This window comes from Nipponia nippon, unplaced genomic scaffold (genome assembly GCF_047370975.1).
Source record: "Nipponia nippon isolate SJK-2023a ecotype South Korea unplaced genomic scaffold, ASM4737097v1 scaffold_5, whole genome shotgun sequence".
In the NCBI taxonomy this organism is placed as follows: Eukaryota; Metazoa; Chordata; class Aves; order Pelecaniformes; family Threskiornithidae; genus Nipponia; species Nipponia nippon.
The window spans coordinates 77,868,521-77,990,696 of record NW_028262369.1 but is presented as its reverse complement, the minus strand read 5'-3'; the positions used below and the strand labels follow the sequence as shown (position 1 = coordinate 77,990,696).

The following is a 122,176-nucleotide window of genomic DNA, read 5'->3' as shown; positions in this document are numbered from 1 at the left end:
TTTAGTTTGTAGCTGTCCAGAAGATGGAGGAATGTGCCCTTCTGTGACTAACGAATGCATGTAGGAGAGCCGTCAGAGAGCTGGAGCTCCGTCAGCGGGGAAGAGGAGCATTGTGAACAACGTGTGTAGCCTATGGGGTCAGATCATCCCTGTGTCAGAGCATGAGTGCAGTATTTGTCCTGTTTATCTCAAATTTCCCATGAAAACATTTGTTTTATTCCTTCTTTCTGTAAAGAGAGACCTTCTAGGACCTTTGTGTTTCTTCTTCCCTCACCCTGTTCAGCTGTCACAGGCAAGACAAAGTGGTAGAAGCACAGTAACAGCACATCTGTAGCATACTACAGCGCTTATAGACTGGCTGGTTTCAGAAGGTCTCTGTTCTGTATTTAGGGAAACAGAAGAAAATGCCAGGGTTTCTGGTAGCGGCAGCTCTCTGGTATTTGTGCCTTGGTACACACACAGTTCCTGTTTCTTATGGCTTTTAGAACTGCTCCTGTCCTCTGACAGTCAAATCCATGAAGGCCAAATCTATAAAATGAAATATTGGGGATGAAACCATCACAGGGATTTCTTTTAACCCTGATAATCAAGAATTATATTTGACATTTCTGCCTGGTCAAGTCTGTCAAGCCAAGTGCAATTTCTTTTCTTAATGTTCAGTGTGTTCGCAATAACTCTGTAAGGCCTATAGAAAAGGTCTGGACTTTCTGCCAAGAAGAGACATGTTTTCAACCTTTGTGGCAGGTACAATAAATGGAGCACTATTCAGGATGGGACACTAAAGGATTTAATATATGATCCATTTTTAAATGCAGGTCTTTTTAGCATAAGCCTTTCTCCAGTGTTGCTTTTTCCAGGAGAGTCTTCATCAACAGCTGTTCTAAACATCCCTCAGCAGATCCTGGCAGTTTGATAATACAGTCAAGGTGTACATTTGCTTTTGTCTCTTACTGCTGTTTTATCTGAAAGCATAAAATCTGAGTTGGGAAACTCAGAAACAGGCCTTTTTGTTTGTTTGTTTGTTTATGTGTACCAGTGTCTGTCATTTATGTTTCAATCTGAACTCCAGATAAAGGAGACTAGAAAAACTCTAGGTAAAGCAAAGTGTAGCTGACTTCTTAATTTAAGAAAGAAGAATTTAAAGCCCTTTATAGAACTATAGCTGAAATAGTACATATCACTGTGCAAAGTACTGAACAGCCAAGACACACTGCAGAAAGGATTCTGTGAGCAAAAACATTTCTCTTGTTTGATTTATTATGTTTAAGAAAACAGGATTTAACATGTCCTTGGTAAATAAAAAGGTTTGCAGCGGCAAATCCTTGACTATCATCCAAGTCTCTTACTGTAAGCAATTTCTAAAACTCCAGACTTTAGGCTGACCACTTGGGTTAAAAATGACTGACAATGCATGTAAGTATCATGTAATTAAGTGGTTGGAAATTACTTAATTTATCCTCCATTATGAACCCTTCTTCTGCAGCATCCCTAGCTACAGTACTCCCAAAGCCAGCTGCTATCTGAATAGTAGCAGGCCTATTAAGCCTCTTAAATACTTGCATTCTAATTCCTAAATTGGGCAGCCAGAACCTTAGTCTGTGCAATTGCTTCTATAATTAAGATTCTATCAGTGTTTCTATTACGAACACTGTTTTCAACCCAATAAATTTAAAGGGGCTTCTTTTCTTTTTTAACAGTGAAGCAAACCTATTGTCTGTGATTTCATGTATATTGTGTTATTTCCTAGTTAATAATCAAGCAAATCCTTGAAACATTCTGACATTTTTCATTAACTCTGTGCCTTCTCTTCACCATTCACCAATGCATCTTTTATTGTGAATACGTGTATTTAAAGGTCATTCTCCTCTATTATGCCTGCTCTTAGTCATACACTCCATAAAAATGCTTAGCACTATCCTTTAGGCCAGAAATCAGGGTCTGATGGCTATACGAAATGGGACAAGCCAGAGTAAGGACTGCAAGTTTAGAGTAACAACTTTTGGAGGCAGAGGAGTGAGGAGATTGATTTCCCTAAGCCCATTCCAATATTCAGGCACACATTTTCAGAGCTATGTAGGAGCAGATGTCTATTTTGGAGTTTCACCTACAGTCTTACAGACTCAGGTGAAACGACTGTGGCCACAGCAAACATAAAGATTGTATAAAAAGCCATCTTGTCAGAAACCTATGACTACGATGCCTTTAATTGTCAAACCTGTGCCCCTTACAGATTTGTATGAAAACTACTTACCAGCATCTAACTCAAACAGAACTACCGGGCCTTCAGCAGCTTTGGGAAGACAGGCAGAGTTAACCCATATTACAGCCAAGTCAGTCACTTCTAAGAGTCAAAGTAAGGCAAGCTTTCATTAATTTCCTGTGGCCTATTAATAGCACCTCCACAAATTAGTTTTGCTGAGTTTCTGGTTTCTGAAATAAATGCCTTGGTTCTGGTCTCAACTCACTTGGGGAAGAGGGCTGTAGATTACCTTCACAATCCCTCTCCCTCTGCTCTGTCGATGGCATCTGCAGTCCTCAGTGCAAATTACAGCAGCCAGAGCAACTGTTTCTGATAATAACCAGAGCATGACAACACTCACTACATCTCTAATACGTGCCCATGCTAGGAGCTCTGGGGGAAAAGCAGAGAGCAGTTCTGCCAGCTATCTGCCACCTGAGCATTGCCCTTACAGAGATGCAGTGCGCTAGGTCTGATGCTGCTGACACTGGCCCTTCCCTCCCACTGACACAAGGAAGCTGCTGCATGTCGCAGTATTATCAAGTCAGAGTCTTCAGTTAAAAGATTAGCTCCAGCTCTTTCTCTGCTGGATACGAGTCACTCCTAATTATCTCACAGAAACTGCTTCCCCTCCCTTGTGCATCAGTGTAAATCAGCAATAATGCAATGAAAATTGATGGATTTTTATAGTGGTAAAAAAGGTCAAGCGGTCAAGACTAGGCTTTCGGAGTTTGGAGTGGTCTTTTTGTGCCTTGTGGAGCACAAGGGGAGAACCAGCCCTGCAGCATTCTCACTGGGAAGACTATGCCTGAAAGCAGCCTGGCCAGCTAGCGCCTTCCTCCCTTGCATTTCATTCCATTTTCAGCTGCATAGCAACTAATGACCATACAAACAGCTTTACAAAAGCCCCACATTACTCCTGTATTTAATTAACTTTCAGAGCATCAGACCGTAGTATTTAATCACAGCCTGCCTAGTTTCAGGAGGTTATTTGGTCTGAGGCTCACTACTGCTTGGCTTGCATTCAAAGTGCTTCACTATTAACTTCTCTTTACATTTCAGACATGGTCTGGCCTTTTCACAGCTGTTCCCAGCAGCAGGTCAAGAACAGGTTCAGCCTCACACCTCTCACATTTGCACACATGCTGACCATCGCTACCTTACTTTTTTTTAATTAGATAACCTCAGTTCCAAAACACCTACTGCTCCTAAACTGAGACTGTGGGGAGTGTATGCGAGTACTCCTGCAGCCTAACAGATGGGTGTAAAGCTTCTGTGTCAGCAGGCATTTACCCAGCCATTTGTGCAAGCTCGAGCTACATTTTTTGTAGAGCTGAAGGATCTATGCTTTATGTCTCCTACTAATGTGAAGTTCTAAGTATTGAGGGTGCACGGCCAGGTGGATGCCTTCCAAGTAGCCATAGTTTGTTCCCTGTATGCTTGCAAAGGAGATAAAATGTCTTCAGGCACCACTAACAGATGAGTTGTTCTTAGACATACATCAGACTCTTTATGGCTCCTTCCAATCCCAGTCCTGCTCTGCTGAGACCGGGCTCAACAAGTAGGTATTCTGACCTGCAAATCCTCATCTTGGGCAATACATTACAAGCAGGAGTGAATGAGGTCATCCATTGATTAAGGGATAAAAAAATGTGACGACCAAGAGCTATCTTATGACCCGTCCTCTTAGTCACTGGACACTGTTGCTCTATTTCTGCCTAAAACTATCTCCTTTTAGTGTTTGCTTACTGGGACAATTCCTTTTATTACTTTATCTGCTGGAGATGCAGGCCTTCCCATAACTGGCAGTATTAATTTAATTTAATTTTAAAGGCACCCATTAATTAAAATGATTCTATTTACTGATTCTTAATAATGCCTCAAAAGCTTTTGTTCTGGTGTATTTGTCTGTGTTTGAGCTTAAGGCCATTTCTGCAATAAATCGTCATTTTCTGCCTGTCTTAGCCTCTAAATGATTTGGGTCAACCAGGCTGGTTTCTACACTGCATTTCAGTAGCTCCCTTCCTGCTACACGTGCTCGGGTTTCTCTGTCCATATTTATTCCTCTTTGCCCAGCACCAATAATACAGAGGGGCTTAAGGAGGGGGGAAAAAGCTGCTTTTCTTCAGCCACTGCATACCCTGCTCTGCGGAGGGAAAGCGTTTGCAACACATTCTCTGCAAAGGGCAGCGTGGCCGTTTCAGCTATTGCAAATTGGGTTTTAGCCAAGAGCCGTAGCTGACAGTTTCAAGAAGGCCACTTCCCCATCCATCTTACTCAGACAACGGTATGCAGTCTCCAAACTAATAATTCATCATTTGCACCTGTGTGCCTTCTACTTCATTATTTTATTAACGTATTAGAAGGGCCCTGATTTATGTATTAAATTCATTATTATTTTATGAAATGATGACATGTTGTTATCCAGGAAGATGCACTTGCTATCTCACAACTAATTCTGCCAATTAGGTTTTCATGATTCTACCACAAAGCACAGCTCATTAACTTTAATTACTTTTGAAATGCAGCTGCTAGGATACACACAGAGAGGAACAGGTAGGTTATATTTGTTAGTTAATTTCTGCAAATGGAGTTTGTTGTCATTAGGTCTTAAGTGATACTTTCAGGCAATCTTGTTCCCTATTTCCCAGATAAGTTTTGTGTCTTTTTCATCAAAGAGGGTTCTAAATGTTTCTCTTTCTTTACAGACTAGCCTTTTGTCATAGGACATTGGACCACGTTCAAAGATTTTTCCTTAGATAAATCTGGTGGTTCAGCCCTTAATGGGTATCGATGGATGTCTGCAGAGAACGTCTTTCTTCACCGAGGTGGACCCAGCCCAAAAAGAGTGATGGCATTTTGATGGAAAGCTGAGACGCTGTGGTAAGGCAAAAGTGCCTAAGAAAAAGCATCACAGGTCTTGCAGCAATGCATGTTGTTTATGTCTCCAGAGAGGGGCCAGGTTGATATTTCTCTAAAGGGGTTGACTTGAGTGATTAAGAAGAACAAAATATGGCTGCCCATTTCTGGGTTCACCACATGCAGGCATGAAATTTTTATAGATCTCCTGAGGAAGAGGGAAATTTCTTTGCTTCTGTGAGAATAAGACAAACTGATTACTGATGCAACGGTACTGAATGGCTCTCAGAGGGTGAAATGTCTGAGCAGACTCATGGAGTTGCAAAATCTCTGTCACCTTGTTTCCCCACTAGCACCTTTAGGAAACATGAAGAACATTCCTCCTTTGACAACGTTTCACTCTTGCGACTGCAGTCAGAATAGATATAATTCATATTCCCTTTCACAAACAGCTGGATGCAATAGCTGCTGCAAATTGCCAAGGTGCTTCTACCTCCTCCTCAGCCCCTCACACGCCTCTCTGTGGTCACAGGGGCGGAATTCAGCCACAAAAGTGTTACTGCCAGTGACACGGGCTTTCTTCACCTTCTACTTTGTACGTGGTGGTTTTGGATTTGCCACTTACTGGGAACTGGATAATTAGAAGTTAGGCTCATAAAATGAGCACTGAGCAATTTAGCCAATCCCAGCTTTAAGGTGTTTACACGTTTGGAGGCCAGGTGGAAGTGTGTGAAAGACTAGTATTCACATCAGGGATTTTCAAGCACATATTCATCAAAATGGCGAGTTTTCAATGGCAAAGCACTGTTGCTCTTTTTGGTTCTGGTGTTGGTGCACAGAAGTATCAAGTTTGCGGTAAGTCACATTTTTTTCACAAAGAAATCGAAGTTCATATATTTTCTTTACAATCTTTAGTGACATGGGAAAGGGCGTCTAAGAGGTATTTTACAGTGCGTTTCTCTGTGATGTAGTACTCAGGTTATAGTAACCTCTGCTGAAAGATAACGTTTTAAGGATGAGGTATGCAACACGCTGAAGTGTCTTCAATGAAGCACATGGACAATTATTACATCTGACGCAACATAAACCCTGACTAGGAAATGCCTGTCATTCATGAAATGTTTATCAGGTCCAGAGCCACTCACTTCATAATCTCTGGGGAAACAGAATTGTCACTGAAATTTACTGTGTGGTCTAAAAATGCTCTGGAATTTATGGGGCTTTGGCTGGGAAGAGAAGCAACCTATTGCAGTGTTGCTTGAGTTGTTGGGGTTTTTTCTTAACACAGCAATAGTAACTCAAAGGCAAGGCAATGAAACTGAATATACCCTAGAGAAGCCTTCACCAAATGAAGGTTTTCACCCATGGATTTGTTCTCAACAAAGGAGGGGCCGCCATCACAGAGCCAGTCAGCCAGGAGGACAACACCTGGCTAGCATCTGCCTCATGGCCACAGAAGCCTACAAGCACTCCATGAAATCGACAGTGCCTACCTAGCAGCATAAGGAGGGGTGTCATACAGGAGCCACTCTCCCAGAAGAGAGCCAAAGAACGACTGCGGGTGGTAGTTTGCCACCAGCTATGGATCCTTTAGGAAGCTTTGGATAAAGGGTGGTGAACCACAGCTGCTGTCCCTGGATCACACTGTGTTATACTGCTGTCTGTCACGAACCTCTAACAGCAAGAAACAAATTAATACGGCTGGGATTTTCCTCACGAATCTAAATGGCATGTGCACGGAAGCATAAGATTTGCTTAAGCTGGTATATTTTTCAGCCTTGTTTGTGTGACTTCTACTTTATCAGCTCGCCGTAACAAATTTCTCATACTGTATTGAGCAGGGAAATTCTTGTAAGCTATAGTTTATTTATGTATTATTCACTTTGCCTTCTTACTTTGTATTGCTGCCTCTTGGTATCCTAGAGCTGATTTCTTCCTGTACTGATGAGGAGAGACACTGTGCAGGGATGTTAAGCATGCCCAAACCGGCGTGCAGACACAACCCAGAACTGGCCATGCCTGACGAGAGTGCCTGGAGAAACACGGGCTGTCTGCTCCGCTGGAAACACCTGGGCACGGTGAGGTGGCCAGGGACAGGCAGGGGGTCGGTCACCTCTGCGGGCAGCACTGGGGTAAACCCCAAGCACAGCACAGAGAGGCTTTTAATAGTAACCAGTAAAACACGGTGATAATACAGAGGGAAATGAGTCCAAAAGAAGTGAGGTATGGGTTTCTGATCATGCTAATCTGAATTTCCTTTCTGTGCTCAACTGAGGATCTTTAACGCTGTGTTCCAGTTCACTGCCAAATGCAGTTTCTGCGTTACTGTAAATGACCAGCAACGGCAGCACTCCTTAAAGAGGTCACCGCTCTCTGGAGATCTGTCGTACCAGAGCCAGGAGGTGCTGGTTGGCGTGGGCAGGCTCTGCAAAGGCTCTGTCTGGGGCCTTCCATGCGCAAGGGACTCTCTCGGAGAGACAGAGACTCTCTAAGCCTCAGATTCACCATAGTCCCTGACCCACCACCGTCCACCTCCGCCAGCTACACCGCAGCAGTGGCTTGGCTCAGGACTGGATTTTAATGCCGGAGGCACGGTGCGTTTCACCCGCGGGTGCCTCTCCCCGCACAGACGAGCCGGAGGGCAGATCTCTGCCTGCTGTGTGTCACGGCACACCGCGCATCTGTAATGAGGATCTGTCCCGTTGTCTTGTTAACGTCTGCGAGGGGATGCGTGCCGTGGAACAGGGTAGTTCAAAATGCCGCTCCTGGGCAGCGATCCTCATCCAAGCTGTTCTGTACCAAGGCAGGAATCCTTTCGCTTTGGTTTCACGCGATCCCGATGCTTCCGTCTCGCTTTGGAGCACTCGGCCAGCTCTGTCCCACCGGGCCAGCTCTGTCCTGTCCCACCGGGCCAGCTCCGTCCCACGGCCACGGACCACACCCCGCGCTCGCTGGTCTTTCCCTTTTGCCTCGACCTCCACAGGGAGCGGTAGGATGCGGGAAGGCAGCAGAAGGTGTCGCCTGCCCCAGCTTGGCCTCTTTACGTTCTCTGCCCCCATTTGCTATACACTGTTAGTACAATCAATGCTAATGTACAGTAATTAACTGTCCCTATCCAGCGCCGCCGCCGCTTCCCGGCCGGGGGGCGCGGGCGGGCGGAGCCGCGCCCGGCAGAGCCGCCCTCGGCCGCCAGGGGGCGCGGCCGCGCCAGGGACGAGCGGCAGTCCCTCGGTCCTTCGCGGCCACCGTACGGCCCGCGCCTCCGCGGGAGCCGGGCGGGAGGGATCTGTCCCGCGGCGGCCGCCGTACGGCCTGCGTACCGGGGCGCCCGGCAGGGGGCGCTGCGGCGGGAGCCGCGGCCGGGGCGCCGCCTCCCGGCATGCCCCGCGCGCGGGATGCGCCCGCCCCTCCGAGGCGGGCGGGAGGGGGCAGGGCGCCGCGAGTGCCACGTCCCCGCCGCGCGGGGCTTTGTGCGGAGCCGCGCCGCCGCCGCCGCCGCCGCCCCGGCCATGGGCGCCTCGCAGAGCGTCGAGATCCCTGGCGGGGGCACCGAGGGCTACCACGTCCTGCGGGTGAGGGCGGCGGCCGCGCCGGCGGGGTGCCCGTTAGGCCGGCGGCGGCCCCCGGGCCCGGCGGCCTCTCCCTCCGCCGGTCCGCGCTCGAGCGGCCCGAGGGTCTCCCCCGGCCGGGCGGCCCCGCCGCGATCCCGGCTTGGCGGGGAGGCGCTGGGGCGGCGGCGGCGGCGGCCGGGACTCCCGGGGCCCGCGGCCGGGCCTCCGCCGCGGCTCCTGGCAGCGGCGAGATCCGCGGCGGGGCCTGGGCTGCCGTTCCCGGCGGAGCGGGGAGGCGAGCTGCCGCTCCGGGCGGGGCTCTCCGGGCGGGCCGCCGGCAGGGCTCGGCTCCGCGCTGCCGCTGCCCGAGGCTTCGCCTCAGCCGCGCGGAGCTGCCTGCGGCCTCTCCGGGCCGCCGCTCCCCGGCTGGAGAGGTCGGGGCGGCCCGGGCGGTGCCCTGGGGCTGCGCCGTCTGCGCCTCAGGCTGTGAAGGGGCCGAGAGGGACGGCGGGCGGGAGGCGGTGCGGCTTTTCGGGCAGCCCTCGCCGACAAAGGCTGTTTCTCCCCCAGAACACGCTGTTACCGGGCGAGCTTGCCCGCGTCCGAGCCGCGGTGTGGGAGCCGCGGCCCGCTGCGTGCCCGGCTTGGGTCACGCGTCAGGCTGTGGCTTGATCGCTGCATCGCCCCTCGGCAGCAGTTCCAGCGGTGTTAGATCGGGGTATGTAAGTGACAGGCGTCACACCTGCCGGCGCTGCTCTCCGGCGTTCGCAGTGACGGCGGTGTTGCTGTTTTTCCGAGTTACACAGCTTTTCTTCGCGCTGCGGCCACAAAATTTTGGTTCTGTGCGCAACAGAATATTTTGGTAGGCTGCATTAGAAGTCTTGTGAGCAGCCTTTTGGAAGCCCGTCCTGTAGCACGCTTCACGTGCAGTGAGCAGAAGGAAGGGTACCTGGGTTGCGTCCTGGCATCTGCTGCACTGGGCGATGCAGTAACTTTGCCGGAGTTACCAATAGCCGTGCCCGCACCACAGCGCTTCTGCTGCTGTAGCTGGAGCGTGAGTACCCTTGCTGTGGGCACCGTGCTGGGCTAGCTTTCTGTTGGCGTTGGACCTTCTTGGCTCAGCTCTCTGTCTAGAGCTAGCCCCATGTTTTAGACATGTGAAAGAGCACAAGAGCTCAACTCGTGTGAATTAGTACTTCTTTACTTGATCCAGCATGCTAGCAGTGAGCTACAACTATATGTAGACTACCGTGGTGAAACAAGAAGAGACGACATCTTTCAAGTGTTAAAAAATGCTGCGTAATGCTTTTGAGAAGGAAACGCTGACGTTCTGATCAAATCCAAACATTCGTCTGTTAAAATTTATGTATAAGCTAAAGTCATGGTGGTCTTTGTTTCCCCCTTCTAATGTTACTAATATATAACAATCCAATGTTACTAATATATGATAATGCATTTTGTCTTTTCCCCCACAAAAATCACTTTTGCGGTTTCGTAAAAGTGGCAGACTTTTTTTTTTTTTAGCATGCTATAGCATAAATATCATGTGCTTTTTACTTTTGGGGGTTGTAATATCAGTAATTACTCTGCAGTTAGAATATCAGTTATGTCAGATTCATCAGTTCCTGCTGTTTGATTAAAGCACGTTAGTAAATTGAGATGCATCTCTTTGATGAAGTATAATTACTCATTTTTTCTTGTAACCTTGCTTGAATTTGGGACCTTTTGTTTTCATTTAGGCACCCTTTGGCTGTAAAGTTTTTGCTATGACTTGAAGTGGCAGTGTTTGATTGCCAGTCTTTGTCAACGTAATTGGTAGGTACACATTGAAGAAGTTGATTTCTGAGAGGACAGCCATATTTACATTAAATGCAGAAAGGACCTGCCTGTTGCCTTAAGCAGGTAGATGTCTCTATTTTTTCACTGCCTTTAGCGTCTTGCTGATATCTTCAGATGCCACGACAGCGACCGATTATTTTTTTTTTTCCTGTGGACAGGCATCTTAAATTCCATCATGCTCCCAGTCTAACAGGAATTAGGCCAGTGCTTATATGTAGTTGGGAGTGTAGATTCAGAGTAGAGAAAAATTCTGAATTCACAGTTAAAATTTGGAGTGTTTGTATTGAAATGCATGTGGCATACAAGTGACTAGAATTTTCCTCTATAGTTTTTCCAAGTTTAATTTTCCAGTTGGTAAGTTTGTTAGACAGGTGTGTTCAGCTCACGCTGTTGGAGGAGCTCTGCACAAATGCTCTATCTGCATGGACCAACCTTTGGTAGAACTCAGGGTCGAGCAATACTGCTATTTTCCTCTGAATTATTCTAAAGTGGACTTTCTTTCTGAGCTCAGTATTTTGATCAGATAAACGAGAATGAAAGACTATTGCCGTTTTCCTTTTATCAGTGTTACAGATCTAATTCAGATAAGGTCAGATTTCTTTGATAATGCCAAACTTCTGTAAATAGTATATAGTGGTTGTTCTTAAGATTTTGTTAGCTGTTGGAAAACTAGAGAAATGTCAGAAGATCTTTTCAGTTATTGGAAGAATTTGTTTGGGTAGGGCAGATAAATGAAAAATATCTGTTAAAAGGCCATGAAACAAATGAATTAACATTGTTCAGAATGACTGTAGAAGCCAAGTACAAGTTGCCAGAGGGATGAGCAAACCGAGGCTGTTGCCTCCAGTGAGACTTTTAGACTCTGCGCGCTCCCTCTCTACAAAACTGGTAGCGAGTCTCTTGTTCTGCTCGCTTCAAACAGGAGCAGGAATACGTACAGCAGGTGAACAATACCATCGTTGATTTCTGATGTAATTTTTGCAGATTACTTAAATCTTTTTGGCTGCTCCTGCTAATATTCAGTGCCATATCGCTTTCGTTGTGAGCTTTATCAGTGCACTCGTAGTAGGAACACTCCAGGACTGAAGCGCTGTCGAAGGACAGCGATTTCATCACGTGCATACTTGACAGGAAAAGTTGCTGCGGATTGCACTGTTGCGGTTTCTAGGCATTGAAATGTAGCCTTTTTTTCTTTTTAAGAGGGAAAGAAAGTTACAAACTGTTTTGTTGCCCTAGTCTCTTCATAGGTAGACCTAATCAAGTCACTTGTTGGAAAATTCTTTGGGATACACTTTTATTCATCATATGTGCTTTTGCTGTTAGACTTCCATTTACTGATTCATCTAATGTGCTCATAAATCTTTCTTTTAACTAGTACCTCCCAGGCTGGTAGCATGCAATGCTCTTTGCCTCTAGGAATTTTTCCCATTGTTTGTTTTCCTCCTGCTTAAGTTTCCTGTAACATAAGTTATGTGGCTGATTAGAGCAACTGTCTGACTCTATGTATTGCTCAGTATGCATTTGTTTCTGCTCTTCAAAACAGAGCGAAGGAAAACTTCCTTCTTGTTCAGCAATGCAAAACTGCTGTAGTTTGCCCAGGCCGTTGTAACGACTTGACAATTTCGTCAACTAATAGATGATGTAAGAATTTTTATCTGTGCGAGATTTGTATGCTGCTGCATTATGTGCTGTTGTCCCTAAAAGATATTGAACAGCAGCGCCCAAAGTTTAGACTTCTAACTTTTACTCGAGTGCTTCGGTTTGTTGTAGTGAAATGTTGCCATAAAGAAATGACTTATTTTTTAAGGGAGGCTCACGTTTTAAAAGTTCAAGTTAAATTCTCTGTGCTAAAATAAAATTTGATGCTCCGTATAAGGAATCTATTTTCTTGCAAAAAGCTTATAAAGCTTTTTCTCTTGAAAACTGGGTGTTTCATAAGGAAATTCAATACAGTTATACTGTGTAATGTGTTAAAATAGCTGACAGAAATAAAATAGATTCTGTCAGACCTAACAGGAATTGCTTAGACACGATACATAATGAAATTTTATCACCAATTACAGAGCAGGTGGAAGAACTACAGAAAAACTTCTTTCAGCATTTTGTTGGTAATAAAGTAAATATTAGGAAGCATTTCTTGGGGGGGGGGGGGGGGGCGGGAAATAGCTTCAGAGCTTTTGCTCCTTAACAGTTGTGTATTCAGTGCTTGCAGCTAAGCTTCCGAAAGTTTAAGTGGACACTGGCATAAGTTATCTGACTTTCAAAAGTGGTGAGAGCCTTCATCTGCCTCTGAAAATCAGGGTTTCCGTGCCTGATTCTGTTTACTGTAGCACTGCTCGCTTGGGGCTTACATTTGTGATCATTGTGTTGCTGAGCGGCCTTATAATGTGTGATGTACAATATATACTGTGTAGGCATAGAGTGATAGTGTTGGGAAAGGTGTTCTGCAAAGAGAAACTTTATGTATTTACCAAAAAAATTAGTCTTTTTAGTAATGCAGATTAAAATTAGTTTCTTGTTCTTGAAACCTTTTCCCTGTTTAATTCTTGACAGTGTATTAAAAGTGAAATAATTAGCGTGTAATCCATGTGCTCAGCAGCCCTGCTGCCTGAGTGCTGTGATCTCAGTGAGAAACTGGAGTCCTGCAGCACCGTACGAGGCTGACAGAGTCACAGCCCTTTTCTGCCTTCTGCCAGTCAGCATTCGTGATAGAGGTTTTCTTTGCTTGCTCTTAAAAAGCTGTGGTGGTGGCGGTTCCACAGCTTCTCCAGGTAGTCTGTTCCACTGTTTTGCTCTACTGTTAGAAAGTCGTGGCATTTACCCACGGGTGTCTGTAACTTATATGTCTGAAGTAACAGCTGGCTGTGAGAGAATCAGGCTTCCCAAGCTGCTGTGGATGGTATCTTGCCTGCAGTGGCATCTGCTGTAAATGGTATTACTTGATTATTTCTCAGTCCTTACTCGATTACAAAGGCGAGTTACTGAATGCCTGCTTGGGGCATACAGCAAAGCTGCACAAAGCCACATTGCTCAGGAGGCCTAGAGTTCATGTATGTATACATGGAATCTTTATTTCCATCATTAACAAGAAAGAGGGGGTTTGTGCCCTTGTATTTCCTAAGGTCCCTGGTTATCCTTTGTTGCTGTAGTTCCTGGAAGAGAACCGTGGCCCCAGAGCTTTGAGCAGAGAGCCGTGTGGTGCGTTCGGCACTGCGTGATGGTGATGATTTGTGCAGGTAGCTGGCTGAAGATAAGGTGGTGCGACATAAAAACTGTATGGGGTCAGTGTGATTGTTGTGCAGGGCTGAGCGGGTCGCCTCTTTAAGGAGGAGACTTTTCGTGTGGAATGAACTCGGAAGTCCCGTTTTGCATTTCTGGGACTGCCAGGCATGACAATGCTTTTCCGTCAGTGACGCTGGGCCCACACAAGCTAGGGAAATAGGAAACCTCTTGTGACTGAACCTGTGCGTGGCAGCATGAGGAAATGTGATGACAGAAGGGATGGGGCTACATGCTTCTGAGGTGCATGTATGATGGATGCAGCTGTAAGAGCTTGATTTCTCTTAGGTACAGCTTCTTGGTAGTTTTTACATGCCCACTTAGAAACAAACCATGCAGAGATGTTCAGGATTGTGATGGATTTGGGGGAAGGTGTTCCAACATCTGAAGATAGTTTCTGCAAACTAATTGCTTGGAACTTGGAAACTCTCACAGTCCCTTCATCAGTTCGGGGCAGACTGTAAATAATTCACTTAGAATACCAAATCTATACGTCCCAGGTGTCAGCAAGCTTGACGTTGATGGATGCTGAACATATGTAATTCTTGTTTATTGTAGGTACTCCTTTTCATTTCAAAAGATTACCTTATTGAATACTGGTCACTGTTGGTTCACAGGATGTAATCTGTCGGAGGTCGTGGGGGAGGGATATTGTGTCAGGGTGTAGGGGTTTTCTGTTGTGGGTTTGTTTTTGGTTTTTTTTAAGAAGTTCATTTGGAAATGGAGGGAAGTCTCTGAATAAAGAGTGGACCATGTCAGGACTGCTTTTGCAGCTGTCCTACTGGCTGAATGAAGTCTGGCTTTTCATAATTTCAAGGCCATGACATATATCCAGTGTTAACAATCTGATGTGTTACCTGAATAAATGTATCATTTTGCTGGATTTACTGATTTTTAACGATGAAGTTCAGAAAGACATGTTCTGTCTTTAAAATTCTTGTTTTCCCAGTAACTTCTGAAACCATCTGCTGATTTCATTTTGGTATAAAGCCTTTATGTCGGGCTCATTAAAAACACAAAATATAAGTTCTTATTTGTCACATGCAATAGGTGGAATGAGAGAGAGGCTGTTGAAGTATCATCACATCACCTCCTTAAATTGAGGGAAGACCAACAAACAGCACAAGCTCATCCTACATTCGCTGCTAGAAAAACCACATCAGAGGAGAGGATGTTTTGAATGACTTAATTACAAGAGAAACTTTAAGCCTGAGAATGCAATTATGGAGCATGTCCATAGAAAACCAGAGTTCTTTAATTCTGCTTGCATGAAACTGTTCGTTTAACCTTTCTTTGGCGGGAAGGTCTCGAGTACCCAACTTAGGAAGTAAATGCTTTCTACATTTGAGAAGAATAATTCATGTTTTAGCTTCTCTGTGGCTTTTCTCATAAGCCAAAATTTCTTTCTGTGGAGGCTGTTCTGAGGTAGCTCTACATTATTGAAAGTTTTAATATCTAAAGTTAAAAATGAGCTCTAGGGACAGGCCACTCAAAGCAACATCCACAGCGTGCCTAGGAGTTTCTATGCAGCTAGTGTCAGAGGGTCTGCTGCACAGAGCTTAGCTGGTACTTTTACCCTGTTGCCTGGTACACAGCTTGCTATCTGATCTCGAGTTATTTTTGGCAAGACACCTTGAACGGACAGATTGAGTAAGTAACATGGAGGCAGTAGTTTGGATCTAGTTAGTAGGACTACAGGTTACTTTAGTGACTGAGAGCTGTGCTTCCGTACAGTTAATACTTGGCACCCAGGGAGAATATCTGTACCCCCAGTTGGGGGAAATTATTTCCAAGAAGCATGCAGGCATCTTGAAGAGGCATCTCTGTAGACAAACATCAGGTTCTAGTTAGAAATGACAAATGTGGGATTTGGGCATGTTATTGCTGCCTCAGTGATTTTTATTACTTTGGGATAATGTTGGTTTCATACTTTTTTCCCGCTTTACAAATCTTGGACAGCAATCAGTGTATGTGATGTGACTCTGGAACTACTGATGCCAGATTATTTTTTCTTTAATGAATGTTTAGGTTATGTGACACTAATGTTCCAAGCTTCTGGCATCTGTTACAGAAAGCTATCACAAGTAATCAGAGTTTTTTCCAAGCTCTGATTTTGTGAATGTGTTGGGCAGAGATAAATAGACTCTAAGAGGACAGTTTCAGTAGTAATCAAGCTTTTTTTTTTTCCCATATTAGAATATTTTATTCTAGATGAGTCATGTTAAGAAAACTCAATTCTTGCAGAATAAGACCAGTATTGAACAAAATAGCAGCTTTGTACCAGTTCTGTCAAATGGAATAATACATAATGTAAGAAACCACACTGTAAAGGGTAACGCTTTTTAGACCTTTTTGGAAGATGAATGTAGCACATTAAAGAAAAAAAACAGCGGGTAAAATGAATCAGCTTACCAAAAAAGAAAGATATGCTTTGCTACAAAGGCTGTAGGAAAAATCTGATAGCCATATTGGAGTTACTTTGTCTGTCAGCAATGCATGTAATAGTGAAAAAACAACACTGGCAAAATGTCTCTCAGTTACTCCATTTGGGATGAAAAGCATGCTTTAAGCTTCTGGGAGCAACGTGTATCCAATACTTAGGCCTTGTCCTAGTGGAGGGGTTGAATTATTTGAGGTGCCACGGCTGCAAAATTGCACGTGTCCCTTTTCTTGCAGCTTGTTGGTATGTTAATGGATCACTGGTTGTACAGATGCCTTCTGTGTCTCCAGAATGTCAACAGGTGAGGTTTAATCATGAGACAACAACCCCATGCTTACACAGATGTGACTCTCCTTTTCCTCTAGTAAGCATAAGATAAAAAGCAAGGTCCAATGTTGGTACTTCTGTGGAAAGATACTGCTTTTTAACCAACTTTTTCAGAATTCCTTAAGCTTGTCCTTTGAGCATAATCTCCTTTATTGAAACAAACATCTACAGTTTATCTGCTGCAGCTGTTAAGCAGTGCTTGTCCCAGGGAGTGGCTACTGTTGTGTCATTCCTCAATAATTTATAAGTTACTGATTCTTTTTAAATGTTTCTCTGGGGTTTTTTGTGGGGTTTTTTTGTTTGTATTTTTTTAAGGGAGGGATTTTTTTGGTCCAAAAGATTATATTTGAACATTGAAAAAAATCATACATGCAAACATTCTAGCTTCTAGAACTACAGTTTGCACAAGTAGAAATATAATTCTAATCTATGAATCAGCATTGGTACACTTCTGCTAAATTATTGCTTAACTTTGTTAGGTACAAGAAAACTCGCCGGGGCATAGAGCTGGATTGGAGCCATTCTTTGATTTTATCGTGTCCATTAATGGTTCAAGATTGGTAAGTGTGTTGCTGTTTTATAACTCTGAATGTAAACAATGTGTTGAGAATCTTATTTTTATAGGTAAACCAATGCATTTGTTTTATTTAAATGTATATAAAATATTTCTCCTTTGTTTAAAATGAGAAGGCCTAACTGCCTCAGAAATTAATTTCCTTCACCCTGTAGTTATAATTCTATCAAAAATTTAGCTGGAGAATAAGAATGCAGACAGACAGACATGCTCTCTGCAGACATCTGCGCCAGTAGAAGATAGTACTACTTACCCATCCACCACTGGCTGCTTGTGTTAGTGCCGCCGCTAGTTCTGCCTGTAAAACTGCTTGTGTGAGAATTTGCAAACTCATTTCAGTCAGAACAGGTTGATTGAAAGAGCTGTTATCAAAGCCGTTAGCTGGGCAGGAGTCATGGGAGAAAGTTTTCAGGCAGAGCTGTAGTGAGACAACAAACCATCATAGCAGTGGAACAGAACAGCTGTGGGTAAGCTCTTCCACCAGTACGGCTGGATTCAAGAAAGCCTCTGAAAAGCTGCAAGGCGCATCGTATCACAGGTTTAATTAAAGTGCTTTTGTGTTTGGAAAGCATGACCTGTTAGTGTGAAATCCCAGGTCTTTGCTGGAGTTCTGTTCTAGAATTGTGAAGGGACTGGAAGCTTGTTATAAAATAGCTGTAGATACATATTCTGATAATGCACAGTGTTTATAGGACCTTTGAAATACAAAAGTGGTGCTATAGAACTGGCTGCTTGCTGTGTTAAACACTCAACCCAGCTCTTGTTTGAACATCTGCAGAATAAAGACAATGACACTCTCAAGGACCTGTTGAAAGCAAATGTTGAAAAGCCTGTAAAAATGCTAGTATACAGTAGCAAAACACTGGAATTGAGAGAGACGTCAGTGACCCCCAGCAACATGTGGGGTGGACAGGGCCTGCTGGGCGTGAGCATTCGTTTCTGCAGCTTCGATGGGGCCAATGAAAATGTATGGCATGTTTTGGTACGTATGGACTTCCAAGTATTTTTCTTACTGTTGCTTACTGTGAAACTTCTTATCTTTTTACTGAAAAGTAACTTGCAAGGGGGTACATAAGCCATGAGATCAAATTTGTCTGTTTTCTCTTCATTGATCTTGGGTTTGGAAAGACTTTTGAACTAGAACTGTACGTCTGTGAGTATATTATCAACTCTTCTATTTAAATCAGTGGTTTTGTACAATACTCAGAGCTCCTTGTAACCGTATCAAAAGAGACTGTCATCTAGCCACTGTTTCACTAGCTCAGTGACACTTCTACTAATTGTGTTGAAAACTTGACCAGTTTGTCTCTCTGACTCAAAACTTGTGTTAGATGTGCACATCTAAATGTTCTGCTGCACCCCGGCAGTTATGTAGTGTTTTGTAACTTTCCATCTTAAAACTAGGAGGTGGAACCAAATTCTCCTGCTGCATTAGCTGGACTTAGACCTCATAGCGACTATATTATTGGAGCAGATACTGTCATGAATGAGGTAAGCATATACAAATAGGATTTTGATTTTTTTTCAAACTAAAAAAAAATTGTACCAGGGCAGCTTGAAACATCCCCAGTTCTGTCTCTGTTCGGTGCTAATGGAAGTAAGTTAATGCAAAGAGGAAGGAGCTCTGGCATGGTGCCTCTTCTTTGTGCTTAAATGCAATTCTGGAGATAAGAACTGCTCTTAAATATCTTCGTGAAGTCAGATGGAAAATTTTTTGGTACTCTAATATTAATATTTCAAATAGCAGATCTGAAATCTGCGTTGTGCCGCATGTCTTCTGAGTTGCACTAGCAAAGCACATTTTAAAGTTGGCCTTGTTGCAGTGCTGGTGTTTTATCACAACTGCAACACGTAGCAGTTACCCGGTTCTGTTGCAGAAAGTTAGGACTAGGAAGATTATCATTCTAATGTCAAATGATAATATAAGGACAAGAAACCCTTATTAATTTTTATCCTTTTGCAGTCTGAAGATCTCTTTTCCCTTATTGAAACGCATGAAGCAAAGCCATTAAAACTTTATGTGTACAACACAGACACAGATAATTGTCGGGAAGTGGTGATTACTCCAAATTCTGCCTGGGGTGGAGAAGGCAGGTAAGGGCACAATATGTTACAGGGGGGCGGGACAACTTTCGGACAGCACTAGCCTAAAAGCTGCTTGCTTAAGTTTTCTACAAAGACAGGAAAGAAGTGTTATATCCAAGGCATTTATGCTATAAAAAATTATGTATTTACTTGAAACTCAGTTTAGTTACTAATGAGGGTGTCTGTATTTACACAGTAAATTAGCTAGTGCAAAAATGCACGAAGTACAACGGTTGCTTTCTGCATTAGGCTTCAAATAGTCATTAGGCTGTAGTATATTCTTATACTAAGTATTGCGCAGTAGCCAGAAAAGAGAACTGCAAATAACAGCTATGAGTTGAATTCCAAGCTGTATAGAGCTGCTTGGTTTAAATAATAATGACATTTATTTTGTGCTAAGTGTTTATTGCTAAAAGCTACAGAACTTCCTTTCAGCTTTCTCCTATCAATTATTTCTCCATAGAAAATGAGGCAACATTTGGTAGGGAGGGGAAAGTTGTACAGAACTTATCCTGAAGCTTGTTGGCGTTTTGAGTCATTCATGCATTGCTGGCCGATGGAGTCTGTAGTTGCAAAGTCACTTCACTGACTTTTAAATGTTCGTGTTTTAAAAGCCTAGGGTGTGGCATTGGTTATGGATATTTGCATAGGATACCTACACGCCCGTTTGAAGAGGGAAAGAAAATTTCTCTCCCAGGACAGTTGCCTAGTGCATCTCTCAGTCCCCTCAAAGACGGCTTCACAGAGGTAAGTTGTAGTCACTTTTTTGGCTTGGTAAAAATGGATTATGATGTTATATTGCTTTTTTGCTTCTGTTGGTTCTTGTGGAAGCAAACCCTAAGGATGTAACTTTATTTTTTTCCTTTCAATAAGGTTCAGCTGTCATCAGTTAATCCCTCAGCCACATTACCCCCCGGGTCAGCAGGCCTTGAACAGAGTCTTTCAGGGCTTTCTATTAGTTCACCCTCAACTACTGTCAGTAATGTTCTCAGTACAGGTTAGTATGGAAGTAACTGACTTCTGAAATGCGTGGGGTTTCTGTCTTCCTTGCATTTACAGATGTTTCTATCAATTGAATAGAAGGCAGAAGAAAGAATAAATTTTTCTCTTCCTCAAACTTTTCTCAGCAACAAAGGCTAGAATACTGTAATTGTGCCTTACCTGCTCATAAAATAATTGCAAACAGCTATCAGAAATACAGTGTGTATTATTTAGAATACTATTTTTCTTCATTAACATTTTATGGTTAAGGCACATAGTAATTCTCCTGTAAGCAATTATTTATTTGTGCTCCTTGAGGAAGGGAACTGAAGTGTTGTATGCTTAAAATTAATGTTGTTTTCCTGTATACTCCACCAGGTGTTCCAACAGTTCCATTATTACCACCACAAGTCAGTCAGTCCCTTACCTCTGTGCCACCAGTAAACCCAGCAACTACATTACCAGGTGAGTAGGTAAAATTCTTAAAACATTTCTGAAACAAAAATCTTACGGGAGCGAGGGAAGAGCTGTCTTTTCCACTGCTTTTTGGGGGGCAGGAGGGTATAACTTCATACAACTTACACATTTCATGTTAAAGATCTCTATACAACCTCTACAATGTTAAGAATTTTTTTTTTTGGAGTGTGTGCACAGCATGTCTGTAGCACAGAGGACTGAGTTGGCAACGAAGTTTACAATCACTTACCTTTTAGGGCCCCCTGCATAATAGACGCAGCAGTCAGTATTTCTCAGGAAGGTATTAGCTTTGCTATTTGCAACATTTCTTGAGTTGCTATATTGTTGCTTTCCATAGTTCATAAATTGTATGTTGCAAAATACTTTTGCAAATAGCTTCACAGTTTCCAGTGTGCCCTATGCACTTGGACATCGTGGCAGAAGAAAGAGCTGAGAAGGCACATCTTGCCTATTTCTGCATTCCTTTCACCCATAAAACCTCCATCTTAGGAAACTGCATTTTAATACTCAGCTTGGTCATTCTTCCTAGTATAAACAGAGGGCTAGCAATATAGAACTGTATGTTGCAGTTGCTGTTTCTGAATTATTTAGTAATTTAAACTGGTGTAACAAAAGTAAGAGTCTGTCTACAAAGTGGCGTGCATTATTTCCTGATGATAATGAACATTTCAAGCACAAGTATTCCAGAATTATTCACAGTGGGTAAGATGAGGATTATATAGGATTTTGCCGTGTAACTGGTGCACTGGCACAGGACTCGGTCGTGCATTCCGAAATGCTGAAGAAGTTGTATTTTGTTTTGTATGCTATGAGACAAGTAGGTAAAGATGTGTCCAAAAGTTTTAAGTAATGCTTGGAGGTATGCTCTCTAACATAGAAAATATGTGTAGCAGAGGTAAGTGCATGCAAACAAGGGCAGAGAACTTTAATCTTGTACTATTTAGAGAAAATAGCAAACTACTAAGAAGTTCAGCTTCTGTTAATGTCCTCTTCTTCCCCAGCAATGAATAGTATCATTGCTTTTTTGAAAGCTATTAGACTATTTCTTGCAATTTGCATGGCCATACTAGTGAAATTGTAAGTATTAAATATAAAGCAGGTTTAAAATTTGAGTGAATTTGTATGAAGTTCTGCCTTTTTTGGATTTTAAAAAAAGTTCAAACCAAAGTTGCTTGTAGCTGAGCTGAAAGCTCTTTGAGTCGGATTATGTCAGCCTTTGTGGCTAATGAATTCACAGGTAGGTAAAGATGACTGGGTTTTAATAAAAATCTGTGTACACTGGCCTTGCTTTAAGACTTCTCTCTATCTTATTACTGTAGTATCAACAGTTTATTTCAGAATTAGCCTTCTCTGAGCTAAACACAAAGTAGGAATAGAGCCCTTGTCCTAGAAACGCAGTCCTTCTAAGACAGGAAATTCAGGACCAGAAGGATGTTTCATAGCAAACAGAATGATGGAAGGGCATGTGTTGTGCTCATCCTATGTTTCTCTTCTGTTTTCAGTCCTTCCTGACTTTCAAAGTTAATTTGTCTTGCCTTTTCTGTATATTTTTTGTGTTAAACTCTAGTTATGAACTAAGCAGAAAAGACTAATAATAATCAATATTAGAGATCAGAAATACTATGTATTTCATCCTGTTATTATCTTCTGCCCTTCAAATTAGGAATGGAGGGCTTCTGGTACAGTGCTGCGGTGAAATAACTACCTTTGTTAAAACCTGAACTTGGAATGCAAAACTACTAATTCCTTGAAATAAGATTCTACTTTCCTCTGAAAAATCTGAAAGGTTAGGATTATGTGTTTGCTAGTCCGGACCTCCTGCAATAGGTACCTTTTTTCACTGTGCAACTTAAAAGCTGAAACTCAGGTGAATTTGCATTCTTATATGTAAAAATGATAATGAAGATGTAAAGCAATATAAAATACTTTAAATGATCAATAAGATGTCAGAAGCAGTTAGAAAAAAACGATTTTAAGCTTTCAGTTGTAACTTTTTCCACTCTTCTCTTAGGTCTGATGCCGTTACCAGCAGGGCTTCCCAACCTGACTGATCTGTCCAAACTTAATTTACCTGCACCACACATCGTTCCAGAAATCATACAGCCTGGTATGTGCTTCTGCAAACTGAAACACTGTAATAGCTGATCTCTCCTTGATGATCCTTGACACTGTCATTTAGAGCCATCTGGTGGAGTCCTGAAGAGCATAAATTGAATGTTTGCCTGAGATGGGAGTTGACAGTAGTGCCCACATTAGGTAGACAAGGAATATGTCTTTAGATAAACTAATTCTAAACCTGTGTCTGTATTTAGTTGTTTCATCTTATATTACCTGATTTATGATCTCAAAAGAGATTGTGCCAAGAATGAAAATATATAGTTTTATGGGTAGAAGAAAATATGACGTGTTGTCTTGGATGCTAGATGAGGAAATTGAAGCACCCTGATTGAATGCCAAAAGTACAAACTAATACTAGATTTATGGTTTTGAATAAAACCAAATTGATGAAGGTGCACATGGAGCAAGCAAAAAGAAACTGGAAGCTTACATGGAATAAGGTTCTTGTTAACTTCTTTCTGGCAGTTTCAGTGAATGCCAGAAAAAATCTAATCATCAGTATTAATGCATTAAATACCTAGTCCTCTGGGGAAGCAAACTTGAGTTTATTCTGATTCTTCTATTCTGAAATCTGAAAAGTATCAGGCTGGAAACTAGCCTGCTGAGTCAGTGCTGCACGTGTATCATGCTCACACTAAGTTCAAAAAGCTTCTTCCTCTCCAAGAGTAAATAGGAGATTAGAGAAGGTAAAAAATTTTAAGCAAACAGAACCTCTCCGGGTCTGTCTGTGGTATGCAGCAGCTCACTGCCTTCTTTTTCTTTCTTTCTTTTTTTATTTCTTCTTAGGTTTGCCACCCCTTCCCTCCTTGCCGCCTCTGAATCTAATGGGAATAACGCCTCTATCAATGCCACCCAAATGTGTTCCTCTGCTTCCGTTGGTCACAGAGGCATCGACAGTGCCTACAGATTTGCTTCCCTCCATTACTCAAGCCGGAAGCTTTTCCGTCGACCCTGGCACTACTGTAAATGTAGAACAGACCTCTACGCTCACCTTGGATAGCGCTACCCCAACTTCTAAGGCAACTATTATTGACAGATCAAGTGAATCCTCCACAGTTAATGAGAAAACATCTGGGGTCACAGATACACAAGCTTCTGAACCGTAACTCCAGATCACTCTGTTGGATTGGCTTGGTATTTATTTAGCCATGGGATACATATTTGAAGAGCAAGCTATCATTAATTTCATACTAGTTTGTACTTAATCTTTAGGAGTCCTGTAAATAATATGGAGGTATAATAAAAATAAAAGGGGGTTTATAAAGTGTCTGTGGTGGGAGGGGAGGAAGAGTACTTATATGTAACCAAAAAAAAAAAAAGTCAAGGTGGTAAATAGAATTCCACTGCCAAACTCGGAGGTATATGTTTTTAATATAGGCTGACAGCCTTAGCCTGCTAGGTCTGTCCTTGCTTATAATTAGCAATTTTTGCTTCTGATAGAAATGAAGCAGTTCTTGCGTGTGACATTTACGTACCATACTTCTTGTTCTTTGCAAGTATCTTGTTACCTACAGTGGGGATGAGAATGTTTAGTCCGAGTTGTAAATTTTAACACTGCAAAACTTCCACCTAAAGATGTTTCTATTAAAGTTGCTGAGTGACCTGTTAACTGACATCTCGTTATTCAGCTTGTATACAAATCTTTATTTTTAAGCTCTTGAGAGATGCTCAAGCCACGTTTTGTGACTGCTGCTGCATTTTTTTCATACGCCCACTGTAAAATGGCATTTGGAAGGGAATACAGGAAATGTTAAATGTAGCACACAATTTGGCACTTCATGACTACTGTAAGACAAACTAATGGATTAAGCATACATACAGCAATAAATTCCTGGAATTTTATCCTTCGTGTGACAAAACAGCACATTTATTTGTTTAATGTGTAAGTTCTCATTTAACTGTTTTTAGCTCAGCTCTTTCTAGCACAGATCTGTGAAAGGACTCCCCTCCAGAGGAATGGATCCAAGAGGGAATGCCAGACTTCGTAATGGCAGGCAGGATCAGCACTAGCGGTTAGATCTGTTGCAGCAATGAGTCATGAAATCTGCCTGCATATGATTCATACTTGGCTTTTAAAATGGATGTTCAGGATGAAAATTGTAGATTAACTGTAGCTTATACACTTGTATAAACTGGTGTGTGCGCTGCGCTCCAGGTGATAGCCTTCGCTGCTGGTATCAGGTACAGTTGATGTGGAAAACTCTTCTGTACTACTACAGTCCTTCTGTACTACTACAGTCCTTCCGTACTACTGGAATTTCATTTACACGTGTTTGCTACAAGCATATGCAAACTTTAGCCATGTCATCAGCAGGCCGGAGTCTGTCTCAACAGCTACGTCATCCCTTTTGGCAATGTAGTGTGCCTGATCACTGTTGGGAATAGAAGTTGCATCTAACTGCTGATCATAAGGCTTCCACTTGAACTAATTCCTTGAGACATTATCTAATACCTGTTGTCCTGTCTCATCTTTATCCCTTAAGTATTTGTCTTTCCTCTGCCCCACTACTGCACATTTCCTCATCACCTGTTGTGTCAAAAGCCTGTGTCAAAGACAGACCCCAAATACTTTTTTTCCACACTGTGAGCAGTTTCTTTTCTCAGCTGCTTGGAGTGTGAAATCCCTCTGCCTTGTTCAGTAGGGGGCTCACTGTTTCTCAGAATGTATTTTTTTATTTACCTTTGTAAATCCAGTGTCACATACCTCAGAATGAAACCTTGGCATGAGAGGAAGGATGTTCCCTCTTTTCTTTGCTCTAGACAGAGAAAGTCTGTTAGTATTGAGCTTCATAAAGCATCACAGGTCTAACAGTCTTCCCTGTAACTTCCTTACATGCTTCCACAGCTAGAGTCCTCTTCATTATTTTCCTTATCTAACCCAAGAACAGTAGAAATAGAAGTTCTGTCACGTACCAAATTTAGAGCAATTGCTGATTGTAATCAGAGGCCTTGAACTAGAATCCTTGGGTAGTTTGTTTTTGTTCTTACAGTACGGCACAGCGTCCTTTGGAGTAACATCTGAAGTTAGCTGGCATGTTTCTATGCTTTCCAACAGCAAGCTGCAAACTTTTGTAGGTGTTGTGCAGTTGTCTCTAGTAGCAGACAGAATAAGATGCTTAGTCTGAAGTCATGCGCTTCTGTTAGCTATTTTCAGGTCCCTTGTTGCTGACTTCATAGATCCAGCCTTTTGATAGGTATGAAAGCAGTGGAAGTAAGGCAGCGTTTAAGTGTAACCATCAGCAATTCTGCTGAAGATAACACAACTTCAAATTTGGAGATGATTCAGTGGTGCAGATTTTAAGCTGTAATCTCCCAGCTAAAAAGTCATAAACACTGAGAAGTCAAAAACTTACCACTTAAAACAGAAGTAAGGACCTTGAGGTCATACTGTTGCACTCTGTCCCTGTTTTTTAATTCCCTCAAATAGATTTAATGAAATTGTACCATAATCACTTCTGGCAAGGGTCTCTTAATGACTTATTTTCCCAAAAAAAGAGAGTAAGGAGGGATAAGGACTTAAGACACACCAAGGGAATGACCGCCAATGGGAACTTGTTTCCGTAAGTTCATGTATTCAGCTGTTAATGAACAGTTACAAATAGGCATATTAGCTTTATTTAAAACATTGACACATGGAGTTCTTTAACAAGTAGTGACAGCAGACAAGAAGACGGATGTACCACGAACATCCTCAGCCTTGCATATAATTAAGAATGATTAACATGTGTGTGACATACTGTAAAATGAATAAGGCATTTTCCTGCTCCACTAAAGGCTGCTCTGGGGGCAGTGGTGTTCAGCGGTACGTATGTTTGTTGCAAGTGCAGGGCCATCTCTACAGCTCTGCTCAAGCAACCGTGAGCACATGCTGAAGAGGTGCATTTTGCAGCTTGAGGCTCTGCTGCTGCTCCAGGAAACAGCTGCTCAGGCTGCGAGGTCAAGGCAGGAGTGTGGACAAAGCGTTAATGGTGAGCATTTCATAGCTTTGGTGGGGTCATATATGGGCTCTTTCCGAGCCCCTGACAGTCATCTTTTAAGTCAATCCTGTCCAACATTAAACCTCCGTGTTGCAATTGGAGCTCTAACATTTGTTCCCGGGAAATAGCTGTGCAGGGCCACAAGATGGCATGCAATAGTTTCTTTTTGCTGAATTTACAGGATTAGGCTCAGCAATGAGGGTGGTTTGATGGTTCCCGCCTCCCCCCCCAGCAGCTACTGTAGTCAAATGGATGCCAGCTGGATGCTGAATGATAGTACTTTAAGGAATCACAGATAACTGTAAAACCGACTGATCTGAAGGCAGAAATGGGCGGAGCTTAAGCTATTCCTAAATTCCAGGATTTTGCTGGCAGTTAGTTGACTTAAGCCAAGCTAACCGTGGGGCAGGGTGAAAGTTTGTTTTGAAGAAAGCAGATCCTTACAGGCAGGGACTCGTTTGAGATACCGTAACGCTGAAGGAGAGGCCTGGGTAATATTTCCAACCTCTCAGTGATGTAAGTGCTGATTATGGAATTAAGTTGAAGGGAGCAGGATAAGGATCAGTGATGTTTGATCATGGCGCCTTGTCTTCCTCAATTATACAGAGGCTTTGTCTGTACTAGTCAAATAAATGTGTTCACAATCGCTCCCTGCCATGGGCCCCACTGGCACCATGCTCAGATTCTTTGGTTCATCACTTAGACTTAGACACCTAGAATCTGTCTCATTTTAGATTTGAATCCTGTAATGGTAGGCAAGGATCAGACTGCAAAAGTGTTTCTTCATTTGTCAATGTTTGTAGTTCATAACTAACTCATGCTTTGTAGTCCTGCTCTGTGCATTCTTCATGGTGGTGCCAATGGCTTAATACGTATTTGTGCAGCCCAGCACACAGTGTCTTGCACTGTGCTGCGCCTTCTAGTAGTAACTTTATAGCTCAGAAAGCAAAAATCTTCAAACTGATTTGCCTGTAACATCTGTGGTGGAAACTTTTTTTTTTTTTTTTTTTTTTTTTTAGCTGTGGCATAATGAGAAGCCAACACCTACCATAGCACAATTTTAAAGTGATATACTTAAGGTGCAAGAACCAATCTCATAAAACCAAAACCAAACAACCCACCGCCACAATCAAACAGAAAACTGCGTTTAGCTCAGGTGAATCTCCAACAGTTCTGTGCAGCCCTTGTGAAAGAGTTAAAGCATAGTAATCTGCCATTTTACAGACTATCTAAGAGATTTGCAGATGGTGGCTAGAGATGTAGTGAGCTGAGCAAGGAACAAATACATCCTTTTCCAGAAGCCTCAATTCATGTTTATCCTTAGGCCTTGTGAATACATTATGTTGCCAGGGTGCAGCTAGCAAATCAGAATTTCACTTGGGTTGATGATTGGTGTTTCTTAGGAACAGCCTTTGCACATTATTTCAGTTGCAAGTTAGTACCAAAGTGCTGATTTTGTGCTATGACATACTTGGCATGTGAAACTGCATCAAGACTTAGAGTTCAAAGGCCACAGACCTGACATGTGGAGACCTGCTCTGGCTGAGAAGGGTTAGGTGGGGGTGCGTGGTTTTGTTACCGTACTCACAGTGGGAAACTGCAGTCCCGTCTCTGTCCCTCGGCCACAAGCCTGCCCTTGCACCTGGAAAGGCAGAACTTTGCCCTAGGAGGAGGCTGCAAACATTATTACTCTGCACTGACAAGCTGACTATGGCCCTATCGAATAATCAACGTTCTCAGCCTTAGAACTTCTATGAGATCAAAAGGTATGTTTCATCCTTAGTTGTGCAATGTAGTAAGTACTTTTACTCTCTCTGAACAGTTTCCTGTGTTAGGTTCACAGTTAATCCATCTTGAAAGCTGCATTCCAGCATTGCTCAGCTCACCCACAAAAGAGAGCTTCAGAGACCACAGAGGTCAGGCTCACCTTGGGCTACCCATGGCAACAGTGAAAGCCACTTCTGCCAACAAAACAACCCATTTTAATAACAGTCCTCTTGTCTGAGAGCTGTTTCCTCTGCCAGCAAGTGGTTGCATATTCACGTACTTTGTTCATGGCCCTTGCAGCTTAGGTGAGCTATGGAACCCCAACAGAAGCTAAAAAAAGGAAACATGAGTGAGGGACTCAAGCCACAAAGCCTATAGTTGACATAGACTTGCTAGTTATGGAAGAAAATCCTGCAATGGAAGTTTATAATGTTAGCAAAAGCAATGCAGAGCTATGAGCTTTATGTTTGACAAGGGGTGCTGGATATAATGGGGGTCACTGAGGGTCGACTTGTCTGGACCTTCTGCTGTGCAGAAAAGACATTATAGCACTGCCCAGATCCTGCTCCCTGCAGACATCTCTTTCCAGCCCTCGCGATTTATCAGCCAACATCCTCTGCTGGCAGCTTTCATGAACAAACAGCTCATTTCAGTTTTCTTGCTCTTAAATGAAAAATAGTCACAAATAGCAAATCTTCAGCCAGCACCACTACATTTTCACCTGGTATAAGAGAAATAGCTTCCAGTTCTTCGCACTGGAGAGAGAGAGCATGAGCATACGGACAGTTCAGGAGCAAAGATTTAGCAGTGATCATCCTACTACCATCTTGCCCTCATCCTTCAAGCTGATTTCCCCTGAAATTCTGTTTTTTTGAGTCTTCAAAATAATTGTGTTTAAAAACAAACTGAAGATTTCAAACCTCCCATCCTGGCGTTTCTACATACCAGTACCCATTGTATGGGCTTGGAGCTGTGCTTATACTGTGTGCTTGGATTGGCACATACCATCAGGCAGTACTTAAACAATTTAAAGAAGGAATCTGGAAATTCAAGCTAGCTCAGAGAAATAGTGCAACTTATTTAAGAAACATTAGAACTTGGAAAGAAAAGTTGAGATTTTTATGAACAGCAGCTCAGTATTAACAGTTAGTAGGCATCAGTCAAGTTTTGTCAACTATGATGCTAAAAGCTAGAACTGCAAGAAAAGATATGAGAAGCTATTTCACAACACTGTTTATGCCCTCAGGTGAGTTTATGTTCACATGAAACCGGGAACAGAACAAGCTTGGTCCCAGGCAGTGACGCTACTTTACTAAGGCTTAGAAGTCTGACAATAGGAGATGGTTTTGTACATATAAACAGTACTTGAGTAAAATCCTTTTAGAGTGCAACTGCTAAGAAAATAGAAACCAACTGGAGGTCTGTGTATTGCCAAGTAACATGCTGGGCATTGGAAATGGCTGGATTTGTAAAACAATTACCTTTTGTTTCAAGGTTACATTTTTATTTGAAACAGATTTCTTACCGATCTTACCAGTAACACCTATTCAGAGAGAAGACCAAAAAAAAAAAGAAAAAAGCCACACTTGCTCTCTGGGCACTAACTGTTTAATAACGAAAAGGAACTTTTGTTGTTCCTAACGCACTTCTTGACCATTTTCAGTCCTAACTACAAAAAAAGTAACAAAAATAACATTCTTCTGGATTGCTCTGTGCTTCTGAATATTTTTAGCCTAAAAGTACACATCATAAAGGAGAAGGAAGATTTTGAGGAATTTGGGGTGAAATATCGAGAACTTTGAGAAACTGAACCAAATATTTTTCAAATGTTCCTTGGAAACTGCCATATATCACTCATATGGAGGCATGCTTGTGTATCCTTACCTGGCAGATTCACATTGCTGGAATTTGTATAAGCATAGTCTGCTCCAGAGTCTCTCATCAACTTGCAGAAGTACTTGCTTCAGCTTTGAATCCTGTCCTCGCAATGCCTACCTGTTAGTCTACAAATTTCTGCCTCCAACAACTCAACACCATCTCTCCGTAAGTACATTATTAGCCCCTTCTCTAAAGGACTTGCTGCCTCGGTGGCTGCTGCCATATCCTGCGCTACGGAGGTAATATTTCAGGATAAGGCCTGAAGGCATCTCAGATTCTTGTCCCCTTTATCATCTTCCTCCTCTTGCCTTACTCCCATGTCGTTTCTAGATGGGGCCTTGTAGTATCATTCAGAAAGGCTAGAAAGGGTTGCTAAAAACACAGGGAGAGTTCTCGTGGTGTATAGGAAGAGAGATGCTGAAAGAGAGCTGTTAAAGGGCAGAAACCAGATGGCTTTCTCCTTACTAATCACTGCATTTGGCACTCTGCTTGGCTACTCCACAGAGCAGAGGGGTCCTACTGCCACCTCTTGCCTAGGACTCCTCATTTGCCATCCTCCCACAGGGAGTGCCCATGCTTTTTGAACTACTTCTTGGACCTTCCAAGAAAGGAGCAGAAGTCAGCACCCACATCCACCGCCTGGTGTGCTCTGCACACCCTGGTCACCCCCTGCTTCAGCTGCAGCCCGTGCTCCACCTTAGAGCTCTGTGGCTTAGGTGGAAGACGCGGGCTGGCCTGAGGGAGGATCACAACTCAGCCGGTGGGAGAGAGCGCCTGCAGACATTGCCCTGCGCCTGACACCCAAGACACCACATCCCGTCACTGTGAAGGGACAGCAGCAGTTTTCAAGAGTCAGGTTAGCAACAAGGCAGCTCGCTTGCACTCACACCTGCTGGAGGAGAGGCACCGTGCTCTCTTCAAGGAGAAGTCTTCAAAAGGATTAAGAGTAATAGAAAGCTGTTATTATCTCACATGGGGCTGAACTTGAACAACTTCTACAACTGATTGATTGTGATGCTGAGAACAGCTCATGAGCACAGTGCAGGTTCAAGTGCAAGGTCTTTGCTTCTAGCCCTGTGTGCTGTGCAAGAGGGATATTGGCTGTTTAAACAGCAGGTGCGCTTCACTAGAGGAGGGTGTTTGATGAGTACATATCTCCTTATAAACACTAGAAATGTGCTATCTGAAAGACAGACAGTATTTAAATTGATTAGGCAAATAATAAATAATGCCCTCAGCCTCCCGTTCGTAGCAGTCTCTGAGCACTGGGCATATGGCGCCTTTCCAGACCACATGGCAGCCAATGAGGCAAAGCTGGTGATTATTATTTCACCCACCTTTGGCAGGAAATAAAACATCTGTTTAATCCTGACAGTGGGACTCCCTAGCAGTTAAGCTAAGATGGTTAAAAAGGAATATAATTGAAAATTATAAAGGCAGCAGAAGGCAGCAATAGACTTTTTCAAATTCAATAAGATTTCAGTCACTGATACTTTGCGAGCCATAGGATTTTTCACAGCCATAGCCAGTCAGGACCTCTGTTTCACAGCTCAGTCAGAGAGAAATCTTGCTTTTGAAAAAGGGCATCTTTTCCGCTGGGCTCAAAGGACAAGTGGTTGTGGCTCTGGACTGCTCACAAGTGGAGCAGCTGTACTTGCTGCTGCTCTCAGTTCTTCTGGTTACCAATGGTATTTCTCATTGCTGTTCAGCCACAAGGCAGTGTATAGTGCTTGAACACTTGGACTATTAATGTGAAAAAGCAGCATAAGCAGACATGCCATTCTGTGAAATATATAAGCAGATGAAGGTATTTTTGGGGGTGCGGAACAACTTCTACAATGATCTGTTCCCCTGGAAATTAAAACCAGTATTATTGACTGTGGGCTGACCAAATAGCTCAGCTAGGCGGTGGTGAAGCAGAAGGACAACTGCAAGTCTCACTTCCTAGAACAGCAACAGAGCCCTAAGTGGTCAAAAGAAGCAGCCTCAAAAAGAGAGAGGGGTATTTACTGGGGGTGATATAGTCACAGTGGTCAGGTGAAACTGAGCAAAGGGAACTTTAGGCCAAATGCTTGTAATAATTCCTATGTCTCAGATTAATCTGCATAACAGTCTTAGCAGAGAAGTGTTCAAATCCCCTTCCAGAAAAGGACAAAACAAAGTCTTGGGTTCGGCAACCCAAAGAATAAGCCTGGGCTGAATTACTGGAGCAAGATGAAAAACATTTGCTGTTTTGTGGGATTCATCTCGCTCTGCCCTCTTCGTATCCAGCAGAGCCTGCTCACAGACACTGTCGTGCTCCTCTTTGAACTGGTTTGGCTCAGTGGGTGGACGGGCATTTAGTTAGTGGTGGTAACTTTGGAGGGAGGAGGGTTTGGAGAATCTTTACTCTACAGGCAATCACTGAGAACAGATTCCAGCTGGCTGCAAGCACTCCCACTAGGATGTGAAGCGCAGAGAAGTCTTAAGTGAATGATGCTTCTGAGCACCCTTGTGAACCGGTAAGCACAAACACCCTGGCACACATGGCAGCACTGAAATGTGCAGAGTCATAGTCATTATTGTGCCACCTCTTAGGAAACAGCTGATTTTGCTGCAGTTTGCAGCAACAGATGTGGACTAAACCCTCCAAAGTTGTGCATCCATCTGAGGCAGTAGTACCTAATAGAAAGGAGCCTGAGTCCAACCACAGACACAACTGAAAAGCAAAATGGGACTTTGGTAAACTCAGCTTTGCCTATTGCACCCACTTCTCTACTGGCTTTGACTAAGTCAAAAGAAATGTCCAGCCCCTGCTGCTGCAGGTAGCTGTTGCCCTTTGCTCAGCAATAAAATCAGCTGTTGGAGCAGAGCTGTAACAGAGGCTGCTGCTCTGGTTATGGGCTCAGAGCTACTAAGGCTGGGCAAGATCATTACCATCTTCCACCCTGACCTGCCACAGTATGCTCACTACAAAATGTCACCAAGAGTTCCTGTGCAAGTTTCACATTCCTGGGTGAGCTGGAGCATATTTTGAGAAGGAATTCAAACCTCAGTTAATAGTAGTGGATTATATACTGACAACTACTAAAACTCTTACCATGTGTTGCTTCCCTCACTGGAAGTAGGGGGTGAGCTTTTCTTTGCCATTATGTAATACTGTGTGAAATGTCATTTTTTCAAGGGTACACTGCAAAAAGAGTGCCTTGCTTGACTGTTGGCTACACATTCACAGGTGTCTTTGCTGTCAGTTATTGATGCTATCAAGAAAGCTGCATCCCTTAAAAGGCTTCCAGCTGAATTTAAGCTCCAGGCCAGATACTTTCTCTCTGCAGGGTAACTTTTACCATCAAATCTCACTGGAAAAAGAAGGCTTTAAAACTAGGAAAAAATGAATGAGGAAATCAGTGATACCAATTATATGCCAAATGAAGATAAGTCCCTCTGTCTCATTAGCACTGTTTAATTATGCTTGGATTTAAATTCTAAATATAGTTCACAAGAATTCATAAGGGCAAGTGTTTGCTTCCACTGTTGTAATCCTCTCCATATCTAATACTTCTCTCTCCTCTAAGATCAACAGTTTTAAGGACCTGTCTGCTTGAGTCATAAATAAAGAAGATGCTGACACTTCACCCCTTAGAAGTGAAAAATGTTGGTTAAGCAATGGCTTATGTTTGGTATTTGCATTGCTGTGGGAGTCCAGAGGTCTCAGCTGACTTCTCAGCTTCCTGCGCTGGATCTGCGTGAACACGTGGAGAGAGTCCTTGCTACAGGGTCCTATAACCTTAACAAGGCAGAGGCAGTATATTTTCAATATGCACGTGTGTATGTGTTAATGTATGTATGTTCTGTCTGTCTGTCTATCTATTTATCTATTTCTTTAAATGCAAAACATCAAAGTTTTCAGGAATTTGAGTTTTATCTCCCCAGTCTGGGTCAAGCACTTGACCCAATCCATCCTTCTTTGGGATTAACTTTAACCTCTACCACTTTATCGCTACAAACCTGGTAACAAATATTATTTCCAACTATTTGACTCAGTCCAGCTACTAGTGGATTTCAGCAGGATTCTAGAAAGCCCCCCCTAAATCTGGGTCTCCTACCAAGGGGTTCAGCTGAGAAAGAAAGGAGACCGACTCCCTCATTCCCTGGAGAAAATGCCCCCAGAGCCAGTTCTTTGCTCACCGAGAAGAAGCCTACTCTTAGACCATGTACAGTGTACCTGTCCAAAACATCAATGAAGGGATCTCTCCAGTTTGAGAAAGGTGCAGCCAATGCTAAAAGGAGGGAATGGGGCAGTTCAGCAGGAAGGAGAGAAGCAAACACCTTTTTTCCCTTCCAAGTCTGGTTAGAAATTCAGAGTGTTAAGAAGCCCCATCTAAGAAGACAAAGATTTCTGAAACATCATCAGCATTTCTAAAAGCGCAGTGAGTGCAAACATGCTGCCTAGCATGGCACCAGTCTTTGCTAATCCTTTATCAGTGGTTTTGTTGAATCAGAAATATTATTAATTAATCTAACCACATATAAAGACTATTGATTGAGTGAGAATTTTACTGCCCTCAAAACTACAAGTTCATTGAACTTATGAAAACATTTTAGATTTGCATTCTGGATTAGTATGTATCTGCCAAGAACAGATGTAATTGCTTACTCACAGTGCGCAAAGGCATCTGATGCTCAGTGTAGGCTCAGCTTTAGGTGTCCAAAGGATAGTGAACATAGATGCAGTATTAGATATGAGCTTCAGATGTTTGAATTCATGCAGGACCTACAGGAATAATCACTTTCGTGCCCATGGGATATGGGATAATAAGAACACCAGGTTCTTCCTACATTAGTTTAGTCAGGGAACGCTTAAAGATGGTGGGTTTTTGTAACTCCTACTCTCTAGAGATAATTATGCAGAAATGGCACTGAGTGCTTAAGTGCTGGTAGCACACAGATCACTGTGGTAGCTGCTGTGATGGTTGTTGTTTCTTGGAAATTCTGGTTCTTTGTAATGCCTCAGCAGACAGCACAGACCAGCATGGGCTGTGTGCTAGGTCTCTCTCATATGCTAAAAAAAGCATTGGCTTGGTCAAGTGTTTGTGTGTTGGCACAAAAGAAACACTAAACTAACTAGCTACCTGAGGGCCCCACGGGAAGTGGTGCTGACTCGCAGGGGGATGTTTCCTACATCTGCTACTGGTGGCTTTGCCTGCTGCTGCAGAACATCTCTGCTGTTTGCTGTCTGTCAGGTGAGAGATAATCTGTCCTCATCCCCTTGCCCTCTTCTTAACATGACTGATTTTGGTCAGTGAATGAAGCTAGTATGCCACCCGCAAGGGTAGGATTAATAGCTGTCGTGTGGAGGAACACTCTTTGTTCCAAGCCCTGCCTGAAAAGTTTCCTCCCTGTCAAACCGAGCAGAGACTCACAAACAACACTGAAAGCAGACTCTAATCTCTGGCAGTTTAGAGGGGTGTAATGCAAACATGAAAGAACATAACTGCTGGATACAACTCATTGCTTTAATGAGAACATGCCCTTGGGGTTTATGACAAACAAATTCCAGTTGCTTTATTGCATTGTGTCTGAATTTCCCCCTGTCGTTTCAGCTGGATACAGCACACTGTTGGATCATGCCTGGAGAAGGAAGTTATTTGTGCAACTGTGGAGGGAAGGAGAAAATCTCTGGCAAGATGTCCACACAATGAAAAATTGAGAATACTGGTAGGGTAACCAGCTGATTGCCCCCATTAAGAGAGGTGCTCCTCCTGAGGGAAAGGGAGCACACCGAAGCCCAGCTGTGAGGGTAAGCCTGCTTCTGGGGAAGCCCCTCTTCCTCCAGGGGCTCTAGAGGGAGCACAGCCGGGCAGTGGGGCAGCCTGAGCTGCAAGTGAAGCCCTATCTTGCACCAAGCTAAGATGCTGCTATTTTCAGTAGCGTCTCTCTCCCTGCTCCCCATGCCCACTGGTGCTCACACCCGCCTCCCGGCGCTGGTGCCTGCTACAGAGGGCCTTGGGTCAGCTCTTGGTCCTGGCTGAGAAGTAACCCAGCCAAAAAGAGCGCTGCATTTTCACCCAGGCCTGCCAGCTGATGAAACCTAGCACACAGCTGCATGGTCATTGGTCTGGAGGCAAGGGAGGCTGTGGGTGCAAAGGTCTCTGGGGTGAGCCCTGGGTTAGTTTACATTGATGGCAAAAATCACATCTCCAGCTAGGAATGTAAAACAGAGTGGTATTAAACCCTGGACCAAGACCAAGAGCATCATAGCTCTCCCACCTTTTGTGACTTCAGTCCAGTAGCTATAAAATAGCATTTTTTCCCTCCAGACACACAAATGAGTGCAAAACAGTATTATTAATAATTAAGATAGAAACTTCCAATGTACAACCACACCCTGATGGAATCAAGTTATGTGAAGCACTCAGATAATTTTCACATTAAATATTTGTCTTGGGTCAAAAATACAACAAAATCTTTAATGGTAAAAGGATATTTAATTGCCCTAAAACACAACAGCCATGCTATTAGGATTAGTAATTACTACATTATATTTTTTTAAAGTGAAAAACTCTCTTGCAGATCATATATTGTAGTAGCTATCGCTATTTCTTTCACCATATTAGAAATTAGTTTAAAACTACCTCCTATCATTGTCACCTTTATCAGCACAATGTCCTATGAATAGCATGTTAGAAATTGTAAGCAGTGACCATCACAAGGAAATGCATGACTTGAAAATTATAAAATGATATTTTAAAAGGCTTCTGAGTTGTGATTGTGTCATTTCAAATGACAAGAATGGCAGTACTAAGAATAAAACCCAGAGCAGAGAGAAGAAGAGCTGAATTACAATATCTCCAGCCATTTTCAATTAAAATACATTCTGTGAATCTTGCTTCAAACTATTAGGTATCAATCAATGCATTTTATAGATTCATCATTATAGTATTTGAGCACCTAAAAGTCCGAAGTTTCTTAATAACAAGCTAGTGTTTAACACAAAAATTGAGGAGACAAAATTCAGAATTGTTAGTTAAGTTCTTCTGCAGATCCTTTTACTAAACACTACAACTCAGTACTGTTGTGAACCCCAAACAGAAGTTAAGCATCACTCTAGAAGCTTTGATTCTTATTTCAAGACTCTTGCTCCAAGTCAGATGGATTGTATAAACTAGTAAGTTTTCCTCCACCCTTTGTTACAAGCTATTCCTCCCTGCTTTACACAAGCTATAAGAGAAACACTTTTCCCTTAGTATTTGTTGAATCGATAGCTAGCCAAGTACAGCCGAATGCTAGCAAATATGGATAACCCATGCCAATTTCTAGGAAAATTAGTGTCATTAGCATTTAAATCCTCTGCCTGCAGGAGACAGAGAAGCCCTGGTCCAATATCCCAGAGGGATGAGCAGTCCTGACCTTTCAGTCACAGCATCCGCTGCCCTGATATTGCCATGCCCAAGCTCTCTGTCACGCCAGAGGTCACGCTGTCTCTGTCACCCTGTGAGGTGCAGACAGGTAAAGCAGATGTTTAGCAGTCTGAATACAGCCCCTTGCTTTGCCATCTAGTGGGCGCTGGGAAACCATGTGCTTCCTTTTCCCCTGGGCTGCTGGCAAGTATGGCTGATGCAGATCTCCAGTGGCAAGCTGAGTTTTGATGTACCTCCCTGATTTTGGGCCGAGGCTGATTTCTGAGCAGCAAAGTGCTGCTTATAAACTTGTGATGGCTCAGGCACCACTACTTTTCCCCTTGTGCTCTGGGTTTGCTTTCTGTATATCTGAATATGAAAAACAATGTAAAACTTTGCCACTAGCAATTATAGCAATTCACCTTATATCCACCCAGTGCATAGTGGCTGAGTCTGAAAGTGTTCTGGACATACAGCAAGTTATCTAAGTGAGCACAGCTGAAGTGTCATTTCAGTCACACCATCCATCTGGAGCCTTGCCTAGCTGACTCCTGCTTGCTTTTCCCCAAACAGGAGTGGCTCATATTGGCTTTTCTCCATGGTCTCTGTGCCCCATCTATGTTGCTCCTTAGCACAAAACTAGCAAAATCCTTTGGAACCTAAATAATCATTTGCAAAACCCAAAAGGAGAAAAACATGACCTGACTCATGGAATAAAAAAAAAAAAAGAGGCCTTCACATTGCTGCCTGATGTTAACAGAACACATCAAAGCATGCCCCAAAATAGAAAAACTATTTCAACGTAATTCAGCCGAATTCCTCTCAGTGGTCTCTGAGATAAGGAGGAAAAAAACAATCTTTACAGTTTCCACCATTAGGACCATGTTTTGTTTAATGTGCTACCTACATATTAAGGCCTTCATTTTACAAATATATTAAGGTATTAATATAAGTGGAAAAGGATGGGGTTCATTAAAAACACAGGAATTCTGACAGATTATAAAAGATGAGAGAGGAGTAATTCTTCTGTTTTATCTGTACAGGTTTTGTTAATTGGGTGATAGGACAATAACCTTTATAATACGCTAATTTGTTAGATTGGAATGTGTTTGGGCTCAGTAATAAAACTGTCCTGACATCCGACAGCTCTAAGAAGACAATTTATGAGATCAGGCTCAGCATTCGATACATCCTTATGTAACCCTACAAGCAACATGAGGATTTCTCTGATTCTATGATTTCGTGGTATCATGTAAGTGTACACAAATTGACATTTAACCCATGGAATAAGATGCTCCAAATTCACTATGGGCAAGTGCTCATGTGTAGTTTGCCAACTAATATGTTACTTACCTGGCTTTGCAATAGAAGGGCATGCAGGGAAGGTATTCCAGTGCTTGAATTGGTGATGAGAGCTCTACCAGCTGCCACTGAGCCACAGCTGCAAGCCTGAAAAGAACCATTTGTGCACTAGTTAGGGTGATTATTTTTGTCATGAAAAAAGTTTTCCATTATGCAAATATACAAAGCTGTGCAATAACTCTTCATGTGGCTGTTTAGAGGGACGAACCTAGGAGAAGGAAAGAAGCTGCACCTTCTCGCTAAGTCAGCTCCATGGATGCGACCATTTAGCAGGTCCCGTTCCTTTGTCATGCTCAGCTCAAGGGCAAATGAGATTGAAATCTGGGAACATGGGGGAAGATGGTTTACTTCTCTGAACCCTTTAAGTCCTTGCTGGTCCCATCGTTTTAAGTGGAAACAGCTGTTCTACTAATGAAGGCAAGCGAAGATCTACTGGATCTGCTAACACCTGCACAAAGCAGCACGGTTGTCAGTGCTCTGTCCTGCAAAGCCCTCACCAATGCTAATGGGGAGTCGGTTCCCTTTTCCAGCTTTCCTTCCAGGCCTGCTAAAGTCATGAGAATGTCCCAACAGGTTAAGACACAAGAAACCATCTCTTCTGTCTTCGTCTGGCATTCACACCATTGAGAACTCTTTTCTGGAAGCATTGCTGGGATATGAATAGGAAAGGGCTCATGCTGCAAAATGCATCCCTGTGTATTCAGATAGTATTCCTCAAGGCCCTGCACACATCACCCCTCTATTACATTGGTTCTTACAGGGACCTTTGCTATCTATCCAATTGCTAACCATTGCACGTTTCAGGAATGCATCATCCATACAGCGTGGAATACGGCTGCACAATGACATGCTGGAGCACTCCAGGACACAGCACCAGCTCAATGTCTGAGGGCTGGAAGAGGCACCCGGATCTCCTGATATGTCCAAGACCGTACAAAAGCTGGGCTCTGGTGGATCCCACACTTGGACTCTTACTTGAGTCCAAATTAGGGGCAATGGGTCTAACTGTAGCACAGCTGTCAACTGTGAAAAATCAGATACTTGCCTTTCTTCCCCGAGAAGGGAAAAGGCCTATGCACAGCTCTGAGGAAGGGAAGAGAGCGCAAAGCTGGTTATCAGTATCACACATATCAGCACAGCTGGGCAGGGATGGAAAGCCATGAGGAAGGTATAGACACTGCTTCAACATACAGTCTCCGTAACTTGACTGTCTGCTGCCCTGGCTACACCTACGTGCAGTAGCGGAGGACACGAGACTGCAACATCACAGCTTCCTTTGACCTACAGGCTTGCAACACACTCATAATATCACTGGACAATGAAGGCTGATATGGTTCAGGAAGGCTGGGGAAAGGCTGCAGTGCATGGAAAAAGAAGAAAGACATCCTGGTCTTCACCTGTATAAAAAAAAAAAAAAAAAATCACTGTAACTACTGTGCGATAAAGCAACTGAGATTTTGGAATATGAACCTGAAGAAAAGCTGCAGATGTGTTTGCTCCGCTTCTGCTTCACTGCCTACCTCCCAGCCCAGAGCACCACTTCCCTGCATGCTGAGACGCATGTAGAAGCAGTGCCACTGCCTAAGCACCGCTGAGCAAGTGGAGACATATGCACTGTCACCCCACAGCCACCACCACCTTTCAGTGCCTAGTGCATCACTTCATGGCAGCCAGCTGCACACTGGATTTGTGTCGCTTGCTGAAGCCCTGGGTGGCTGGAAGTCAGCTTGCACCCTCTGCTAATCAGTGTGCTGTACCTGCAGGGATGAAAGCCAAAGCATGGCTTCGGTCATCTGGAGCATGATGAGAGGACTGGGGGTATGGGGAGAAAAACTATAACAATGCACGGAAATTACCAGAGAATATCAAAGGACTATGCCATCTGAAAGCACTTCAGATGAAGGAACAGAAGGCCTACTCATATGAGGAGAAAACCTCTGTATGAACAGTCTTCTACTACAAACTTTTCTCAGGTTTCTGTTTTTCATGTCCTGGCTTTATTTATTTTTTTTAATCCACAAACTCAATTGAATATTTAAGCATCACGAGGTCTCCTTCTCTACAAGCTCCAGTTCCAGTTATTCCATTGTAGTGAAAGGTGTGCAGACAATATATAAATTTAGGTTAAAAGGCACTTGGGCAATAGGAGACACATATTGCCACATCTTACCTGGGAGTACTACAATCTGAAATATCATCTTTGCATGTATTATATACAAGCCATGAACTTGTAGATGTGTGTGGCATTTTTATCCCTTCAGCTAGAATCATCAAAAAAAACCCCCAAAAACCAAACCCCTATGCTTGTACATACAGCCAATGTATTTAACATAATACACTGCCTTTCATAAAGCTGCATACAATTGATTTTTTAAACTATCATAGTTCTCTATTAGTGAACAATATTTAGCTCATTTGAGAGTGCATAAAGACTCCTTTCCTTCTGTCCTGAACTATAAATATTTCAGAATTTCAACATCAAAAATAAACTAGGATATCGATCCAGCAAGGTACTGACAAGCACTTCTAAGCACTGAAGCACTGGATCATGCTTATGCCTCTTTGAGCCATAGACACCCCCAGACCTTACTGAAGTCAATGACTCTGCTCAGGACTGTCCTTCCAGTCTCGGTGAAAGCAGCAATTACACAAGCCCCGTGTGCATCAGTACTAAACATAACAGGAAGCCACAACCCCAGGCCACCTGCACAACTGATTTGAACCCTGTGTATGCATAAACAGGTTTCCCAAGAGTAACAGCAAACACAAGGGTGATGTCCAGGGACTGCTTATGTTTTTTACACTGAAAGCATTAACTACCAAACTGCAGAAACAGGACCGGGCTTGGGGCTCAGGGCTGAGGCCATGGCATTTTCTTCTCAGGAAACACTTGTTTCACTGGGCTGCAGAATTGTGCTCTGCTGAATACCACAGCATAGCTTCCACACAAGAGCAAGAAAACACCTTACTTTGCTAGCTGACCTGATGGTAGCACATCGTCTGAGGATATAGCAAATGTGGTTTTGATCTCCATCACTTTTTAAACAGAAAGTCCCTGTACATGTTTTAATGATGCACAGAAGAAGATAACCCGCAGATTTGCACAAGAGCATTCTGAAATTCAAACGTCATGTAATTTCTTAATGATATCTTGATTAGCTCTAGAGACACTAGATACAAAGGAGGTTTCTACAGAAAACATTTTGCCTTGATTTATGCACAGATTTTTACTGGCTTAGGAAACATAGCACAATGAAAAGATCGCAAGGTGACTCAATTACTTAGAGCAAAATAAAAAAAATAATTCCTTCAACAGCAAGAGTTTCCCTAACATTCTGTTAGGAGTTGAATATCTGAAATAAATAATGCAAGAACCTCACTTGTTCAGAGGATAATAACCTTAACTCCAAAGGATACTCAAGAAGCATGCATGAAGTTCAAACTGAAATACCTGGAGGCCGCACAGAAAGCAAGGCTCACGTACTACACGTGGCAGGGAACTGTTCTTCATGCCATAGTGGATAGGACTGGAAATAACAGGCTTAGTAAGCAGCAAGAAAGACAGGATGCTGGGGAAAACTGGAGTAGATTGCTTGGATAAGTAATGCAGCCTCCACTGATGGGCATTTTTAAGAATAAGGTGGACAAGTTTGTCAAGATATAAGTAAACTTGAGCCAAATTTGGGTATTGGAAGAAACTAGAGAGTTTTTCAGGGATCCTTGCCTAGTAAGCATTGAGGACCAAGTAAAACCTGTTTTGTTTGTGGAAAGGGCACCTGGAAACACATCGGCCTCAGGTGGGAGGTATGTAATGCCAGGCCCCCGGGTTGGTGACTCAGAGGGAGCTCTGTTTATCTTATTAGACTCCTTTAATCAATCTGCGGTCACAGAGACACGAAATTGCTGGATTATTCATTATCTCTCTGAAAACTTTTGCAGTCTTACCTTTCCTACAAACACAACACAGTCCTGAACTCTACAGTCCATGGCTCATGGAGCTGGGTATGCCCCAAAGCCCACGGCAGGATTGCCCTGGGACTGTGGAAATGGCCGTGCCCTGGCCCCGGTGACGTGGTGGCAGACAGGCATGGCAGGCAGGTGGGCACACAGTGTGAGACCACGACGGTGAAACACTGTCAGTCCGTGCTGCCAGGCACCCCTCACCTGCAAAACTGAGGTCCTCCCTCTGACGGCAATTGATATGTAGAAAAAATATTTAAAAAAAATAGAACAGCAGTGGCAAGACTGAAGTGTTTTAGACACCGAAACTGGGGGACTCTCTTACCACTCTGCCTCTGAATTTTGAGGCCATCCCTGCCCTGACACCCTGCCCAGGCCCCCCCACTGGGCTGGGCTCCCCAGTCCCCCTTCCCAACACAATCTCCCACTTCTGGAGAAGACCAGCAAGTCCCAGGGGCTCTTTGAAGAGAAATAAGTGTCCCAGAGACACCCCTCACCCTTCCTGGAGGCCCCATTCCCCCAGCAATGTCCCTCACTGTTCTAGCCCTCTGTAGAAAACATGGCGGCGGCTGAGGAGGGGGTGGCTGCCACCACCTGCCCAGCCGGGGCCCCTCAGCTGCCGCAGCTCCTCTGTGCCATGGCAGGAGCAGCTTCAGCCCTAGCAGAGCTGAAATCCAGAGCAAGACTGGAGCAGCAGCGCTGTTGGGGACCTGCATCCACTCCCTGAACTGGATGTGCCATGTCCAGCCTGGTCAGGAGAGCTGGTGGGATGAGGAAGACAGACCTGGCCAGGCTGGTGGCCCTGCCTCAGACCTGTGGTTTCCTCATGTTTGAGAAGATGTCAAAGCTGGAACAGGACCACCCAGGATGCTTCAAATCCCAGGGCATGTTTTCCTTTCCACGTCTTGCCTATTTTAAAACACGCCTTAGCCAGTCACCTGCTTAGGCCGTCATTGGCAGCCCCCGGCTCCTGCCCGGGTCCCAGCAGCACAGGGCACCCCTCGGCAGCAGCTCGGCACCTCACGCACCCGTGACTCGCATACCAAGAGGGCTCCTGGCTTTGTGGGATTTTGAAAGCCTCCCTAATGACGCAGTGGTTTGCTCATAGCCATAGTGTGTGCGGTCAATAGCACTTGGGCAGCCGGCCAGCAATGCAATGCCCTTCCAGTCTTCTTGCGAGTGTTAAAAGTCCTTTTTAGAAAATGAAAATATTAACTAGCCTCCATGAAAATGGTATCTATCAACTAGCACAGACCAAGTTAAGGGTGAAAAATGTTCCACGCTGAAATCTGAACAACTTCAGTGCAAACATAAACAAAATAAAACAGTGCCAAAACATGGTGGTTTTCCAGAAACAAGCCAACCATTGTTAACTCTGGCTGCAATGACCAGCAGCACTACAATCATAGTTAAAAGTGCAGAACTTCTCTTACAGTCACCTCTGTTTCATACATAGGTTTTTTTTTTTATTATACAGCAATGTAGTATTTTAGCATCTTCCAGTAAATGCAGAATTTTAAAGTATTTATGAATTTAAAGTAAAAGAAGCCTTTTATTTCCAAGGTTCGTTAAAAACTGCCCGATGAAGTTGAACATCATTCCTTTTGTCTACCTGCTGCTAAATCAGAAGAGCTTAGGAAATCTAGTGGTGGATGACACATGAAGAAATTAGTAAAACGTGCATGAAATACAGACTGAACAACCGATGCATGGATTACCTAAGAGTGGATCAGCATTCCTCCACAAGCAGCAGTAATTCGGGCTTCTAGACTCAGCCTCAAGGGTACTTCTATCCCAAGCACAAATTGCTGAATACCAGGCACCAAACACGCTAACTCAGATGTCTTCTCGTGACTGCAGAACGACTCCACGCGGGGCTACAAACCTTTTATTAATGGTACTGTAAGATGCAAACACAAACAAAACTGTGCGTATTGGAGGTAAAAACCTCGCAACTTTGATTCAGAAGATGGTGACTCTCCTTTTCTTTCATGTATTTCTATATGTAACTTTGTTTAAAGTGAGTGTTTAGGTTTCAGAAATGTGTATTTGTAAAGCTGGAGTGAGTGCCATGTATTCAGCCACAACAGCCTATTCCCAGATGCTAACAACAGGAAAAACAAGTCTGTACATAATTATTGCAATGCATAAACCCCCTTATTTTTAGGTAGCTGTAAAACTTCCAGTTACTTAAGTAATTCTCTAACATATTGCCAAACTTCCCTTTACTAGGGGTAACCATAATACATTCCAGATAATAAATAAAAATACAGTTAACACAATCCTACATCCTTTCCTTAGGCAAAACATTCTTTGGTTTAACTTCCGATATTGACACATGCAGAATAAGAAGGAATGAAATCTAATGTGAGCCTACAGCTATGGCACGTTCGCCTTGAACCCTGCACTCAGTCTTGTGCTGTAGAGGGTGAAAAGGATGTAGTCCCAGTACTCTGGTGTAGTATAACGCAGAAAGAGCCACTATTTAAGTCTAATTTTGTTCTATGAGCTAATTTTATTCCACGGTTAAAGAATTCTAGAAGGAACTGTTGAAATACTTAAAATTGTTTCTGTGAGGTCTATTCAGTGAAATGATGTTTAGGTTACTTCATTACGACAGATATTTTAAGTTTCATGGAATCCTCCCCTTTCACCTCCAATGTTACTTAAATTAATTATTCTACTATTGGCCTTTTGTTTGTAACTAAAGAGAGTTTGCTTTAAGTAGCCAACTGTAGCTCAGTGATACGGTTAGCTGATTTGCCCTTCGTTGAAATGCAAAAGCACGCAAGGAGAACCTTGAAATTTCAACTGTCATTGTTTATTACTGTTTTGGCTACATTCTCTACAATTTCAGCAGCATCTTAAAGAGACAGTTAATGTTTCTTTATATACAATGAAAACAAAATGGCTTGCAACATCAGAAACAAGAGCAACAGTTTAACTGTACAATACTAAATGAAAACCTGTGGTAATACAGCCTCCTTTTTCTGCAACATGGACAAAATTACATATAGGTACTCAGCATCAAGAATGGGATAGTAAAAAGAATAGTGAACGGGAGAGAGATACACTGTTCTGAAAAATAAGTTTCTACCATACAAGGCAGTTAGAAAATGTTTCACATTTTAAAATATCTGTACAAGCCACAAGAAACATTTCCTTGTTGATAGGAACTTCCAGAAATAGAGAATAACCATGAGCAACTTCTACATCTAGTATCAATGCGCTCTGCAGGTTGAGAACGCAATAAACTGACTTAAAGAACTGTACTGTATATTGCCAACACAGATCTGTTTTACATGCCTTGATTGTTAATGAATTACCTACTCTTAATCTCTCTATAACGTACAGTTGACTTGCACCTTAAGGAGGTCATTTGATACTTTCGCAAAAGTAAAAGCAACATCATTTAGCAGCAATTAAAAGCGCCTTGAGGGAGACTTAAAAAAAATACAATATCCAATTAGAAAAAGCCATACTTTAAACATTTGTACAGGAATAAGTTGCTGAAATTTAACTGAAAATGTGACGTCTGTACAACAATTTACAATAGAGCTAGAAGGGAATTTATCATTATTCCTGCATAGAACATTATACATGACCTGTTTGCATTTGGTTTCATACTGTTGCTTGCTTTTATCAGAAGCGTGGAAAGTTTCACAAGTTTCAATACCACAGCAAGTATAGTATTTTCAGAAAATTGAGTGGATTTCAAAATTAGCAATCTATTTGAGAAATAAGTACCAGGAATTCCATATCACCCTTCCAATCTAAATTCAGTGAAACACCACCATGTTTTTGGAGGTACGAGCCTGAGTTGCCAAATAAAATACAACAATTTTATCTGAGGAATCTGATACAGAACATATCTTTGACCATCTCACACTCCTTACTTTGGTTTCAAAAGATCATCGTCTTGGAAAGATGGCAGTTTATTTAGTTTATAAGCAGGCACGGAATTTTTCCTGTGTTTTCAAATTTGCTCACTACCCTTTTTTATTTAAATAATGAAAAACTACCCTTCATGTTAGAACTTTCCAGTATCAACCAAATGTACTTTAAGTATTAAAAAGATTATTTACAATGTTCCCCAGAAAAAACTAAAAACCTTTTCTTCAGTCTTAAACACAGTACACCTGTTAGCGTGTAACAGGCAGTGTCATCCTTCAATGTTTAAAGGTATTTCTCAGAAGGGTACATTTATTCACAGTCCATGATCCATTCCAATCATACAAATGACACTATGTAGGAGGACTTCAGTCTGAAAACACAGTTATCAAACTTGTCCTGTGTAAAAACACTCAAATGCTTTCAAGCTCAAGTCTGCATCTGGAAACTACACAAAGGTATCATGCCATTCCTCGGTTGGAGAAATTTCAGTACGAAATAATGCTTGAAGTAGGTGGTGTAGGGGATGCTGCTAGCCCAGTCATATGCAAGTTTCCTGAAGAATTTGATCTCCTCATATGAGGGAGAAGATAAGGATCATTAGCCAGCTGGTGGACATCAAATCTATCCTCTTTTCGGTATGCTAAACAGCGTCTGATAAAGGCCTAGAAAAGAAATGTAACAAGTTACAATACCATTCCAAATAATTACATCTGATTACAAGCAAATATGCATGTCTGCCTGGATAAACTAGTTTCTAAACAAATTCTTGTTCTTATGCGATTCAATTCGAGTGACAGTGTAACATTTTACTACTGAGTCCAGTGAAAAAATGTAACGTCACAGGAAAAAAAAAAATCAGCAAATTAATTGGCTTCAAATATGTATTTCCATGTTTAGGAATTATATTTACAAGTAAAACATTAGCATCTCACACAATTAGAATTCTGCATGTGTTATCCCTGAACAGCTTAGCAAAAACTAGAAGCAAATGTCGGAGGACTGAAGAAGTAGAAAGGAGCTCCATGGAGCTTACAAAACCATTCAGTTGTACAGCACATGAAGAGCAGATGGAAGATGCAGGGACAGAATTTCAATGCTTTAGTTGACCTTCGAAAGCAGGCATTACCACGTGTGCCATGATTGAATAGAGCAAAACGTGAAATTTGACAATGGTGGTTGCCATGTTCAATAGGCATTAAATAACTAATAGACTATTTAAGAAACCACTACCTAGCTGGAACTCCTTTCCCAGAAAAAACTCAATCCCATCCGCTTAAAAGTATCTAATCATTTGAAAAATTCTGTAGCTAGCTTCAAGACTGTTCTTGAGACACTATATTATCCTATGTTTAGGTCCATACGATGTATGCCAATCGTTTTGTACTAAAAGTTTCTGTCAAGTTTTATGTCCAGCATACACAGAACATTTGGTCTCCTGAGAGCTTGGGCTTCAACATTTAATGATAGAAAATCCTTATTATTGCTACCGAACTGATTAGCACATCATTACTTAATTTAGAACTTAATTTAAAAGAATTACATATCTTTTCTTTGATAAATCTGTTCAGCTGTTTGTTCTTTGCTCCAATTAAAAACTGGAGATTAAGGGAAATAATCTGTGATACAAGTTCCAAAGAATCCTGCCAGAGTTTACTTTTATCATTTATGTATCCAGCATGGACAAGGTACAAAATAAAAATCATGCACATCTGTTAATATATATTCACATGTTCTTGGACATTATGGATTTTAATCAAATTCTTCACAATAAATCCTTCATAACAAATGAATTTTTAAGAGTTGTTTGCAAGATCCTCAGAGTAACAGTTTGTGTCTAAAATGTTTGTAAAAATACTTCATGCTTCTGTGGTACTGTAGACACATTACTGCAATGCAAAGGAGAACACTACACAAAATAGGAAAAAGTGAGGAGGATCAAAGGACAGTTACAGTCTGAAAACTAACAATGTCATTTCAGGATCCATATTTATTTCATCTCCATGTTTTCCAAATCAGAATTTCAGTTTACAAGCTGTTCTTTTCCAACTGCCAGGCCTGTAAATCTGAAAGACAATTTGGATTCTACACAGTCATCATAAATGGTCTGAATTTACAAGTTAGTCTGAAATTGTTTTATAGCATTTCCACCAGAGAATAATTTCTCCCTCTCTCTTACAGCTATCGTGACAATGTTAATAAGAGTGGAGAACACTGGAAGTTTATTTTAGTCTTTCAAACAAACAAACAGAACATGGAATACACAGAGAATGTAAAATAAGCTGCCAATTCTCCATGCTGAACTGTCTATTCTTTCCTGACATCCTCTATATAAAAACTACTAATAATGAAGAAACACAAAGTTAAAAGACAGGGGTATAAAATGTTAACACGTAACATTATCAGTTATATGATGCGTATTTGTCAACTGCATTCAAGGGACACAACTTTTCCAAATAGGGATGAAAAAACAAAAATAGCAAAAAACCCCCCTCAACCAAACAAGAAACCCAGGACAAACTACAATTCTTCAACCAAATGTTCATAACCTTAACTGCAACTTGCTCACTTACACTACTTTTAGAAAATATAACCAATGGAAACATACCACAAACTGCAACAGCAGGTTTATGTACCCAAGACTTTTTTTCTTGGGAAGTTACAGCCTCTAGAAACAGACTTCCTTTCCTTTTAATCTTTAGAAGTGAATTCTTAACATTCCTAAATTTTTTGCAGCTTGTGTCTCAAATCTAAGTATGTTTAATTAGTTGCTGAAACTTGAATAGGCATTCTACTACCTTAGCATTTTTTTCAACAAGCACATCTCTACTGCATCTGGCCATGAATATATCTTTCAAAAACAGGGACAGTTTTACAAACAAGTGACACATATATGTTTTCTTCCATATTCACAGAATTGGATTTGTGTTACAGATGCTCACAGCAGCAATCATTTGGGAAACCACCTTAATCTTTTTCTGAACAGCTAGTCTGTGGAGATGAATTTGATACTACAGATGTTTCACAATAAGATTTTTAAATACAGGAAACACTGCCATCCACACCTTTGTGGCACATCAACTATTTTGGCAGTCTTATTTCCTGAATCAGCATCAACGTATCTTATAGATTCTCAATACTAAGAATTTATGTTTCTAAACTCAGCTTTGAGTTAATACATGCATACTATGGCCTTTCAAGGGGAAGACTGTTAGCAGGCATATCCCTCCGGGTATTTGGTAGTCAAATAGTTCTTCAAGCCAATAAGGCTGCAGAGAATAACATTCACCATTTTCAGAAAGACCTTGTTACTGTTAGCACAAGCCTTTCACAAGAACTTCTAGTGAGACAGTCTGAGTGAGACACGTAAGGTCCTCTGGGAAAATGCAAAGCAGACCATTTTTGAGGTGGCCTACTTTACAACTGCTTGCAAATTTCTGGAATATATATATAGTCTCGCTTTGAAGTACATGATTTTGAGAAGTCCCAGAATAAGTTTGCTTAAATAAAAACATCAAAACACTACTTCTCCATTATGTTTTCCTACACGTTTAGTTACTACATCCTACAGCATTCTTAAGTTAACAGCAATTTTGCAGCTGAATCCTTTATGATGAATGTTTTAACTGTTACTCAGAGATCATACAAAAAGTTACCTTGGCTTCATTGCTTACAACAGGTTTGACAGGGAACTGAACTTCTGTGGCTTTTAATATTGTATTTTCTTGTAAGATATCTTGCTGTGACTGATTGTGGCCAAATGGCTGAAAAATAAGCACATGATTTTCTTCATGAGAGTTATCAAACTACTTTGATTTCATAAATATTTATGCTATAGTAAGTTGTTGCAGTGTTAATACAAACTGCTAACCAGCCTGTAAATGAAAAAGTTTCAGTCAAGATTTTCTACATTTCTTGCAATATCCCTGCACACCACCAAAAAGTAACACAAGTAATTTTCCATGTAGATTCAAGTCTTTATGACTATAATTCAGAGTCTACTGGAAACAGGCATTTACACTAAAACTCTAAGATTTTCAAACAACATTTTCCTTACCTTTCTACCATAAAGGCATTGGAAAAAGATTACTCCAACTGACCATACGTCAACCTTATTAGAAATCTTTGGTGGCTCTTTGCCAACTACAAAACACTCTGGAGGCAAGTACCTGGAAAACAAAATATGCATCTCAGTGTCTGCAAGTAGATGTATGGCAACACTTGTTCAAATATCAAATTATGCAAACACTTCACGTACACATCTCTGATCTTCTGACAACTGTACAGTTGCCTTATGATCTGCATTCCAACACCTTGCACACCCATCCAAACTGACATCACAGTTTTTTGTACAGTCAGTCAGTCAAATCGAAGGTCTATTTCATACAAGCACAAATACTAACATTCTTTACCTACATCACTAATTATCACTTCTTAAAAATTGGGATCCTAGGTTAAGTATGAATCTTCTCCATCTATCAGAGCAAGAGAAGATGAAAGCCATATACGGCATTTTACAGCAAGGCCTGGTTAGGAATCAAGGATAATGTAGATATGGCTTAAAGACCCTTTACCTAAGTTTTTAGTAAGAATGATGACATTAACCAGAGCGGTATACGGTAGACAAAGGTGATTGCTGTTTCCATTCCTATAATCTGCAGGAAGCCATACCTAAAGAGCAGAAAGTTGAGGAAATTCCTGGGCCATTCTAGAATTACAAAAGAACTGGTGAAATGGAACCTCCTTTAAAAAACAAACAAAACCTCCAAAACAGATCAATATGGGGGCAGTTAAGTATTATTGACTGTAATATCTAAAATGGAAAAAGGCATAAAAACTATTAGGGCAACTACAGACCAGACATTCTTTCATCAATGGCATATAAGGCTTTAAAAGAAATTTTGAAGAATTATTTGTGGAAATGGAAATAAGCAGAAAAATGAGATAAGAATGCAACACAAATATGAATTTCACACAGTATCACAAAATCTCTTCTGGAACACTCATGTACAATTCTGATTACAACCACCAAGAAAAATGAGCTTAAAGTGATGCAAGTGCAAAGAAAGCTAGTAAAATGATCTGAAGAATGGAGAGCCTACAATTCAGGGAAAAAAAATTGAAGGCTATAAAACCACTAAGGAGCAAGTACTAGGAAGGGAAACAACCTACTTCAGGGAGGACAGTGTTGGCACAGGAGCAAACAAGTATAAACTGGCCACAAATAAACACAGCCTGTAAATTAGAAGATTAGGTTTCTAATGATCAGAGAACTGAGGTTACGGAACACACTTCAAATCAGATTACTGGGAACAAAACACTAACTAAATTTAATACAAACGTCTGTAAGTTTACAAAGAGATTATGTGACCTAACTGCCTGGAAAGGCAGGTAACCGGACCCAGCGACTGAGGAAATCCCTCCCAGGACTATACTGTTTGTGCAGTATGCTCTAAACAGACTCATCCCCCACCTCAAACTCACTCAAGATATTTCCCTCCTTAATGAAGATTTTGGGCTCAGAGAAAGTGTGAATTAGAAATGCGGAGATTCATCATGAACGTATAATGCTCACAGACCTTTTCTGATCTCTTAGTTTACAGCACCAGTAGTGCTTGTGGCATTTTACATGAAATCCAAAGGCCAAAATTTTGCGACAAACATTCCTACAATAAAATATTTAGATTTGTGTTTAAATAGTTAAAGCATTAAAAAGAGCAGCAAAAGCCTAAACACTTCTAAAATACTTCAACTTGAATAATTGTCTTTTCACAGCATGTGCACATTGGCATTTGTGCAAGAGTATGTGTGTTTTCTTTTCTAAAAAATCTGAAGGAAAAGGCAAAAACTTTATTATGTGCAACTTCCGAATATGGGAAAAGTTGCAAAGCAAATGGGAATGACACTGGCTTCTCTGTTTAGAGTTAGGTTTCAGCTCCTGACTCTGATCTTGCTACAGGCAGAATGAGGAGAAAAAGAGCAAGTGAATTCACAAGTAATAACCTGGGCCAATATAGGCTTTCTACTCCACCTACTCTGACACAGCTACCACGCACCCAGGCTCAAAGAGCTACTGTGCCATGAAGAAGCTGCATCTTTAGAGAGTAAATTCTAGAAACAACTTTTCTGTAAGCAATGAAATGCTTATTGTCATTCCAGTTCTGTAGGAAGCTCTAAAACTTCAGGTTTTTGGACAAGCATGCAAGTGCACACAGAAAACAAATCACAGCTGCTGAGCTGTCATTAACCTTTAGGATGGAAGAGTAAATACTCTTTTGTCCTAAGGACATTACCTGCTGGTAATCCCTGCTCTAAGATTTCCAAGGACTAAGCACCCACACTTAATCATCATAGCTCTGTCAAACGTCTTCAGCCACCTGCAGCCAAAGATTAAACACCTGCTTCTTCAGGGAAACCATGTTTCTAAATCAGTGATCACCTCCACATTTTTTTATATCTATATATATATAAAAAAAATATAAACAATACACATTCACACTCTCTTATCTTACTTATGTTACCATTCTAACATTTGTGAATATCAACATTCACAGTACCGCACAAAAATCTTTGTCAACCATGTTAGTATTTTTAATCCTAGCTCTCTCTCCAAATTGGCTTTATAAGAGAGCGTTTATGAAATCTGAACAACGACCCGGAGTCTAAACAGCAAAATCAAACCAGGCATTACCAGTAAGTTCCTGCTCCCTGTGAAGTTAAATCCATTCCATCCACACCATAGCTATCATCATCCATTATTTTGGATAGGCCGAAATCAGTAATTTTTATTTCTCCACATGCTGTTCCATCTACAAGAAGGATATTACCTGTCCAGGGGAAAAAACCAAAATTACCTCAAAAAAAGTAACAGAATGCTTTATTTTCAAAACCAGGTTGAATTTTCAGGAACATCTAACTTCATGAGGGGTAAGTGACAACTTTACATCATCTTTATATCTTCAAGTCTAGGGCAACTTAACTGTAACAAATTTCATGCAGTCTCAGGAACTCTCTAGGTTATCATCATCATCTGAAATGGCTCCCTCAGCTGGGAGCCGGCTGGACAGCGAGGAAGCACCAAAATGTAGCGAGCAAACACCAAAACGTAGCAGTATACCAGTTACAATGAAGTTTCATATTTTTCTGCCCAGAATGAATCCTACACTACAGGTTTCAGGGCTTGCATATGACACAAAATTGTGCCAAGAAATTGCTGCAATACTACAAATCTTATTCCATGTGTTAAAGTTGTACAGTAATTTCTTGATGTAACAGTTATTTGATGAAGTTCCTCTGAGAACAAAACCTAATGAGACTAAGAATACATTCTGTACTATTCCATAATATGAGAGAAATCTATATGAATGATTTATTACACAGCAGATTAAAGTACCTGAAAAATACAAGCATCATTCATGCAAAGTGGTAAAACAAAGGCCATGGAATCAAGACAGAATACATTGATATGGCAATGCTTATTATTCATTCTAAAGAAAACTTCTGTGAAGTCCTGTTTTGAAGTGCTTATGCTGGGATGCTGGAAGTGATTGATCACCTATTTCAATCCTTTACAGGCTAAGAAATACATAAGGGCAAAATTATTTACACATCAGCATTCCACAATGATCAGACAGGATTGAGCCAACTAATGATCTTATCTGTTTTTATTGCTAAATATCAATGTATGTATCTACGTGCTATATGGTTTTTTTCTACAAATTCAAATAAAAATAATACAAAGTAGAAAAGTTATGACAAACATTTTTCCAACGAAAAGACAGATGATTTTGGCAATAAAACTAGAAAGAAAAGTACATGCTTTTTTCACTTGTTTACAATAAGCCTGACATACAGAAGATAATTTTGGTATTTTCAGGCATGAATTACAACCAAAATAAAGGATAGGAAAAAAAAAAAAAAAAAAAAAGACATTTTCAATCAAATATTCCTCATTTACCTGGTTTAAGATCATAGTGTATAATAGGGGGCTTGATCTCATTGAGATACCGTAGTGCATTTACTATTTGCATTACAATGGACCTAGCTTCCTTCTCTGACATCAATTTGTGTTGCTTGAGATAGAAATCCAAGTCATTGCCTTCACAGTATTCTAACACCGTGCAAAACCTAGGATAGAATTCAGAGAGACAAAATTAAATAACGTATCAAACTGCACCATCAGAAACTGAGATATGACAACCTAGTTTGATACTGGCAAGTTTAAGTAACAGCTGCCTGAATATTAAACTATATGAATGAATTTGTTAATAGAACACATGGAATAACTATTAGCTTATGAAAACCGACATCGGTCATAGCATTCATACTCACCAAAGGTAAAAATGCATCCATATTGACAAGAGGTTAAGTTAAAAAAAACCCCTTATTTATGCAGGCATGTTTCTCAACAGAAAAACATATTCACTGTTGCTTAAGATGTGACACAATTCCATGCAAAGAGGTGCAGCCCAGTGACCATGGGCCACACTTAGGCTAATAACGCTCCTGATGTCATTTAGTCTTGAAAACTTGTCTAAGCTACAGCAACCTTTCAGAGCTGCCCTGCAGCAGCCCTTGCTCTGCCCAAAAACATTACAGCACTGCATGCCCCTTTCACCTTCAGGACATCCTGTAGGGCTTGCTAGTCAGGTGTTGCAAAACACTGTTTTCATCACTTTATAGAAGGCCTGCAATATTTAGCCGAGACAAAATTCTGCAACTAGTGTGGGTTTTTTTTTAAGTCCCCTTAAGGAAAGTCTAAATGCTTTGGCTGAAAGCAAGAACATATTATTTTTGTTCAAATACTCTTCATTTCTGTTTATCTAATATACAGCACTAAAATCCTTGCCAAGTTCTAGAAAATGTATCATTTTATGTACTTACGTATCTGTATCCAGGGAGAAGTAGTCATATAGTTTAACTATCCGGGGGTGATCCAGTTCTTTGTGTATTCTATACTCTCTGCAGGCATGTCTAAAAGAAGATGGATACATTAAGCTTCTACAATCAATAAAATGCTATTCGATTTAACATATGAAGCGTAAGTCATTAATATTTACTTGTGGTAGTTTTCTTTCTTTTCATCCCTCCAGCTTTTGTTAAGCTGGTGAATCTTCACAGCAGCATATCTTTGTTCATAAAGATCAAAAGCCTGAAAAAGAAACCCACAAATATGGGAAAGTTATAACTGAAGATGATAAAAATAACACCCAATAAACAGAGGAAAAAAAATTGCCATGTAATTCACAAGTCTATTGATAAGTCTATTGTAATGCTATCTCCCTCCATGGGTTAATCGAAGTTTGTTCATCCAGTGTTTAAAGAGTATACCACATTACAATCCTTCTGCTTATTTAGATCCCCTCCCCCCACCCCGAAAATTAAATGTACAAATGACATGGGTCAAACATTAGATTTAGCAGACCCAACACACTTTACCTTGTATACTTCACTGAAGCCACCTCGGCCAAGTAAATGGAGTAACAAATACCGTTCATTCAAGGTGGGGTGATCTTTAAATCTCGAAAGAAAAAAAAAATTCATTTAATTCTATTTAAGGTATACAAATAAGTCTAAAATGTAAACCTCTTAGTATTACTTCTCAAATGGAGCCTTCTTTTTACTAGCAATATATAATAGGCTGAACAATATTACACCATGTGTAACCTTATGGCACAACTATATAACACGGCCAATTTCAGTACCTTTTGACTATTTAGTGTACAAACGCTATCACAACACCATCGTCAAACCAGTCAATTCTGGCAAACTTTTTGTTATTTTTCTCTATTTTTGTGAGGATAAGAAAAGCAGCGCTAAATTTAAACATGCAATATAAGGGCAGTCTCTGTTGTGCCGAATTTTAGAGAAGTCTCAAACTTCAGTTTTCTGGAACAGACAAGGAACATATTCTTCCAATTTCACATGGAACATGACCAGACCTGTTGTACATACCTGTCTCTTTTTAATAAAATGGATTTCATATAACACTAAGAAGTTAACAAATAACCAACAGCAATACGGGGAAAACACACCAAAGGACTGAATATATCTGCTTGTACTCTAATCAAAAGAAAGAAGAAAACACTCCTTCCAAACACAAAACGATGTTGCAGGACAGAGAAAAGGACCATATTCTCTCCTGAAACGTGCAGAAGAGAAACTACATCCTTCCATCCAACCAGGGGAAAGGGAGGTGAATACTCATCACATTTCCAGTACAATGATGAGACAACTATACTCATGAATCTAGGACCAGCTCCAATTATACTCCATAGAAAACTTTAAGGAAGGGTTTAGGGCTAAGTTGTCAATAGGTCATACCATCCTTCCATGTTCTCTACAGTTTTGGAGGAGTGGTCATAGAGAGTCAAGTGTTTGAAGGAAGATGCATGTTCTTGCTTACTGTGCCCCTTTTAAACATAAAACTTCCCTTTTCCTCACTATGAAAATACATTATTTCAATGCTAAAGACATTTTTTAAAAAATCATGAACAGTAATACACTCAGTGTAGAAGAAATAACAAATCTAGAGGTAGCATCATTAGGCGATTGATGTCATGTGACCAGTAGCCCAATTCTTTAAACCCACACTCAACAAATTCAGATTCATAATTTCTTGGTCATTCTATTACATGCATGCCTCTATTAGGGCCAATCTTGTGAAGCTTACCATCTTCCCTCTCCCCTGCTGCTTTTGTTACTCTGTGTGTCTCTCTGTGGCTCAGAACCTGCACCTTGCAGGTAGACCCAGCATCACATGGGCTCTAAACCCAGACAGGGAAGCCCTAACCTGCACTCTCAACTTGTCCTGTTATCCCAGTGCAGTTGTAAAGAACACATGCATACATACAAGTTTATCCATCTCTAAACTGGGCAACATTCCTATTCTTCATTGCCAAGGCTGGAACCCCAAACAGGTGAGTTTGTTGTCTACTTTATATTCGGGATGCTTGGGGAGGGCATACATGGGTAGAGGGACGTAAAGGGGAACGTTTCTAGAACAAGAAAGAGGGTTCAGATTTGCACCACAGCTGGAAGCTGAAAACACAACAGGATATGAGTCAGGACCCAAGAGCTGCTTTGCCTCAGAACCCTCTCACTTATCAAATGGTCAGGTTGCCAAGACATGTTAGGAAAGACAGCAGGGGCTACTGACCTAGATTACTTCTCCATTGCGTCTGTCTTCTGTATTATGAGTATAAGCTGCAGCTTGGCCACTTGGTAAATACTCAAGTCTAAACTCCCACAAATACATGAACACACAGTTTAAAGCTTTTCGTTCTGTACCATAAAATATGTCAACATCAACTGCAGAAAATGAGCAGTGAAGCTGCAGTATTCTGCTTGTCCATGTCCCGTAACTCTGTTTTCAACTGGGACTGTAATTTGGACATTCTTTGCCCCACATATGCAGTATTTACACAGCCAAAGCTCGTCATTTTTCTATGGCATTTATTCCTTCTTGTCGAAGGATCCCCCTTTTTTTTTTTTTTTTTTGAAGAAAAACCCTCTTCTAAAAAAGAAAATACTCTGCCATTGAATTGTAAGCATCAACACCCATTATTTTTCATATTCAAAACACAACACCAATTTAGCTATCAATTAGCACTATAGCCACATGGTAACAAAAATTTTCTGTATTCCTGTAGGGTAGGTATGGGGACCATTAAAACAGTTAAGTACAATTTCACATTTTGTTGCTTTAATGTTTAAAAGTCTTAGCGTATAAATAATTCTATTGTGTCTAAAAAGTAAAAAATAAAATAAAATCCTGAAGTCTTAAGGCTACCGTTTCATAAACATTTACTAGTGCAGAAAGAAAGAAGCCCAGTCCCATCATCTCCTTCCCTCGGCTGCTCATTCCCTCCTTGCACTGCCCTCCCTCCTCATGGCAACATAAGCATTTTTGCAACTGGGACAAAGAACTAGACCAGGAAATTGATCTGGGGTTAAAATTAATCCAGAAAAAGAAACCACAGGAGCTGGTTTTAACTTGGATCAATTTCCAGTGTCCGTTCAGTAAAGAAGTGCCATTGCAAGCATGCGAAAGGGAACAGGGCAAGGGCATAATGAAGTAGTCAGGGATAGGCAGAACCAATTCCTTTCAAGCAACAGTGCCAGCTTAAAGTGCTGGTGAAACTGTAGTGTTAGTGTTTGTATTCGCCATCATGGAAAACAGACTCCTTTTTTTTAGTTATGTAATTATTACTTTCAAATCTACATAGTAATAGCTAATACTAAATAACAATTTAACATTATGATATATTGCCATGCAAGCTGAAGTACAGAGTAGCATTTAACATAGTACAAAAGACTTTGCATTTGTCTTTTTCCTACTAGGTACCTGTACCAGGTAGGAATGAAATTACAGCGCAATAAAACCAAAACTAATTTTAATGGCATCACAAAATTGCTGCTGTTGCATCAGACCTCCCTGCCATTTTCTTGCATTATTGTAAGCTAAGTGAGCGGCATTAGGTTCCCTTAGAAGTATTTTTTTAAGTCTAGTAACATGGTCTAGGAAGTCTTAGCTCTCCCGCACTATAAGCTGTGTATTTATGTTTTTTCTTGCATATTCAATAAAACCATTAATAAGTTTACCAAATTATAAATAATTATATTTTTTAAAGTTTAAATAAGTTGCATTTAAAATATATACATAAACAAAGAGAACCAAAGAAAAATTTATGAACGAGACTCTTCTCTGTAGGTAAAATGTGATTTTAGAGCACTATTTTAAAAATAAACATGCAAAATTAAGACGATAAGTCTCTTACTGTGAATTATCTTCATTATTTATTCTTTTCAGTTCTCTTATGTGAAGATTCCTAACTCTTTCCAAACGTTCAAGTTCTGCTTGTATTTCAGCTTCCTCCTGCAAATGAAAAGAATGAAATATAAAAGCTCATTTACTCCCCGTTTGAAAAGGATATTTTTACCCCTGCATCAATACTAGTGGTGACGGAGGAACATTACATTACAAAACCCTGCTGAACTAGAAGAAAGCACTGCTTTTCTCTTAAAGCCAGAAAAATTCAGAAAGATAAGGCAAAAGCCTGTTTCAAGGAACCTTTCTGCGCACGAACCCACAGGTAATGGGATGTTCACAGTTTTGTTCTGCACTGTAGGGATGCTATTTGAAATGAGAGGCAGCTGGGTTTTGCACCTCAGCCAAGGAGAGAAATTATCTGGGAAGCGCTCTGAAATTGATGTACAAAGAAGTAAAAACTGAGATATGTGCAGTTATAGATTTTGTACAAACTGACAAACTAAGAAAAGACGTTTAAAATATTTTGAGGCTGAAGTGCAAATAAAAAAAAGACTAAAAGAATAAGTCATTACAGCAGAAAGGTTCTTACGGTGTTGATACAAGACACCAAAACCAAGCTAATTTAAAAAGATTTTTCCATTTGTATCTTATTAAAATCACAAATACAGAATGTGTATTGCCTAAGATTTTGAGTGCAATTTCAAAAGAAGCTTGTCAGATATGAGCACATTCCCTAACTAATTTCAGCACCTAAAATTATCTCATCTTTATGTTACATATTAGAAAACACCGAAATAGTTGTTTATTCAGATTCTCTAAAAAAGTGAAGAATTCACGATGCCTAATTTGTGGAAACCTATGTGTCTATACTCGAAGTGAAAAAGGTATACTCCTTGAAAGACACTGTAGAAAGGGTTATATTGATTTCAGTTAGTACCTCTAGAACTTGAAAGTTTGATTAAAGGGGAGACAAAATTAGTCTATACCAGAAAGCTCATAATTATGGAATTATTCTAGCTGAAAAGGAAAAAGAAGGCCTGGCATCTGATACGTATTTTTTTAGTAGCAGTGCCAGTGGAAGCGGTGCCCCACATCATCTCCTGTTATTTTGGCACAGCCTCTTGTACAGCCACATGGTGAACCAAACTGGAAAACTAATCAATCTTTACTTTTTTTTTTTTTTAAAAAAAAAAAAAAAAAAGGTGCAAGCCTCACAACAAGATACATATTTGGTTTTTAAAAGAACCTAGATCAGTTCTACAATACAATTTATACTGTGACTGCACAACCTGGTGGTGCTGGTAAAAGAAACAGGGCAACAAGTCATGGCACAAGGGGATGGAGGCAGAAGTCAGCCGAGGGGAGAGAAAACGCTGTAAAGCTGGCATTTCCCAATATTGTATATCATAAAACCACATCCTGAAACAACAACTGTATTGATATAATCTAAACCACACATTAAATGACCACATTTCCAACGAGTTGAGGAATCCAGACCAGATGATTTCAGTGGATATCTTGAGTCCATCCCCATAAGCTAAGGAAAAAAACTCTCATCCCAAAACAAGACACTAGATCAACCTCCATTCAGAAAACAAAAATCAAATTCCTAATAATTTAAGACTAAGTAACACTAATCTGCTAGAAGATCTGGGTGGACCATTTGTTTTTCCTAACATATAATGTCAAGGGTTTTCCCCCCGCCCCTGTTTCTACAATGTTAAACTCTTTTTTTCATATTTAGATTAATCCTTGCAGTTCTCTGTTAAATTCCCTAAAATGATATGCAGTTCCTCATAACCCAATAGTCCTTTATAAAGAATTCTAGCCCTTCTCCCCTTGCAAAAGGCCACACACTTATGCACACACAATTGTCTATGTTCTTCCCAAAGGCTGACAAAAAAAAAAAAATCCATCAGTTATGCCTCTTTTGGGCTTTTTTGTTCATATATTATGCAATTCAGTGGTTCTCAAAATGTGGTTCATAGGCCAATGTTAGTCCAAAGAGAACTGGCTGGTTGCATTGTTTCCAGCTGTTATTTAGGACACTCAGGCTGTGAATACCTTTAAGCAAGAATGAACCAGCTTAGCTGCCTCAGGTCACTGCTATATAAAAGGAAGTGAGAAAACAAGAGGCTCTCTCCAGGACCAAAGCTGCTAGCTGGAAAAGAATTTCCTGGGGAGCAGAAGGAAAAGAAAACTGGTGGTGGCAGCATGTACAGGGCACCAAAAATAAGAGCACCAGGAAAGCATCTGGAGAGTGAAAAGGAAGAGGAGCAGACAGCAAAACAGCATATGCAGAAGGAAAGAAGAAAAAAATGTAACCAGCAAAAAAGCACTAGGGAAGAAATACAGCCACGTAAAAAGAAGATAACAAAATTGTTTTTCGTAGTTAACAACAAAATCTGTATCGCACACAAGAATTAAAATACAAGTATGTGTTTTTAGTATTATTTTCAGATATATTCAAACATGATTTGCTAAGACATAACATTTGTTTCCCCTCTGGCATTTAGTCAAGGAAGTCCCTTCTTATACAGAGTACCCCAGCACTGATGCTCAAGGTGAAAACCAAATTCGGGTATTAAACACCTTTGTAATAGCTTCTTTCATATGTCACTTAAAATTTCTATTAGACTTCAAAAAAGTTAAAGCATGGAAAAAAAACCTACAGAATTTCTTAACAGAATTTCATGTGAAGCTGGTGCTATTTCTAAAGCATTAACAATGAAGAACTATGTGGGCAGTCTACTTCACTAGTGCCAACAAGTTTATATGCAGATTCCCTACCACAGATTCAAGTACTTTCTTGTCATATTCTTTAAAAACAGCATCAGTGTTCTCAAGGGGCCCAGTTCAGTTTATTATAGTAGTATTTATAACAGGTGACTTGTACATTTGAAGAGAACAGGCCTGAAACAGATTCTTGCAACATTTCAAGGGGAAAAACACTATAACCAGTTATGACTCAACAGATAAAGGTACTTTCCCTTTCACACCTGTTGAGATATTTCTGCCTGCTTCCACTGTCATTCCTTTTCACAGGTTATTCCTCAAAAGCTTTGCTTGAATAAGCAATAGTTTGTTAATATCATAATTATCTCATTACACAGATTTATTAGAATGATGGGCTTCAAGAAAAAAGTACTGTTGTTTTTTAAAAAAGTAAAAAAATGGAGTAAAATATCTGACTGCAAAAATAATTTAAGATACAGAGAAAACATTTTCCATAAAAGTAGAAAAATTATATTCTCTCTTGTGATAGGTAGTATGCTAACTGATAACAACTGAAGTGGATACTGCAGATGATCAAAACATGATATTCATTCAGAAATGCAATGTTTTATAAATTCAACCTTTTTAAAGGTCAAAATCTAGTGTAAAAAGCCTATATATCAACCTTGGCTGACTTCACTTCCTCAGCTCTGAAACAAGAGCAGTGTTGGTGGCACCAGCACTGTTACAAGGATTCAAGGAATCAGTACAGTCTTATACTGAATGGACTCACTAGTGCTCCCCTGTACTCCCAGTGTTTGTGGTATGTTGCACACAAAAAAAAGAAAAGCAACCATTAGGCATAAAATTGCACAGCACTTTTAGTGTTATGTTTTCTAATCAGATATTTCTCAACAAGCCCTCTCCTTATTTTGATAGTACTAGTTTTTATGGTTTTGGACATGATCAAAAAAGATCTTAGAGTAACAGACAATATACATACCTTTTTGAGATGTCCTAATCGAAGTTTGAAAATTTCTTCCTGTTCATGATACTCTGCTAGAGTCAAACTGAAAAAACAAACCAAACCAAACATGTAATTATAGCTTTGATATGATGGTAAACTAAACAACAGCATTCTTACTTAAATACTACAGTAAATACAGTATCTTATGCTAATTATTTACTGCCACAATACTAGGACTACATTTTTGAACGATCTGAACATCTTGGTTTGTTATTTCAGGGTCAAAACATACTTACAGAATGCCTCTGTGTATGGTATTCTGGAATATTAACTGCCTCTCCCACTGGACTATTTCTGTTCTCTCAGATAGCCTGTTAGATTATCTGGATGCATCCTAAATCATATCACCGTCCCAGTATTTTAGCTGATGGTCCTTCACTGCTTGGTTCTCAACTCTTAGTGAACCAAAGGACAGAGATCCAGAAACCAACTAGACAAGACTGACAACACTGGATTTTTGAGCTGTGATTTAAAGAACGCAGTGCAAAACCATACATTCCAAGTTCATTAACACTACATTTTGCATGAGACCAGAAATTCAGTTTTGAATTGGCATGCAACTCTTTTGCTTGTTCTCTTTTCATCTTCCTTTGAGAAAAGATTCCAGGCTACAATTAATTCAGTGGCCCCTCACTGTCTGTAGACTTGCTAGGACACAAACTCAGTTATCATCCAGAGGATCTAGACCATTCATACAGATTAGTAACTAAGAAACCCACAAACTGACCGCAGGCAGTATCTGTCTGACAAATGAACAAAAAAGACACAGAAGACAAACCACCAAAGAAAAGAAACCAAAGAGACTTCAAGTTCCAGAGAAGAAATCGTATGCATATGATGAAGGGGGACCAGGGATAGGGAAGGAGAAAGACGTATGGCCTCCTTGAAAGGATTCACACGAATCCCTACGAACAAATTAAAATTAAACATTTCAGTGTTTTGCCTAGGTCTACTATTTCTTGCATGATGCAAAGCTAAAACTAATAGCATAATATGTTTTCACAAAGTCCATATTTCAGCGCGTTCAACTGTCCTGGGAAGATAAGTTACACGAAGTGTCTAGAAGGCTATACATGCTGTTCATATTGCAAGTCTAAGGAACTAGAGTGTCTTGAGAATTACTAGTAGTTTCCCCAGAGGTGAGGGACACCAATTCAGATTTCTCTTACAGCAAATGCCAAATTCGATACAATTTGCAGCAATCTAATAAACTGTAAAACTTCTTCCTCCCTTTTAAATTTGGATCAAGTTTGCCACAGTTTTCAGAATTCTATACCCTGTGTTTATTTGGTCTCAAAAGTTGTTACTAAAGGAATGCATCTTTTCAGGATAAAACCTGGTGGTTCTGAAGCTTTCATAGAGCCCTTTCCTATTCCTGATTTCATAAATACTGAATTTCGCTGCCCCTTTTCTGACTTCGCCAGGACAGAAGATTTAGTTGACCAGATATTTTCCATGAACATTAGCGAAATTGCTCGATTCTTTTTTGACCACAGCACCTAAATTTCCAAGAACCTGGAAACAGCTTCATAAGACTGTAGTTAATTCATCAGCCTTCTGGTCTATAACGTATAGATCAGGTCACACCCAGATAAGGTGACAAAAGCACCCATGACCACGTCCTGTCAGAACTTGAGAAGGAAGCAATCCTTTCTTTTAAGAAGCATCATACAAAGTTACCCGGCATCTTTCTTTCCTACTGGAATGAAGAGCAGCCTTGTATTCTAGTCAGTAGACATCCCCAAACACTCTGAAGGCAACGGAGTGAGGAAATTTGCCGCTCCAAGAAAGGCAAAAGGTCCCTTAGTACCAGATTTTGGGACCAAACGTTTATATTCTTTTCCTGGCAGAATCTCCTCTGGGTTTAGACAATTTATGCTACATCTTAAAAGAAGAGGCATTAAAGCAAATGTGAAATGGGGTGTCTCAAGAGCTAGGAAAGCTGGCAATGCATTCTCTGTGCTGTCCAAACAACAGCAAGAAACCAAAGAAAACAATGCTCTAATTCCTGCTCTAATGCATCTGCTAGACCTATCAAAGAGAGCATCAAGGCCACGCTAGACAACTCACAGCAGCATCCCTGACATTTTTTCAATACTTCTGCTCAAACAGCGAACTACTCTAACACAGATTAAGTTCTCAATTAAAAAAGGCAAAGGATCAATGCCAATATGTACGAGGTTGAATATTATTCTTTCCAGATTCTTGTCTGCAGTATAAATTACAGGTTTGTGCATTTTCAGAAACGCAGATAGTGAAGTTGTCTTTCTCAGAAAGAACAGTATTTAAGTGGCTTAGCAAAGCTGAACCACAAGTAAAACACACCGAAAATACGAAGTTTATGACATGACCTTCCAGAATTTTCATTGAACACTGAGAGCTCTAAAACCATAGATCCCCTGAAAAACTAACGTAATATAGGAAATCTGGTCCTTTTTATAAAACCTCAGCTATCTATGCAGAGTTATGACAAAGTGCCTAGACAGCTCTAGCAAGTATTGCCTTCCAAAAAGTTCTTAAATAGCCCTCTCAAGCACAGAGCACAAGTTAGAGGTCATATTGAAAACATTAAGATTTGAAGTCACTCTTTCCATATTTCCATGCTATATCCCAATAAATGACTGTTTTCCATTTTTTTATTTCCTTACAAATCTAACTCTATTAGAGGCACAGCATGATTCACAGCAATTTGAAACTGTCATTACTGACCACCACGTTTTGGAGGAAGACATATAAAACGCTGAACTGTACAGAGACATAGTCACTTTGGATTTTGTTCATTTACTTATGAAAACCAAAACTTTATTCCCTCTTAGTCAGAAACATTTACTTTTTTTTTTTAGAAGTAGGAGTTTATTACTTTTTATCTATAAATATACTGTACTTTATATTCATATTAAAATAGCATACAACAAATAGTAGTAAAACAATGACAGTGTGCATGCTGTCTGTTTTCTGGCTATAGGCCACCACCCCGCTGCACAGGCTAAAAACATCCAGCCTAGAGACTGCTTCCCATCAGCCCACTGCTTCCCACCTGCATCCACCCGCCCACCGCCTTTCACAAGGCGGCAGCACGCCAGAGGCACCTTCTGAAAACAGAAGTCACCTACGAGACACCATCACTTCCCACAGAAGGGGTTACTCCTCCATCACCTGAGACACACAAGTCTCATCAGATGTGGAGGAAGAAAGGTTGAGGAGCACAGGGGAGGGATGTTCGCCAGAAACTGGCTGCTGCCATCCACTAAATTGACTTAAGTTGGCTTGAGGTGAATCTGAGGAGCACTGGGGAAGAAGAGCAGCTGGGAGTAGGTTGCATGAATTAATCTGGTAACAGTCTGGTCCTGACTGCAATCTTTTCTGCTTAAAATTACTGTGCAATAAATGCTGTATTTTAACTGTCTACAGCCAAATGATCTATCATACACATGCAATGAATTCCTGAAATTCCCAAAAAAACACTGGACATATTCTGTGCATGTAGTGTAATTTTCCTGTGATGTGTAGGGCCGTGATGTGCCACCTGTACTTGTCGCTGGAAGAAAGTGGACATCTTACCTGGCCTGAAAGGCTTGGTTATCACCAATTTAAACATTTTTTTTTAAGTAGCAAAAACAGGCCTTCCAGTTGTTTAACAATATTTTCACAGCCAAATTTCAAAGGCTTTGACACAGTATGCATGGGTAGACCTAACCAATCTTCTCTGCGCTTCTTCCTCACAAGTTCAGACAAAACCCTCTTCTATGATCAAAATGCTCTTACAAGTGGGTACAGACAAGACAAAAAAACCAAAATGGCCACGTGCTCCTTGGTTGTCATGACAATCGAGCCTGGCACATTTACAGTCATCTCTCCTCCCACCTTTTCCCAGTTGAAAAATCATCCTGGATACACAGGCACAGCAGAATGCGGCCATGCCCCCAAACAGCCATGCACACATCCAACACAAGTTTTTGGCTACAATTTCTGAAGTGCTCCTTTTTGGTCCAACCTTATTCTCACTCTAGTTCCTCGAATTTCTACAAGGATGGGCACATGCTGACCAAGTCAAAGCCTTCCATGAGGTCCTTTTGCCCACTGTTTCCATGTTTGCCTTCGAAAGAGATTGCCTCAGGAAAGGAGCTGTCTTTACTTGTCCTGTAAAGCCCAGACACAGTGTTGGCACTTCAGCCTGAAAAAGTTTCTGAAAATATTTTTATTTGTTCCATACAGAACAGAATGCTCCCTGTAAATGATGCATTTGTTCAGCTACAGTAACAAACTCTGCCAGCTCCCTCTGCTCTCCTATTCCAAACTGCATGCAAGGAGAAGAATGCACACTGACTCCCATGGAGGAACTGGAAAGCAGAGGAAGAAGTGACTGGGAAGTGAATACAACTGATAGGGCTGAAGCTGCACAGGAAGGACTACACCACTTCAACTAAATAAAACATTGCTCCTAGAAATAATTGTCTAGTAAAATAAGAGCTGCTTCCAAGAAGCAGGGACTAGCATTATAATTTCTCAAGCCTCCAAGGAATTTGGAACAGAGTTTTCAAACAGATTTTTCCAGGGCTAAGGCGGCAACCTCTACTTCAAATAAATGTTTTTTCTTTAAATATATTTCAATTTATTCCTTTCATGTAAGGCTAATAAAATTACTGTTCTCAGTAGAGAAGAGATCTCAAAATTGAAACGACTTTTTAGTTTTGGTTTGGGCCACAAAAAGGGAAAAAAGATGGAAAACCAGGACAGTGTTTAGACTCATCTGTTGCATGTTATTTAAACACGAAACCCACCATTCACTCATAGGAGACTGGCAGATGGCCACTTTTATACTAATAACTTCAGTGCAAAAATTTTGCTTTTAAATTCATATCAGAGACCATAGTATATTCAGCTAAACTAAAACAATGCCCTTATTAAGAATGCCTCAGGCAACACCTTCAATCCATTTCAAAACAGTTAACACCTGTTTTCAGAAAGGGCTTCAATAATAGTGCTTGTTACGAAGCTTTGGATCATTTTGTCTTGTCAATACCTGCAGCTGGAGACATTTTCTAAAGCAAACACCACAGTGGTAGACACACTTGTTGCTAACAACTGCTAGCAAGTTGTTGGTTTGTTTAAAAAAAAGATCTGCCTAATCACTTGCATATATGTTGTACTGATTTACTACTGGTTTAGTTCATCATTAATCTCAAGCAGCTCTTCATTTCCCCATGCCTCATATAAAACAGAACCTCTTCCATTTGGCTATACTAATTAAGATCATTACTTTCAAAGTAACACAGGAACAGTGATAAGCACAATCTAATAGGAGGGAATCACATAGAGCAGATGACAAATTTACTCTAAAATGGAAGTGCACAATTAATAACTTTTACCAAGATACACAAAACATTTAATTCTGTGCTGAGAAGCAGAGAGGAGTCAACACATAATACTGCTATACAAAATTACAACAAATCCTAAATACAAACATTTAAAAAACCCTTTCAAGTAAAGGTGTAAGAGCATGATGCAGCTTAATGATTCTGTGATCTCAGGACATATTAAAGACCTTCTAAAAGATCTGAAACAAAATTTATAATCTTACCATATAGGCAAGCAATCTCATATCTAGATTATATAATGATCAAATTAGGACACTTAAAGGCAAAACAGTTTTGATTCAATAATAGCTTACATTTATGCTAGCATTAGAGACAAAAGGGCAATTCTGATTGTTCTCTTGGCAATTCCATAACCAGCAATCATTTTCATGTGCCATTTAACATGTAACTGGTTAATCCAAATAAAATGAAAACTTGAAGTTTTTAGTCATTTGGAAATTATTTAAAACTGTATAACACCAGAAAATATTCAGAAGTCTATTATCAGGAATTCATTTTGTCCTACTTAATAATTAGAACGTCTTCTGTATTTTTTCCCAAATGTGTACTTTATCACCTCCTTAAGCAGCAATAAGATTATGGAAATTTAACATGAATGAAGACATGGCCAAAAGCTGGCAAATTAAAAGTTCTGTAATTTTTCAGGTCTTTTCCATTATTTAAATGTTAACTTTTAATAACAAGAGGTACTACATTCAAACAAAAATGTATTTTTAACATGATGGTAATCTTTACCATACTATTCAGAAGTATTAATTATGTTCTAGGAAGAAGAAATGTAGGCACTAAGTAGTACTAAAGAATCAATTTGAGCAATGACTCTTCAGCTCTCTACCAAAATACACAAGTAACACTAATCAAGATTTGCTTACATCGCCATCCTTACTACTGTATTTTCATGATATTTTTGTCACAGCCAAACAATTTCACAATGTGAACTTTAAGAATGATGCGTTATGCAAAATATATGCAGCTGTCTTCAAACTGATGGTCCAAACGCATGTATTTTGCAGATCTAACCAGAGTAATTTACCCACTCCCTGCCCCCAGAGGTAAAAATTACTACCTCCACAAGTGAGAGCTGACCATGTCCAACACACGTAGCCTACTTTTGCAAAGTAACACAGATTAATTTGTTAGTCTTTTTAACCCTAGTTATTTACTTTTTATTTAAGTTGACTAGGAACAGATACACTATCAGCTGCAGCCTCTTAGCATCAAGGGCAATAACTAGTATCTCCAAGCAGCAACTTCTTGAAATACTCAAATTAAATGTCAAGAACACATCTGTCTGTGCCTTGAATTATGCCATTTCTGTCTGCAGGAAAAATTGTCACTTGAAAAATGGAGAATTCTTTGATAGCTCTCAATTTTTATGTTTAAATGACAAAAAATTTCAACATTGTCAATATGTGAAATGGGATCAGTAACTTCTGACAGTTGCTCTCAGGATCTAGCATTCAGAAGGGGGAAAAAAAAAATTCCATTTGTTTCTAGACACGTCTTCAAATACTAAAGGCTGAAAAAAAGCTTTTCTTGTCAGCTAAAGACTGTCATATGAAAAATGAAATGATCTCTACCTAAAGGAGAGGCTCCTAAACCAATGTAGATCAAGAAAAGTTCAATAGGTATCAGTGACATTACAAGAGTAGGAAGCCAGAATAAGGACTCCTCTAGATCAGGAAAACAGAAGGAACATTGCATAAACACAGAATGGGCCTTTCTCTGGTGACTTTACCAAAAATAAATTGGGCAATTGTACGACATCTTCATAGGCAGTGGTGCAAATTTCCCTAACATCAGCAAGTCCTCAGTGAGAATATAGCTGCTGAATATACTGAGTGTCTTTTTATGCTGTTATTTGAATAGAACTCACACAGACAATATCTGAGAATTTATGTAAAAGACTGATTGAAATGTTAAACTTACAGCTGTGGTAAATTGGGTCTAACAAAGGGATCGTTTTCTGCCCCATTCACAGCTTTATTTTTCCTCTGCTTGGGTTCAGAATTGGCAGATGGTGCCTGAGAATTATTTGTAGTTGGAGGCTTTCGCTTGGCCAGGAGCTTTCTTTGCCTTTCAATGTCTTCCCTTTGTTGATTCACCCATTCTTGCTGCCTGTAAACCCCAAAAAAAGCTTTATTAAAGTATCATCATTTTGCATATTTAAAGAACTATCTTTTTAACTGATAAAGCATTAAGAAATTTTTAGAAAACTTACTGTACATGTGAAAATGTTTCCTAGCAAAAAGAACACCAATGTTCTTCATGAGGTGGAAAAATTTTGCTAAAGTTTTGGCACAATATACTTTTGAAATATGTGGTGGGTTTTTTTTGTTTTGGGGTTGTTTTGTTTTGTTTTTGAAAGTGCTACACATGATTTCTGCACTAGAAAAAGAAAAAAAACATATCTGAGCTGCTGGATACCTTCTTTTATACCATCAAAAGAAATGTAACAGAATCAATAGAGAGTACTTGATTCTTATAGGCCAAATACTGAATTTGATCTGACCATTCCTCAATCAGTTTGGTTGTATGGCAAACAATTACAGCTTTTATGCAAAACACATATACAGATTGTTTTTAAGATTGCCTTAAAAAACCAATGCCCTAGGCAATCACATAATGCTAAGACTACATATTGCACATATTGCCCTTCAAAAACTAAAATCTTGGTGAATTACTTTTTTATCTCTCTCTTTCTTTCTCTCTCTCTCCCTAAAGTCTGAATCAGACTCATTACCAAAGAACACCTTTTGAGGCATTGCATAATTATTTTATCACCATCTCTGATGGTCTCCCAGACCCCTTTTCCTTGGCCCCATCTCTGCTGAAATACCTGTTGCAGCAGCTCTTTCCCAGGTGGCTGCTTTCCCCCATCCACTTGCACTAGACCCTACCTGAGGCTGCGAAATCTGTCACTCCTCCTGCATGGCACTGAGGAGCTGGATGCCTGAAAAAGCTGCTGCAGTGATGGATGCACAGGCAGTGCCTATGCGACCAATAAGAAGTTCACAGACCTCATCTGTCCCAATGATCACCAGTGATACACAGTTAGCTGCTTGAAAAATAACTGATTTAGTTTTATAGCTCTTTCTACCAGCTGAGCTGAATAATTATGTACTGCTCATTTAGGACATTTGTGCTTTTCTAAGGATAGTTAAAATCAAGTGAAGCCAAACTGTCTTTCAAAGACACCCAGCCTTAGTATTCTCTCAGTTGATAAGGGAGTTCTGTACTGTATTCTCAAGTCTTCAAAAGGCAAAGCAAAATACAACGTATGAAAAGACGCTCCAATCCCAGAACCTTAGTAATAAAAAAATCCACTAGAGGGAACTAACAATTAGTGAGAATTTTAAGAACATAGCATTGACTAACTTCACAAGATTTTGAAATGCAAAGCCATCTGTCCACTGTTCAGTAAATGAAGCACCATGACGAACTGTTGTAAAATGCCCCAGGCGTAATCTGTCTTGCATGCTCTTCTCTCTGCTTGCCAGCTTTTCCTGTGTGCTCTAAGAAAACAAAAAAATATTCATATTTAGTAATACTGAAGTGTTCAAAAAGTCAGTAAAACACTCAGGTTTTTTTCCTCCAACAACTTTCTAAGGGAGGGATAAAAGGAGAGTAGATGAAAATATCTTTTATTACTTTACTCCATTTATACTAATTTCTGCAGAACTCAAACATCTGCAGTTGTCAGAATTGGTAGTAATGACGATTTGTGCATAAAAAAAAAATTTGAGTTTGACTCAGTTTTCCTATAAAGTTCGCCATTCTTCATGATTAACAAAACATTTTATTTGTAAATACAGCGAAACTGCTAAAAGTGTCAGCATCATACAGGCATATAATTAAGATTATGTCTGTACATGTCTATTATGCTAAATGTGCCTGCTTAGATATCAGAAAGAGTGCACCTACTATACTTAGCCTGGAAACTCCCTTGACAGAGCATCTATGTTACTACTTGTACCAAACTGACTGAGCTCAGGAATCTGGACGTGGGAATGCACTGCAGGTAGACCTAACTGCAATCAGATATTCACTTGCAGTAATAGAAGCAGATGCCCTTCTCAGAACCACACTACTACCACAAGCATCCTTGGGATGTGATAAGTGACTGAGTCTGCCTAGCCTGCTTCAGCACAAGAAGAGCGAGCACTGTGAACACTGCTGATGGACAGAAACTTCTTTAATTGTTACAAATGCTTGCTTCTTAAGAAAAGCCTATGGCCCAAAATCTCTCACACACACACACATACAAAAAGAAGTAAGAAGTTGACAGAATTAAGGATCTTTGTGCAAACAGACTTCCAGACTGAAGAGGAGGCCTGCATGACCTTTCACAAAAAACGGCCTACGTGATATTCTCAGTCTGAAGGTGCCCACCTAGCATCATGCTGAACAGATCTGATGCATGTTTTCCCTGCATTCCGCTCATGCTGGAACTTAAAAAGGACTGCAATAATTTATTTATGGCATGCTAGGGAGGAAGCTCTCTATAATCTTCTAACAGATCAGTTTGTGCCCTTATATCTGACAGCAGCATCTAGTGGCTAGTGTTAGGGAACAGACTTGGCTGTTTACCTTAAACTTTTTTGTATCCTGATTTGTAATAAGCTGATTTTCTATTCACTTTTTGTTAGGGCTATTTATAAGAAGAGAGAGAGAGAAACAAGAACCTTGTCTTTTAAGAAATTGCTGCTAGTTTAAATATAACTGGCATTAAATTTGAAATAAATATTTCTTTCATGGTAGTACGAAGGTAAACGGTCACCTTCAGTTCCTTGTTTCCATTAATTCTGAGCTAACATAGCATTTTCTCATTTTAGATCAAAAATTGTCTCAGCCACTTAAGAGTCTCACAAAGAGATTTTATCCATCTCCTCTCCACAACAGATTATGTTCAGAAATTTTTTTCATTCACTATAATCTTATTCTTAAAGTTTGTCCTGAAAATTGGCCACATCCTAAATTCTTATCTTTTATGCTTTGCTGTATCTGAATTACTCATGATAGGACCCCTCCCCCTTAAATTAAAAAAGGCACATTTTCCACGATCTGAAAAAGGCTCAATATTTTATTTTGCCTATTCAGGCTTATAAAAACACTTACTGCCAGACAGAGACCATGCATATGAAGTTTCAGCCTCAGAGACTAATGAGAAAAAGTTAAAGTGAAAATGAAGGCATCATAATGGAGTTCGACAGCACCCTCACAGTTTTTAATCATAAACATTTTAAAAGCAGTAAACTTACCTTTTCAATTAGAAGCTTCTTGCTCATTGAAATACATTTGTTTAACCTTTCTTTATATTTTTCAAGTAGCTTTTGTTGTTCATCTATTTGTCTTCTAAGATCACAGTTAGCCTAACAAATATGTATAAAATATGAAAAGATATATCAAAACACTATTTTTTAAATCAGCTGTCACAGAAAACAAAGGTATCTACCTTCACATGACTAAAGTAAGGAACATGCATAAACGTATATATATATAGGCAAAAATCGCATTTCACAGATCTATCCCAATCTGTAGAAGAACGTCTTGCTTCCTTTTTTGTTTTCTTTACACTGAGCTGCATTCTGTTTTACAGAGCATTCAGCATATAAATAATACATAAATCATTGTACCGATCACTTTTCCAGTCCTCAGTGTTAAACCAGAAGTTTCATTTTAGCTCTGGATCCTTTATATCTGATTGCCGAAGCCATGTTAAATACTAACATTTTTAATTTAAAAGGAAACAAAAATTTACAATGATAAAAGTTTCAATTATCTGAGTAGAAAGTTTAACAAGTTCCCTAAGTTAAATATAGTTAGAACATATTACCTTAAAAAAACCACACAAATATTATTTTGTTTAAAACTACATTATTATTTTTCAAGGTTAGATTTGTCTATCCCATACTGTTGAACATGTGCTGAAACAGTCTACATGTACAATTTTATAATGTATGATTGCACGGGTTAATATGTACTTGTCTACATATAAACACTAAACAGACTATGACTTGTGAATATGTTTTTTTTGTTTCACATTTCTATATATATCACCTCTCCAACACTTCTTTCAAGAAGTCATTAAGTTTTTTTTTCTGAAAACAGGTCTTAGAGCATACTATAGCATAGGTTTCTTATTAAAAGTAGTTATTTATTGCCCGTAATAATTTCTGTCACAATCACCTCCATTCTGAAACTGCCAACAGTTGTCCCGCTGATAACTGCTATTCATAATTAGAACAACAAAAAACCCACCTGTTACGTGAAATTATATTATCAACTTAAGGAATTAATCAACTGCCTGCAAAACAGCATCAGCTTTTTTGGTACCTTCAGAAAGTCTATAAACATTTAATGACTAACAAGTCATAGCACAGAAGCAGAAAAAAAAACCCTTATGCATTTAATTTTACAGACTTCTCCAATTTTCAGAAAAAAAATTTACAGAAATTAAAAACTTGTTTCACCTTTTAATTTAGGTAACTTCAGGGTAATTTTTAAAAACAAGGATTATTCAAACATTTAAAATATTTGCCTCAGATTCACTGCCTGATGTTCTGAATATCTTTACCGCATGTCTAACACTTACCCTGAGTAAGTCATCTATACGACCTTCTTTCTTTTCCAAGTCTTGATTTTTATTACTTTCTAGTGCAGCTAGTTTCAGCATTGTGAGATCAGTCTAAAAAGAACATTTTGAAATATTTATCTTTTCCTTTAACAATTACAGCATTATTTTTCTCATGTTTGTTATGTAGAGAAATAAACTACTTTAAAACATTCGGCAAGACCGGCACATCCTATTTTCATGTGTTTTGAAAGTGACATGGAAGGTTCTTATCCAAAACTGCCTTCCCTCTTCATGAGGATGACTGCGAACAGTTGGGACAAACCACTAACAGTGTTAAAAGATTTCATCACTAACTGAAAAGTTATTGTTCACAAAAAAGCATATAAAACAGGGCAAGACCATAAATGTCAGCTAATTACTTTAAATTCTCTGTATTTGGTCAACAGGTGAAGTAGTCTTGTTCTGACTAACTTGTGAAAGATAGAACAGATCACATCAGAAATGGCAGAACAGATAAAACAGTTGCTTTCGACTTTTAAGAGTCAAGACAGAACTGTATCTTCATCATTTTGATTACCATCTCATTTTTCTTCTTCAATGTCATATTTTAAATGCAATATGACAACAGCAGCTGTCACTTCAAATACTGCCTGAAAGAGCAGCCTCTACTTCTAAGATCGCACAACAGCTAAAATCTTGAGCAAAAGCCTACCAATGATGTGGTCATCTACCTAGTCATAAAGTGCAATGTTGGAAGCAGAGCAAGTGCAGAACACAAAACTACTGAAAGAGATTTAAATTATGAGCTGCTGAACTTAAAAGAAAAACACTTTGGTGGACTGTAAAAAGCAAAGCTTTTGAAAGCCTTTACGAGTTTAGAAGTTGAAAGACAAACAAATGAACATATCTATTAGTTTTTCCTATAGTCAGAAATGATATGGGATAGCTCTACTCAAAAATAGTTACCTGAGTAATTTTAAAAGATAACTGCTTTGGTTGCGTGATAGGGTGGTCCCCGAAAGCTAATGAAGTAGGAGAAGGACTATTCTGTCGAACCTGGAATGCATGAAAACAAAGGATTTTAGATACAAGTGTAATATTCAATAATGAACATAGCCTTGTTTACAACTCTTGGCAAGAAAATAATGTAGAATAGAGAAATAAGGTATCTTTACTACAGAAGATACTACTTGGAGCACTGCATTGAGAGCTATCACTATGCTGTTATATATCACTTGCAGTTTAGAAAGGGCGCAATATATTCTCTGAGAAAAGTCAGTGTCACTTTTGGGAAACAGACTGAAAGATTTATGACAATACAAGACTGACATAAAGTGATGTCAGTCTTACAGAGACTTATTTTTCTGATTCTAAGCTTTCACAACTCAAAAATACAGTAATGTGAGTTATTTTTGGAGTGGTTATTTCCCATGGGAGAACCAGAAAGGGGAAGAAGCTAGTGCAGATCAGAACACAAATCCCATTACTGAAACTTCCCAAAACGCACTAGCTTGTGTGAATGAGACTGTTTTCAAGCCAAATTCCACAATCTGTATTACACTCCATACTGTTACCAAGACTAAGAGGATGCCTGAAGTTGAAAGTACATGGAATAAAAGCTGAGGTCTACCAGCAGAGAAAACAAATCCTTTCTGTAACTGGCAGAATCTGTTTGTCCATTTAAAATCACATGTGGGTATGCTTAACACTGAAATTCTGCATATGAGAAGGAAAAAAATTAATTAGCATGACCAACGAAGACAATTTTAAAAGGGTACAGGCAAATTAGGTGTCATTTATTTAAAAACTTATGATTTATCAAAAACTGAGCTTTTGAAGGCCTGAGTTAGGGGTTCAGTTTCCTCGTAAGTAACAAACATCCTCCCCTTTTTTGTCTGAGGCTTGTGAACAGATATCGTTAGAACATTTTAACATTCACTCAACGTTAAACATAATTACTTTGTATTTAAAAATTATGTTTTAGAAAAAAGTCCCAGTGTTAAGAGAAAATTTTAGTTTTAATATTTAACTTGATCCTTTTCTTTTTCTTGCTGTTGAAAGAATGAATTCCTTCCCAGGTTCCCCTCCTTTAGCAATTATGCTACTTTTAGACTATGAAAGTATCTCCAGCAGCTATGAAGTTCACAAACTCACAGAAGAAGGAGCGGAATGTGAATTCTGAGGAGATCGGATTGCAGGAGGTACGCCTCGCACTGGACTAGAGCCGTTTCCACCTTGGTACTGTAGAGAAGATATGGCCCTCCAATTAGTCAATCTTCTTATCAAAATACATCATACATCTACTGAATGATACAGCTCATCTGTACACAGAATTTGTAAGTTAGACTGTATTACTTGTATTAGGGTAGCCTTTGGCCGTTAAAAGAAAAGCATGAAAGAAAATGGTTTTTGTATTTTAGCTCAGGCTGCACCAAGAGACCACTGTATCTCTACTTCAAGGTTTAGTACTCATAAACTTACATAAAGAAGAAAAAGTATCCTCTCAAGAGGGCTGTCCATTACAAGGAAAAATTTTGTAACATCCAAAAAAAGCTAAAAGTATATTTTAAAGCTAAAGTAAATTTTACAAACACACAAAAACCTTACCTCAAAATAGTCACTGATCTTGTGACCACGTCCCCCAATATTCTTTCCTGAAACAAGTACATTAATACATTAGAATTGATTAAATAAATTACTTCGTGTCTTACATTTTTACCTATACAGTAATTATAGCAAAGTCTTACCGCTTGTTAATTGGTTCTCTTTGATGTGCTAATACGTGATCTCCCTATGTAGATAATTAAGGGATTGGCCACAAAGAAGAGATTTGCATATTCCATTCATTGAGAAATCAGAAATTAAACCACGCTTCAATTCCTAAACCAGATTAGCGTAGACTTAGCAGCCAGCCTAGACCTCTTCTAGATAACAGGAAACTCATCTCTCACCCTACAGATCAAACCTTTATTGCTAAGTCCCTCCCCTTTTCAAGCACTATCTCAAAGTTCACCCACTTCCAAAACATCAAGTTCACCAAATCTCTTAACATCATATGCTCCAAGTGCCCAAATGTCCAGCCCAAGGACTTCCTTAAGTGCCAATAACAGTGCGGGCATGGAGGATGACAAGTATTTCCATTCCTCAAACCTGACTATGAATCGGCTAACTCACAGGGTTAACTAGGGAGATAAACAGAGCAGAATGAGAGAGTAGAATTTCTTTTATCTTAATCAGTATTGAGACGTCAGGAGCACCAATGTGAATTAACCTTTCTTCGATGTGAGGACCTGACCCATATGTGGCATTCCAGAGATCGCACCAATGCCTTACCCAATGGCATAAATGCTTTCTTCTGTTTGGCCCCAAGATGACTGGTAAATTTTAAGACACTATTTGTCTCTTGTACAGGTTAGACTACCTGTTAGGAGACATCTTGAAAATGGACCATTGTTCAAAGTTTTTTTTCTTTATAGAAAGAAATTTTTGCAATAAATTAGGAGATCATTACCCGTAGGTCCAAAAATGTAATTTTGGACTTTTTAGCAGAGATTTTCAAGCTTTTCTATTGCTTCGCCCCTGAAGAACTCTTGCTAGTCCACTACGCCTCTGTATTGGCATTGCTGCATAACTTTGTGTCACTAAGAAACGCAATGAAGAAACAGAAACATTTGGCAGCCCTTTTTGTGCCAAGACTTTTTACAGAAATGTTTAGATAAAATAATTCAGACCTAGAACAGCACACAGCTAACTCCTCCAGTAGTTACCCAGTTAGCATACATATCACTGCTACTGCCCTCTAGCCAGTTCTCTACCTACCCTGTAATTCTGCTAGTGATTTCTGTCTTCATGCTTAATTCTCATATAGCGCTTTATCAAATAAAAATTTGCTTTCATCCAGATAAATGGGAGACTGCATTCCTTTTCAGTATAGAAAAATCTATTCTATGTCACGTTACAGAACTCTACACCGAAGAAATAAATCAAATTATTTTGGCACAGCCAATTATGAATAGATTTACACTGATTTTATCCTGCTTTCCAATTACCTCCATGTTCTAAACAATACTTTTCTTCAACATTTATGGATTATTTTGCATATTACGAAGTCAAAATCCTAGGTATGCAACATACAAGAGATGGATCTCTTGTTCCTTTTTTCAATACAACAGCAGTATTTGCTGTGCTTCAACTGCACTGTACCACTCCAATATGCTGCAGTCTCCTAGGCCAGTTCCTTGAGAATATTGCAGTGCAGACTATTCGGTTTCACTGCTGCTGACAGTAAAATAGTAATTATGAGACATTATAATCATGTTGTCTATGCCAAAAAGTTCCTAGAATTTCTATCATCTCTAATTTCAACTCTCATTGGTAGCAGGAAGGATAGGCTACTAGAACAATGAAAATAGGAAATTTCATTCAAGTTCTTTGAACAAAGAAGGTCTCCATGAAGCAACACTTACAAAGAAATTAATTTTAGTCAAACTACATAATTCTTCTACTAATAGCATGTTGCATCATGAAGACTTCCAGATATGGAGCCCATTGATATGTATCTGAAGTGACATTTCCTACTCAGTTAGAAACAAAAAAAGCTAATACAGATGTTATCAAAACTATTTCCTCTCCCCTTTTGATGAATTTTGTCTTTAAGGTTAAATTTCCACCATACCTCACCCAAAAGTCACATTAAAGAGAGGAACAACAAAAACTATGCCTCGTAAATATTAAATTGGAAATTGGTCTCATCCCAATCTCCCCATCCCTCTAGACAACTACACTGTACAATAATCCATAGAAAAGGAAGAATAAAATTCAATTTTTAAATATACCTGAAAAACAGGCAATCAGATATTATAATCTGTAATCCCTTTTCCCCCTTACCTACTGAAAAGAAATACAAACAACAAAGGTATTTTGGATAAGAAGAGCTGCTACAGTTCTTAGGAAGTACACAGAGTGTATCGTAGCTGCAAGTTACACATGCAGCAGCACACAGTTCTTATGGGCAATTACCAGCCCAGGTCAGGTTTTACTTGCCCATCTCTTCCAGTGACTAACTGGGGAGGGGGGAGAAGGATACGTAATTTATCATCCAAAACCCAACACCTGTGTTATGCAAGCAAAAAATGTAGAATTTTTAAGGCTAACAGTCAAAACTGTGCATTATAATTTGATTAAATACATGCAATAGCTATCTAATTAATTTACATTTTAGTTTACCTTGGCTGCTTTCACTCTGAGTGTCTGCTTTTCTTTTTCTTCCTCTGGAGGGTTCTGACTGTTTCTTCTCTGGAGTCTACAAACAACAAAAAGAACACGGTCCAACAGCAGCTCTGTTTATTTATATTATTGCTATATAATTGTGAAATAAATTTAAATCCTCATTCGTAAAACATGATTTCACAATTCAGCAGGGGTGTAATTTCAGATCTTTGTTAAAGCAGATAATATGATCCTTGGTCAATCAGATAAATAGAAGCTAGAAAAGATATTTAAGAAAGTGAGAAATAATAATTTCCCAAAAGGCAATTCTACATATTAATTGTCAAGCAATTATACTTTTTCATCCATTATGGGGTTTATGAACACCCAATTTGGTTTCACTTATGGCTACATTTTACCAAGATCTTCAGATTATAGTTGTGGTTGTTTTAAAGCTTAATACTTAGTGAAATAAGCTGATTCTTGATGGTGTTTTCTACACACTGCCACAGTATAAACACAAAGTTCTAGTGCTTCAGTAGGAAGCCAATAATGTTACTCATTTTCAGAAGTGCAGAAGTCATCTCCAAACTAATATAAACTGTGGATTTTTAGAATCTGCTTAGGATTTAAAAAAAGAGAGAAATTGCTCAAAATTTGAGTATCTATCCACTTGGAAAGCATCATTGTCCCCTCCCCATCATATCTGTATCTCAAGAAAGTCAAAGAAAAACATCAATGATAAGTGAAAAAATACAGATCTGTTAAAATTTTATTCCAGACATACTATATATAGTTGCCTAGAAACTACAATCAGCATGTACAACACAGATAACAAGAAAGGGCTGTGATCAGAAGCATCTCCAAATTATATTTGCTCTTCCCTTGATCTGAGGATTCAAACCAGTTAGTCTCCCCAGTGTAAGTTAAATTCTACAAGCTGCTTTGGTTCAAGGAAAAGATACTGCAGCTGTGTGTGTATTTAGCCTCCAAGCAGCCTCATAGCAGTAACTGGAGAAAGCACAGAAGCCATTACATGAACTCTTTCATAATCAAGAAATCAATGGTCCCTAATATCTTGGACTAAATTTCAGATCAGTGATAAGATGCTTCATTTTTTTATGATACCATCATTTTATCATTTCACTGCATTTGTCACTTTGTGCTCAAAGTATTCTTTTTCCATACAGCAAATGATATCAAATTTCAAATTTCAACCCATCACTAAAAGCATTTCAAGTATGTTTCAGTTTCAAAATCTTCACATGGATATCTTAAAATATAAATTTACTAGAAATATCCTAAAATATTTATTTTGACAAAGAACTACTTAGTTACCTGTGATCCGTAGAAAATTGTCAGTCTATAAAAGAACAGATAGTTCTTTTATAGTCAGGATAAGAAAGTTCTTCCTTATCTATACCATATATTTTTTTAGAAGTTTTAGCTCTGTGGATAGCTTCTTAAAAACACCTTTGGAAGTTTTACAGTTGTAACTGTTGTATTATCAAGCTACAAATGAAGTTCAAATTACATACATTTTATTTTAAATAAACTCTTCCAACCAAAAATCTGCATCTTTTACAGTGCTGTTCTATATTAGTAAACTGTACAATACAGATCCTTGGAAATGAAGTTATCTTCAGACTATAAGATTCTAAAAGCAGAAAGCATAGCTTAGAAATATTACTTTAATAATTTGCAACTACTGCCAGGTAGATAGGTAACATTAAGCTATCTTTCCACAAAACTGAATTGAAACTATTTAGCCAAGCATTTTCATGTTATTCTTAATTTTCCAGATTTCAATTTTGCAGTTATCATTCTAATGTAGTCAGTTTTACCTACCATATCAAGGAAAAAAAAAAAAAAAAAAAAAAGTTGTTTAAAAGCTAATTAATCACTAAAAATTTAAAGATTTCCCCCACCAAAATTAGTTTCCAACTGCAGTGACTGGTCTTGTATTTAAAAACCAGGCATTTAAAGATGTTTATAGTTTTAAAACTGAAACTCAAATAATTAATAAATATCTACTTCCTTAAGCTCTTCTGATTTCTTTCAGTGTTTAATTTAACCTTCCAAATGAAAAAGTATTAGCACACTAATGAGGTTACTAATGAGGCTACCCAACAAGGTCATGTTCACCTTTTCTAAGTACAATATTCACATGGCAATGTACAGCATACATCAATCACTAGAAAATGTTCTCCAAAATCCTTTCTAATGAATGGAACCATACGAATTACAAGAAACTTAAGACTAATGGGGCTGAGGAGTATCCCCCTGATAAAAGAAGACTGAAGCTACTTTCAGTCACTTCAGAAGGATGTACACGTAGCCAAGATTTAGATTAAAATCCCACTATGTCATAAGCAAGACAAAATAGTTTTGAAGTTATCCAAAGTTAGATTGTAAAGCTATGTTAAAGTTACCCACAGCTTGGCATATTAACACAGCCTCATACATCATGGTCTTGATCCTAGTTTAGCCCTCAATTTTAATGTGCTTCCCCCAAGCCTTCTCTTTACATTTACAATTTTAAATCCTGGCTTTTTGCATCCTCTATTATAAAATAAACATTTCTAAGTACCAATTCTCAACTAGTTAATGTCCTTTAAAAAAATAGTCAGATAAGTATTTTTATATATTTTATGTACAGTTAAATATTTTCCACCATTATTGTAGAACCGGTAACAGCATAACTCAGGCAGTTATTTTTGTAGAGGGAAAAAAAAATTAAAATCATGTGTAATAAAATCAAATTTTATTTTTTGTCTATCAACACTTAAATCTCCATTACGCTTAATAGTTATAATTTTTTTAGTTGTTAATATTTTTCATCTGCATAATGAATGAATGAGTTGATAGTTTTCCCAATTATTTTCTTCTAAATCCTACCCTCCCCTCAAAGCTTTACAACTACAGCAAACAAATACAGCAGTGCTGTGGTCCTCTGCAACACATGATAAATTCCAATTAGATCAAACCTTCAGTTACTTCTGAAATTACATTTATAATGAGGGTTCTGTATTATTGGGAACCGCAGCAACTAAACAGCTACCAGCAAGCAGAACAAAACATTTAAATAACTAATCAAACTGGACAAATCAAGCCACAGACAAAGCTGTCCTCCTTTAAAGAATTAATTATCTACAGAGAATAGAAAATACTAGCTATAAATAAAAGAATGCATTTGTAATCAAAACAAGGAGGAGTAATCTACTTTAATGAGGAATGTTGGGGAAGGCCAAAATGTTGGAAGACTACCAGAAGCACTTGTTCACAACCTGAGGTAGCCAATTTAGGATTTATCTTAACTACAAGTACCTAATACACACTCAAATTAAGACCTATGTACCACAGCAACAAAGCATTTAATAAGATAAAAATAACGTATACGTTTCGAAAGAAACTGGAATACAGGTCTGGATATTACGATCAAACATCCAGCTAATGTTTATCGCTCACAATGCTGAACTGAATCCAGAATAAAGCCTGGTTTCAAGTTATTTTGCAGATCAAAGTTTACCTCTGTGAAGTATCTCAATTAAAACTATTATTCAGATAAGCTGCCCCTCTTCATACATCCACCAGACAGAAAAAAAAGACAACTACAGTTCTAATAGTTGTATTTTCTGCAATCCTGTGTGCAAAAAGTAAAACGGAAAAAATTCACACCACAAAAACAAAAAGGGGTGTGTGTGGGGGAAGCTTGCCTTGTTTTGAAAACTAAGTGTGAAAAACTTTCTTTCTTTTAATGTGCCACTTAGTGATGAAAGCACAGAATGATGACATTAATTTACCATCACAATTTGATCAGAAACTGACATTCTTGCTAGAAATTAATTTCAATGATTCTAAGATTTGCATTTCTACTCTTTTTTCTTCCCAAAATCTATTGTAATACAACAGTCCTCTCAACATCAAATGATGGCACTGCTTCCCATATGAGTCAGTCTTTGTATTTCTACACTACCATCCACAAGAGGAATTCCCTATTATTATGAAACCTTCATTGTCACACCATTAAAAAAAAAAAAAAACACATAAAAAAATCCCACAACCTGTTTGCAATATTAAGAACTAAAGTGTACTTTTTATAGGATTACAGCATGTAAGTAACCAGATGTTATTTTAAGAACAAAACTCTAAAAACTTATTAACATATTTGGTATTACAATTATAATTTAATTTAAGTGAATACAACTGACAACTTCTGAAAATGGGTCAAGAAATCATATTTCATTATCCAATGTCATTAAGACTCCTCTTTCAGAAAACACAGAAGAAACCTGGAGCACTGTGCACTGGAGATCTCTGCAGGGACTTTTTAGGAAAAAAAAAAATCTATTTCTATTTTAGAATCCAAGTTTTAGAATATTTTTTTAAAAAATAATAAATTATCCCTACCCAGAAGGATGACTTGAGGTTAAAATACTGTGCAGAGACTGAAGACATGGGTTGAACTTTCAAACTTACATGCCTTGGAAAAACCTTGCCTCCATATCTCATGTATCCAACTGTAAAATAACATTTTTCTACACCAAGAAGTTACTACATGTATAGTCAGTGTTCTGAGATCACTTCACTACTCACAGACACGTTTTTCTGTCAAGGAACTGCAATAATGCATTGTAACCTTCAGGCTACTGCAGCACATTTCCATTCCCACACCTACATCAGGACTGCATCACTGCAACACTGCCCAAAGTATTTCTAGGAAAAGCCATGAAGAAAACCAACAGGCAGACAGACTCTTCTGGTTAAGAAAATAGTCTATATACAATTGAAAGGTAAATCCAGCTGGGAAATGCAAGGGGAAAAAAACATAGCAGATCCTTTTGCAAAAAGGAAAACATGAAATCACACATACAGAACATTTATTTATAAGGTACTAGTTTTGGGAACCAGCTAAATTCACTTGCTGGTCAGCCCAGTATAAAAGCAAACATCAAACAGTGTCTTGTAGTGACTGAGTGAATGAACAATTAGGACCCAAAATAAAGCTTTACCATGTGAAAATAACGTCAAAAGCACATTCCAAACAACTCTCCTTCTGGCATGACACATACTCAAACACAGGTCTAGCCTGGGCTAGAAACACGCTCTTGCTTATCTTACCAATCTGTGGTGTACACAGGCAAAACTGTCAGAGGGATTCACTGACCCCAAAATAGGTAAATTGTAAGAGCTGCATTAGGGCAACTATGTCAATGCTGGTCACTAATAGGAAAATCTACTCTAGGGAAGTCAGCACTCTGCACATTAAGACCTATTAAGAGTATGAATCCTTGTTTGGATTATGAAGTGGTACTAGGTAAGAAAATACACAGTGACAACTGCAGCTTTTACAATGCAGATGATAGCTACTGTCTGACCTTGGAGTAAATCTGTATTTTTAAAGAAAACATAACAAACTAGTTTCTAGAGTATTTTCAAAGATGCAGCCAAAGACTAGTCAAAGTTTATCTGTGCTGATGAAAACTTTATTACTTATTAAACAAAGGACAGCAAACTGTTTAAGCATTTTCAGCTCCAAAAGCTGTATGTATCCTCACAGCATGACTACATAGATAATAAAGAAGCAGAAGCAACTAGTTTCATGACCAAAAATCCAAAGAAACTTTCATAAAGTCATGTCTCCTCTTCCAAGAGATGGTATCTTTTAGTAACGTATGCTTTTTCCTATCTAGCTGTGTATTTTGCATTTTACTTTAAAAGTTTCTATATAAAATAAGGCATCGAAGTGCAATATAAAATTATGACTTGTTAGCATTAAAATTTTTAGGTAATAATGAATCTGCCCTGTATACTTACCTCCGATTCTTTATCACTTAAAGATCCCAAGCTTCCAAAACTGTGATTTGAACTTTCGTTATTTGTTGAGGCCTATCAAGACAAGTAAAATACTAAACATTATATACAGATTTATAAAACAGCTAATCCACTATTATCACTCACAGTTATAACAAGTAACAGTAATAAAATTTCATGCTTGCATCAAAAATTGATTAACTATAGAGCACTTGTGACTTGCAAGGGGGATAAGAAGTTTGACAGGTGGATGTTTTGACAGGGCACAGTAAATTCTGTATTTTCATTGCTATTAAGCCAAGTAAAACCTAGAACATTCAGAAATGTTTCAGTCTTATTTGGGAATAGCAAAACATCCAATGAAAAACCCTACTAAATGATTCCACAGAATGGGCTTAAAAAGCCAATATTACTGAAAGTGCTGAAGACTACTAAAAATTTTCATTTTTCAAAGAAAGAGGGTTTAATTTTCTCCAAAACAGATACTAGGCTATTGCAAAGTTGTTTTTTTTCTTAATCCATTCACTGACAGAAAATTACAACCTATTGACAATATTATTCTACATTCTTAAAACAAACCATTTTCTCCAAAGTAACAAATTTAGACTAGTGAGGAAAAAAAAAAAAAAAGATAAAAACCGTGAAATAGTCTCAAGTTACAATACTTATTTAGAAATTTTCTAAGTCTGATTTATTCAGAGATCTTCTGAACACAGAATGACAAGGACATTTTATTGAAAGAGTCTGTTCCACATTCACATAACAAAAAATGCCAACATCAGTTGAGCTTCTTTTTATTAAAAGAAAAAAAAAAATCTTATACCGCTGGATTATTCTCTTCCATATAGGAAGGCAGAACAAATACTGTGAAGTGAAACAACTAGTTCCAAGGCAAACACTCAGCTTGCTTCAAAGCATTAAATTCTAGCCCTGCATCAGTTTGCAGGACAATACTGATCTGTGACATCTTCTGAATAACTAGATCATCTCTGAATTCAAATTTCTGGAGAAATGTTAACTAAATCCACAGGGCGTCCCCTCCCTCCCCAGGCAGTCTCTAGTATAGAAATGCCTATATGGAGTTCTTGCGATCTCTCAGTATTTGGTCATTGGAGTAAGCTATAGTCATACTTCCACCCTTGCTTACTGAAAAAGCTTGAAGATGATGGGCTTTTTTACCCCCAACAATTCCAAAAGTCTTCAGCAAAACAGTAGATAAGGGTAAGCTTTCAAAATAGTAGTCCCAATAACTAAGAGTCCATCTCAACTTAATTACTAGAAGAATAACGACCTAGAACATTTCCGAAAATAACCAGTAAGTGCAGCTGCAACCTCTGTATTGTCTTGCTAGGTTAGGAAAATGAGAATTTGGTACGTGTGGATTTGGGTATGTATGTGAAGAGGAAGTTTTCTGTTTTTCGCCTTCAAAGTGAAAGCAGACCAATGGAGATCACATTTATACATCACATTTTCCCAGTTACCTCTGCACAGCAGATCAGAAAGGTTTAATCAGGTTATTTAATAAAAATCAGATAAGCCTCTCTCAACATCCCTCACCAAGACTAAAGACTATATTAAAAAAACCAATAAAGCATATTCCAAACACAGTCCAGATCAGCTACTACACTTCATGTTATCTGCTTGGATACACTGAATAGTCAGAAATAAAAGAAATACAAACAAAACTGATATAATCACAATTTTACTGATGGTGGGATAAATCACTGGCCTAGATATTGGTATTCCCCTCTACCTCCCTGCCTCCCAAAACCAAACAAAAAGTAAGCAGGAAAAAGATGAGACATTGAACTGTATACTGAGGATCATTTGTGGAATATTTCTGGTCAAACGTAAGAAGAGCGTCTTAGGTGAGGATCTGCATCAATCAGAAGACAGTGGTGGTAGTATCTTCTGCAAACAATTATCAAAGCGTTAAAAGAAAAAAAACCAACAAAATAACTTTATCCAGCTATCCATTTGGAAACCAACTGGATGCGATACAATTATCTGTTCAAATAGATCTTGGAATGTGTCAGGGACAAGAAATTTATGTTTTACATGATAGAGTGAGAAAGGAAATTAACCGTTTTAAAAATTTCTTTTTGTTTTCTGGCTAATTTGGATGAACAAACTGAGAACCTGAAAGTGGAATGTAATTTGGGTAAAAGTGAAATCAGTTGAACAACAGACAACAAAAAAAGACTTAAATAGATTTATGGAAATGCTAAGCAGGGACTCACAGGGGATCAAAGTTTAAAGAAAAGGAACTCCAAGAAACTTGATAATTACTTTTAAAGAAAATGTATTACACACACAGCAGTAGACAGATTCTGAGAAGAAAAGACTGGCAATAAGGCAAGGGACCAACAGAGCTGTATCAAAAACTAATAGAAGGGTTTATAAATACCCTAAAAGTTAAATGAAGTTAAAAGAAGGTACAGATCTAGTAATGAAAAAGGACAAATAGTCATTTGAATTATGAGCAATTACCTAAGCAATTATAATGAGCTAATAAATTAGTAGAGTAAGTAGTACTAGAGAACCCAAGGAAGAAAGAAACAAAGATGGGCCAGAATTACTGGGTTTGTTGTCTCTATCTGATTTTAATCATAAGATATGGCAAGCATACATTTCTGCAGTCATAATTAGAAGGCAATTAAATAAAAAGATAAAACAACAGTGCATCAACCACACTGTGTCAATCCAACCTGATTCCTTCCCCTGACCATTTAACCCCCTTCTTGGTTAAGATGGTAGTAACAGAAGTGATGTCATCTTTTTTACAGCTTTGTGACAGTTACCTTCATGTCATTCTCAAAAACAAATTAAGAAAATGTGATGCAAGATCCCTATGCGCTCATTTCAATTTTTTGTAGTTTGTTAATAGTCATCAATACATCACATGTCTCCAGAAATTTCATCAATGTCCGCTATCGGGTAGTATTTTTTTTTTCTGTAATTTAGAGTGGTAATTAAAATGTGGAATAGGAAGTGAAAAATACTAACCAAGTTTGTGTAAAATACTTAAAATATGAGGGCACTGCAAACACTTTGGAAACAGAATTCAAAAGTACTTTGGTCATGGGGGAAATGTGCCTAAAAATCAGTATTATACCTTTTTAACATCAGTTTATTAAGTACTACACTTGGTGAAGAACATTCAAATGCACAAATACAAAATGGAGTACCTCTGGCTAGGCAAAGGTATTGCAGAAATCAGTCTTGGAAGTTGAAGCTAGCAACTTGAACCAAATTTTTAATAAAGGCAAATTTATTTTGCAGATGTATCAACTGACGGGTAGTATATGACACATGGAAGGTAACAAAGCCCTGCTATTCAATGTTCATAACGTTTTTCCTCAAGTGTTGCATCCTGGTTTAGATACTAACAGACAGACTGCGGAAAGTCTACAATGAAAGTAGGTAAAACTGGTTAAATGTCTGGAAAAGTGCAAAGATTTTGGCTTTGTTAATCTAGATATATTAGTCTTCAAACAAGTTTAATCTTAAAAACAGAGGTCACACCAGACTCCCTGTGTCTATTTCAAGCCGAACTGTAAGTAGTTGCTTCCTGCAGAAAGGACAACTCCACTTAAATACTGGGAAAAAATTCCATCCCTGTTCACATGTGCACTAGAGCAAAACCACAAAAGAGCCTGTATAAGCCCATTCTTTGGTGTTTTTAAGAATAATTCAATGTCCATATGTCATAGATTGGTTCAGGATAAACAATCCTATTTCAAAGCAAAATAACAGACTAACAAGGATTTTCCTAAGAGCCTCTTCCAACCCAGTACTTTTGCAAGTAAATCACATGGGCAATATACAAATGAGACAGTGTGAAATAAATTAGTATTTCAAAGATGGTAGATTTGGATGACTGCTCTCAGAACTTACTTTAGCTCCAACACTGCAACTTCCAGTACTCCCAGTGCTGCCACTTACTACTCCTGTAAATCTTGCCTCTAACAATTCTTGTCTTCTTGGGTCCAGGCTATGAAGCTCATCCATTGCTCCTAAAAAAGATAAATAAATTCATTATATCCCCTAATATTTGCAGTGGAATATTTTACAAGCAAGCCAAACATACCACTGGCCTACGCAAAGAAAGGATTTATACCCTCAACTTGACAATGATTCATCATCTGTTACCTAATAACAAATGCACTCAATGAACTCCAGAAATTTTGGGGAAAGTTCTATGTATCAGAACAGCCTTGTCAATTTTGGTGAGAACTAGAACCTATTAGAGGCATGTAAGAGCCATGGAGCCTGCAGCATGCGATACGCCAACCAGGCAATTATTTATAGATTAGAAACTAGCTGACAGGAGCAAAATACTTTCCAGCATAAAACCTCCCAATTCTGCAATCCCCTTGTTTTCCGTATTATTTAAATTGTTTAGGCTATCAACATAGCAATGTCCAAGACAAACAAGTAAGAATCATAGGGGGGAAAAAAAGGAAAATCAGAAGGTAGATCATAGTCCCAACACGTGCAAGGGAATCTAGGCGCAGAGAAGCAAGGAGCGGGATCAGCAATACGAAAGCAGCCAAGAGTAACAGAGGCCCTTGCACAGGTGGTGCCTCCGACAGAGCCCTGCTAAATGGGGTAAAGCAGTGCCACTGGCATCGGCAGGGAAAGTAAGGTGGAAGGAAACGGAGGAACAAAAGGAGTTTCTGATGAGCTCAGCCTACATGAGTAGGCTGCAACATGATGTGCAGCTTTCTAATTTGTATTTAAATCACTTACGGCTGTTTAATGAGTCTGAAAGATGATCTAGACAAATAGTCTTCCGTATTTACACAAACTGCATTCTTTGTTTTTATCTTTTCAACTACTTGAACATTCAGTTTATCTTCAACTGGAAACATTTCAGTTGCTTTATTTTAAATAACATATTTAATGCCAAAGTCTTTATGCACTATTTTAATAGCATATCCCTCAAGTACCATATGAAGTGGTATAGCCTCATTTTTTTCAACTAAGACACAACTTGCCAAGTTTGTGCTTTTCAGTCCCACAGGACAACACAGCAGTTCAGAAAGGACTGCAAGTAATAACTATGTATATTCAAGTTGTACTATGAAAAAAAGCCTTTGGAATTCCCTTGTCATGAAAACTACAGTCTGCAAAGTTTAAGTGCTCCTATTAACTTCTACCCATCAGCTAAGCATCTTGACAACCAAGGCAACAGCATAGCTTTCCTCACTTAAGACATGAGACACTTTCTTATATGACTTTTGGGTATCTCACAAACCTTTAACATTCAAGAACTAGACGGAACTTTCCATACGATACATTTTGGCCACTCCTGGCCATGCAGCTAACCCTCCTGCTAGGGAAAGCACTGCCTCTGCTATTTGGCTAATTCAAGTTGCCCTTGTTCCCGCAGGAAGGCAGATGATGGCGAGTGTGGTGTCAGTGCTCCTTTACTGCAGAGCCCGGTACCCAGACCTCCTCTGATGGAAGAAAACCACACCAAGAGAAAAATGGTCGGGAAGGATATATTCTGCTGTTGGCAGAACCTGCTTTTGAAAAATCAAATCGCAAGTGGCAGGTTGAGGATACTGCATTTTGTTTCTGGAGGTGGGGGAGTTTACCCAAATGCAGACACATACAGAGCTGGAGGTCTCTTTTCCAGCAATGCAGGGGAATTACCCAGTTTGAAACTGCAGCTGGCTTATTATCAGCAGTTGTAATGCCGCTTCTGAACTTGCCTAGTAAAAATTCTTCCAATTTCTACATATTTTAGATTGTAAGCTCTCGGGGGTAAAGACTGTTTTACTACATGTATGCACAGTGCAGAACAATCAGGAATCCTCTTTAAACTGTTGCTTCCTAAAATGTGCTTGTATACTGCTTCCAAGAGTTTCAGAAACAAGTTGTACACTTTTCATATGCACAAAAAATATTTCTTACATTTACACATTGTGCAATAAGGCTTTTTTTTTTTTTTAAAAAAAAGCAGATATGTACAGCATACCTTTCATAGTATGTATGTAATCTATACCTTAATGGGAAAGTATTGCTCTGAAAGAGCCTCAGAAACTAATCACACCACATCTGTCAGGTGAGTTTAAATAATTATTGTTTTGCTGCATAACAGTAAAAATGTTTAAGTGTATCCCACCCTGAAGTATCCAATTTTAGTTTACCAAAGTAACTCATTTAATGAAGCAGGACTAGCAATATTTTGATTTACTAGCCTACTTGATAGTCACTGCCCACAAAAGTTCAGAGCTTACTTAAACTTACTGACATAATTCTAGCAATTACAAACCATGCACATATTACAGAAACAGATACTGCCACACCCTACATTGTTTATTTTATGAAATATGGGAAAGCAATAATCACTCTGGACAGCTAAGGCTCATTTGAAGTGCTGCAGAGTAAAATTGCTACTGCAGGTCCCATGTACTGTATCTAGACACAAATGCATTAAATAGATCACCACCCCTGGGTTACCTTACCAGTCAGAATGGTAATTTAGCAGGTAGAGGGGTAGTTCAAGTTCACAGCACAGATGAAATACAATCCTTCATTTTTTTTTCTGCTCAGATTTTAAAGCCTACACGGGCTAATGAATGCACTGTATTCTCTCCACTATTTCTGCTGGAGTGGGTTTTTGTTGTTGTGTTTGGGGATTTTGTTTTGGTTTGGTTTTTGTTATTGTTGTTAAATATCTAGAACCAAAAAGCAACACACAATTTACATGTGCACTCCACCATCCTTGTGATCTGAAGGACAAGACAGAAAAGCTGGATTCAAACCTTCTTTTAACACACAGCAAATCCTAGGAAGATCTATTCATTCTTCCTCATTCATGCTGTAACTTAAACTACACCATTCACTCCCAGACACACAGCTGTTTTTTTCAAGAACATGCCATTCTGTACAATCCTTCAGGTGTCAGTACAAGTTACATACTTTTAAAGGTACCGTAAGCCTTAAAGAACTTCATGTAAGGGACAAAAAATATAATTTTTTTAAACACCAGACTTTAAATTCTCCTGCTTACAAAAATGACATAACTTACAGTTTTGAAAATACACCCAGACTTCTTACTTGAACTAACTTCATTCCTACCTCTGAGAGCCAACTCACTAACTCAAATGACATGCAATCACGTTACACAAGTATTTACAGCATATTTACAATGATGCTAAATGAAAGACTGGCATTGCTACCACTCACCGCCATTCAAACTTCTATCTTCCAAAGAGAACACCTGAAAGATTACCTGGAACTCACAGAGGAGCCCTAAAAAACTGCTTTCTTTATTTCTTATAACCACTACAGATTTTTGAATACTACTTCCATTTTTTTTCTTTTTTTTTAGTTGCCAATGCTACGTAGCTGTTGTATTTTTTTGGGAGTGGTGGTATCTTCCATATTAATTTATCTTTCAGAACCATATATAGCCTCTCCTCTAAAAACTAATATAAAACATACAGATTTCTTGTCCTGAAAAGGACACTTTTTGCAAGAACTCTTTTGAAAAGAACTCCAAACTCCTCTGAGAATTTGTTAAGCAATGGGTTATGTCAAAAGTCAAAGTTATAAATTCAGAGAAGCAATTTCTAAGCTTTTTCATGGCATTCAGTGTAATCAATTATACCGTATTCTACCTCAGCAAAACAGAGATGTAAGGAATCAGAGGATTCTCCATGGCAGTTTGAATTTTTCAGAACTGGTGACCAGAAAATAATAAAGTGCAACTACACCTGGACTCCAAGGCCCACACCTCCAAATATACAAATACTTGCAAAAGATCCAGTTATTTAACCAAATACTTGCTCATACCTCAGTAAAACTGACATTGTTAGGAGAAAAAGTTTAGCAGAGAGTTGCAACTACAAGTCTTCACCTGCTAACACTGGATCTTTTGGGATACATGCGTACTACGATCTCTATCTTGAACACTGCTAGACTACAGAGCAGTGTTGCAGACCCGAACACAAAGGCTTGACAGATCAGACATGTTTTTCTTTTCCACTAAATATGGAATCAAGCTTCAAGACTCAATCTTTATCTTCGACTCTCTTATTACCCTGAATGGACCCTTGTTATCTGGCAATCAATTACAACTTCAAGATGAAAAACAGATCAACAACTTCACACATTGTCAGCTTTCTACAATGAAGATAAAGTTCATTATGCAGAACCCAGATTCTTCTTAGAACAACCCTCCAGATTAGATTGAGGCCCTGTTCTCCTGAATTCAAGGCCAGCACAAACCACCTTTCACTTAAGTGAAAGGCATACTGGTTTGGTCTGGTTTCTTTAACGGACTTATATACATATAGCATTTAATGCCAAAGCAAAATACTTCACCACAGAGACCTATCTATTGAAGAGAAGATGACAGCCCAAATGTAAATCAAATTTCCTAATGTGCTCCTAGTAGGCACTCAGATTTTATGGTAACACACATGGTATGAGAATTACGTCCAACATATTTTTAGGAACACTTCACATTAACATTGACAATATAACCATCGCATAAGTCTCTTCACTGACAGTAGCATCTTGTAGATTAGTAAAGCTAACTAATATCCAGCTAAAAGGGTGAGGGGTGGGAAAAGAAAGGAGGGGGAGGAAGGTACACATTTCAAATGGCAAGAAAAGCAGCCTGGAAAGCAGCTCCACCCCCCCCCCACCTTTTTTCCTTTTTTTTTTTTTTTTCTCCTGTGTCGTCCCCCGTCCCCCCCCAATCTTTGAAGTTATGAACACCAGACTTTAAGCATGGTCACCATTCCAAGTATAGAACCCACTGTTTAACAGCATTGCAATGCAATCCCTAAAGTCTTTAAGTAACTGCTTATTTCAATTTGGAATATCCTAAATATGCATTTATCCCATTATGTTGATGCTGTAATAATTTAACTTCGTAACAATTGAGTACGACAGCTCTTGTCATTCTAGAATACACATGTACCAGCAGATAAAAGGAAAGCTTTAAAATATCAAATGCAAAACAGACTACAGAAAATTAGTAAAAATATAGATTTTTAAATCCTTAAGCAGTCTCCTAAAAAAAAAACCCAAAAAACAAACACCCAACTATTTTTCTTCTTTCACCAATATGAAGATATATCTTGTCTCTGCATCCACATGTATTTCCTTTTAAGGGAGCTACTCTCTTGTCTCATTTGGAAAAAAAAAACAAAAACAAAAAAACCAAAAAAAACCAAACAAAAACAAACAAACCACCACAACAAAAACAAACTATGTACTCAGCTTCATACTTCTCTCTTACCTTTCTTAAAGTCTGGACTTTCCTTATTGCAGAACCAACCAGAAAGGACTTTTTCATTCTCCAGGAAAATAAGGTAATGAAGCTAACATCTCTGCCTCCAAGAAAACCAACTATTTGGTAGCAAACTATTTTGTAGTTAGGTATAACACTAGCAAGTCACTGTCACGTTGATCAAGGTCTCTTCCTATTAATAGTAAAACTTTCTATTTATTACAGCTTATACTTTATATATGTTTCAGTATCTTATATAGCCAATGGGGAATAAAGCAACCCAGAACAAGTTGTTGAAAGAACACACAGAGCTCTAAAATACAAGTCTAATCAAGTGAAAAAGCAAGGCAAACCAAAATACAGTAAGACATCAAACTAGATGGAGTGAATGCAAATTTCTTGATTTTTAAATTGGAAAAAATGACACCTGTTCCATTTAAAATAGAACATTTGGGCTATGAGATTGAGAAATTAATAAAAAAAAAACACACAAAGCTGACCTGGGCTGCTAAACCATGTCTTGAACGGCCTTTCTTCTACAGCATGTTTTGGGGAATCACAGAAAACAGAATTGGAAACAGCCTTGAAAACTACTAATGTGCTAAGAAAACAAGTTGAGATGCTAGTATGATGGCATAAAGCCAAGCAGCAGTAATTTGAAAAGAATTCAATTCTAAGATAACAGCAAAAACACAGCCCGCCCTTAACAGAAGGCTTTGAAGTGCATCACCATCCAACGTGAATCACAATCCTGAGGCCACAGCCATTCAGTACTGCTGCCTCAGAAGTCAAGAAGGTCCCACTCCAACTAAATCAGCAGTCAGTAGGGCAGACAGCAAGATAACAATCTCTGAGATTTAAAATAAAACAAACAAACAAAATCCCAGAACTATATTTACCTCCTAACAACAGCTACATAACCAAAACCTACATGACACCATTTACCAAGATCTCAGGGTTCCAACTCTTCCAAAATACTTAACAGAAAAACAACAAACAGCTACAGATTACCCATGACAAAGTTTAAACTGGGAATTTAGAAATGCTTATTATCATTGGCTTTCCAAATAAGAGGACTGACTTCTTTTACAGAGGACTATCTAGCTACTATAACCTCCAAACAACAGATGACATGAAAAAGTACAGGGTACTACATTAGAGTTTAAAACCTTCGCTGTAGGTGAAGTCAAACAGCAGAAACAGGTGCAAAAGAAAAGAGGAAAAATACAGGAAAAATACAAGTGAAACTAGCTGTTTGAAAAGATCTTAAGTGATAACAAATTCCTAATGAGAGAGACATATTTCTAAGCCCAGGGTCAGAAAAGAACAGAATCCATTTAATTAATCAATAGTCTTTTTAAATGCACAGTGAAAACGCAATGTTTCTCAGTCCCTAAGCCAGTAACACTGAAGCACACAACACAAAAATAAGTATAAAAAAAGTATTTCTCACTGAAGTTATCTTCTCTATTTAGGCACTTCTGTTTCCTAACACACCCCCTATCACCACTAAGGTGCCTAGGTGAATTTAAAATGCTTTTCTTAATAATCTAAAGAGAACTTGACCGTAGTTCACTTTTAAAAAATATTGTTTGAAGGTTGTATATATCACTTTTCCCAACAGTCCCAACAGTCCAGAAATTTGACCTAAAACAAAGAAAACTCTGGCTGCTGGACAGGTAAGTAATTTTCTGCAAATCATTCTACAACAGAAATCAATTCTTTAATGCTAAAAAAATTGTAATGATCTTTAGACTTCACCTCTATGCTGCCAGTTTTTGGATTTCAACTGTCTGGCCAACAACCTGGAAAGGAAAAGTGAATTACAGAGACACATGTTCCTGAGGGAACCTCTGCTAACGCCTTGAAGAAAGACTCATGAATAAACCACTTGGGCCAACTCCAGATCAGCTAGGAGACATCTGTGGGTAACAATTTAAAAATGTTTAATTCCCTCCGCCTTTCAGCTAGGCGCCCTGTTCTAAGGATCCCTTGGCCATTATGTGTCTCATCAGATGGCTGTAGGCAGCAGAGGCAGAGATGAGTTTACAAGTTGCTTACCAATGCCTTTATTTGGCCACAAACCAACAACATATACTCATGCGTGTGGGTATATGCCACAAGGATGGGAACTCAGAATGGCTCATTCAGAGCTCAGGGAGTGATTCACACAACAGAGAGAACAATAGCTCCCCAAGGGTCTATTCTATTGTAACTGGGGCTGAACCAGGCATGCAACTATGTCCGGGGCAAGCCTGTGATGCCTTGTTTCTGACAAGTCCCTCTACCAATCCTGCCCCTTGGAAGTACAACTGAATTGCCTGAAAGCCACACATGGCTCAAAAGCAATGCACTGGCCTCCTGAAGCAACCAACAGCTCGTATTTCTGCGTGACAGTATTTTCCCTACATATTGCATGAAAGTAATTGCACTTTCCTTCAACGTCACAGATAACGAACCTATTGCACAGGTGTAAGCACAACTGCTTTGAGGCGCAGCACAGTACCTATGAAAGATAAGCACTAATGTAGGCAATAGAAAGACTTGAAAAGAAAGAAGAAACCCAACTGACTGAGCACCTTTAAAAATTACATCCCAAACCTTTAAAGTGATAACGTGCATGTCTATGGAAGCTTTCAAGACTGAAGTCTAACAATTAATGGTGATGGGTCTGAAAGCTACTGAAGCTTTTTTGCAATATTCACTGAAACAATGCGTTTCATTCCACGGCATGCTGTGTCTCATTCCAATCCTGTTCATTATTCAGAAAACAAGAGTCAACATTTATTTTTATTTGGCATGTGAATCCTTGTAACAGGTGGGTTTTTAGCCAGACTTTTCTTTATGCTAGCTTCTTCTGAAGGAATTCTTCACAAATCAATTTTTTCCCATCTTGCCCCAGAAATTACTATGCCATTATATTTGCAATAGTTTTTCCCATATTAATGATAGGAGTCGGCAAGTATAGAATAATTAATAAAGAGAAGATAAGGTACAGCATAGAACATTCAACATTACATCTACCTATCATCCGTTTCCCAAACTTCTAATACGTGCACCATGTACAGGAAGCGTTAGCATAGCAAATACTGCTATGAGCAACAGAACCACGGCAAGGTCCTTCCTGAGTCTGTTGGACAATGTTTAGTGTGATGAACGAAGGGAGAAAGAACAACTGAAAGAACATACATTATATTACTAGTATCTTGAAAGCTTTTTATCTTGGAATTGCCACCCCTTAACAGCAGTAAGGAGGCTACAGTTTGAAGACTGGTATGACTGTATTTTATCCTCTGCTCCCACACACTTTAACTAGACAAAAACTGAATTCAACACATCAGTTCATGGGCATAGTAACAGAAACAGCTGCTGTGCCCACACAGCAGAACAGTCCACTTGGAAGAAGAATTGCCCACAACCAAAATCCCTCTCCATGTCCAGTAATCCCTTCTAGGCTCCTAAAAACAATATTGAGTTAGGTAAGATCAGAGTGTACTTCCTACGTTCAAATCCCAAACTGCAAGCTCTTTCCCCATCATGAGAGCCCTCCTGTATCAATCAAATAGAAAAGCCACTACAAAAAATACTCCACAGAAAAGTAGTGTCAGTCAATAATATCCCTTCTGGAAACATCCTACTTAAAAAGACTTATTCTGAACTCATACAACTAAGAACTTAAATAATAAAAAATGTGCTAAAAACATTACTTCCCGAGTTGTTTGCTACAATACCATATGCAGAATGAGTCTGACAAAGAAGTCTACACTCTGAACATATACAAACTAGATGGGTGATATCCTGAATATGTTGGTTACAAAGAATGCTATCCATTCCTTTGAAACTTGTCGCTATGTAATCCGAAGTGTCATATTTTCCTGCTCTTTTAAAAACCTGGATTACTCACTTGCAATTGTTCTCTAGGTTATTCTGAACTGCCGAGAGCTATCAAAGAGCGGGTTGTGATTTGGCAGAAGGATTTTGGTGGCTTTTCAACACCACCGACTTCTACCATTTAATAGAGAACTGGCAGAGCCAGAGTGTTTCAAAGAAACAAGAAGGTCTGTTAACATCATCTTCACTGACCATTTTGCACTCTTCACAGCTGAAGACAGTGATACCCGAGAGCAGGTTTATTGACTAGTTGACTCTCACTGTCTAAAGAACTGCTCTAAGCATTTAGTCCATTTAGAACAAATGTATAGATACTGAACAACAAATGTATCTTCAGTAAAACTCTTTTTTAATGACAGCATCTGATTTGAACATCTGCTACAGTGACGGAATAATCAGAGATACAAAGCACTCATTTAAAGTGCTTTTAATAAAGTTTTGTTCAAGACAACTGTCAGTTTTGGCAGCAGCTGGGTAGCCAACTAATACATGCCTCCTGATGTTTCTTGTCATCTCTGACCACTATAGTCTGTGCCTGCATAAATGCGATACTAACCTCTCTAAAGTCTCCCATAAAGCCTTGAACAATCACATCTAGCTTCCACTCAGCTTTCTGCTGGAAAGGGAAGATTCATTACACAGTTGTAAGGCCAAAAGCAGTAACTTTTCTTTCTTCAGAGTTAAGAACAATGTTCTGGTTAAAGAAAAAATACACTGGTTTATGTTGGTATTCTACCAAGTTAGAAGAAAGATTAGAAGAAAATATGATGGCACCCCTTTGGGTTGCTTTAGTCTACGGGAGATCCTCCATCAATCGAAAGTAAAGAAGTCCTTGTTAGTGTCCCACAGGGCAGTATCAGTTTTGCTGTATTACACTGTACTACTACTATGATCAATAAAAAAATATACGATACACAGACAAGAAGTTTATGCTTACAATCCTCCTATAAGGTAGGAAAAGCCTATTTATATTTTACAGAAAGCACCTAACATCTTGGCCAAAGTTACATGAGACATCTGTGGCAGGAACACTAAAAGACTGCCTTCCTAGGTAGCAAACATCTGCCTTGAACACAACATTATGTCAAGAGAGATAAAAACTAATGCAGCCTGGGCCGTACACACGCAGGTGACGTGCTGCCTGCCTATCTCTACCAGCTCCTTTTTCATCTCTATGTAGAGGAATCTGCAGCAATTACTGTTGCTTCCAGACAGCTCTGTAAAACGTATCCAAACAGAATGAGAGAAGCAGAATTTGCCCATTTCAGCTTCATTTGCTGCAAAACCAGATGCTCCCTGTCCCCTTGGGGAAGAGGCAGCGAGCAGTGAGAAGCACACTCCAGGTTCACGGGTCACTTGTTGGTGATGCAAACTAACAGGTCACAAGATAACACCAGTTTTGTGATACTCTCAAAAAGTGCATCACACTCTGAACAAAAGCTCACCACTTTCCACCCCTCTATCTATTCCTGTGCTGAAAAGGACTAAAAGCCTGGAGCAGTCCTGAAGAAGAAACATCTACCTAGAGAAATACCAGAAAGCACAGCAAATTTAATTTGCTGCATTCAGTTATAAGGAAACAAACCGGGAGCTCTAAATGCTCGAGTCCACGAAATGGCTGTTCTGCAAGAATTTAAAATGGCACAGGCCTTTTGCACATATCAAAAATAAACAGTAGTTTCTGCTATCTAAGGAAGGAGTGAAAAGGAAGTTAAAAGCAGAGGTCACCTACCGAGCAGGAAGAGAGCAGGCAATGCCCCTTCCCACAGGGTTTTTGGTTCTCACCCTCACTCCTCAGAAAAAGTAAACCATGAAGGAACAAATACCAATTGCGCACCTCCTCCCCAAATAGATTTGTCTGGAAGTTACCTATAGGGTAGAAAGGCAGTGCAAAACCCCCCAATTTCACAGAATAAATTTATCTTTATTTTCTCGGTTATAATACCAGTCATTTGGTATTTGAAAGCTGTGTTTGTGTCAATAGGAGTGTGTTTCAGTTGTTAATTCCCTGAACTTCCTAATCTCCTTACTTCTGTAGCTCCTACTGCCATTCCTGCCCTCATGATCTTCAAAATCTCTCCAGCGCCGACAGCCCACTGACCCTCGAGGCTGAGGCAAGTGCTCTGCTCCCTGGAGCACACAGGACATTACTCAACCTATATTGTTCCCACCATTACATGGTGAGGAACATGCTACAAGTAAGAAATTAAACAAAAAATCCTAAGTCTTTCCAAATATGTTAATCTATTTGAATCATAACATCGTGATCGACTGGAACTTCAACCCCCATATACTTACGTAAGAGGCCACAGTTTAACATCAAACACGTAAAAAAAGCTTATTACACCTCTAAGATTAAACTGGGACAGTAAATTCACCTCTAACTGTAACCACAAGACTCATGAACTATTTTGGCTTTTGAACTACACCACTTTAAGGAAAAAAAAAAAGGTATTAACCTCAAATAACACTGTCAATTTCCTCCTTTCAAAATACTTGTATGGCGCGCACAGCATAGAAAATACTAAAAAATGAAACAAAAACCAAATTATATTAAAAGATTTAGACTGCAGAATCACAGGCTTTGTGAGAAACCACCACACCACCATGCAGATCGTGCAATGGGGACCCTGCCCCCTGCGCTGCGTAGGGCCATGCTACCTGTGAGATGGCTCACTATTTTTCTTCTGTAGGCACCCTGTCTAGAGGCTAGGTGATGCTCAAAGAATCAGGCAACTAGATACTGTTCCTCAGGTTTTTGTGGTTTGTTTTGTTTTTTGTTTTGTTTTGTTTTTTTTAAATTTACAACTCAACCAGCAGCCTCTGAACTGACAAGACAATCCAAGCTTCGCTGAATAGGGGAAGAAACTCATTTCCTCAAAGTCCCTTGTAAGGAGGAGCCTCTCGGAATACGGCTCTAAATAGATAAATTACAGACCTGACATGTTAATGGCTACACCTACATTTTCCTAGGACCTTGCAGCATTGCTCCCATTCTACAGATAGGGAAAAATGAGAATTGTATGAAATCACACATGAATCAGTGAAAAATCAAGTCTAAGGCTAAGGGGAAAAAATATTTTAAACTTTGTACTCATCCTTCTTACAGCACAGCTACAAAGCCTGTTGATACCGACAGTACGCATTAAATTTAGTTGCAACTTTGTGTACTGAACATTTTTAAAAATTCAGCACCCACCCAGTTCACAGACAAAGAAACATCCTATGTAATCATCTGTCAAAAATTCAGTTTCAGTATTGCTCAGCATTATCATTAAACAAATCTGCATTACAGCCATTTCTCCTATCCAGCGCTCATCGTCTAATTTTAAACCAGCCTTCTTTTCTGCTATACTATCACTTTTATTCAAGTTTTAGAAGAAAAAAAGAAGGGATTATCATTTCTTTCACCACAGTCCCTTCCTGAGAACGGCCCATCTTGCAGGCTGAGCGAAGAACAGACTTCATGGAACAAAGTCTGTGATCATATGAATAAAATTTCTTAACATAAACGCAGTTATAGCCCTGAGAGCAACCAGAAATTAGGAAAGGGCAGAGTTATAAGTCTTTGATATTGCAAATGGAAAAAAAAATAGTATTTTCAGGTATATATTCAAAACATATTTCAAGACACCAGTAAAAATAATTATGTGCAATCAACACCATCCACCACGTAGAAGCACCTGAACACCCAGCTGCATAGTACTTGTTGCCCTACAAAACTAACCACATTTCTTCTTAGTTAAAGGATAAGGACTCTACACTGGCTTCTGTGGACCACTACAGCCATAACTTAAGCAAAAACAAGTGTGATCCAAGTTCTCTTCCCCAACTGACAGGAGATAAAGCAGGACTTCTCCTTAAAATAGCTCACACCAGAGGCAGGGGAGGACCATGAAATTCCTTGGATGGCTGAAGTGGGCTTCCCAGAGCCTACTTGCTACAGCTGATCTGACAGAGACAGAACAGACAGTGCTACCGGGAGGTAGCAGCACACCTTACCAACGGCTGACAAATCGGGATGCATTTCACCTGGTGTACATTTAACACAACTGCTTCCACACTCCTGACTTTGGGGGTAACTAACCACCAAGCTAACGACATGGGAGATTTTTTTAAAACTGAATAAGTCTATCAACAAATCTATGATGGCCTTAGAGGGGATCCAGAACCGAGCCAGGCTTACCTCCACCAGTTAGAAAAGGCAGACAGTCCAAATGAGACCAGTGCCTGTAGAGTCAGACAAGGCTAAAGCCCTGTCGAGTCTCCAGATGCGCGGGGGTACCTGCCACAGGCGCCACACTCCCTCCCCCAGCCCGCTGCTTCAGCGGGCCACCTCAGTGACGAAAAGGACAACTGAAATTTAAGAACTAGTAAAAACAACTGAATAAAAACACATCAGGAAGGAGAAAGTTTCCCCACCAGCAGTTCCCAGGGATAAAAAAAAAAAAGGTAGAGTTGGAGGCCGCCCTCCTCACCCTGCCTGTGCCCAGGGGCACCACAGCCGCAGTGGGGCCGACCCATGCTACGTGCCCCCAGAGGTAGCAGCTGCAGCTGCTGCAGGTACCGCACTGCCAGAGTTAACATGCACGTGCGATAAAGTCTACACACAGGAAAACTTCTAAATATAAGGTGTCAAATGCAAACACAAATGACCCAGGTTTTGGTGTAACTGTTAGGAAAAAAATCAGTTTAGTCTCTAATGAAACCCTTTTACATCCCTAACAGCTAGTCACGCTACCTATTCTGGTAGTTACCTGAATCACTAATTCACTATTTGCATTTACTGCTTTCACGTAACAAAATATTGTTCTGCGAGTATAACATGCTAACATGATTATTTACCAAATGAGAGAACTTGTACTAAAAATGTCTTATTTTGCCAGAAATAAACTCTTCTGCTCAGTGTCTTTGGATCATTCACACAACAAACCCAATAGATTTCAATGACTCAACGAACCTAACAAAAAGCAATTGTAATAACCTGTCTTGACTTATACCTAAAAAACATGAGGAATTTCCATTACTAAAGACTGAAAAAATACTAACAAAATCTGTTATTTCCCAAAAATCCCTTATTTGGACCTTTATCCATGACAATCTTAAAACTGGATTTCACCTTTTCTCAAGTGGTAACTGGTGGTCAAGCAGAATTTTGACACCCAAGATAAACCAATGCTCCTCTCCAGTCTTTCCAGACACAAGCACCTGCAGCTGCAAACTCCTAACTGCACCAAGCACTCACCGTTGCTGCCGGCTCTATAGCGGGAGAGCTGCCGCGTTGCGACGCGACGCGGGACGCGAGAGGACAGGCTCACGGCTACCTCCTTGCAAAAGCGTGTCACCGAGCGCGCCGCCAGCCGAGCGTGGGCAGTCGATGCTTGAACATCCGGAAGGTTCCCGCATCTACCCACTCCCTTTATCAAAGGCTACCCTCCCTCCAGAAAAATCGACGGCATGCGCAAATGAAAGCTGAGCAGGGGGACCACGATTTGAGGAGGAAAATGACAGTTTAGAGAAGCACAGGAGAAGCAGAGGAGCAGGACAAGACTGGAGGTCACCCCTGTGGCCCAGCACCGGTCAGGAAGGGAAAGCAGCAGCGGGAGGAGGCAGGCCAAGGGACCTGGTCTAGCAGAGAGCACACACCCCACTCGGAGAGCCATAGGGATGGTGGCACACCGCAAATTCTGCAGCTTCTGACAGTCACTGGTACCGCTGCCTCATCACTCGCTTCCCTTAGAAAGGTGGGATTTCAAAGCCGCAAGAACAACAACAAAAAGTAAAAATAGCAGGTTCTCTATCTCTCTTCCCCCTTTTTTTTGTATGAACAAACTTGAAAAAGAGAGATTTAAGGAAAACAGCAGGAAGGTGGTGTCAGACGCTGGCAGAGACTGGTGCCTGTTGTTTGCACTTCTCTAGAAGAGAAAAACAAGTGAAAGGCTCGGAGAGAACAGCACGTTGCGATTTAGCCAGGAGAACAAATCAGGTCAACTTTAAATCACACGACACTGGGGGGGGGGGGGGAGAAATCACTATTAAGGTCATTTACTGGAAATTATTTTGTTGTCATAGCTTCAATATTTCATTCCCAAATTATGATATATGTTGCAAGTATAACAAATAGGGAGAAAAATAAAAGAAACATAATATTAATACACAACTAGACTCTGCTTTTTTGTGAACTCTACATGTTTCTACTCTTCTGTTTAAAACTGAACAGCAACATAAAAAGCTAAAACTCAAGATATGGCAAAACTAGCATGATTAATCTAGCAGCCAAATTTTGTATCATCTGCAATACTCATCAGCAGGCTTAACAAAATTACATATTTGGAAAAATGAAACAAGTTTTTAAGAAGTATGTAACAAGAGACAACAGGAATTTAGAACATTTTTACTAAAAAGCAGATAAAGTTTTTGTGTAAGCTTAGCTTGTTTATGAGACTGCTGTGGGGGATGGAGGGTCCTAACAACAGCAACATTAGTATTCCTAATGACTAAACAGACAGCTCATCAAGACTTCACACACACATTTTGTGTATATATGAAAGTGTGTACACGCGCGATATATAGAATTGCCTCTTCCTTAATACTAATCACTTGGATGTTCTGGATGTGACAGCATGTATTAAGCAAGGGACAAAAAAAAAACAAAACAAAAAACCAAAAACTCTATGGATGCAGAATACAAAATACCATCTAACAAGGAAGCAAAGACCATGATGTTTGCGTTTCATAGTTTGAATACTGGTGTTACCCCTCTTAGGCATTATTAGTATCGCAATCATTTAATAATACAATTTAATTAGAAAGAGGTAATATACAATCTGATTATATAAGTAGAGGTAAATTAAATAGGCAATGAACTTCACAAAAAGCAATCACATACTGAGGCAATACCACGCACAGCAAAAAGTACTTTTTGTATCTCGTTTAAAAATTCTAAACCTGCATCTTCAGAAATTACTTCTATTTGTATCCTATAGTAACTTTAAAATATGAAAATCCCACTCTCCATAATGGTCCTTCATAATACTAAATGCAAAGGTACTATAACAAGAATTACTCCACTTTATTCAAAGTTAAAGCTTGTAGAAAACTTGCAAGATAGTCCCTTACCATAGTTCAGTTCTATGAATAAAACTACCAAAACTAAAGTGCAACACTAATAATCAAAAAGTTTCTACAACATGTATCAAAGACACAGCAACCACTCCCAAACAACAGCCAGCTCAAGGAACAACTGACTTACAAAAGAAACAAAAACCAAACAAAAAACCTAGTGACTAATACCGATAAACCTACTCTTAATAATCTATGATCACCACTACCACAACTAGAACAAAAAAAATTACTTTATGAAGATAATCACACCACCTAGACCACCACCACTCTTCTCACCACAGTGTAATTTCTCACCTGTCTGGTGAAGGGAACACACCGGTGGGGGGAAAGAGCTGGGAAAGGAAAGCAGGACACTTTTCTGGATGTATCTGAGCAATAACAAAGGACTTTTACTTTGAAAAGTTTCAAAACTTCTGTTAAAAGTTGCATTAAAAGATGTAATAGAACTGTTAAAAACAGATCATTATCCATCAAGGCTAAAAGAATTTGCCAACAGATCAAGACCTCCAGCATAATACCTGCAAAACATTTTCCTACATAACCTAACATAATATTTGTAAAAGATAAAAAACCAAAGCTATTTCAAAGTTACTGTATTTTTAACCATACAAACAACATATTTATTAAGAGAACTGGTTTCATTAATCTTATATGTGCAAATACGGTTGGTCTTTACACTGATATCACTTAGAAAAATATAAAGCTTGCTGTAAGCCACCAGTGTCAACTAAAAAAAATTTGTCCTGTCTAAACAAATAAATATATTTAAATTGTAATTCTGTATATATTAATTTAAAAATACATGTTTCTACTGATGTTAAACAGAATATTATTAATAATGTGTGAATTTTACTGTCAATTGCTTTATAATGAAAATATCAACTTATTAAAGGACACTACTTGTCTCATCACTTTTACTAGGAATAACCTAAGAAATAGCAAAGATCACAACCTCCCTGAGGACCAAAATAGCTATAAAGAGGGTATTAAGGCACCAAAAAAAAAAAAGCAAAGCCCCCCCCCAAAAAACCCACAACAAACCATTGGCTGAAGTACAGCTGCAAAATTTAGGACAAAACTGTGGAACCTCTGAGAACGCAGCATTAACTAGAAAAAACAATACTTAACAAATACAGCTCTGTAGTGTACAGGCCTGATTAGCCTAAGCCACAGGAGTGAAAGGAAGAAGTATTAGAAGTCCTATTGTAGCATCATCTGAGTTTGTCTCCATAGAATCAAGAGGTCCAACAGTTCAGTGGTGGAGAAGAGAAATGGGAAACACCTCTGCTGTTAAAGCTGCATGACTCCAAGGACATCAGAGACCCGCTGAGTGAAGACTGGGATCTAAATTATGTTCTTTCAGACGTACAGGAGTTATGAAAAGCAACTTAAATATTTATTTGTATATTTAACATTACTTTCCAAGTTGTTGCCCTCACATATATAGTTCAAAGGTTCTATTAGTTACCAAAAAAAAATAAAAATTTGCAATCCACCAGAAGCTACAGCTGCAGGACACAGTGCTTGAAGCCTCTATATGCTTTGAGCTCCAAGTACAGTCATAAAATAAAATAACTAAAAGGTTGGGTGTATGTGACATCATACAGTGGATCTTTCTAAAAGCATCAAGATTTCCTGTTATTCCTCAAAGATATATTTTTCTTCCTTTTCTCTTTATAGGTATAGCTGTATTAGAAGTCCAAAGAAAGGGAACCCAGTACTTGCCAGTCTCCAAGTAATTATGGTTGGGCTTCACTTCCTGTAAAAGGCATTCTGGAGTTTCTTACCACCATCCTCATCTCCTAAACTCTGAAGCGCAGAGTGCTTTGTTCTTAAGGACATTATAAAGAAAGCACTGTGGCCTTTAAGTTTCCACCCACTTAACACCATGCAGATATGATGAGGCAAGATACATTGCTTAATGCTCCTGCTGCCACCTCTCAGCAAGCGGAGGCGGTCCCAGGGAATACGGACCTTCTCCATGACGTTGTTTCATGTAAAAGCTCCAGTAAATTAAGTTTCCCATTCCAAAGCAACCAGATTCCCATCACAGTTGTGTCATCATCCAACAGCCCCTAGCTTTGCCTCTAAATCCCTGAAGGACACTTGTCGGCCTCAGAGACTTCCCAGCTAAAGCTAAAAATGCCTTTTGTGCACAGGGCAGATAATTTTTCTTATTTGCGTATTTTAAAAATACACTCCAGCGTTAAACGTGTAATCTAAACTTGGAGTGATAAGAATCTATGGTGAGGTTTAAAGTTTATGATCTATTAAACTCATACAAGAGAAGAATACATTCGAACGATATAAACTTTAATGCTCTGCTGGCAGCCAAACCATCACATCGCTGGAAGCCGCCATCGAGCCACCCAAATCAGAGCTCTGAAGCACTCGACCAGCTTTCACCAGCAACCGCTTCTGCCATTTTCGTTTGTTCAACGACTTCAACAGTTGGTTCACTTGGAACTGCTAAAGAGCAACTGACAACTCGGAAAGCAGGACAGCCCGGCTTTCTTTACAAATGATGAACAAGAAGCAACGGTGACTGGATTTATCTACTAACTCCAAATCTCGCAAGGCGCGGTGACCAGAAATAACTGACTCATTTCACAAACTACAGACAATTCTACTTAATCTGGTTTAAATGCAAAACACATTTGGATATATTTGTTTCTTCTTATGTATCTAGCACAATTAGGATTCATTTTCTTTAGCTAATAAAGTTAGCTAAAAGCTGTCTAAAGCATGGGGAATTATGTTTCTTAAACATTAAGAATCTAAGCTGCATAACTACTTAAATAAATGCATATAGACGCATACCCTCCTGCCTAGCAAGAGGCATGATCAAATTAGACCAATTAGAATCAACTTTTCTTTAGGAAAAATAATTAAGCACAAATGCAAAATAAAATTAAAAACAATTATTTAATCAGGATTTCCTGCTTGCTGATTTAAGTAATGATTAAAATTAGTAATATAATCACTGTGATTTCAGTCAATCCCTCCAGCACGGACCCACCCCCAAAGGCTCGCACAGCCCCAGCCTTCCTCCATCAATCTTCAGCAAGTCCAACCTCACTTAAGCCCTTCTGCTCCCCTCTTCTGGGACTAAGTTTGATTGAGGTCTCTTAAAGCTTACAAGCATTCATGTTCCCGCCACCTACGGCATCCTCCCCAGGGAAAGGCTGGTTGCCAGGATTTTCCTGCCGGCATATCCCGGCACTCTGCTCAGGAATGAAAGAAAGGAGTAAGGCCTCCAGAGAGAAGGTGCCTGGGAAGGAAGCAGATCCTTAGTTTCTGTCCCAAACAGAGCATCTCAATAAGGATGGAGTCAAGATGAAGGGAAATGTAGGATCCAAAATACCTTCTGATGCTCATTAACCTCCTCTACTGCTGCTGAAGTCGATCCTGAACACTGAAGTACTGAACATAAACTGCAGTACTCGTCCCTCGTTACCTTCAGCAACCATTAGAAGTTTTACACTTGCAAGCCCACCCAAGAAACCAGGCTGTATTATGGTGGTGGTGTATTAAGCAGGCGCTTCTGTTTAACCGCTCTCCAGCGATCACAACTGCAGCACCGGCATTCTCAACAGAAACACTGACTGCTCTTCTTCCTCTACCCACCTTCGCTGCCACTCAGAGCCATTTGGCAAACCAAATTTCCCTTTTCCTTTTTTACAGCTGAAACACACCAAGCCAAACAGAAAGAAGTTCATAAAAACAAAGCTTTTCTTACCCACCCCTTGTGTGCTTTTATGTTTTAGGGGAGCCACAGCTTAGGAAATACTGCATAAACACAATTTACTAACTTCAACATTTTCTTGTGTAAAAAACCTCAGCACGGGGGCAACAAATTTAGTATGGGAGTAATCTGGATTGGGAGGAAGTACAACTTCAAAACACAACCTTGTATCAAGAACACAGAAAGCATAAAAGATTATTTAAGCCTGCCATATTTCCATAATCTCCATTCTTAAGGTACCAAAATTCTATAGACCTAACTTTGACTGTGATGCACGTATATACAGTAGCCTTTCCCAGGAGTCCCAACAGTATTTTGCAACCATTTGCGATTACCAGGCTCCAAGAAAATCCAAAGAAATGTCAAGACTATTTGCAGACCAGAGTTATTACTAATAGGCAAGTTTACTTCAGCCTGCTGAAGAAAAAAATTTACTTGCTGAAAGAAAAAGCAAACAAGAAAAAAAACATATGGGGGGGGGGAAATGAGAGAAATAAGCTTTTTATTTGAATGGAGATAATAATAAATAAATACAGCCTGTCCTTAAAGATATTGATTCTCTCTCCATTTAAAATGGAATAGGTTAATGGGAAATTCCGTTCTAAGCAAGTTAAAACAGAATTAAAACAAAACAATTATCCAAGTACTAATTTGCTCTATTCTCTGCAGCACTTGCCTTTTAGAAAACCAGATTCAAACAAGGGCCCATATTAAAAAAAAAAGGTCATCTTTTCCCATTTCTCATTTGGGCATGCTATAAAATCTCATAAGAATTTGGCATAAGCATCAGCTCACGATGAGAACCACATCTGCAACAAAACCAGCAATAATATCACAAACTAGAATCTGTGCATATCAGTGGAACAACATAAAGTCTTACACAACACCTGCTCACACTACAGCCAGCCTAAATAATCTTTTATGATTGCTGTGCTCATCCTAAGTAAAAATATATCATCATCTTTAAATGCGAACTGTTCCCATTCTTCTCTGCTCCCACATAAACCGGCCAAATCCATAAAATTCTCAGTCTACAGCTGAATGATAAAAACCAACAAACTTACTGAGAACTTACTGGCTAAGGAAATAAAGCAGCTGAGTTTTTACACTACAAGCAAAAAAACCAACTCTGGAAGTCTTAGTAAGATCAGGTCACTTTCATGGTCATGGACTAATATACCGTATGTAGCATATGTGACACAACCTGGCATCTAGAAACATTTTCTAGACTGGGAACTTAAGGAGGAAATAAACTGTACCTTTATGCTCTGATCGACAACTACCATCACATTTTAGGTAACAATAAATACAAAATAATATACATTTCTCAAGTAAAAAAAAAAAAAGCCACCAACAAAATTTTCTACGACTACAGCATTAGTTCTTGAAAGAGTGGCAAATACATGCAATGAGTTTATTTACCACTTTGTCATCATACATTAATTTGGGCTCAAATTTGAAAACTGAAATTCACATTCCTGCCGCGGTAATTCAAAGTTCTATTTGGCATTCTGCTTTGCTTTTAGTAAAGTGTTCAAAGCCAACAGCACACACAAAAAATAACTTGCAAAGCATCATGCTCGACTAGCAGACACTGTGGCACTGCCCCCAACCTCAAAAGAGAAGCTATTCCAAGACACTCATATGTTATCTCCCAAAATCTCTTCTGTCTCTGCCTTGTCAGCAACGGCCTGAACATCCCCCATTTACAAAACAGCACTTCCTAGCTATGCGCTTTGGTCTTTTCAGTTACACCCATAAAGCAGTCAAAAGTCAAGAAACATCAACCATGAAGTTGCGTGATTGCAATTATGTGAGCTGTGGCACAGGATTTAGCCACACAATCACATGCTGTATGTAAAATAACACTGCACAACAGTCCTCCTAAATTCCTGACAGCAGCTACTGCAGGGCTCTTGAATAAGTGACCACATATCCCACACATAAGTTACTGGCATGTAAAACAATTGAGAGAACTACAGACATTTACAAGCTATACTGAAATGCAAACAAGAGACAGTTCTGGTACAATAAAAGTGTACAGACGCAATCATACTCAAGTCCACCCCAGCCCTTTCATTTTAAAACCTTAAAACATAATTCAGATCTATACAGCTAAGCCATGATGCCCCTGTAAGTCAAGATATAGAAGATAACATCCAATGAAAAATGTTGTTAGAATGCTGTAGTGCATTTCAAAAAAGATTAATTTTTTTCTTTAATTTCACCTGTATTTCCCAAGTAGTCCCCTTTTGATACGGACATGGCATTGCATTTTTTTTTTTTAAATAACTTTGTGCGACAGTTATATATGCCAGAGCTTTTTTTTTTTTGCTTTCTCCATGTTAGAGCTTCAGAGGATATTTTTAGGACTTCCTAAATCAGGGCGCTGGGGGTTTCTGTTCTTAATAAATCAGAACCTTTAAAAGCCTGTATGAGAGATGGGCGCTCATGCCAAACTTTCACAGTGAATGATGGGTAAGGTCGGATAAACCACAGCACACGTGGTGCATTCAATGAAGGCCTGCGCATCCGAAGGCGCCACGGGCGTAACTGTCACAGAAGCCAACCAAAGGCACCTGAATCCACAAACGAGAAGGCCAGGCCGGGCCACAAGCTCAGCCCAAGCGCCGAACGCACCGTATCTGGAAATATTACCCACTCAAAACCGGCACAGGCATCAGCAGCGACGCAGCTCTGATCCAGTATGGGCCCGCAGCCTCGTGCACTGCTCCAAAGCTCATAAACTCTGTTAACATCACAAGGATCACAAGTTCAGAATCGATGAGAGCACAAACTCCTACAAATATACTGCACTGCAAATATTACACACTTATTAGTTTGAGCTGACATCATTCTTTCACATATACAAGCCAATGTCTATGAACGTCCTGACAGGTTTATATTTCAGGGCCTATTGCTTTCAGGCAAGATACTTCATTGTAAAACGTACATACGTAAAGTAAGGTGTGCTGATAACATCCCACGAGCATGAACATAAAATATAAACCCAAGCATGGCCGGCAGCTTATGCTGATTTTCAAAGAGAACTACATAGTGAGGACGCACAATTATCAGGACCCAGGAACACTGTGCAAATACAGTACGTTATAGTACCAAGCAAACACCAGGGTTTTGATTACTCTGTAACCCCTGAATCTGTATTAGAGGATGTAAATTACAGTACCCAGAAAAATCCAACAGCATCAGTCGTAGGAAAGAGAAAAGTAAAAAGCATCATCATCACCGTGTTAAAAATTAATTTCACAAAAGTGTTTTTCATTGTCTAAATAGAGGTACTCAAGGAACACCATTTTTCTTTAAGATAAATAGAGATAGAAGTTGTGCTGCAATAATCATTTCAGGCTTGTATGCCGGGTATCTGAAATATATCCAAAAATACCTCACGTATACACTCTACGTGAATATTATATGCACGCATATTCATAACAAGTGTTGCAACACTGAAGAAACCTACTCTCGATAAACTTAAGCTACATATTTGGCCGGTGGTTGTTGTTTTTCTAAGAGCTTCGGTTTCCCAGAGAAGACGAGCACAAAATGCCTGCCACTTTACTCAGCATCTTTAACATATACCATAATTCCTTTCCAGGTATTTTCTAGAGCATTTCATGTCAATCTACCTGCAGGAGCGTGTGCAAAAGTGACACAGAGTGACACGAGTCTGACAACTACTGGGGTGGAAAATGGAGAAACACAGACTGCGTTATACGTTTTCAGGATGTCGAATCCCTGTTACCAAGTCCTTACATCGCTTATCAACCAAAAAAAAAAAAGAAAAAAAAAAAAAAAAAGGCAAGCAAGCGAGCAAGCAAGCAGCTACAGGAAGACCTGAAAAACAAAGACTCCCCATTTTCACTATTATTTCTATTTTAAGTTAGCAAGTTTCCTGCTTGGGTGATGACGTTTTGCAGACGCTACAAGAAACGCTACATGGTATTCATTAAACTGGGGCAAATCAAGTAAAATTATACAACTGCTCGGTATGCAAGTATCCGTGTGTAAAAGTTCTCCTCCGCCACTAACCGGCGTTCAGCAAGTAGTTATTTTAGCTAAAAGCACCCAGCAATTCACTAGCTGTATAACTGCTACATCTTGTGGCAATACATTTCAACGCAAGGAGGAAAACCAGACAATACCCGAAAGGGAATAGCGAAGGGACTTGTTTGCTCATAACCTTCATACAGATATTCCCTGCAAACACCCACAACACCCTGCTGTCGCTGTCGGTGTAACACAAGAGGGGAGGAGCAGGGGAGGGAGGAGAAAAATATTATCATCCAAGGCGTGATGGAGGACAGGAGAAAGTTGCAGTCATTCCGTGGTGGCCGTAAAGCGCCCTGTCACTTCTGGCCGTAAAACCGGCCGCCTTCCCCGCGGGGACGAGCCCTCCGGCGTCGGCCCCTCTCTCCTCCCCACCTCCATGATGCCAAAAGTGCCCGACTCCCTCCATCCAGCAACAACGGCCGCATCCTCCGGCGCCGCACTTTTACTCTGCCGCTGGCGGAGGGGAACCGATTTCGGGGAGGAGGCGGCGAGCGGCCGCCCGAGGAGAGCCGCCGCGGGAGGAGAGGCGAGCGGCGGCGGCGGGCGGACGGCCCGGGAGCGGAGGGAGCGCGGCCGATCCCCCCCCCCGCGGCCCGGCGGCAGGGGGGGAACAAGGAGGCGCCGCGGCGCTGACGAGCGGCGGCGGGAGAGGCGGGCGGGGGCGGCGGGGCCCCCCTCGCCCAGCGCCCGAGGCTCCCCTCGCCGCCACCGGGCCCGGCGCTGACCCCGCGCCGCCGCCGCCGCCGCCGGGGGCACCAGCCTCTCCCGCCGCCGCTCCCCGCCAGCCCGGGACCGGCCTCCGGCGGCGGCTGCCGGCGGCCCCTCCCCGAGGGCCGGGCCCCCCGCGCAGCCCCGCGGCGCGCTGGTTACCTTCCTTGGGCGGCTTGCCGGGCGGCGCGCCGTGGAGCTGGGAGGCCGCCGCCGCCGCCGCGGAGCAGCCCTGCAGGCTCGGTGGGGACGTGGAGAGCCGGGACCAAGATGGCGGCCCCTCCAAACTTCCACTGCTACTTTGGACACTCATCAAGCTACTTTCCTGGAGCCCGGCAGCCGCCGGGGGCGGCGGGGGAGGCGGCGCGGCGGGGGGACACCCAGCGCCGCGCTCATGGCCGGGGGGCCGGCCCGACACCGGCGCGGGGAGGCCGCCGGCGGGGAGCGGGCTCCGGAGGCAGGCGGGGCGCGGGAGAGACGGGGCGCGGGGCCGGCGCAACCTGCCCGCACCTCTGCACTGCGTCGCCGCGGCCGCCGCCGCCGAGCAGCCGCCTGTGTCTGAGGCTAACCTTCCCCGCCGCCGCCGCTGCCGCCGGGGAGGGGAGGGGAGGGCGCAGGCGGGGAGGGGTCATGCGCAAACACGATCGTGAGCCGAGCGAGCGCCGCGCTCCGCCGGCGCCCAGCCGAGCCCAGCCGCGCCGGAGCCGCCCAGGGGCGGCGGGCGGGGAGCGCCGTCCCCCGCGCACGCACCTGCCCCGCGGCCTGAGCGCGCCGCCTGCCCGGGGCCGGCCCGCAGCCGCCCGCCGCTGAGCCGCCTCCCCGCGCCCGCCCGTCCCGCGGCGGGGACCGACCGACCTCCCTCCCCCCCCGCCACCGCCCGCACCTTCCGCGCCGCGGGCAGCGATCCGGCGGCGCCGGAGGGGGCTCCCCCGAGGCCGCGGCGCTTCCCTCCGTCCAGGTCTTCTGGGGGCCGCCGCGCTTTCCCCCGCGCCCCGCCACCGTGGCCATGCCCGGCCCGCTGCTGCGGTGAGTACGGGCAGCAGCAGCGGGGCTGAACCGGGCGCTTGCCAGCGCGGTGTAGGCGAACGTTGTTTTTGCAGCTTTTCCTCCAGGTCTGCCGCATTTCAAGTGTTTTTCCTTCCCCGAACAGGACGGCGCGGCGGGACCCGAGAGAAGCTGTTGTCCTGAGGGAGAAGGTGTTACTCGCCAGCCGTAACCTGCCTCGCTGCAAAGCAGCAGCAGCCACCAGCGGAGCTGAAACTCGGGCCGGAGCCATGTGCCGGGCCCCACCGCCTCTCACCTGCCTCACCCAACAAGCTGAGGCTCCCAGCTGGGCACCAGCCCTACCTGTGCATCTTTCAAAACGTACCTCTCCGCCTTGAGTTAGACTAAAGCGCAGGCACACCGGCATTGAAACACAATTTTCAGTTTTTCCTTTCTTAAAACTAACATCGTCTTCACTGAGGATGCGAGATACATGGCAAAGTCAGTTATGGAGCAAAGCCTTTTAATTTACAAGTGCAACTTTGGTATAATCAAAGTCATTGTCACTTAAAAAAATATCATGGTTTGCAGATATATTGCATTCTGCATATATAAAGAAGTATATTCATCAGCCAGGCATGGCGCTTAGTTTGTGGTTGCTGTGTGGAGACATCCTGGCCATCTACTAACCTACTTTCCCCTCTACTTGAGAATGGCATGAATAGATTACTAATGTGGAGTTGCAGATCTGTGCACAACACAGATATTACCAATTCTCTTTCTTCCTTTTAAAGTGACATCTGTCAAATTATCTAAGATCTTCACCTCCCACAAGTATACAGCATAGCTGCAAGTTTCTTAGCAATTCGGCATTAACTTGAAGTAAAAATTAGTATGTTTACTTGCTAAATAAGTCTGTTCCAGGACGTATATTTAGTAACAGCTATACATTTTTTTGGCAGAGAGAAGTGACCTGATATTTCAATCAAAACTTACTTGTTTTTAAGAACTTGATCCTAGAGAAGACTTCTCAGGCTTTACCTAAGCAAATTACCCCAGGAAATTGCTAGTACTTAGGCATGAAGTAAAACTGCTAGTTCAGTTTGACTGCAATATTAATATTTAGCAGCTGGCACAGAAACTTCTTGGAAGGTTGAAACCAAAACATACTCATAATCCCACAATCCATACGATAGCATTAGTGAACGTGCACCTCATTTCCTGGTGAGTACATCCTGCTGCAGCATGCTGGTTTTAAAACCTGCTAAGCAATAAGTTAAAAAAAAATCAGTCTCTTTGTTTATACTCATTTGCATCCACTTAATAGAAACCCCTGCTACCCTTACAAAAACACACATAAACAAGCATTCTTTCTGCCACTTTTGCTTACAAACTGTTGCCTACAAGTCATTTCACTGATATGGTCAGGACTCATTTAAATAAAGCATCAGTCGCTTTGACTAAGGGAACAGGATATGAAGAGGAAGATCCCGTTCATTACTTCTTCTATCATCAGACATGCAGTTTAAATATTATAAAAACACCAAGATGTCTTTTACACTGTCATAAATTAACACTATGAAAAATAATCAGATCTTTGCAATATCTCGTCATGTGTTCGAAGGCACCTCGCTGAGGGACCAGGAATGAGTCGGCATGTACTGCAGGACTCCCCACCAGAGCACTCGTTAAACACCACGCCTGCTGCTTGGCAGAAATGGGTACCTGCTGCAAAATACAGGTTGGGGTCTACTTTTTGTAATGCAGCAGAGCTGTCTCTCTTGTTTTTGTGAGCTATGCGTTGACGTAGATTGAAAGCAGAGCATGAATTATATAGATTATCTCCAGATGAGACACTCTCTATAACTTCAAAAATACACGGAGCTGGTGTATTTCCCCTCTGTAGTTCATAGAAAACCTACTTTCTTAATGTGTTAGAGCTGACACTGATTTTAAGGTATCCCTTTATTTGTAAAGCCACATTGCTTCAGTGTTACCAGTCTAATAGTATCACTGCAGGAGAGAACATCTTCATTAATACCTTTTAGAAATTTCCAAACATATTCTAAGAGACTTCCTTTATTACATAGCATCATAAATGTACATAATGCTTTTCCTTGAATGCCCTGCCTTCATTTTGCAATAAAACTGTATGGTCCAGTGGCCAGATGGATAACCTCTTTCTCACGGTGGTGAGCAGTCAGCTCAGTGACACCCACCCAAAATGTTAAAAACTAAATCCAACTCAAATAGTACTAAATAAGTATTACTCATTCTTCTCAAAAAACATAATAAGCATTAGATCTTTTTCTTTGCCTTCTAGTTTTCAGGAGCAGAATAGTCTGCTATCAAGGTATCCTATGTAAACGCTGCACATCAACATCAGGCATAACTTGAGGCAGCCGATATGGGGAAATCTCCTTTCAGTGGGATTGCACTGGATAATAATGAAGAAGGTGCCACATACCTATCTACAAGGGAAAGCTTGACTCCAAGCGAAGCCCAAGAAAGCTCATTTATTTTTGCTAACTGCTAAGGAAGAGGACCTCAAAATTCAGATCAGAATGGAGAGAAGTGAAATACCTATGTGCTCTTTTTCTCATGAGAATGTGTCAAATGGAAGTTAGCAAGGTTTATCACAGTAGTAACCCTTGAATCAAGGACACTTGAAGAACAGAAAAGCATCATGAAATTTCATTATTCCAAAGATAAAAAAGCCAAGCAACAAAAATCCTGAAAAGCATTAAACCTGTGAGAGCTTTCAACTTTGCCACTGGAATTATTTGTGCAAGAAACTTTTATCACAGTCAGTTCACAATCTACCCCTAAATCTTCAGAAAAGTAAGAGAAATGAGCTGGCAGATAGCAAAGGAGAGGGCTTAAAGAATTGATGGGCTGTATAGTGAAAATAAGGAAGATTACAGCAGGAACAAGTTTCTGGAGACCTCTGCATTGCATCTATAAAGATAACCATGCACTCAGGTCAAATGTCAGTTTCAAAACTTTTACATACATCCTTTACAGGACAAAGGGGCATCATTTCAAACATTACGTGTGGTAAAATCCAGAGTTTATCCCAGATGTTCTTGAGGAAGAATATGCTATGATTGTGGGACCAATTACAGGGAGATTATCATTTCTTCCCTATGGTGAAGGACATACCTTCACCTTCACTGCTCACAGGCACCAAATACCCTTTGGTGTCCTCATGAAAAATATGTACTCTATTAACATCAAATAATACATCTTCTTAATAACTGGCTATGTCTTATCTCTCTTTTTCCCACCAAAATCCATTTGATATTCGCTGGCTTAGGTTTCATGCAAGCAGCAGATACTGCAATACCTGGGAGTACGGACTGATCAGGTCAGGTAATCGGTTATATGCATAACATATGTTTACATATAGGTTCTAAATAAGACGATTTATTAATTATGTCAATAATTAGAAGGAAGACCTCAAATTCACAGGACAATTGAAAGAAGTAGAGGTAGAAGAGGAACTTGATTTAGGAGGCTTGTAGTTCGAGGAATGAAAGCCAAGGGTTTCCAGAATTCTGATAAATGACAACATCCCTGGAAAGGTATTAAACTATATACTTCCAAACTTAAATCAGTCTCTGTTACCTAGAAATCAGGAAAATGTCAAGAATCAGAGATCATTAGCGTTTTTACTTCAGATGTTTTTGGTATCCGTTTCCTTCACCTGCTTCTTTTGATTAAGAATTCTAAAATATGCCCAACAAGGGCATTACATTTCTTCTTTTTACCTTTTCATATATTTAATCAGAAATATTTAATATGTAGCCTTCTTCCATCTTCTTGAACTTGGAGCAAGTTACCTTCTTCGACAGACAGTAGAGCAACCCAGCCTTGTTTCTACCTTTTTCTCAAACAAGAAATTCTCTTCTGTAAGCAATATTCCAGTCCTTTAATTTAGCCCATCAATTATTTGCAATGCCAGTGAAAATGAGGTTTTGTTTGTTAAGAAGGCTTCAAAGTCTTTGTGAGTTCCCTGTCATCCTAACACTTTGGATAATAGACCTGTAGCAGTATTTTCTTAAAGCATAAGCTATTACAGTATGCCACACTGTATATTTGCCAATATATATGAATTTTATAAATAGATATATGTGTACACAGATGTACACATGCACTCACCTACTCCATATATAGAAGGACATACACGCACCCTATAACTATGCCAACACCAGCAGCCAATCTGATTTAACTATCATAGTAGAAAAACATTCTTGTAACTAAATAGACATATTGGTACAGCAGCTTGAGTAGAAAATGCCGAAATTATTTCATCATCAAAATTATGTATTTATGACATTTCTAGGTTAGATGGAATGTAGTCTGCTGGGAAAACATAACTTGGGAGAAGAAAATATTGTTTTCTGTCTTGGTGAATGGTAAAAGTTTGTAGATCAAACACTCTGTCCTTCCTTCTCCTGACGCAGCTGAGCGCATGTACGGATCCTCTCTGTATCAGACCAATGTGCTCCTGGCCAGTCTGGGCTGGAATGACGACTAGAATCTTCCAGTCTGTGCCCTGTAGCTCAGAAGATTCAAAACGCAGTTTTGGCACGAGTACAAGGTAAAATGCCAAGTGACTGTGACAGCAAGTGCATCGATGTGATAGAACACCATCTCAGATTGTAACAGCTTCTGCACCTGATTCTCACATAGCATTTCTATTTATGAGCACATAGAAATGTTGCAATTGTACTAACATTAATTTTCAAGTTTAGTTAAAGTTTTCTAAAACTGATATAGAGCAATAATATTTTTATAGGTAAAAGTTATTTAGATCTTGATTAAATCAATTTTGAGGCTCACTGAATTAGAGCTGTCTCCCTGAGCCATATACTGCACTACATGCTTTATAATTTTTTTAATATAGCACTTTCTAGCAACTCTGAGTTGCAAGGTAACAAAAACATACATAAATAATATACCAGCAAAAATATCTTCCCTAAATATACCAGCATATCAAGATGCAGAGAAGCCAAAAATGAAAAAAATGGTATCACATTAAGCCTACATTTGAGAAATAGATACAAACACCATGTAAGCACAGATCTATTTTTATCATCCGTGTAATTGTCATAAACTGCATTTATCATACCTTTGATATCATCACCATCAGTCAGATCCAGTGATCTACCTCTGCTATGATTATTTGTACTCCAAATCTCTAAGAAGCCTGCAAACAGCTTCCCTTCAAACCAAACACAAAAATTAAACTGTTTTTTTTTTTACCATAGAAATGTTCCTCTCCACTCCAGTCTCCCTGCTGTAGCTACTAAGATTATTAGCTACATTCCAGTCAGAATCAAGGACAGTTTTACAATCCCTTCCTGTGTATGTCATTTTAATAAAAAATAATTTGGTTTTAAATGTTCCCTGGTGAAGAAATGAAAAAACCCATCCTGATGGATGCTACGTTGAGTTTTTTTCCCCACCTGTCTGTTTTCATTTTATTCTATTGCTTTTCTTTCTGTGTCCCTTGCAATCTACTTGTCTGCTATTCCCTGCAATTTTTTCCTACACTCAGACTATTCCTTTTATAATACTGCTCTCAGGTAAACAGGCCCCTCTTATCTGTCAGGGTCCCTCTCCATCTTTTTTTAAGCTCATGCTTTTCCACACATCTTTCATACTTCTGTCTCACTCTTTACACCTTATATCTTCTTTCCTGAAGTATCTGTCTTGCCTGGAGCTTATTTTGTTGCCTTTGATTTTAAGCCATTAGAGACAGACAGTGTTTGCAGAGAGCCATGTCTGTATGTGGTTTCTAATAGCAATGGGGCATGTCTTGATGCTTTTTTCAGGCAAAAGTCATACCAGTTTAGGATTGTTGGGTTTTTTTTGTAATTGTTGAATAAGGCCTTCAAATTTTGGCCAAATAACATCAAC

At 39.9% G+C, this 122,176-nt stretch overlaps 2 protein-coding genes across 6 annotated transcripts; one reads left to right on the top strand and one right to left on the bottom strand.

Moving 5' to 3' along the window:
- Positions 1-8,498: 8,498 nt before the first annotated feature.
- On the top strand, positions 8,499-24,611 carry GORASP2 (golgi reassembly stacking protein 2). 3 transcript variants are annotated; one of them, XM_087733102.1, is made up of 11 exons: positions 8,537-8,670; positions 16,444-16,508; positions 17,014-17,094; positions 17,887-18,090; positions 18,513-18,599; positions 19,072-19,202; positions 19,808-19,940; positions 20,067-20,190; positions 20,553-20,639; positions 22,663-22,758; positions 23,556-24,611. In XM_087733102.1, exons 2-11 carry the CDS (start codon positions 16,479-16,481, stop codon positions 23,873-23,875), a joined length of 1,293 nt encoding a protein of 430 aa, XP_087589228.1. In that variant the 5' UTR covers positions 8,537-8,670; positions 16,444-16,478; the 3' UTR covers positions 23,876-24,611. The 3 variants fall into 3 exon arrangements, with proteins under 3 accessions (XP_087589227.1, XP_087589228.1, XP_087589230.1); XM_087733101.1 differs by lacking the exon at positions 16,444-16,508 and having other exon boundaries at positions 8,499-8,670; XM_087733104.1 differs by lacking the exons at positions 8,537-8,670; positions 16,444-16,508 and adding an exon at positions 10,446-10,464.
- Positions 24,612-45,891: 21,280 nt separating this feature from the next.
- Positions 45,892-115,912, bottom strand: TLK1 (tousled like kinase 1). 3 transcript variants are annotated; one of them, XM_087732865.1, is made up of 21 exons: positions 115,778-115,912; positions 90,372-90,490; positions 86,478-86,549; positions 80,679-80,754; positions 78,060-78,106; positions 77,607-77,693; positions 76,419-76,508; positions 75,471-75,563; positions 74,137-74,247; positions 72,254-72,390; positions 70,805-70,993; positions 63,474-63,540; positions 59,763-59,860; positions 56,422-56,503; positions 56,043-56,134; positions 55,867-55,956; positions 54,941-55,110; positions 53,675-53,810; positions 51,041-51,152; positions 50,640-50,747; positions 45,892-47,648 (listed from the first exon to the last, which is right to left on the bottom strand). In XM_087732865.1, the coding sequence occupies exons 2-21, from the start codon at positions 90,483-90,485 to the stop codon at positions 47,472-47,474; spliced, it is 2,148 nt and encodes a 715-aa protein (XP_087588991.1). In that variant the 5' UTR covers positions 90,486-90,490; positions 115,778-115,912; the 3' UTR covers positions 45,892-47,471. The 3 variants fall into 3 exon arrangements, with proteins under 3 accessions (XP_087588991.1, XP_087588990.1, XP_087588992.1); XM_087732864.1 differs by lacking the exon at positions 115,778-115,912 and adding an exon at positions 115,430-115,761; XM_087732866.1 differs by lacking the exon at positions 115,778-115,912 and adding an exon at positions 114,652-114,674.
- Between the last annotated feature and the right edge of the window lie 6,264 nt (positions 115,913-122,176).

Excerpts from the sequence above, each read along its gene's own strand:
- TLK1 (XM_087732864.1), bottom strand. The coding sequence starts at position 115,580 with ATGAGTGTCCAAAGTAGCAGTGGAAGTTTGGAGGGGCCGCCATCTTGG. Across the intron at positions 72,391-74,136 it reads AGAAGCTTCTAATTGAAAAG|AGCACACAGGAAAAGCTGGC; the intron begins GTAAGTTTACTG and ends TTGTTTTCTTAG. Across the intron at positions 70,994-72,253 it reads GCATTTCAAAATCTTGTGAA|GCAGCAAGAATGGGTGAATC; the intron begins GTTAGTCAATGC and ends TGGGGTTTACAG.
- GORASP2 (XM_087733101.1), top strand. The coding sequence starts at position 8,608 with ATGGGCGCCTCGCAGAGCGTCGAGATCCCTGGCGGGGGCACCGAGGGC. Across the intron at positions 18,600-19,071 it reads CAGATACTGTCATGAATGAG|TCTGAAGATCTCTTTTCCCT; the intron begins GTAAGCATATAC and ends ATCCTTTTGCAG. Across the intron at positions 20,191-20,552 it reads CAGTAATGTTCTCAGTACAG|GTGTTCCAACAGTTCCATTA; the intron begins GTTAGTATGGAA and ends ATACTCCACCAG.